Source organism: Leuciscus leuciscus (assembly GCF_965113295.1).
Source record: "Leuciscus leuciscus genome assembly, chromosome: 14".
Lineage (NCBI taxonomy): Eukaryota > Metazoa > Chordata > Actinopteri > Cypriniformes > Leuciscidae > Leuciscus > Leuciscus leuciscus.
The window spans coordinates 6,968,114-7,078,023 of NC_138738.1; the positions used below are offsets into that span (position 1 = coordinate 6,968,114).

General features: G+C 36.9%; 6 protein-coding genes and 3 long non-coding RNA genes across 11 annotated transcripts; 4 read left to right on the forward strand and 5 right to left on the reverse strand.

Moving 5' to 3' along the window:
- Positions 1 to 4,573: 4,573 nt before the first annotated feature.
- On the forward strand, positions 4,574 to 25,543 carry ppm1j (protein phosphatase, Mg2+/Mn2+ dependent, 1J). Its single transcript, XM_082189630.1, has 10 exons — positions 4,574 to 5,109; positions 13,083 to 13,200; positions 18,755 to 19,081; positions 20,114 to 20,226; positions 20,794 to 20,878; positions 21,024 to 21,142; positions 21,282 to 21,345; positions 22,369 to 22,476; positions 22,650 to 22,801; positions 23,779 to 25,543. The coding sequence occupies exons 1-10, from the start codon at positions 4,853 to 4,855 to the stop codon at positions 23,924 to 23,926; spliced, it is 1,491 nt and encodes a 496-aa protein (XP_082045756.1). The 5' UTR covers positions 4,574 to 4,852; the 3' UTR covers positions 23,927 to 25,543.
- LOC309513697 lies at positions 7,595 to 13,072 on the reverse strand. The gene is made up of 2 exons (XR_014211512.1): positions 10,052 to 13,072; positions 7,595 to 9,627 (listed from the first exon to the last, which is right to left on the reverse strand). It is a non-coding gene; the product is annotated as an uncharacterized lncRNA (long non-coding RNA).
- Positions 15,281 to 18,857, reverse strand: LOC309513704. Its single transcript, XR_014211521.1, has 2 exons — positions 18,730 to 18,857; positions 15,281 to 15,841 (listed from the first exon to the last, which is right to left on the reverse strand). It is a non-coding gene; the product is annotated as an uncharacterized lncRNA (long non-coding RNA).
- Positions 25,544 to 26,995: 1,452 nt separating the features above from the next.
- Positions 26,996 to 46,688, forward strand: rhoca (ras homolog family member Ca). Its single transcript, XM_082189655.1, has 5 exons — positions 26,996 to 27,161; positions 36,589 to 36,746; positions 41,491 to 41,611; positions 43,749 to 43,879; positions 44,244 to 46,688. The coding sequence occupies exons 2-5, from the start codon at positions 36,591 to 36,593 to the stop codon at positions 44,415 to 44,417; spliced, it is 582 nt and encodes a 193-aa protein (XP_082045781.1). The 5' UTR covers positions 26,996 to 27,161; positions 36,589 to 36,590; the 3' UTR covers positions 44,418 to 46,688.
- Positions 46,689 to 46,735: 47 nt separating this feature from the next.
- On the reverse strand, positions 46,736 to 58,476 carry mov10a (Mov10 RNA helicase a). Its single transcript, XM_082189599.1, has 22 exons — positions 58,285 to 58,476; positions 57,955 to 58,060; positions 57,599 to 57,771; positions 57,208 to 57,449; positions 56,837 to 57,092; positions 55,235 to 55,375; positions 54,978 to 55,140; positions 54,711 to 54,862; positions 53,756 to 53,926; positions 53,300 to 53,447; positions 53,045 to 53,206; positions 52,248 to 52,351; positions 52,046 to 52,143; positions 51,840 to 51,938; positions 51,643 to 51,754; positions 51,433 to 51,550; positions 49,543 to 49,734; positions 49,321 to 49,383; positions 49,100 to 49,225; positions 48,520 to 48,608; positions 47,589 to 47,701; positions 46,736 to 47,496 (listed from the first exon to the last, which is right to left on the reverse strand). The coding sequence occupies exons 1-22, from the start codon at positions 58,401 to 58,403 to the stop codon at positions 47,438 to 47,440; spliced, it is 3,006 nt and encodes a 1,001-aa protein (XP_082045725.1). The 5' UTR covers positions 58,404 to 58,476; the 3' UTR covers positions 46,736 to 47,437.
- A 978-nt stretch (positions 58,477 to 59,454) lies between these two features.
- On the forward strand, positions 59,455 to 70,593 carry capza1a (capping actin protein of muscle Z-line subunit alpha 1a). Its single transcript, XM_082189651.1, has 9 exons — positions 59,455 to 59,549; positions 62,674 to 62,737; positions 63,356 to 63,407; positions 63,673 to 63,736; positions 65,477 to 65,683; positions 65,789 to 65,868; positions 66,938 to 67,088; positions 69,389 to 69,451; positions 69,583 to 70,593. Exons 1-9 carry the CDS (start codon positions 59,511 to 59,513, stop codon positions 69,721 to 69,723), a joined length of 861 nt encoding a protein of 286 aa, XP_082045777.1. The 5' UTR covers positions 59,455 to 59,510; the 3' UTR covers positions 69,724 to 70,593.
- Positions 70,594 to 70,741: 148 nt separating this feature from the next.
- st7l (suppression of tumorigenicity 7 like) lies at positions 70,742 to 87,280 on the forward strand. The gene is given in 15 exon segments (XM_082189626.1): positions 70,742 to 71,700; positions 75,438 to 75,520; positions 75,618 to 75,777; positions 75,871 to 75,925; positions 76,025 to 76,140; positions 76,242 to 76,320; positions 78,337 to 78,511; positions 78,513 to 78,608; positions 79,715 to 79,829; positions 79,923 to 79,995; positions 80,145 to 80,247; positions 82,500 to 82,650; positions 82,803 to 82,895; positions 83,038 to 83,177; positions 87,082 to 87,280. Coding segments are annotated over 15 exon segments (1,704 nt in total). The 5' UTR covers positions 70,742 to 71,531; the 3' UTR covers positions 87,178 to 87,280.
- An 8,124-nt stretch (positions 87,281 to 95,404) lies between these two features.
- On the reverse strand, positions 95,405 to 105,038 carry wnt2ba (wingless-type MMTV integration site family, member 2Ba). 2 transcript variants are annotated; one of them, XM_082189643.1, is made up of 6 exons: positions 104,206 to 105,038; positions 100,290 to 100,510; positions 98,144 to 98,421; positions 97,759 to 98,023; positions 96,579 to 96,840; positions 95,405 to 96,489 (listed from the first exon to the last, which is right to left on the reverse strand). In XM_082189643.1, the coding sequence occupies exons 1-5, from the start codon at positions 104,358 to 104,360 to the stop codon at positions 96,611 to 96,613; spliced, it is 1,149 nt and encodes a 382-aa protein (XP_082045769.1). In that variant the 5' UTR covers positions 104,361 to 105,038; the 3' UTR covers positions 95,405 to 96,489; positions 96,579 to 96,610. The 2 variants fall into 2 exon arrangements, with proteins under 2 accessions (XP_082045769.1, XP_082045768.1); XM_082189642.1 differs by having other exon boundaries at positions 95,405 to 96,840; positions 104,206 to 105,036.
- Positions 105,039 to 108,189: 3,151 nt separating this feature from the next.
- Positions 108,190 to 109,630, reverse strand: LOC309513592. 2 transcript variants are annotated; one of them, XR_014211488.1, is made up of 4 exons: positions 109,485 to 109,630; positions 109,107 to 109,338; positions 108,791 to 108,902; positions 108,190 to 108,621 (listed from the first exon to the last, which is right to left on the reverse strand). It is a non-coding gene; the product is annotated as an uncharacterized lncRNA (long non-coding RNA). The 2 variants fall into 2 exon arrangements; XR_014211489.1 differs by having other exon boundaries at positions 109,107 to 109,362; positions 109,485 to 109,499.
- Positions 109,631 to 109,910: the final 280 nt, after the last annotated feature.

The following is a 109,910-nucleotide window of genomic DNA, read 5'->3' on the forward strand; positions in this document are numbered from 1 at the left end:
TAAGTTTTGTAATAAAGCAGCTTTGCTTTGTTAGCTCTGTATGATGAACAAACTGAAATTTAAATTATTCAGTGATTATGAATTGGCTTAAAAACTGGGGGTCCAGAACTTATTTTCCATGAACATGGCAGATTTCAAAACCTGTTTTATCATTCATTTTGTATATTTATTAATTCATTAATTCATTTATAAGTTTGTTTGTTTACTTATTTAGATGAAATATTCCTTCGATGTCCACATAATATGATCGTTTTGCATACTGGCCCCAAACTAATGAGATGAATTAACATATTCATATGACAAGTGTATGTGCTCTGACTGTGAAGAGGTGGAAGAGCTGCTCTCCACATTAAGATGTCTGCTAGGCAACTAAATGTTAATTACTCTTATGGGCAATCATTGCAATGATAACACTGCGGATATCACTCAAAGATTATTGTTTTCAAGCACCTGCTTCATTCTGAGTGCTAAGAGAAACTGAGAGAGAACGGATGGAGATAAAGCAACATCCTGAACAATAGCAGGCACACTCTTATGAATATGATTATCTAGATAAAATGAATATTTTAATAATAATAATAAAAAAAGACATAATAGTAACCATAATATTAACAATAGATTTTTTACATTTTCTGAAGAAAATGTGAGTGCTTGCCACCATGATGCTATAGGTGGTTGCCAGGGTGTTGCTATGTAATTATTATTACAACATTTTTTTTTTAGCTGCTTACTATATGAGGTAGTGAAAGTATTTGCTGAGTGCTGGCTGCATGCAGGTTCAAAAAAGAGAACCAGTGTGGCTAAACCCTGACACGCTTTGATGATAGAAGTGTCAGACATGGTATTTAAATGTTTACCAGTGTCATATGAAACAACAGGGCAGGCCGTATCTCTCAGTGATGGCTGCTTCATGGTCTCAGAACATGGAGAAGAGAGAGGATCCTTCAGAAGGTTCTGAGAGAATAGAGAACATCTGAAGGCATCTTTGATTTGTATTTCTCGTCTCTCACTGTGAGTGTTACTGAGAATACAATGTGATGGCGTCTCAGACCGTAGTGCATCATTCCTTCTCAAGGATCTCAAGGGAAACACTGCACCCCCGCAGAGAGCTTCTGTCAGAAACACCTTGGCTTTGATTCAATAAAGATGATTCTAAATCATGTGTTAATATGTCACATTTGATATCCACATCCAAGACGGTGTATATAGTTCGTCTTAAAGGGATTTCAGCATTTCACTAAAATATAAAGTAGCTTTTATACTCACCTTGTAAACAGCATGCTTCCATTGTGAGTCAAGTTATTTTTTTCCTATACACTCTTAAGAAAAATGGTTCTAAACAGTATCAAATTAGGGTTCTTCAGCTTGTAACAATAGCAGAACCCTTTCTGGTGCTATGTAGAACCCTTTTTATAAGGTTCCATAAAGAACCATGCTTTGAAAGTGCTATAGGACCTTAATGGTGTTATAAATAACCTTTTCAACAATATTTATTTTCATTAATATTAGTATCTTCATATTACTATTATTAACATTATTTTTATATATTATGTATTAATATTGTTTTTAAGTCTTACATCTGCCTGGTCTTATGTCTTGTTGCCTCTATTTGGGTTTTTCATTTAAAAAAGAAATCAGCATGTTGTGTCAACTATAGGTATAGGTAAATACTTTAATTTTTTATTGACATGGCAGATTGTAGCAAAAATTACAGTACTCTATAATAACAGTTGTTAGCTGAATACATTAATAGATAACAATTAACATAGATATAGATGACACGATATAGATGTAATCAGTTTCAGTCAAAGTCAAAGTTCCAGTGAAATATCTTCACAATCCTCTGTCTTTACGTCCTTCATGAGTGTATTCTGAGTGGCAGTTTCTCTCTGCAGATGATGAGGTTATGATACGTGACAGCATCTGAAATAAACAATTCAGTTTAGAGTTACATTGTGTCTCTTCCATTTGATTATGCACAATTCTGTTCATGAAGGCCAATATTAGCAAAAATCGACAGTATGAGCCCTTTACCATGTTAAAAGGAAAAAATGTATATAAAGTTATGATAGCTATGCCTAAACATACCCAGTCACAAATAAACATTAAAGTCACAATTTACAAAAAATCTAACAATATGAATCCATATCAATATGGATCCATAAATTCCATATCTCTGTTACTTACTTTGTGGAGAAGAGGAGATGAGTATCCTTAACTGAACAGAGCTGCTCACACTTACATGTTCGTTAAACTAAAATGAGAAAAAGACATGATAGGAAATGACTGTTACAATTTTTACAGTTATAATTTATAGACATTTTAAGAATGAAATAATTTACCTGTTGAGAGTATGTGTCACGGCTCCACCAGATCTACAGACTCCACCCACTCGTTCACTCTCCCCTGATTACCTCGTCACCTGTTCACTATATATATTCACTTGCACCACTCTTCATTGTCTGATCTCGTCTTTCCATGGACACACAGACTCTACCTTGATCCTTACCTGTTCCACTTTCCTGCCATCCTCGTCTTCTGATCCTGTTCCACGAACCTGCTATCATCGTCAGTGACTCTCATCCACGTCTGCCATCAGCCTCGTTCCGTCCTCTACCTGTGAAGGACAATACTGTTATTCATCAGCTAAGTTCCATTCAACTATCTTCATTGTGTTCAACTCACCATTTACATCTGCTGGTTTCCGTGCTTCTGTTCATAATAAACTTCAGTTACTTTATACTCACCTGTCTGCTTCATCACTCTCCGTGACAGTATGTTGACAGTCTGTGTATAGCTGAACAACATCTACAAAGTTACAACGCTCAAAGTGCAAAGCAAAGGAAGATATTTGCTTTTAAAGAAATCGTTTTTCAGGACTACAACAAATGGCTGATATAGGGACTATATTCCTCCTGGGTTAGTGACATCACCAACCCTAAAATTTACATAAACCCCACCCCCAGAACATGATTTATAGATAATCAAGACAGAAAAAGGAGACAAGCTCCGCCCTCTGTGCTGGGAGCAGCAGCTCATTTGCATTTAAAGGGACAGACACAAAACGGTGCATTTTTGCTCGCCCTCAAAAAGTGACAAATTTAACATGCTATAAAAATATCTGTGGGGTATTTTAAGCTAAAACTTCACATACACACTCTGGGGACATCAGAGATTTATTTTACATCTTGTGAAAAGGGCTTCATACCACCCCTTTAAAGAACCATCTTTTATTAGAGTGTAGGTTTTAATCGCTATTTCAAACGGTTCAGCACTAATAGGCTAAATTACAAGTCAAGATGGTGTATTTTCGGCAAACAGACGCTAAGGTAGTAACAGAGAGGTAACGGCAACAGTAGCTTTCCATTGCAATCAGTTTCGTTTGGTATGTGGATAGAAGTATCTAGACCAGGCATTCTCAACCCTGGTCCTGGAGGGCCACTGTCCTGCAGAGTTTAGGTCCAACCTTGATCAAACACACCTGCCTGTAGCTTTCCAGTAATCCTGAAAGGCTTAATTAGCTTAATTAGCTGGCTCAGGTGTGTTTGATCAAGGTTGGACCTAAACTCTGCAGGACAGTGGCCCTCCAGGACCAGGGTTGAGAATGCCTGATCTAGACCTTCAGAGCAGTGCCATGACAGGTATGAAAGTGAGGCTGTTTTCAATAGCATCCGCTGTAAAAGCCGGATTAAGATCCTACATCACTTATAATTTTTAATCACTTATGTTTTCTGGGGGGTTTTATCTACTGAAATTTCTTGGAAAGATTTGCGGTGTTTCATCTGCAGAACAATGTAAAAACACATTAAATAGTAGGCTACTACAACCCACTGAAGAAATGTAGGCCTAAGCTAAGTCACAGCCTCGCTTTCATTGATCATTCCCCTTAAAAGATGGCGCTACTGTGAATAAGGTCTATTTAAAGGGATAGTTCACTCAAAAATGACATTTTTATCATCACTTGCTCTTAAGTTGTTCTAAACCTGTATGAGTTTATTTCTTCTGTTGAACACAAAAAAATAAATTTTGAAGAATGTTGGTAATCAAACAGTTGACGAATGGCATGGCTACCGTTGACTTCTATAGCAGGAAAGAAAGAAAAATAGCCTACTATGGAAGTCAATGGCTACCTACCGCCAACTGTGTGCTTAGTTACCAACATTCTTTAAAATATATATATCTTTGTGTTCAACTGAAGAAAGACACTCAGATTTGGGACAACATGAGGGTGAGTAAATGAAAAGATTTTTGGGTGAACTGTCCCTTTAAGTAGCCTAATGCCATTATCACTTGCATATCATACCATATATATATATAGCCTACTATCTAATAATAATAATAAATTAATTCTAATCATAATAATAAACTGTTTTAGATATTGTATTTATACCGTGCTAATAATGACGATTTTCGTTTCGCCAGATGAACCTCTTGCGCCCTGAAATTACCTTTACATGTTTAATTTTTACTATTAATATTATTATTATAAAAAATAATTAAAAAGGCGAAATTCCTTTATTATAGTTGGCCCCTCGGTAGTCATTGTCTAATTCGGACGGTGTGTAGTGTACATTCACAGGCTGGTCGGCTGAGAGTGCTATAGTATAGGCAGCGCTTACATCTTCCGAGCCATAGGCGGATATAAGCCTCTCTCGGGTGATGATACACACTCTGCAGGGAGAGGGTTTTTTTCGACGAGGAAAAACATTCTCTGTCAAATCGTCACATGGGGTCAATCGCTTCCTGCATCGCGACTGAACTACTTCGTTTTTGCCGCTTGGATCGTATAGTGTTATTATTTCGTTAAGATCACCGTTCCTCGCGCGCCGCCGATGTCACATATTTCATTGCGATGATAAGCAAAGTTAAAAATGCCATGTCCTCGCTGGTGGGCGGAATTATCCCGCACGGCCACCACCATCAGCAGCAACAGCACGGATCCGCGCAGAACGGCGGCACGGACGGGCTCCCGCCGCGCTTCCCCTACAGCCGCCCCGAGTTTCTGGACCTGACCCCGGAGCTGCTGCAGTACTCCACCGAACACGCGTCCAGACCGGTCATCACGCTCAAGAGAGACAGCAGGCTGCAGTGGCGAACGGGATACGCGGAGTGAGTCGTGTTTTTGTATGTCTAAGATGCGCATAGGCTATGAATTGTTGTTTTAAAATGATACGGTTGAAGTGACGTCATTACTGAGGAAGGTTATATGTCACGCCTAACCAAGGGCAATGGCTCATCATCATCATCATCATCATCCTCTAAGCGCTCTAGAGTCAGCTGGAATGTTGGAATGTTTTCACTGAAATGTGTCGTAACTGCTCTGATGATGACGCAGCTTACAGTTCACATGAATTCATCATTGCATTTAAATATGAAAAATGCTGCATATGTCAGGTTATACACGTATAGCTTTACTAATGGATATCCTATAGTAGTCATTGAATGCATCTTTACCACAGGACAGTGAGTACTGGTATACAGTGAGTAGGGAATTCTCGCTACCTGTGCATCTGAGACAAGATGCAGCTTTAAAAACCTGCAGCTACCTAATTTCCAGGCCTAAAAGAGTCATGGAAATGAATAAGAACATAAAGGAATTTCTCTAGTTAATGCTCAGCTTCAGGGCTGCTGTCTTGGGAGACACCTGGGAACATTGTCCTGAGCTCCATTGATGCATTAGGGCATCATATTGGTGCATTCAAGTCATGTCAGAATGATATGGTATATTTAAAGGGATAGTTCACCCAAAAATGATAAGTAGATATTTTGAAGAATGTGGGTAAACAAACAGTTGACAGTTGCCATTGACTTCAATTGTATGGAGGGAAAAAAATACAATGGAAGTCAATGGCTACCATCAACTGTTTGGTTACCCAGATTCTTCAAATATCTTCTGTTTAGCAGAAGAAAGAAATTCATACAGGTTTGGAACAACTTGAGGATGAGTAAATGGTGTGGGTGAGAATTTAAATTTTTGGGTTAACAATCCCTTTAAGTGTTAAGTTTGTTTAAAGTCGTAATTTCCAGGGGGGGATCTTACAGGACTTACGACTTTCACAGTTGGTGGAATTAAAAACATCAATGTAATAATAAGTCATTGTGAATGTTACCTATCCACTCCTTACCTATGTTTGCTGTAAAATAAATGGTAATCTTATGAGATTTTATAGTCTATTTGATAAAAAATTCTTAGATTTATTATACATTTTAGATTTTGTTAATTATTAATTATTAACGCCTTTATAATTATTAATTTTAATTTTGTTAATATTTAATATAAAAATTTTAATAATCATGAAATTAATATAAACAAAACAGAAAAATACTAATAAATTTTTTTTTAAATATAAACAAAAATGTTGCAGTAACATCACACATTGGTACAGGTGAAGGATGTTAGTGATGGGTGATAAAGGACTTTTTTTTATGAAACATTTCTAGTAAAAATACAACTGCATTATCAGTGTATACATTTAAGGAACTGGAGCGTATTTTATTTTGTAAAATTCATCATTTACAAGCAAATAGAAAAGTCATGGAAATGTATTGGTAAAAAGGGATGGGAATCCTGACTTTCATCAGGCGTGATCTGTTGACTGAATATCAAGACCATACTTGCACTAAGTGGCCCAAGATCAAAGCCAGTGAGATGATGCAGTCTTGAGTCATGCCATCAAATTAATGATTATAATGTTAGGTGGTTTTGGAAAAATTTTCATATTTCTGTGACTCAGACCTATAGAGACCCAGTGTGAAGAAGAGTTGGAGAGAAAACAGGCACTGATACTGAAATATGCCCAGTTAGCCTCTGGCTATTTCATCTATTATTAACTACAGTACAAGAGAAGAACTTTGTCTGGGGCTGCGTGATGACAGAATTTGAAACTGAGCATATTCTCTTAAGCGTGGAAACAAAAATCCTTTTTAGCTGTTCGCTTTAGCATTTGCTCACATACACAGGCTAAAAAACAGGTTAAAGTTTTTATAGTTCTTAATTTTCAATAAGTCAACATGAAACAGTCTTCACAATCCATTTTACAGTACTTCTAACATGATGTATTGAGTAAAATGTGCTACTAGTAAAACACAAAAAGAGAAGATTGTATAGTTGCTGTTTTCCATGCAATTACAGGTAATTGAAGACTAAAGCTTTCAAGCTGTGAGGAGGATGCAAAAGCACCATACAAGTATCATGGAGGTGTTCCATATGTCGTGTGTGACATGTTCTGAAGACAGACCAAATACACCAAAAGTGAAGTTAATCTTCATTGATAATCTTTTCCTGCAGTGAGTTGTTAACCATATCATTGAATCATGGAGCCATATCAGTTTGATTCATAAATTAATCATTCAAATAGGTTTTGTAAATTGGAACAACCGATTCTTTAGATTCAAAATAGTCAAAATAAGGTTCCCTCCCAGTAAGGCCTGAGACGACTACAGCACACGAGAATATTTTAGAATACATTTATAGTGCTTTTGAAGTTTTATTGAAATTGCATGGAAAAAGCGGCCAGCGCAATTCTTCCGAATGTTTCCTTTTCTGCTGTGGCTGGTAGCATTAAAAAAAATTTAGTCATCTAATTTTCTTTAGGCTTTAAAGGTGCAATGCGCAACATTTCATGTTAAAAATACCCGTTTTTCTAACCCATACATGCTTAAACAATTGCCTGATGGGCTGAATGAGCCCTTCTCTGATCACTGCGATTGCCTCTATAATCCTGTACAGTAAAATAAATAAGAGGGATTCGGGACGGAATGAGCGTGCACACCTCTGGTTGCAGTTTCGCTTGTCGCCAGAGGGGGCATAGTTCTGCAAAAACTCAGAGACTTGCGCATTGCACCTTTAAGACAGGTCATAACAGGTCAGTTACATTTGAATCCGAAAATATGACTGATTGCAGCTAACTTCTAGTTCAGGGGTGTCAAACTCAGTTCCTGGAGGGCCACAGCCCTGCAGAGTTTAGCTTCAACCCTAATTAAACACACCTGATCAGCTAATCAAGTCCTTCAGGCTTATTTGAAAACTGCAGCTTCCAGTTGCATAAACATAGCCATTATGTTATGACTGTGTCTTAAGAACTAGTATGATCGACTAGAAGTAAGTTAGGGGTAATCAGTCTTACTGTTCGGTGTCAAATTAGACCAATCTACGTTTTTATGTTACTGACTTAAAGTTATTAACAGTCTTAAAGAATAAAATTGGATGACTAACTTGTAAGACTAGTCTTAACAGTTTATGCAACTGGCCACAGGTGTGTGTGTGTGTGTTGAAGCAGGGTTGGAACAAAACTGGGTACTATACGGTTATCCGGACCACACGATGGCCTACCCCTAACCCCGCCCCTAAACCTACCCGTCACTGGGGTTAAGACCAATCATACGATGGCCTACCCCTAACCCCGCCCCTAAACCTACCTGTCACTGGGGTTAAGACCAATCATACGATGGCCTACCCCTAACCCCGCCCCTAAACCTACCCGTCACTGGGGTTAAGACCAATCATACGATGGTCTACCCCTAACCCCGCCCCTAAACCTACCCGTCACTGGGGTTAAGACCAATCAGGGATCACTATACGGACTATACGGGACTAAAAGACACACGTGTGGTCCGGATAACCGTATAGTTCCCAAAACTGTGTAGGGCTGTGGCCCCCCAGGAACTGAGTTTGACACCTGTGTTCTAGTTGGTCAGGGGTGCGTTTCCCAAAAGCATCGTTAGCCAACTATGTTCGCAAGTTCCGTCGTTATCAGCATAGTTCAACGAGTCAGTGTTTCCCGAAACCATCGTTCTAACGAATATTCGCAAACAGCATCGCAAAGTTGTGTAGTTGGAACGAAAGCTCTCGACCTGTGGTTAGAAGCATAGTTTCTAGTTTGCATGACATGTGGACTTAATAAATCCTCTTCTTGAGCAAAATAAGCAAGCTGACATTCAGTACAACCTGTGTCTTTAATTTAGAATACATACAAATGTCATTTACGTCTTTTAGTTTGTCAAGAGATTTAAAGCACCGTTTTTGAAGAGTGCGCATGTGCGAACGTGTAAGAACGAGTCTATGACTGAATCTGGAAATAAAGCAAAATAACTGAGAAAAATTAGAAATAGTCCTCAGATGTCATGTCTGTAATTTATAGCAAAACATCTAGCATTAATCCGATCTCAAACAGATTCATTAAAAGAAGTTATTATTACTCTACCACGTGCGTGACGTCATAAACCAACGTGGTTGAACGACCACTTTGCGACAGTACAGTTTCGGGAAACAGTCGTGACTAGCTAGTTGATTTCTTCAACGATGCATCGTGCTATGGTGGTTAAGCAGCAAGTTATGTCGTTGTTCGGGAAACGCACTCCAGATTAGTTCTTGTAACACAGTCTTAAGGGACAGTTCTTGCAAAAATAAAGATTCTGTCATTAATTACTAATTTATCCATGCACATCATTATCATTATTCATGTGCCCTCATGACCTTTAATCAAAAGAGCTTACCCTCCCATTTGCATCTCTTCTCTTCTCTGATGACGCTTTTATTGGCGTGAGGGCGGGGCAACCTGTCACTCACATAAGACCGACCAATAGCAAACCAAAACCATCCAATTAATTCCTCATGGTCAAATCAGGCTTTATGATTGGTCCTTTCAACAATCCTCCTTTTGAGTGTTTCCGCATCAGTCCCATTGGAGTGGCTACCAGGAAATTTTCAGGCAAAAAACGCTTAATAATCGATCTCTCAGCCCCACACAATTCCCCGTTTCCAAGCATAAACAGCCTTATTTCGCTTGAACAATTTTCTCTTAATTACCACACCATCGACCAAGCTATAACCTTGATTAAAGATGCAGGTTACGGTGCTTGGCTTGCTAAAGTCGACATCACCTCTGCTTTTAAAGTGATGCCCATTCACCCAGATGCATGGCATTTGTTCGACGTACGCTGGCAAGGAAAATTTTACTTTTCCGTCCGTTTAACTTTTGGCTGCAAAAGCGGCCCCAAAATTTTCGACATGCTATCAGAAGCCATTTGTTGGATTCTTTCCAATAACTACTCAATACCCTACATTTGTTCTTGTACAAGACACCGTTTTACTTGGATATACATGACAATAAGAAAGAAAAGATGATCATAACTTCTGTTTCATTTTGACTTTAAAACTCTGACGGCCTCTCAAAGACACATTGTTGGCTGTAGATTAATGGCAGCAATAGACTCTTCAGATTCCCCAACACACACTCATTCTCTATAAGATATTACTGAGTCATCCACTGTGGCTCATGGAGATTGGCTTTCTATGAACATGGTGCTGCCAAGCTGGCAAAGTCAGACAGATCCAGCATTCACCCACGCCACAATAGGTGAATTCCTGTCAATACACGTACGAGTTCAAGTTAACTATAATCATTGGTTCTCTGTAGGGATAGGTCGACACTAGTCATTTTTTTAGTCGTCCGACAACTAGTTCATCTAGATTTTTTCTAGTCATGTTTCAGTTTCGATATCTTGGGTGACTGTAATTAGCATGCTGACACTGCACTTTGCCTAATTTGTACGGTAAAACCTAGTCAATTAAAAAAAAAAGCCCTTTTGCATTAAGAATCTCATTGTCATTTCAGTTTGACCTAAACAGTTTGTGTGGCGCATTTCTGTGTGGATATTGAAGGATGGGTTGGTGCAAACAATATTAATCAGTCAAATAGGATACTCATTTATTTCTTTGCTTTTCATATTTCTTAATCTACTCGACAACTAATACAGGAGTCACAATTCAAGATAAACAGTGCCATAAAAAGTGCCCATTTATTCTCTATTATTAAGCGCAGTGGGTGGAGGTGAAGAATTACTCATCAGGTTTTTCGAGATATACAGTATTGAAACTGCATCTCTCTTCTGAGCTCACAGCAATGCTAAGATACAGCTATACACATTTATAAATGCAAATATTAATAGATTTTTTAAAAAGGTTATTGAAGGTTATTGCTTGAGGAAGGATATTTTATGCCAGTGTATGTTTTAAACTCAGTGTATGTTTTTATCAATCTAGGGCTCAGAACATGATTGTAACATGAAATGGTCATTTGAATGTCTTCACATGAAGACATTATGTTTATATAGTCTGGCCTGAAGCATTGCATTAATAAAACTTCTCCGATTTTCAGATCAATGATGTGATTTTCAATGATCAATGATTTAGAGTTTACTAATATAGTGCATACCATACCAGCATCAGTTTTTTAAATGCCATGTGATTAATCACTCAGTAAAATTATAAAATATTCACTGGCAAAACAGCTTATAAATGAAATATTTTATGTTTCTTGGAACATGTTTTTTTTTTAATACATAGTCAATAAAGAGAAATGATTTTTTTCCTACAGAATGGTGTAGTTCTGGGATTCCACCAGCAGGGGAAAACTGGCTCATGCTAATCAGCCAAACCTTGACCTTTTGATTATAAAATTAAATAAAATGGATAAATAAAATGACAGAGGCTTAGCATGACTCTCCTGCTCAAAAAAGAAAACCATTGTTAACCAATCACCTGAGACAGGAAGTGCTTGTTGCCACTTTAACACTAGTGGTGGTAAGCCTTGCTAATAAAGGGTTGTTTTGTGGCTTTAGCTCATTGCTCTACTCTGCATTTTCCACAGATCATGAAGTTCTGCTTTCTTTTTCTTTTGCACGCACAATGGTTGTGCTTCTCAAAGCACAATTTTCCATTTAATGTGTGTTACTTTCATTTAAAGAAATCACATTATGTTGAAACCTAATGTGGCAGAAGTAAAGAAATTGTAACTTCAGAAGAAGGAACTTGCTTCAATGAGACACTTCCTCTTTTGAGAGTAGCTACAGTGGGGCTTTGTCAGCTGATTCTAAACGAAAACCGCAGCATAAAGAAAGAAAAAAATATACGTGTATAGTATAATGATGTACTATGCTTTTATTATTATGGGTATATTGCTTAAAGGGGTCATGAATTGGCTTTTTTAATATTTTTATATTGTTGTCTGAGGTCAGCTTATGACGTTCGCTTGGTTTTTACATTCAAAAACATCAAAATGAATAAGTAATGGGCTATTTTCTACCCTGGTTTTGAGCCTAGCTCCTGAAACGCTCGGTTTTTATGGGCGTGCCGCATTGAAGACTTGGAAGTAAATGCCCACTGCTATGATTGGATAACAGTTTTGCATATTATAATGAGTTTCTTATAAAGCGTGAATCGGTGGGCGGGGCTAAACAGGCAGTGTTGAAGTAGGCGTTGATCTTCTTCTGCGGAGGCGGTGTTTGATACCCTTTGACGTCATGGATCCCCACTTTGAAAAACCTGTCGTTCGCTTTGCCTGGTGTCAATAAAAGCTTTTATTGGACTAACAAGGACGTTTTTAGTTCTGAAACTTACAGATATTCTTATAGTTTGATGACCTCTTATATGTCAAAAGCTCAAGGAAAATTTGATTTCTCAGTTCATCACCCCTTTAAAACTCTTTTGAAGTAGTATGTCTCCAACATCCCAATTTTAAGTATGCATAAAGTAAGTTGGTTGAAATGCATCTTTGCTACTTATTTCTTATTTTTACATCTTATTTTTTCCCTTAAATGGGCATATAAATATATATAGAGAGAGTATGATTTGACAGACAAATGTACATAATTACAAATAAAAGACTTGCCTGTTTTCTGCAGTTTCTGATGTTAAATCTGGTCTTAAATAATCTTCTTTTTTTTCTTTTTTTTATGCGTAGGGATTTGTAGAAGAAATATTGAATAAGGGTCACAGACTTTTGAAGAGAACCCCCTAACATTTATATAAATATCTCATCAGATCTGCTGGGTCATGACTGTGGCCTCTGAAGCATCTTACTGCTCTCAGCAGATTAGGAAGAGTATGGCTTTTTATAATCCAGATTTGGGAAATAATGGCTTTATGTTTCTCTTCATGTTAGACTGCCTGCCATCATACTAGAAATGATATTTAGCTGTATAATAGGTGTTTTCCTATTTGTACACACACACACACACATATTCTTTTTTTAATTTAGGAAAATAAATAAATGACACCAATGATTTTGTCTCTCTCTCAGGGTGATAAATGCTGGGAAGAGCATGCTGAATGAAGACCAGGCTTCCTGTGAGCTGATGTATGTCAAGAAGATAAGTAGCAAGCATCAGCGCAGCTCCATGTTACTGGAGGACGGTGGGGTAAGTTGGTCTATGACACAACATCCTGAAAACAACAGGATGCAGCCAAACAGTTTTGTGGTTGTGTCACTGTCATCATAAAAAAATTGCGTTTGAATACTGCAAGATACATTTTAATGCCAAACTCAATTCAAATCAAAAGTGAGGTGAGTCTCTAGTGCGCTTCAATTCTTGGTATCAATACTTATGAACATCTATATAAAAAAGATCCCTGATCTACTTTTGCAATGCAGTTGTTGTGGATCAGTTGAACTGGACAAAACTGGTCTCAGGTAAGATTATGAAAGATTTAGCTTGCTGAGGGACGCTCAGCTCGCTGACCCTGGCGATCCCATTGAGCTCTGGCATCTGTTGCGTTCATGTACACGACTACGGTGTTTTGGGGGCCTGAAAACGCAAACTTTTGAAAACAGGATTCAAAGTGCAGGTTTTTGAAAACGATACCATTATTGTCTCTGTGTAAACTACAAAAGCGCGAATTTGTGAAAACGGTGACGTCATGGGCACGTGTTCAGTCTATATGTGTGTAGTGTTTCTTTAATACTGATAATACAGTGTTTTTAGTTGTTTTCATGGATCTGTGTGAACGGGGATCAGTTTGACAACGTTGTCTGTATGTATGTATGCAAACAACGCAAAGAAAAAACTTTTTAGAACATCATTGTCGCGTAAATGTACCCTAAAGCAGCACGGCACAAAGCTGAATGTGCTTGTTTCCTAATGAGGATCCGAAATGGATATTAAGTCTGCTTTCTAAAACAAAGAAAAAAGCTATGGTATGAGAATGCGCAAACAGCGGGAAACTCAGTATATTCGTGCAGTGACATAAACACGCGCATCAATCGGATCTTTTACAAGATGTAATATAAGCATAGACTGGAAAAAAAGATGGACGACGCCCCTTCACTCTCTTCCATTGGTGAAAAGGGAAGCCACCAAAGTCCTAATATGGCGCTGACATCTTGTGCTGATTTGGGACCTGATTCTGCGCTTTAGTGAACGCGGGACTTGAGTCTGCGCAGTAGTGAGCGTGCAGTGAAGCCGATATCAAGGTCCTGCCCTCACTCCCGCAGAAATGGTTAGTACAAAGTTTAGCCTACTGTGTGAAATAAACAGTTATGGACATGTTGAAATTAAAGTTGAAGCTCCAATCTCCTCCTGAAAATCCCCAAAAAAGTCTGTTGGTGCCTCAGTGACTACTTCATTTAGAGGAGCTTGAATATAAGTCTCAGGTGTCCCCAGAATGTGTCTGTGAAGTTTCAGCTCAAAATAACCCACAGATAATTGATTATAGCATGTTGTAATTAGCCATTTTTAGTGGAAGGAGAAACATGCTGTTTTCGTGCATGTATCTTTAAATGCAAATGAGCTGCTGCTGCCGTAATAATGCCGTGTCGTAGTGATGACGCTGAAGCGCGGGATCGTTCACCAGCTGTGAAACGGTACGTAATGCGCAAGTTTACGATCGAATCAGAGAAAAAAATGCACAAGCGTGGTTTCTCGAGAGAGAAATCGCTACTCATAAGCAAACTTAAGACACTGCTGAGACATTACAAGTCACATCGATGTCACGTGTCTTTACGGGATTTTTACGGGTTGTGTGTGAATCTACTCTCTGATTACAGAAAATCACTGGCAGTGTGAATGAACCAAAATCAAACGAACCCGGGTCAAATCCCGGGTCACTTTATCCGTGTATTTTCCGGAATCTCTGTGTGAAAGGAGCATTTAGATGAATGCTGCTGTTAAATGCTCTGGCGAGGAGATAAACATGGCGCACTGTGTACAGATCACTTAGGACGTGTCTATGCTAATATGGCAGAGTCTATAAGCTGTCGTGGGCGGGGCCTGTGCAATGTGACATCATATTGCATAGAAACTGCAAACGGCTTATTCTGAGACATTGCTTATGATTTATGGGGATTAAAAAAAGGACTGGGTGGATCTTTACCATTATAGGGTGGTTGTGTAGACACACTGCCAACACACGTTTATGTTCAAACACCATATAAAAGTGAATTTTGCATAATAAGTCCCCTTTAAATCCACCGATAAACATCAGCTAAATTAATTGAAAAAATGACAGATTATGTGAAACTCAGTTATTGAAAACTAAATCAAAATATAGAACAGCCTCATTGCATGACTGCTTGTCTAGAATGATATATTTATAAAGCTGAAGTTTCCAATACAAGCTCACTTTCAAAAGGCCTTTTTGTCTTTGTGAACATGTTGAAGTGAAACTTCTTTCTTTTTTTCTTTTTTTTCTGTGTGAGAGTTTTGATCATGTGATGTGGTCCAGGCAGTGTTTTCACCTATCCTGGACTTATGACCTTCAAAGTGTGCGTTTGTGTTTGTATGCGGGCATAAGTCTGATCTCTCTGATCCTCATCTGCAGTCGACCCTTATGTCCCCTCCGTCTTACCTCAAAATGACACATAATCCAAAGTGGAAAGCTGTTCAAGTCTGATTGATTAAAACGTCTCCTTAGATAATATTGCATTGACAATAAGAAGGGTTGTGACATCTCTTCAAGGGAGGCTTTGGTTTTGTGCAGACTGACGTATTTCTCTCTTGATCCCTCTGTTACATTCCTCTCTCTTCGCCATTCTCACTTATTTTCAAGTATCTCATGTTTCTCCTAAAATTGCACAGAAGAAATAAAAAATGGAAATAAATGAGACAATAGTTGATCTGTATTGTTGACAGTAAAGCATACAGATTCAGAACTAGATTTACATTTAACATCTGGAGAAAATGTAAAACTTACCACCACAATTCTAGGAATACACTAAATAAATGTGTTTGGTTGCCAGGGCGTTGCTATGCACTTGTTAAAGTATTTTGAGTATTTTTTTTAGCATGTTGCTGTATGTTTGCAAGGGTGTAATGGGTAGATGCAATGGCATTTCTATGCAGTTCAAGTGTTTTTAGCAAGTTGCTATATGCTTTCCAACCCGTACAAAAAAAAGAAGTATATTCAAGTGTGCTATTAGTATGCTTTTTTAAAACTAAAAACAAGAAAGTATACTTTCAGTCTACTTTTTATGTACTTCTCAAAAATATACTGTATATACATCTCAGAAATATACTTAAAATAACACTTGACTTATACTGACAGAAAAGTACTGTATACTGACAGAAAAGTATATTTGGCCTATACTTGTACTTAATCTTTTGATGATATACTCAAAAGTATAATTAAGTATTATCCGCTGGATGAGAATGTTTTTTTTTTTTAAATGATGGCAAGGAAATAGTTAAGGTACAGTTATTTCATACAAAAATGAATAAATAGGAACATAATACTTTTTTTGCACTTTAAGTATGATGTTACTTTCATACTTTCATGAACAAAAAAAATGTGCTACAAGTATTTAAGTATAAACTATCAGTATACCTATAAGTTCATTTGTAGTATAGTTGCAGGACAAATGAAAAATGTAGTTGTAAACTAGTTGTATACACAAAGTTTACTACTCTTAGGCTGCATCCGAAATCGCATACTTCCCTACTATATAGCTGCTGAAAAACAGTATGTTACAAAAGAAGTAACATTGATATTATTAGTATACTTACTACATTAAGTATACGATTTTTTTAATTTTTTATTAAGTATACTTAAGTATAAAAATTTACTTAAGTATACTTGGAAAAAATAAATATAGTTCAAGTTAATTTGATTTGATTTGAGTTGTGGTCGGTGGCAGATAATTACTATATGGTTGCTAGTGTATGATGGGTTTCCAGGGCATTTCTATCCAGTGTTTTTTTTTTTTTATGTTGCTATATGGTTGCTAGGACATTATTTACCTCAATTTGCTCCCTATTTTATCTAATTGATGTTTACGAGACACAATTATTTTCTCTTATTATTTCTTTTGCGTAGGTGGTTTCAAACAATCAGAAATAGACTGGTATTTCCAGCAGTATTTACTCACGTCACGAGAGGTTATTAACCAGGACAGTGACTTCTGTCTCTCTTTCGCCTCTGCTTAAATCACGTGACGTTGCCCTCCCCCACTTAATACCCTTTTTCAACTCCTCTAAATCAATTACATCATCCTATCATCTGCTGTGTTGCCTGTCCGCAAGAGTCAGACAAACAGCCAGATAAAAAGATACCAAGAACACGTATTCACGTGACGTGGACCTCTTGCTCTTTAGAAACAGAGATCTAGCCACAAACATTTGCTGCTGCCAGACACAGGCTTTCCCGGCTGATCTGATGATTGAGCGGTTGTAATCTTGTCAACAGGTAATGACAGGAAATTGAGATAGGACAGTATTTCTAGAAAAGCTGTGGAAAGTGTCGAGATGCCCCCCTGTGGTTTTAATAAGGCTTTGCATGTTATTGTGACGTCTTATGTGACTCTGAAATACTTGATACTGATTGGTCCATTGTGGCATTCTACAGTCAGATGTTTTTGTAGAACCTTTTTTTTTAAATTGTGTAAATGACCTATGTCCCAGAAACCCGATTAATCTGCTAGTATTATTGATTTTAAACCACAACTTTTTTTCACTAGTCAATAACTAAAGGGGAAGCGTATAATATTTATTTATATATATATATATATTATTTTTTTGCAATGTACAGTACAGTCTCTCCTATTCCAGCATGATGTGAAGAGACATTTTTGTATGTCTCAAAAATGAAACAGTTTGGCTATTTGGAAACATTGCCCCAATTGTTTGAACTAAGAGGTCAAGGTTCAGCTAGTTGGCATGATCCAGTTTAAACCTACAGGTAGAAGCTGATACTGCAACATAATGGAGCATATTAAAAAACATTTAAATAAAGAGCATCTTTCTTAACTGACACATTCAAAAGTAGCTGATGAAATAAATAATTGTAACTAATAATTTTTAAATAATTAACTATTTGTATTATATATATATATATATATATATATATATATATATATATATATATAGTTACAGTCATTTGGACACATTGGACAAATAAATTGGATAAACACAGTAAATTAAGTTTTGTTCACTAAAATGTAAAAGTATACATATTTATATAAAATATTTAATGTAAAACATTTAGGTTGCTTTACAAAAAGGTTTCACTTGTTAACATTAGTTATCTGCATTAGTTGACATGAACTAACAGTGAACAATACTGGACAGCATCTTAGTTTATGTTAATCTCAACATTTACTAATACATGTGAGTGTCACTGTGAACTAACATGAACATGAATATTGTTATTAACTAACATTAACAAAGGTTAATAAATCGTATAAGAATATATTGTTCATTGTTAGTTCGTGTTAGTTAATGCATTAACTGATGTTAACAAAAGAAACCTTATTGTAAAGTGGCAGTATTTTAAACAATATTTGTTATAATATGTTAAATATTATCAATTAAAAATCTGTATTTCAACAGGTCAACGTGGCTCGCCCAATTGCATAAGTTTGGGGCGAAGCTACCTAATTATTTGAACAATGACATACAGTGTACAAAATTGTTTTTGCTATTCTATTTCATGCCACTAATGATGCAGAAATCACACACCTTCTCCTCTTCCTCATCCCTTCAGGACACCTCAGGCATTCCCATGCACTATTGGGGAGTGTTTGATGGACACGCTGGCTCTGGTGCTGCTCTCATGGCGTCCAAAGTTCTCCACCGTATCATCCGCGATCGGCTTTGCGATGTCGCCCATCTTCTAGAAAATCAAAACAGCCCTCCGCCTATCTGCCTGGCCAAGAACGGGAGCCCCTTCCAGGCTGAGGCGAAGAAAGGGGCCTGCCTAGATGGAGAGGACCAGGACGGGCCCCCGGATGAGCCGCGGTTCCACATGGAGAAAGACATCAGTGTGGAGAGCCTGGTCATGGGCATCATAGAGACCGCCTTCAAACAGATGGTGAGAACTGGAAAGGATAAGATAGACCTGTGATTTGAGTCTTTTTTTGCCTTTGGAGGACTAGGCGAGCCACTAAAAAAGAAAATAATTATCAATGTATTCAAAAATACCAATGTAAATAAATAAATCACTTTACAAATATTTTAAACAATTTATTTAATGGTGTTTAAATGTTTTTTAGATGTAACAAATGTTACATTTATATATAATTTTAACTGCAAAATTTGCATTTTTATAAAGCATTTGGCAACTATTTTTTATAATAATTTTTAATAATGCTATTGGACAGTTCAAACTTGTGAGCAGCCTTGTGGGAGGCCTTGCTGAGTTGCGTTAGAAGTGTGTTGAAACTTGCGGTTATGGTAAGGGCTGTGACATTTCCGAAAAACACACTCGAAGCAGTTGACCAATCACAATGCACTGGTCACAAATGTTTCCGACCCGTGGTCACGACGCAAAAATACTAATAAAATTATAATTAAAAAAATACTTTATATTAAAAAATAATAGAACTGTTTTTAAAAATAACAGTACGGGTAATGACAACCCTGTGATCTCCCAGTGTTTTACAGTATGCACAGTTTAGCATTATGTGATTAATTTACAAAACGAAATAAAACATAATGCCTTTATGCCTTAAAAATAAAGTGTTGAAAACTTGAAAACCTATTCTAGAAGACCCCCAAACAAAATGTAAGAATAAAATCATAATAGATCCCCTTTAAGACATGCATGGCATGTTTTATGCGGTAAAAATAAAAATAAAAATATATATATTATTTTGTATTGTTTTACTGTGACATTTAATTTTTTATATTTATTATTATTATTTTTTATTTTTATTTTTTTCGGCAAAGGATAGACTTCAGAATTCATGTTGTTAGATCTAACGTCCATGTGTTACTGGCACAAATAACACTGGGCATTATACATAGAATTCAGATTTTCAGAATGTGATTTTGCTGAATGTTGTGCGGATGTATGCACTGAAAACAGAAGAAAACACTGAGTCTGTGTTGTGCCACTCAACAGGACGACCTGATCGAGAAGGAGAAAGAATCTTACAGTATCTCTGGTGGCTGTTGTGCCTTGATCGCAATTCACTTGATGGGGAAACTCTATGTAGCAAACGCAGGAGACAGCAGGTAAGATGCCTTAAATTAAATGTGTGTATTATATTAGCAGGCTAACAGAACATGGTCTTTATCTTTAGATAAAAGAAGGAAATGTACAAGCAAAAAGTTAATTATACAAAATAATTCGGTTTTAAACATCGACCCTAATCTTGAAAAGATGCATTGACTTTAAAGCTGTGAACTTTCATTTTATAAGAGTTTAGCGAGTGTAATGTCATTGTTGTATTTTTTTATTATAGGCCATTGTATTACATTTGCCACAGTAAACTGATTTTTATAATGAAAGTTGGAGGAAATTGTTATTGCTTAAAATGAAAAGATTACATAAATTTGTCTCTAAGGAGAAACGGTCAAATCCATGTTAATTTTTCAAAGATGTTTCCTTGGATATTTCCAAATGACTCAATTACTGTGACAGTTACCCATCATGATCATCTTGGGGATTTTAGCAATAAATGAGAAATATCAAAATAATGCAAATCAAATACTTATATTTCTTGCTATTTACCATCCAGTGTTTCTGTAGGTTGTATAATATATAATACAATCACCTAAAATAATATTATTTCCCCACAGAGCCATAATTGTCCACAACAATGAGGCCATCCCCATGTCCAATGAATTCACACCAGAAAGTGAAAGACAGCGGCTACAGTACCTGGTACAGTACAGTCACCTGTGTTATTGTCCCAATAGAATTCCCATTGTAAATCCTGTTCATTCATTATCATGCGTGACTGCTCTATTACCATTTTAGATCTTCAGTTCTGTAACACTTCCGTCATGTTTGTGTTGCTTTTGTCTAGGGCTTCCTCAAACCGGAGCTGCTTGGGAACGAGTTTACACATATTGAATTCCCCAGACGCATCCAACACAAGGAACTCGGCAAGAAGATGCTCTACAGAGACCACACAATGACTGGCTGGTAATTAAGATTCACACATATGAGGATGAGGATGAATTATAGCAGCAGCTATTATACCAAACTATATTTTGATATATTCTGTATATATTCAAGTCTTTTACTTTATTGCATTCATAACCATTACCTGTTATTATTTCAGGGCATATAAGACAATTATAGAAGATGATCTAAAGTTCCCGTTGATTTATGGGGAGGGGAAAAAGGTAAGTGAATAATTCTATTTGACTTTTATTTAACTTGAAAAGGTTCTGTAAATGGATTTTATTTTAAGCTGCGTAACAGTAACATCTGTTACAGACCTAACATATAATCTAATGAAAGTGTCTGAAGCTTTTTCCACACAGTTTTCACAGCTATTTATTACAAAGCAGGAGTAGTGAGGTGTTGCAAATGGGAATCGCCATAATGTTCTGCCAGATGTAAGGCAGAGTAATGTCTTGTTTGATAAAGTTTGTATGTATATAAAATAACCCTTTTGCTGTAATGCCACATAAACTTCCAACTGTGTGTGTGGTTCAGGTATATCCTACGTTATGGGGACAAAATGTACCCACAAGGAAGGCAATACCAGACATTTTCTGAGGAAAACAGCTTATAAATCATACAGAATGTTTGTTTTTGAAAATCTAAAAATGCAGAAAGTTTTCTGTGATGGGTAGACTTAAGGGGGTCGCACACCGGACGCGCAGCTCGGCGGCGCGCCGCGCAGCGCCACGTCTTTTAAATTCGAACACACTATTCTCTATGAGAGTACACAAACCGGCGGCGCCTTTCGGCGTCTGTCCGCGGCGGCTCAGGAACGTGTTCAAAATCCTGCCGCGCCACAGAGCGCCATTTAAATAGTTTTATATTAAATTTACATGTGTGTGTCTCAAATCGTAGTTAATGTATATACGGACTTCACCCTGTGCTGCAATATACATTTAGTTTTATATTTATTTACAGAAATTACAGTGTGCGGCCGCCTTTAGGGTTAGGGGATTAAATATACAGTTTGTACAGTATAAAAATCATTATGTCTATGAAATGCCCCCATACAACATGAAAACCCAACTCTGTGTGTGTGTGTGTGTGTGTGTGTGTGTGTGTGTGTGTGTGTGTGTGTGTGTGTGTGTGTGTGTGTGTGTGTGTGTGTGTGTGTGTGTGTGTGTGTGTGTGTGTGTGTGTGTGTGTGTGTGTGTGTGTGTGTGTGTGTGTGTGTGTGTGTGTGTGTGTGTGCTCCGTAGGCTCGAGTCATGGCTACTATTGGAGTAACGCGTGGTTTAGGGGATCACGACTTGAAAGTGTACAACTCCAACATTCATATCAAACCCTTCCTATCCTGTTGCCCAGAAGTGAGTATATAAATGGGTATTTATGTGAAAATATTTGCAAAGTCATTTATTCTTCTTGATTTAAGTGGACAGTACACCCTCCACGAAATGTTTTTTTTTTTGTCTACATTTAAAAAATACGGCATATGAAGCATAACTGCATGAAAATAGTATAATATCATGCTCTTATCTAGGTCAAGGTGTACAACATCTCTGAGCACAAACATGGGGCTAATGATGTCCTGGTCATGGGTAGTGATGGACTGTGGGACGTTACAACTGATAGAGATGTTGCAGACGCAGTATCAACTTTCCTGTCTGGCCGTGAACCCAATGATCCCATGAGGTGAGCGTTTGATCTTTACATCATAACTAATCTGATTACAGGAAGAGCTCCTGGAGATCACTTCATTTCGCCATAATGAAGAACACACATTTTTGCCACACATTCACAAAATTTTATAATAATAAAATGCAACTAACACCACTGTTCAAAAGGTTTGAGGTTAGTAAGATTTTAATGCTTTTGAAAGAAGTCTCTTATGCTCACCGAGGCTGCATTTATTTGATCAAAAATATGGTAAAAACCGTAATATTGTGAAATATTATTACAATTTAAAATAGCTGTTTTCTATTTTAATATAACTTCAAATGTAATTTATTCCGGTGATGTAAAGCTGAATTTTCAGCATCATTACTCCAGTCTTCAGTGTCACATGATCCTTCAGAAATCATTCTGATATGAGACCCAGTCACATGTCGCACGGGTATATAGCCAACAATACATAGTATGGGTCAAAATGATCGATTTTTCAAAAATCATTAGGATATTAAGTAAAGATCATGTTCCATGAAGATATTTAGTAAATTTCCTACTGTAAATAAATAAAAAAAATATTTTTGTGAGTGAATGAAGCATAATTGCGAACATAAATGGACAACTTTAAAGGCCATTTTCTCAAAAAAAATGTTGCACCCTCAGATTCCAGATATTCAAATAGTTGTATCTCGGCCAAATATTGTCCTATGCTAACAAACCATACATCAATTGAAAGCTTATTTCGTAAGCTTTAATGTGCTATATGAATCTAAATTTCATAAAATTGTTCCATGTGACTGGTTTTATGGTCCAGGGTCAAATATATGCTGATTTGCTGCTCATGAAATGGTAGTGTGTATCAGGTGTGAATCAGGTGTGTTGTAGTACTTACACCAGCAGATGTCAGTATACAGTTTGTCATGACTAAGGCCCTCTATGGTCATTTTTAATTTACTTTAATGTTCAAATGATGATGTCATGTTTGTCATTTTATGCTTTTAAAGGTACACTCTAGCAGCACAAGACCTCCTGATGCGGTCACGTGGAGTCCTGAAGGAGCGAGGTTGGCGGCTGCCCAATGAAAGACTTGGCTCGGGTGATGACATCACCTCGTTTGTCATTCCATTGGCCGGGGCAGAGTTAGAAACATGACCAGGTTGGTCCGCCTTCACTGGACAAGCACAGCAGGACACGTCCTTGGCTCCATCCCAGAGAAAGGGCTAGGAAAACCAAGAAATCCATTTTCAATCTGTCAGATGGCTTGGATGCGAGAGACGTTAAATGCAACTTTCCCTTGTCCTCCTTCTCCTCCTCCGAGTCGTACCATGAATATCGTCAAGTCCATGTCAGGTGTGAGGTGACGTCATCAAGTGCCATTCCTCTCGCTCTCCATCTCCTTTCTGATTTGTCGAACGTTGCTCCGCAAGTCAGTACGGGACTGGAGGGCTCATAATGTTTGGGTATTCTTTAACACCAGTGGGTCATTTGAATCTGAATCTCAGCGTGGCAAAGGAATAAGCCAATACTGCTTAAACATCAACGCCCTGATGGCAAGGGAAATAAAAACGAAGCACTTTATATGTAGCAGAATCCATTTGAGCTGTAATTTAAACTGCTGATTATATTTCCTAACTGTTCTGTCTCCAAAGAATGTTTTTGTTGACTGAATTTAAAGGGATAGTTCACCCAAAAAAGAAAATTCTGTCATTAATTACTCACCCTCATGTTGGTCCAAACCCATAAGACTTTAGTTCATCTTCTGAACACAAATGAAGATCTTTTTGATGAAATCTGAAAGCTTTCTGTCCCTCCATTGACAGCTACGCAACTACCACTGTGACGCTTCAAAAAGTTCATTAAGAGATCGTAAAACTAATCCATATGAATTGAGCGGTTTAGTCCAGAATTTTCTGAAGAGACTTGATCGCTTTTTATGATGAACAGATTTAATTCAGGCATTTATTCACATATAAACATTCTTCAGAAAAGCATCAAAAGTGGTAGTTGCGTAACTGTCAATGGAGGGACAGAAAGCTCTCAGATTTCATTCAAAAAGATCTTCATTTGTTTTCCGAAGACGAAAGAAACTCGTACGGCTTTGGAACGACATGTGGGTGAGAAATTAATAACAGAATTTTCATTTTTGGGTGAACTATTGCTTTAAGGTTTTCTATAGCAAGATGCAATCAAACAACAAAAAACTGGGCATTTCCTGTGAATGCATTGTTTTTTTGTTCATCTCAGCTGTTTCGGGTTCAGTCAGGCATAGTTTTAAATGGACCCAATGCAGATGTCTATATTCTGGAACAAGTATTAATCACACTTCTGTAAAACTAGTTGAACCAAGCTCATTTTACCTACATCGGTACAAATATGTACATGTACAAATAATATGTACAAATAACCTAAAACATCATTGACATGCACCAGGCTTTCTATACCCAAATGAACTGATTGCTTGAACTGCTGAATGACCTGTTTATTTTGCTGTAGATAAAACCTAGTTTGGTCTGAAACTGTCAGTAAAGAATCGCAAATCAAACAACCATGTAGATCCAAACCTGACACTGAGAAACCTGAACTTAGTCATTGGTCTTTTTGTACACCTTGAATGTACTTTATTTCCTTTACTTGACGTCAGTGTTGTGTCTGTGTAGTATAGTACATATATAAATTGATTTCTGCCTTTCAAATGATGATTCATTGTCTAGGAGCTATCTTTGCAAATTATGTGACTAATTCTAAATAAATCTATCCTTTTTATAATGACCCTGTTGTTATGTTTTTTTGTGCTACATAAATTTGCTCTATTGTGCATGAGAAATGAGTGTTACTGGTGTTAATGGTTTATGATGTGCTTGTTATTTGTGCTACCACTGCACCCTGCTGTGGCGGGACAATTGCAGCTATTTACAGATACTTATTAAGACTATAATAAGGATTATAAAACATGCTGTTCCAGATAGTGACCACGGGTGAACATGATTTCACCAAGTACAACATGTTCCTGGGTCAAAATCTTTGTTGATCCTGGAACAACATTCCAATCAACCAATCAGATTTGGGACAAGTTTACAGTTTATGGCAAGTTTAGGTTTATATACAACCACGGTTAGGTGCTTCTACATCAGTGTTATTCATCCATCAGTACCCTCTGATTTTAGGGATAATTTATGGGTAGGGTTAGGTTTATGGGCAGAGTTAGGATTACATTTTCGGATAGGAATGTTGTTCCAAGGTCAACAAAATATGTGGATCCAGGAACATGTCTTAATTGGCAAATTCACTGTGACCTAGTGACCACTGTCATCTAATTCAGACGTATAAAAACAATGTTTTTGAAAGTCTCTTATTCTCAACAAGGCTGCATTTATTTGGTCAAAAGTACAGTAAAAACAATAATATTTTGAAATATTATTACAGGTGAAAATAACTGTTTTCTATTTTAATATAGCTGTCTTAAAATACATTTATTCCTGTGAGGCAAAGCTGAATTTTCAGCATCATTCTTCAGTGTCACATGATCCTTCAGAAATCATTCTTATGCTAATTTGCTTCTCAAGATTTCTTATAATTATCAAAGCTGAAAAAAGTTGTGCTGCTTAATATTTTTTGCAGAAACCTTGATGAAGGAAACCTATTGATGAATCCAAAGTTGAAAAGAACAGCATTTATTTGAAATATAAATATTTTGTACCATTATTGAGGTATGTTTATGGATATACTTTCGATATAAATATTATTTTATAATATATGTCACAATAGAATAATTATGTCACAATGGAACAGTCTATTATAGACTTTTCAGCACAATTTAAACAGTGAAACCAATTATGACACAGCAATTTGGTCATGAAATATTGATCACATCTAAAACTCATGTGACAACTTCCCTTTGCTTTCATGAAAAGTATTTTTTTTGTTCTGGAAAAGAACAACACAGTTCCACATTTCGATTACATCCCTAATTATACGGTTCTTGTCCCAGTGCATGTCAGTGAGGTTTTATTGTGCTCACTTGAAAAATATGCTGATCATAGCATAGGAACCAGGCAACACAGACAGCTTGATTTAGCGGTCTGTGTGGTGAACGACACCGGGCAGCTTCTCTCCAGTCCACAGCTTCAGAAGAATGATGTCATTATTCTCGGTGTCGGAGGGAGGGACCGCAGTGATCCTCCTCAGTCCTCAGAGCCGAACCGCCTCCTTCACCAGAGTCAACATCCAGCAGCGCAGCGGACAGTCGACACTGATTCACATTATTGCGGGCGGGTCTTCAGCGAGTCGAGCTTCGTCTCTCAGCAATAACAACGTGAAATTTCTCCACATTGCGCCTAAAACTCGGACACGCTATCGACAGGGAATATAACCCCCGCGAGGATATAAGGTATTTATGTTTTCATTTTGTGTGCATGACATCTTGTTACTTGACATGTCGGACTTTAGGAATTTTGGTAGAAAACAAGTTTGCTGAGGCGGTGTGGGAAAAGTAGGTGGTGGCTCGTGAACTGCGAGCTGCGATAGTTCTCATACAAGCTCGTTTATGTTTTTTAATCGCTCACGGTTACGTGGGAATTATGTCAAATTTATAGTTTAAAGATAAAATAGTGTGACTGACCCATACTAAACAGTGAGAATCCACATTTTAGAGTTCTATAGAGTGTATTAAAAATTACACATTTGCGAATCATAAAGCTCCGCGTGAGTTTTGGATATATTCTTGCGAACTAATTAATTGCTCGCGTTTCGAGTCGTGCGGAAATCAGTTTCCTTCAGTCATACAAGGGCGTTGCAGTCGACAGCGCTTCAGTTGAGTTCAAAACTTTTCCCCTAAACCCAGCCGAGCGACTAACTAACCTGTTGTTCCACCGAAGAGAGTCTGTCAAGATGCCATGTTTGCTTATCTATACTAGCACTGCCGTCTTCAAATGTGCCTTAGGCCAAAGGCTGTGTTCTGTGGCAACCAAATGCTTGGATAAGATTTAAGACAGGCCTGATCTTTAATCCTTGAGGTGTTGTAGGCCATTTTACACTCCTAGCCTTGAGTTCAGATAGCCTTTGAGATATATTTCATAGTTCATACCCATATTTCAGTATTTTGTATGATATGAGGGAGAACTGTTGTTTGTGTCAGCATAGACAGCGTTCCCATGGTTCTGGAAAGTGGAATTCCTAGAAATGTCAGGGAATGTCAAAAGTGTGTGTTTTTTTTTCCTTCCGGGCCTGGGAAATTTCTCATGGAAATTAGTGAAGTTGTAAAAGGATTTGGAAATTTGTATAGTCTGTGCTCAGTTTAGTTTTTTTCCGACTAGAAATGACCTTTTAATAATCATCTAGTCATCAACTGGATATTCTTTGATCGGAAAGAGTGTTGTAATCTCACTTTATCAGTAATATGATATTGGTAACACTTTACAATAAGGACTCATTTATTAACATTAGTTAAAGTAGGCTATTAACTAACATGAAATAACAACGAGCAATACATTTTGTATACAGCTGTTCATTGATAGTTCATTTTAGCTCACAGTGCATTAACTAATGTTAACAAATACATTTGATTTTAATAATGTATTAGTAAATGTTGAAATTAACATTAAGATTAATAAATGCTGTAGAAGTATTGTTCATTCTTAGATCATGAAAAGTATTTAACTAATGAAACCTTATTGTAAAGTGTTACCATGATATTTAACGGTAAACAAAATAGCATGGGCATGAACTAATGTTTCAAAATTTGGTTCAAAGTTGATTCTAAAACATAAGATTTTTTTTAATTTTTTTTACGTAAGTTGCTAATAGGTTGCTAATATACAATGGTTGTCCTTGTCAAGCATGTAAACCCACATCCTTGTTAGTTGTAGTCCTTATTTAACTTGTTAAAAAATAAAAATGTAATGGTTTTGACTTTGTGTATTTAAGGTTGTAGGACCAAAAACATCAAAGTCCTCAACGTCTAATAATGTCAACGCCAGACCTTAATTTAGAACTAAATTGAAAAATGCCATTCTAACAACCTAAACAAATTCAACCGAACCCAGATTACAAATTGAACTGAACAGGTTCTTTAGAAAAATGCTTTTCAAAATACTTTTAGACATGTGGAGGCCAATTGACGCATATGTAAGATAATGTCTGCCACAAGTGGAATTAAAAGGCTATTAACCAGGCCTCTCGGGAAATGACAAGAACTGAGCGCCGCCTAAATCCAAAGCTTATTAACTGTTTCCACCTTCTGTCTGTTTATTGCTTTTCTGATTATTAAATGCATTTTGCATTTGAAGAGAGAGGAAGAAGTTATATCATGCTGTGCTGAACTATTGAAGACTGAATGATTTAAGACTTATAATGCATCAAATATATGCAATATATTGTTACCATCACAGGTTTGATGGTAAAACTTGTTGCTGTTTTCTGCAAAAATCAATCCAAATCTTGAACAACTCTTCTCATGTAATAGTTTGGTGCATTAACGTCACTTGGAGTCTGACCCCAGACTAAGATAAATGAGCTAATATGGATTAGGTTTGCTGAAAATGAAAATTGACTGGTTTCAGACCAGCTCAGCATTATAAACTGCTCCCAGTGTGCTTCCTGTTGCATTAAGCCCCTGGCTGCCTTTGTCAACCTGCCATCTGGTGAACTTTGCCTCACTTTTCAAATATTTTCCTCCAGCAGAAATGCATTTAAGGTCTACAACATCTAAGGCTCATACACCATTTAGTTTTTTTGAGTTTTTTGAGTTTTTTTTGAGTGACCATGTGGCGTCTTTGAGTCACATGACAGGACACATTGTCAAAACTTTTAAAGATAAGACAGACACTAGTTAGACCAAATTGCAGAGTAGTTTTCTGAGACTGAAGCAGTCCCAAAATGAATCAAAATATAGAAGCTTTACATTTGAAAACTTGGACTGTGAATACAGAGAGAGGTTCTTCTACACACTCTGATGGACAAGAGGAAGTCAAACCAGGACAAAGATGTTATGACTGTTGACTTAAACCAGATCTCTTCAGTTTATTATCTTCTGCATTGATGAGGTGTTTATGAGGTCATTGTATCACTTGCAGTGTCATATGAAATTAGTCAGTTTCTGTCCCTGGTCACAAACAAAGGTGATTACATTTTCTTCAGGTGGCTTCATTCTCAAAAAAGGATTTATATATTTGAATTGCATATAACATTTTCTATCCAATTGGATTACAGTTTAACATAAACTAATAAACTTAATGTGATGCGTATTTTTGAGTTTGAGATTTTTTTTACTTGGTATGCATGTAAAGATTGATAATACGTTTTGAAGTTAAAGTTGGCTTGAAACGGAAGTTGCAATAGTCTTTTCTTCCATATTGTGATGTATATCTGAGTCAAACAGCTTCTCGATAAAAAAAAAAAAAAAAAAATGTAGGACGGCACTTGATTTTGACAGGAATGGGAATTGATTGGATGGTTGTGGTTTTCCATTGGTTGATCTCATGTGAGTGACAGGTTGTCCCGCCCTCACGCCAGTAAACATCATCAGAGAAGAGAAGTCGCTGCAAGAGGGAGGGGAGGGGAAGTTACTTTGATGAAAGATTATGAGGGCACATGAATAAAAAAAAAGTAATGACATGCATGGATAAATCATTTATATAAATACTGCAAAATTCCATAAAAAACACAAGAGTTGTCAGTTTTGATTTCATGGTGATTTTAAGTGTGAGTTATGGCAAAAATATTTTTTAGGAGATTATTTAGTTGATTTCTCTTTTGTTACGTTACACCAGCAAGAGTCAAATTGTCATTCTTACTGTCCTATTAAATGTTCCTAATAAAAGTATTGGCCAACTGTCAAGTACTTCAGTTTTATTCATTCCATTCACACATTAGTTTTGGACTTTGAACGGTAAACTCCTACAAACACTTTGTTTGGAGACCTTTCAAGTGTTGGCATTTGTATTTGAGAACTTTGCTCTGGTTGTGTAACCTTATAACCTTATTTAAGGCTAGGGTTCCTCAAATCCATCCCTGGAGGGCCACTGTCCTGCAGAGTTTAGCTCAAACCACCATCAAACTTACTCCTACAATTCTAGTAACTCTGAAGACCTTGACTGAAGACCTTGTTCAGGTGTGTTTGATTAGGGTTGGAACTTAACTCATGAGGGCAGTGGCCCTCCAGGACCGTATACAAAGGATAGATTTGTAAACTGTCTATTAAAGGAAAGGGTTAGTTCACCCAAAAATGAGAAGAAGAACCAATGAGGTTCATGCTTGTGTGTTATGCAGCACGATTGAGCTTCCGTTCTTATCAATATTCCCCTCTTATTAATTCCAGTAAGGTAAAAAACATTTAGTCAAACATTAATTATTCTGTCTTTTGGCAAAACTTTTTGTTTTGTGATTTCCATGAACGGCCTAAAAGCAGCCTAAACAACACTATCATTTTCCTATGGTTTTAACAAAAATAACACAGCAAAAACAACTGGACTAATTAATTTAAATTTCAAACATTATTAAAGACACATAAACAGTAATAAAATCAAAACAAATTAGCAATAGCACAAATAAATACAACTGAACAAAGTTCAGGTACATAAATTGTAATCAAATGTAAAATAACACTGCATAGTTTACTTTGTATAGGCTAAATAAAATATAGATTAATCCTTATTAAAGCTACAAAAGTTATTCAGTCAAGATAAGTGCGTGATTTGTATCTTTTTCTTTTCTTCTTTAATTAACATTAATGACACAGACAGCAGCAGGTTTATTAGACTGCTGTCACTTTAAGGTTTCACGCTTGATCCCATATACTGTTACACATGCGTTTTCTTTCTCAACTGTTTACTTTCACTTAAGACAAAATCGACTGTTTACACAAAGATATTTTGGCATCATTGTATATGCGTTTGTGCGTTCAAGCACAAGAAGATGCGTATGAGAACTTAATTCAGTATTGCGCACTATATGAGAGACGGGTCTATGTGAACACTTTGGATGTGTGCGCAAAGAAAACAGCTCAGTGCCAAATTGAGTTTTCTTTTGTGTCTTATTGTGCTTGAATATTAAAATGTGCACACTGACCTAAGTATCTGATTCCAGCATTGAAATCCATTTTTGATTAGTGACACAAATTTCCTTAAAAATATCTTCGTTTGTGCTTCAAAGACAAGATGAACAACACGAGGGAGAGTAATCGATGACAACTTTTTGGGTGAACTAACCCTTTAGCTGCAATATATCGTACTGCAACTTATTGCAAGTTACTATGTAGTTTGAACCTCAAAATAGATGTGTTTGGGATTAGTTGGACAGTTCCCCCATCCTTAACTAGAAACTACTAGTTGCGTTATAAAAACAGTGTTTGTTTTGAAAAACTTTGGGATGTGTCCTGTCCAGATATGTGACTATTTTAAGCCGGTGCTGTTCACATGGATTTGAGTTTCTCTCTTTTACTGCGCGCACAACTTAGTCTGTTTGCGTCTGTAACCTGAATTACCTGCTTTCCTTTATTTGTGTACTTCTCTTTTGTCAATAATTGTGCAGGCATTTTTCGGATGACTCATTTGAGGGTTTAACATGTTTTTGAACACATGAATCATGACTTCAGTTAAAGGCCTATTTACAGGGAAATGGAAAACAGCAGGGAATTCCATGCATATCAGACTCTGCTACACAAAAGATACAATGCCGATCAGTTGTTTTCTTTCAAAGAAAAGTGTCCCTGAGCATCAACAAATTTCCTCTGAGCTTTTGTTTCTCTTTTGATATCTCGGATAGATTTCTCCGATCAACCAGGATTTCTTTTAGACGGTGTTGCGTAACATTTAAAATAACGAAACTTTTACTGTCAAATAGAGAAAGTGGTAAAAAATAAATAAAAAATATATGATTATTAGTGGTGTTTGGCTATCACAATAATGAAGAATTAACAATTTACCATGCATTGATTTTTTTTATTATTACCAATTCATGCTGTGAAAATATATGTAAGTGTAAGAAATATCTCTCCTTCCTTGCAACATTTATACCATGATATACATTATTAATTATTTAAATAAAATGTATCCCTTAAAGGGGGTTAGTTCACATAAAAATGAAAATTCTGTAATTAATTACTCACCCTCATGTCATTCCAAACCCGTAAGACTTTCGTTCATCTTCTGAACACAAATGAAGATCTTTTTGATGAAATCTGAGAGCTTTCTGTCTCTCCATTGCGCAACTGACACTTTTACGCTTCAAAAAGTTCATAAAGAGATCGTAAAACTAATCCATATGAATTGAGCGGTTTAGTCCACATTTTCTGAAGAGACTTGATCGCTTTATATGATGAACAGATTGAATTTAAGCTTTTATTCACATATAAACATTCATCAATTCACACATCAGTTGTGGTAAACGGAAGCTCAAGCATGTTCGCTTGACGTGCGAGAACCAATGAGGTTCATTCTCGTGTTACGCAGCACGTTTGAGCTTCAGCAAGAACCAATGAGGTTCATTCTCGTGTTACGCAGCACGTTTGAGCTTCAGCAAGAACCAATGAGGTTCATTCTCGTGTTACGCAGCACGTTTGAGCTTCAGCAAGAACCAATGAGGTTTGTTCTCGCGCATCAATCACGTTCGGTTAAGCTTCTGTTTATGTTCACTGATCACTGACTAAACCGCTCAAGTCATATGGATTAGTTTTACGATCTCTTAATGAACTTTTTGAAGCGTCACAGTGGTAGTTGCGTAACTGTCAATGGAGGGGACAGAAAGCTCTCAGATTTCATCAAAAAGATCTTCATTTTTGTCCTGAAGATGAACTAAAGTCTTGCGTGTTTGGAACGACATGAGGGTGAGTAAGAATTTTCATTTTTATGTGAACTATCCCTTTAAGTTGCATCTTGTATTTATTTTCCGAGGCGTCCCTCCACAAAAATTGAGACTGAACTTTTGCTTTTTTCCTCAATTAAATTCTCCTAAAATGTTTTGTATAGCGTCACATAAGAGCAACAAAACTTGTCTAATTTATTCTGTCACAGAAACGGCACCTTCTTTTCTCCATTAGTTTTCTCTTCTCCCTCTCTGTTTAAGCCCCTGCTTATGTGGGTGGATGGAGCTTGATGCGAGAGAGAAAGAAACCCAGGCCGTACTAAAAATAAAGTTCTTTCTGCTCAGAGGAAGCACAATCTGATGGAGGCCGGCTGATAAGTAGTCGTGTTAAAACAAGCCCAGACAGTGTTGAAGAGTGTGTGTTTAATCTGTGTTTGTAATCTTTGAATACTAAGGAAGAATAGATGAGTATTGGGAGGCTTGGAACGACGATATGCACAGCTGTGCTTCCCTACTGGCACACATTCATCATGGATGCGGGACAAATCTCCCTTATCGCCCACACAAAGACCCAAGCGCAACCTCGCTCACAACGCCTTCCTCAGAATTGTCACACTATCACTAGCTCCAATAAGCAAGCGAGTTAGTTTAGAAATTAATGTTGGTGATCAAAAGTGTGACAGATCAATGCGATAATACATTCTCCTCAGAGATCTCGCTAAGATGATTGAGTAAATGCTTTCCTCTTTCGCCCCAACTGACATCTTGCAGTTTATAATGCAAATTGATTTGAATTGTGTAGTCCAGAATTAACACTCGCCAAGAGGCAGATGTGAATAAATATTGGGTTTGCTGAGTAAATAAAATGCAACCTCATTATACAAGGTTTAAAGGGATAGTTCACTTTGAAATGAATTTTTGGTATGTTTTAGCTTACCTCAAGGGCATCCAAGATGTAGGTGTCTTTTTTTCCGCAGTAGTTTCAATTTTGATATTTTTAGGTCAAACCGTTCTTGTCTGTTAGTCATATAATGCAGGTCTGTGGTCACTGTCTCAAAGAGCATGCACAGAGTCCAAATTAAAACAATTCCCCATCGTCCAAATTAAACAATTCCCCATCGTAAGTACACATTGATGGCCTAAGACACGAAACGAGCGGTTTGTGTGAGAAAACGAACAGTATTTATATCGTTTTTACCTCTTATACGCAGCCATGTCGAAGTGATCTGATCTGACGTGTACGCAGACTGGTGCATAGATATATACACTAGATGTCGCCTTAAAGACATTCGTTCCAATGAACTGCCGTAGACAAGGCGACATCTAGTGTGTATATATCTATGCACCAGTCTGCGTACACGTCAGATCAGATCACTTTGACATGGCTGTGTATAAGAGGTAAAAACGATATAAATACTGTTCGTTTTCTCACACAAACCGCTCGTTTCGTGTCTTAGGCCATCAATGTGTACTTACGATGGGGAATTGTTTAATTTGGACGACGGGGAATTGTTTTAATTTGGACTCTGTGCATGCTCTTTGAGACAGTGACCATCGACCTGCATTATATGACTGACAGACAAGAACGGTTTGACCTAAAAATATCAAAATTGAAACTACTGCGGAAAAAAAGACACCTACATCTTGGATGCCCTTGAGGTAAGCTAAAACATACCAAAAATGTATTTCAAAGTGAACTATCCCTTTAAATCAAACTGTTAGAACTATGTCTGTGGTTAAAATAAAAGATGTAGAATTTGATTGTTTAAATGAATTGACAATTTCCATAGCCGTCACTATGAAATGATCTTGACGTCTTATTTGTGTTCAGAAGCCTTGCGTGCGTTGTGATGTGTGTTTTGTAGCCCATGAGGATTGTGTCCTCTGAGTTTTGCATCAGGTTCACATTAAGCAGATGTTCATATCATGTTTGCGTACACGTTTTCCGCTTCTGGTCTTGATTCAACGGCTTGCATTTGCCTTCGGGTCTGTTGTTTTGTCATGGTGGACAACATATGGCTGAGTGATAAAGATAACACTGGGATAGGCTATACTTTAAAAAAGAGCAAAACAAGTTGGCTAGTTGTGTGTCACGCTGGAGGACCAAGCATGGAAATAATTGAAGAGCTGTTTAGTGTTGAATTTTAAAGAATTTCCTGGCCACTGTAATAAATAATAAAAGTGAATGATAGCAGGTCTATCACGCTTCAAAACGACAAAAACATTACAAAAGTGTCCTAAAAGTGGTCCATTTGACTTTATAGAACAATTTGCACTCAAAGACAGACTTTTTGGACTGGAGCTAGAGCTGTACGATTAATAGTTAAAATATTGCGATTTTTAATTCAAACACCTACACGATCTCACTATTTGCCTGTTAGGGTTAGGCTTAGGGTTAGGGTTCATCAACTTATGAACCTTTGACAAAATCACACCGGAACATTCAAATATGTGTTTGCGTTGCCGCCGAGCTAGAGAGCGCAGTTGTCATATGAAACGACTTCACACACCGTTTTTTCAACCACACAGTAGGCCTATCATTATTTCTGTGTTACAAATATTCATTTTAAAAGAGTTCAGATAAACACTGATGTCTACAGAAGCAATCACAAAAAATGTATCGATTGAATCATTCATTCAAGAGATTCGTTCAAAAACACTGATTCATACAGTACTAATGAAACAAGTGAAGTCTTTTTGAGTGAGTCAGTGAATCGTTCATTCAAAACGTTTTTTTTGTTTTAAAGGATTCATTCAGATTAATTAAACATTTTAAACCTAAACCTCTAGTAAATTTAATTACATGTTATTTTGTTTAGTTGTCTGATCAGATTCGCGATCTCTGTTTGAGATCGTGATTCTCAATTTATCCAGAATCGTGCAGCTCTAACTGGAGCCAAACTTACAGTACGTTTCCATAGTGCATTCAGCTCTTATTTCAAAAGATCAAAATGAAAGAGTATTTTCATGACATGGAGCCGATTGTGGTTGAAGAAAATCTCGTATTTCCTCTCCAGGTATGGCTGCTATCAGGAAAAAGCTGGTGATCGTGGGAGATGGAGCATGTGGGAAGACCTGTCTACTCATAGTGTTCAGCAAAGATCAGTTTCCAGAAGTCTACGTGCCCACTGTGTTCGAGAACTACATTGCAGATATCGAAGTTGACAGCAAACAGGTTGGTATTGATTCTTGGCCGCCTCCAAACCCCCCAAAGCCTGTTTTTATACAACACATACTGTACCTTGAGGTTTGGGTTAGTTTTGGAAATTGCTAATTGTGAAACCCAAGCTGAGATCTATAAGTAACCCAGAACGTGTCATTAGTTTTGTTTTCATTAGTCAGTTTTGCCGTCATATTCATCCTGAAACCAGCTTAGAATCTGTGAACACTTGTTATTTTAGTCTAATATATCAGTATATCCTCTATAGACTATTTATCCAAACAATTGCACCAGTAAGTGTAAAATAATAGGCAATTTTTGGAACAGTGTTGTTATAGTGAGAACTAAAACTATTAAAAATAATTTTCGGTAATTAAAATAAAGCTGAAATAAAACAATATATAAATATTAGATGAAAAACTTTTTCAAAAATTGAAATTGAAAATTATGGTTAACTAAAATTAAATAGGTTTAAGTAATAAAATGACCAAAACTGAAATAAAAAAAACAGACAAAATAGAAACTTGCATGACAAAATTACTAATTGAATTGCCATTGTTTTGGAACAGTTGTTATTGTGGACTAAAACTATACCGAAAAATCCTTTTCAGTAATTTAATTTAAGCTGAAATAAAATAATATATAAATATTAGATACAAAATTTAGGCTAAATGAAAATTAGTAATGTTGCTTAAATTAGCAATAAATAAAAATAATAAAAATAAATTAAGGCTATATAGAAAGAAAAAAGGACTAAAACTTAAACTAAAATTTTAACAAAAAATATAAAAGTAAAGAATATAAAAATAAGCCAATTCAAAATATGAATAAACAGTATAATAGTATAGAAATAACAGTGCATTGGAATGGGTGACGTGAAGGGGTCTGATAGATCTGATGTTTTGCAGCCCTGACCACTACGAAATCTAAAGGGGACTTGGCAAAACAGGAAATGGCTGTTCTCTCTGGTTTCCTGACTGGACTCAAGATATCCCCGCCCCTGTTGCTGTGACTCGCCAACCCTATATAGCATGATTAAACCGACCACTTCATTTCCTGTGATGGAAGAGGGGTTTTTTTAGTGGAAGGTGGGCTCATTCTGTGTCTCCAGCACAGGAAATGTTGAAGTCAAGGAGCAGAATGGCATCTCTTTTCAAACCCCTCGCTCTCACAGCAGTGTTACGCTGCTAGGTTTCTCAAAATATAGAAGCTTCCCAGTGGCGAATGAGAATAAATCTTTCCGGCCTTTGGGAACATTCTCTACTTTAAACATATATTTTAAAGTCAACATAAAAATTGCCTCCATTTACTTTCTTAATACACGCTCCTGATTCGGCAGTGCATGTTTCTCCGAAGAGGAAAAATAAATTTATCTTCATAATCTTTCTCTGAGACTCGCTCTGCAACCGATATGGCATTAATTTTTGGCTGATGTCACCAATGCATGTTCTTTGAAAAACGATGAGCCATTCAAAGCATTATGGGCTTCTTTACTCTGCGCTGAACAGATTATTTTGATGTAGAGCTTCAGATCAGTGCACAACGGAGGGACAAATAGTCTCCTCTCTCAGTGAATTGAGGAAAGGTTGTGTAATGATGTGGCATCAGGCTCGGTGTATGACTCAGCGGCGGTATGAAACTAAGCTTCAGTCCTACAGCAGAGCAGAAGGGATGTAGTTTGATTCCCTCTAATCTCCCGTTTAACTAGGCTTGTGATTGGATAAGCCAAGGCTTGTTGTTGCCCTGTACAGATTATGTGAGGGAAGAGTGACATATGTGAAGGACTGATACCTTAAAGTTCATTTGTTTTTGCAGTTGGGATCTTCAATATATCTGACAGCATATCAGTGTTGGCTGAATCTGAGAATAGTTTTGCAAAATAATCAGCATTGCTCTGACATTGAAAGTAGAAAGTCAAAATTATTTTTCACAGTTGTAAATAAAATGAAGATAATTGGAGTATGTTTTACAAGAAAATATATTTTTTTTTTGGGGGATTTTTTTAGTGTTGTACAATCATTGTAATTGCTGTGTTATATTTATTAGCAATTTCTGAATGAAAATTGTTTCTACGTCAATTTGTTTTTCAGTGTAGAAAGGCGGTTTTAACCCACTTAGACCACCCAGACATTCATTTTTTTCACTATTAATTTATTCATAAAACATCAAATGCATTTTATACATACAATGACTTGAAAATGACCGTTGTTGACCATGTTTTGGTTGTTTTTTTTTGTTTTTTTTTTTGTTGTTGTTATGGTGTCTTAATAAATAAAAATATTTGAAATTTAAATATTTAAAATAAATATTTTTTAGATATTTAAATGATGTTTTATTAACAAAGTTCGGGAGGAGCAGGTTCAGATAATTAACCAAATTATGCACAGCTGGAGATTAATCAGTAATCAACTCAATGACAGAGTATAAATTCACAGCAGACCTATCTCTGTTCATTGAAAGTTTGTCAGCATCCCTCCTCCACCCCATCTCCTCACTTCCAGTTCCATCTACATTTACCAACTGGGGGGAGTACTCTGGGTTCGGGCCTAACTCCGAGCTCGGAGCCCTCCCCCCGGACAGCACGCCAAATACGCATAAACTTATTGTACTAATTATATGTAGATGTGAACTCGTGAAATGTAGTTTGCTTAAAGGGATAGTTCACCCAATAATTATCCCATGATTTACTCACCCTCAAGCCATCCTTGGTGTCTATGAATATCTTCTTTCAGACGAACACAATCGGAGATATATTTCAAATGTCCTAACTCTTCTAAGCCTTTATAATGGGAGGCCTTTATTAACCCCCTGGAGCCGTATGGATTCTTTTTTTTTTATGATGGATAGATGCATTTTTTTGGGCTTCAAACAACCCCCCCATTCACTACCATTATAAAGGCTTGGAAGAGCTTAAACTTATCAACTTAAACTTATCAAACAATTTAATCTTTTTATAACATGGTTTTCAAATCATCTAAAAAGGTGCAAATTAATTAATTAATTATAAGCCCAAAAAATTCTGCTTTAGTGTAGAGAGACAAAAATACATTTGTCATTGCATTATAATAACCTGAATATATCTGGTCTGTATATGTCTAAATAGAAAGGGCTTGTGTGAAGGAGGGAGCTACACACGTAAGCTGTCTTAAGCCTGAACTGTTACTTTTAGGAATGTGTAATGCTCTTTTTTTCTTTCTTTTTTTTTTTTTTGCCTCACTTATAGAGCATCACAGTCCCGCCCACAGCCGGTGCCGGAAGTAAAAATTCAATACAATTTCTCCATTGACAGTTGGGGTATAAGCCATAAAAACGTAACCATACATGGTAGACTTAAAACCAGCTACGGCTGTACTAAGCGATTGTATATGCTCATATAACCGCCAAAAGTTCATGGGGCACTAACCTTGTTTTGAGATAAATGCCTTTTATTCGCGATGTCTTGGAGAAGTACTTCATTACCCACAATCCTAAACAATCCCACAATCCCACAGTGATGCATCTGATTGGTGGAGCTCGTGTAAACCCCGCGAAAGTTCGTGAAGACTCAAGATAAATAGAAAAAGAAAAAAAAACTGTTGCGTTTTTTTGCACTGTATCACTGATGTGACATTTGAACCGAGGAGTCTTCATATATGGTATGAGTCATATCAAGCATTTTATGATGCCACTGTCAAAACAATATTTAGCTTAGGCATACCCAGAGCCATAGAGAGCTCTTCATGCATTTACTGAACATTTGTGTAATAATTTATGGCAAGTTAATAAACTGAATATGATGCACTTTCTGGTTTGCTGACCTTCACTTTTTAATTTTCACTTGTTGTTATTAAGAAAATACATTAAATGTTATTAAAATTAAGGATGAACTATAACTTCATGAATAAAATGAGCATGGATCACAAGTGGGAAATTGTTGAGGCATTTGTCAGCAACCTGCCCGTGGGCCGCTGAAACTGATGAGCAGAACGCCGCGCGGACTGCCAGATCTGCACCCGTGAGCCGCGGACCACCAGCCATGCTTTCCAGTCTATTTACACAATTACTACTGAAAGAACTGCTATAAACGGCACAAGAAAAAGTTCGCGTGGCTGTCGTCAGATTTTAAAGTCGCTCTGTCTAAAGGCTCTTTCGCGGTTGTGGCTTCAGTCGACTTCAGTGAGGCGCGGTGGTTTATGGGATGAGTAGTTCCTTCGCTCGGAAATGAAAATATGTACACAGTCTTGTACCTTTGACTTTTTTTGGATTTTCTCGCCGTTTTTTCACTCGAAATGATATGTTGTATGCCTATGAGTTCAGCCGTAGCTGGTTATCCTCAGACATGCTCTAAAACTCTTTAGATACGGATTTTCGAAAACGTCAATGGGAGAAATGAATGGGAAATTTACTTCCGGCACCGAAGCGCTCTCGGGCTGTGGGCGGGACTGTGATGCTCTATTGTATAGTGGGTTGTACACTTCTAAGAGAGACTAGGGTTGCATAAAGCTCGGAAGTGCCTGGGTGTTTATTAATATAACTCCGATTGTATTCGTCTGAAAGAAGAAAGTCATATACACCTAGGATGGCTTGAGGGTGAGTAAATTATGGGGTAATTTTAATTTTAAAGTGAAGTACACCTTTAAGTGCCCTTCTGCTTTTGTCCAACTTATTTGGTTGTAAATAACCCACGATGCGAAGTCCAGTGTGCTGTAGAGATCATTAAAGCCTTTGTCTAGCTGTTTCAACTGAGGTCTGACTCATCCTGTCCAATTCTGATCCACAGGTGGAGCTGGCTTTGTGGGACACAGCAGGACAGGAAGACTATGATCGCCTGAGACCTCTGTCTTACCCAGACACGGATGTCATCCTCATGTGTTTCTCCATAGACAGTCCCGACAGTTTAGGTAAACATATAATTTTTTAAAGAGTCCAAAATCTGCTTCATATTTTAATTTTGAGTCATCCTTGTTTGTGTCAAGGCCGTTCTTACTGGAAATACAATTCACTAAGTCATCAACTTATGCAGGAAGTTCCTGTGTTTTGTCTAAGAGTCGAGGCGCATCATGATAACACTTGTGTCCATGACATCACTGTCCTTTATCTACACCAGCTTCCCGTAGTAACATCCCCGTTTTTTTCCTTGTTATAGTAAATGTCGGGAAGCTTGAACAAATTATATAAGTTTGTGTTTAAAAGTTATCGCAGACAGTTCTGAGATTATTCAGAATTCAGCAGAGTTCAAAAGATCAATATTTATCTATATCTATATATATATCTATATTAGGGCTGTCAAAAGATTAATCGCGATTAATCGCATCCAAAATAAAAGTTTGTCTTTAAATAATATATGTGTGTGTACTGTGTATAATTATTTTGTATATATAAATACACACACATGCATGTATATATTTAAGAAATATTTGCATACATATACTGTATATATTTATAGATCATTTATATTATATATAAATATATTTTTTTATATATAAATAACACATTTTTCTTAAATATATACATGCATGTGTGTGTATTTCTAGATACAAATTTAATTATACACAGTACACACACATATATTATTTAAACAAACTTTTATTTTGGATGCGATTAATCACGATTAATCATTTGACAGCCCTAATATCTATCTATCTATCTATCTATCTATCTATCTATCTCTCTATCTCTCTCTCTCTCTCTCTCTCTCTCTCTCTCTCTCTCTCTCTCTCTCTCTCTCTCTCTCTCTCTCTCTCTCTCTCTCTCTCTCTCTCTCTCTCTCTCTCTCTATATATATATATATATCTCGCATAATTCCCCTGCAGTGAAGTGGAATGGAACCACCAAACATGAATTACTTAATATCAATAATAGGATTGGATTTGTTTGGGCAAATCCCTTATTTCACTCACACTTTCTTTGGGTCACATTAACATCATATAACAAAGTTTTATGACACTATATGTAAGTATTATTTAACCTTTTTGTCACCATATTTTTCCTTCAAATTACAGTACCTTCAAAGACTTTCTCATTATATATTATATTATATTAAATGACATGAATATGATAGTGGGCAACTGAATATAGCGCAGCATAGATTGAAAATCGATATACAAAGATTTGTTTAAATGATACAAATGCGTATTTGCTGAATGCTTGACGGTAAATGAGAAAGTATTGTTGTGTTTGCCCTTCACCGTGTGCTCAGGCAGCGCCATCAAAATAAAAGTCCCGCTTCAACAGGTCGGCCAGACAGAAAAACTCATGTGCCGATGATGATATTTAAAAAAAATATTGACCACTAATTATATTATATTATATTATATTTATTATATTATTATATTTATTATATTATGTATTACTTTGTTTAATAAATATAGTATTTCCAGACTTATTCAAACTATGGATACTGTAATTTGTACAGTATAATAAAAAAAATCAAATATACATGAAAAAAAAAATTCCGTATACATGCATGTGTGTATTTTATATATTTATATATTATTTTATTCATGTATATTTGATAGTTTAGGGGGGAAAATACACATACACATACATATACGTGTGTGTGTGTGTGTATATATATATATATATATATATATATAATTTCTTTAAATTTTTTTTTAAAGTTTGTAAACTTTTTTTATATTTTATAATTGCATTTTTTTATTTTTTTTATTAAAGCTGCAGTCCAAGAAAACGTTTGGCGCTCTAGTGGTTAATAAACAGAACTGCATGTGTTGTGCGGAAGAACATTGTAGCCGGAGCTACAGGTATGGGCTACTCGACAGCGGTACGACCCGTACCAGTCTAAAATAGTCCCAATATAAACACTTATTATAGGTGTACCGTAGCGATTCAGGATAAGACAAAAACACGGTTAGGAAAATGGATTCATGATGTACTTGCTTATTATATACATTTTGTAAATGTTTAAAACAAAAAAGTTACGGACTGCAGCTTTAATTATTTATGTGCATGATTATACTATAAAATTCAAATTTGTGTTAAAATGTATATCAATCTTGAATGTGTGTGAACTCATAGAGAATATCCCAGAAAAGTGGACGCCAGAGGTGAAGCACTTCTGCCCCAACGTTCCCATAATCCTCGTGGGCAATAAGAAGGATCTGCGGAACGATGAGCACACACGGAGAGAGCTGACTAAGATGAAGCAGGTGTGTTCCCGGGGCCTGCCGCATCACCACGATGGGGAGTCCCATTAAAAAGCTCTTAGAAGCCAGCATTACTGTCACTCCAGAAGGCTGATCATTATCATTTGTCAAACCTCTCGTACTCGAGCGATCAGTCCAACCTCTAATAACCAATGACTGATGCGATCATGCCTCGCCCCTTAAATGATGTGTCAGCAATAGTGTTCGGTTATCTGGGCAGATGGCCTCCGTTAAATCTATTCATTTAGCGAGCAGAATTGACATTGCATGTCATAAGTCAGGCTTTAGCTGCGCACAGTTCACACAGTATTTTGGTTCTAAATCTTATTGAATGTGATTATTCAGTCCCAACTCATCTGTTTCGCAGGAGCCGGTTAAACCTGAGGAGGGCAGAGACATGGCCAACCGTATTAGCGCCTTTGGATACCTGGAATGCTCAGCCAAGACTAAGGAGGGCGTGAGGGAAGTATTCGAAATGGCCACCAGGGCGGCGCTGCAAGTCCGCAAGAGGAAGAAGAGGAGCGGGTGCTTGCTCTTGTAAGAGAACTTTCCGGTCTTTTTCCAGAAGGATCTCCCCGCGCTGACCAGGAAATGCCAAACTCCACAAAACATTTTTTTTGACCAAACAAACATAAATACACTGGACTGTATGTCACATTTCATGCAAACCAACAGGTGGGAAATGGAGGAAAGTCAAAAAAAATATGCATTAAATGGACAGAGGCTGGGCAGAAAGGCAGGTTAGATCAAAATATATCTATGTCACTATATATCTTGATTTAGGTTTCCTCTATGGCACAATTTTTTTTTTTCCTCCAGTTTGTACTGTACGGATGGCGTCAGTCACAACGTTATTGTATTTTTGCATATTTATCAGTTGACCATTATAATCTGGTGAGAACATCTTCATATTATTGTAATCGAAATTAATTTAACCACGTAGAAATCTCTTAATAGCACAGAATTTGGTAATAAAAACCAGTGCCTTCATGATCGTTCCCTCCACAATTTGAATGTAAAGTGTGTGTTTTGAGCTTCTCTTGTGTCTTCTACACAATTTTATAGTAGTGAATAACTCCAATGAGCCAATTAAATGTATTTAAAAATGCTAAATCTTCAGTAATGTTGAGTATATAGCTTTCATTCCCCCAAATAAATATCAATTACATGTAAATTGGAGGCTAAGTCGGGTCAAAAACCAACCGGGAGCATGACAGTTGTCGTTTTTGTCCTCCACACAGGCATAAACACACACATGTGCACATGGACTGAACTCTATAGATACTAAACTGGTTGAACCTGCCTCAAATATCCAGGCGTCACATAATCTGACTGTATTGTCCTCACGTTAGCCGGCACACATGCTTGAGTATTGTTACTGCAATTACTTTTAATGTGCGATCACTTTTGAAGGTTTCTAGCATTGCGAAACATCAAATAAATTCACAAACTGATGATTGTTAACAAATGTATATTAGTTAGAAAAGGCCTCGAGTGCCTTTCCAGTTCCCACAGAATTGTGTGCCTTTAGTTATCAGTCTGTAATGCGCTCGGGTCGGTGGAGATGAGATGAACGGTTATGTCCATGCATGCGTTTGGTCACGATCAGTGTTGTAATGTTGCATGCCAGTAATCATGAGGTGTTCGGATCATCGTGTTTCTGACAATAACCTTCGCTAATCACGCAGAGTTGTGCTTCTAGAAGAGCTGTAGCTTTTATTAGCTGGTGTAGAATCCATATTCTGATGTCACTTCCACTACTGTGCTGCTGGTGCCATGAGATGTCTGACATATGAGGTAAATTATCAATGCTACATAAATCCAGCCCCATGTTTCCTGTCCGTGTTGACTTTGAACGAGTGTTTAATTCATTAGCATGGTGGAGCTCTGTTTCAATCTGGTCTGATGTTGTAAAATAAGAAAATCACAAAAGCAATTAAGAATGTGTTCTGGGTCATATATCAGCTAAAAATGAAATAAAAAAAATATAGTTTTCATTAAGAAAATTAAAAGATTTGGGTGGAAAATTTGCTTTAATTTTACATGTATCATTAAAAAATTTAAGAGAATTTATGATTCTTTTTTTTTTTAATGCTATATACATACACATAAATATATTCATACAAATTACATATAGATATGTATTAAAATTAGTTAGAATCATAATATATATTTATTATATACATTTTTATATATATATATATATATATATATATATATATAAAATATGGTTTATTTTAAGGTGAAATATGACCCAGCCATTTCTTTGTGAGGTTCATCCAAAAAGAGTGAGGAAATTTGATATCTTCCTTGGGGTATTTTATGTTTAGGTCCATCAGAAGCACACAGATCGTTAAAATAATAACCATCTGTATAATTCTTGAAGGCATGGAACACTATGCCATGGATTTTAATTTATTAAACAGGGCATTATTGAAATACTGACTGCAATGCACTGAATGCACAAGGAACATCCCATTAGACTACGTACAAACTACACACTACTCACAAATAAAGGAGGATCTTGTTCTTTATCTTTTTTTTTTTATGTACTAATTTGTGGAGTCCTTGATGAAATCCTCGATGCAGGAGTGATAATAGACAGCATGAGGAAAAGTCTTAGCACACTGGCCTCTGAGATCAACCAGCTGTGTTCATATGGTCTCCTTTTTTCTGGAAGTATTCAATTTGATTTATTAATCCAGATTTTTATGAGCGCTCATAGTAACAATGCTTTGTAAACGGGACTAGTAGTAATTGTTTGAATGAAGTGAAACCGACTTATGTTAATAAACTATTTTTTCGAAACAAATTAATGTTGCACTCTTTTTCTTCTTTTGTGTGAAATGACAGGCAATGAAAAGTAATCCAACATACAAATGTTGGATAATTTACTGTTGAAAAAGAATTTGGCAAGTATTTTCTGCCTTTTTTTCTTTTCTTTTTTTTTTTCAAGTACAATCATAAGACATATAAAACAATACCACAACAAAATAGCAGCAATAAAGTCATGCATTCCAGAAAATCTTCTTAATGCCATAATATAAAACCCATTTCTTTAAACAAAAAGTTTCTCTAAAAATAAAAAAGTTCAAGATATATATTGCCATAATTTGCAATTATATATTGACATAAATGTCAGAACTGGGTTTATATCGTTTTTAATAGCCATTTTAAAAATGTACTTGCTGGAAAACACTGTTTCAATTAATTTGAAATGAATAAATGTGCATTGTTGGAAAAAAATAATAAAGCTGTTTGAATGAAAGAAATTAAGTATTAATAAACTGTTGATTAATAAAAGTGATATTGCGACTGATCTTTGATCTACATCAGTTTGCATAATTTCTAGAATCTCCAGTATTAACTCAGTAGTATATAAATTGACTGTTTTGCTGAATTATGAAATGAATCGGTCATATGCATTGTTTTACTGGCTGCAATCAACATTAGAGTGAGTTTATGTGACATATCAATACTGCTTTACTGATTAAAAAAGTCATTTCACATTTTCTGGAGATGTAAACTGATGGTCTCATTTGATTGTAGTGAATCTGGTCCTCATTGTTCAGCTCTCCACTCCGGGTGCACATGCTGCTGTAGTGGGCTCTCGTCCGTATCTAGACATGAACACGCGATGAGTCATACGAGCACATGACACACTCACACTTCAGGTCTGGATGTGTTACGTAAGGCTGTGTAGTGTGTGTACCTTCAGAGCTGATTTTTAAAGATGCCAGACGGCTGACCACATCCTCCTCTCCTTCAGCATCTTTGTAGTCGAAGCCAGTGTTGCCCTGCTCAAGCTCACAGTATCGGATAAACCTACACAAATAAATGCACACTAATAAACTAATGCATACACTGTGGAACAGATTATCAGTCAAAGGGTTAGTTCACCCCCAAAATGAAAAATATGTCAGTGATTACTCACTCTCATGTTGTTCCAAACCCGTAAGACTTTCGTTCATCTTCTGAACACAAATGAAGATCTTTCACAACTACCACTTTGACGCTTTAGAAAGTTCATAAAGAGATCATAAAACGAATCCTTATGAATTGAGAACGGTTTAGTCCAAATCTTCTAAAGAGACACAATCGCTTTATATGATGGAACAGATTGAATTTAAGCTTTTTTTCACTTATAAACATTCATCAACTCACACATCAGTTGTGGTAAATCAATTTTTATATGCGAATAAAAGTAAATTCATTCTGTTCATCATATAAAGCGATCAAGCCTCTTCAGAAAATTTGGACCAAACCGCTCAATTCATATGGATTAGTTTTACGATCTCTTTATGAACTTTTTAAAGCGTCAAAGTGGTAGTTGCGTAGCTGTCAATGGAGGGACAGAAAGCTCTCAGATTTCATCAAAAAGATCTTCATTTGTGTTCCGAAGATGAACGAAAGTCTTACGTGTTTGGAACGACATGAGGGTGAGTGATTAATGACATGATGTTTCGATATGGTATGTTATAAACGATGCTGGCAGCCAATCAGATTGAAGCTTGCTGTTTGCTTATTTTGCATTTTGCTCATTTTGAGTGCAACATGTTTCAAAATTGTCTGCAAGTTGTCTAAGGGCATGCCATTAAAGATTGGGACTAGTTGCCATCGGGTTACCATAACTAGGGTCTTACCTCTGCCAAGTAGGATCCTTGCTTAGGATAACTGGGTTTCCCACCACAATGAGCAGGGCTTTGGCTCTCGTCATGGCCACATTAAACCTCTGTGGGCAACAGAAAGGGTTTACTACAGGATGGCATCATTTCTCTAAACTAAGTCCAAACAGAAGGTCAGAAACATGCATTAGGCCTCTTTTCCTAATTTTTCTATGATTACGAGCTTCTGTGACTTTTTAACTTTTACTCTTGCAGCTAAAACAACCGGTTTTAGATTCCACAAATGCCAACCAGTAGCTCTTGTAAGAATGATTTCTGAAGGATCATGTGACACTGAAGACTGGAAAATTCAGCTTTGTCGTCACAGGAATAAATTACATTTTAAATATGTTAAGAATAAAAAACTGTCATTTTAAATTGTAATAATATTTCACAATATTACTCTTTTATTGTATTTTTGATCAATTAATTGTAGCCCTAGTGAGCGTATAAGAGACTCTTTCAAACCCAAACTTTTGTATGGTTGTGTATATGTATATATAATTGATTTAGTGCAGTAAAAATGGCTTCTTATCCAATAGAGATTAAGTATATACACCTTCTCATTTGAGAGGAAGCCAATGTTGAAGTCTTGGTCCATCCTGACATAGTTGACGCTGCTACGGACAGTAGAAACTATGATGACTTTTCTCTCTTGACCCTGAAACTCTTCCACTGACCCCACCTGCAAAAGTCAAATAATCAAGCAGCAGAAATCACTTATTCTGCGTTCAGAAAGGCAATTTGAGAGGAAAAGAAAAAAGAAATTCACATGCCAACCTTGATTTCTTTCCACTTGTGTAACTCCGTCACAGTGTTCAGAGCTTTCCGCATTTTTTCCACCTTAAATTAATGAAAAACCTTTTGTTAAAATGTTTGCCATTTTTCATTAGTAATATAATACATTTTCAAAAAAAAAAAAAAAAGTTTATCCAATAGGATTTAAAATCCTACATTTTATTGTAAGCTGATTTTTACAACACAGTACTTTCTCAGTCTTGCCTGTTTCCTGTAAGGAGCGATAATGCCAATGTCATTGGCGCTGAGTTTTGGCAGGCCCTTCTTGCCCTGCGTTTCCATGAGCTTGTTGAGGTAGCTGACGATGACCTCGATCTCTGTCACGTTGAAGAATGAAGGACTGTTGGCCTCTCTTTCATCTTTCCCCATCACTCCATGAAACACAACGGGAAATCCCTGTTTGTCACAGAAACAAGAAAAGTGCTTTATTCATTTATTGGACAATATTGAAGCTTCCTATTTTCACCTTTTTAAAAAGAAAATCGTATCTGCATCTCCCAAAAGAGTCCGCAAGTTCTGTCGTTACCAACCATAGTTCCAACAAACATACGCAAACAGCATCACAAACGGCTCTTGGGCACAATAAGCAAGCTTTTATCCCATTTAAATATACTTATCTATATATTTTAGCATGTCAATAATCAGCGCTGTTTTTGAGGAGGGCACATGTGCATAAATGCATAAGGGAACCTTGAGTATGATGAGGGAACCTGCGATGAATCAAACTTCAAATAAAACTAAATAACGGGGAAAAAGCAGCATGTCAGAAAAATGACATTACGTGGAGATTGAACATGTACAGGAGTAAAGTGTAAGCCAAATACATGCAAATACTGCATGTTAATGTGATAAAAAAAATATTGGCTTTCTGTTGTGTATGTAAATGAACTATAATAATATTAAATACATTACTTGCTAAGCAAAAACGAAAAAATAATATAGTTTGAAGAATGGTGGTGCTTCCATATTATTATTTTTTCTTACTATAAAAGTCAATGGCTACCGTCAACTCTTTGATTACCAACATTCTTCAAAATATCTTCTTTTGAGTTCAGGTTTAGCACAACATAAGGGTGAGTAAATGATGACAGAATGTTCATTTTTGGGCGAACTATCCCTTTATTGACTGTCCTATATTGTTGAACTAAAGTGGTTCAGACAACAGAGGTGTGACCGGTTTCTATAAACACTCGTGACTGGCTAATTAGTTTAAACAACAATGCATCATACTATGGTGGTTAAGCAGTGAGTTACGTCATTGTACGGGACACGCACCCCTGAATAGTGACACATACTCTAACACATAGATAACTCGACAACTCTCTAAAAAATAAAGGTTGTTTGTTGCCATTTATGGTTCCATGAAGAACCTTTAACATCCATGGAACCTTCCCATTGCACTTAAGGTTTTTTATAGTGGAAAAGGGTTCTTTAGATTATTAAAGTGTTCTACACCAGGGGTATTCAATTAAAGTTCCAAGAGGTCCGGTCTCTATATTCCCTTCCCAGCAGAGGTTTAGACAATACTTTTTTGGAACAGTTATATTATTAGTATCTATTTTGCTTCTTCCCGTGTTTCTGCTACTGTTGTTATTAAAATAACCGCGTCATCTGCAGCTCTTAATGTGACGCTTGAATGAAGCACTTTGGGCTCTAGATAAAAATATTATAGATACAGCTCCGAAAGATCATTACCATAAACGAGCGCTTGCGGTGTATCCGCTTCGTTGTTTTGACGTGCTGCTCACTTTAATCTGTAGAAACGGTAAAATGGCGCAATTATGTCCCGCGGTCGGGATGGAACCAAGATCCGGACCAGGGTCAGCCAATTGAATAACACTGTTCTACACACTAAGAAACTTCTCTGGCATCACTGCAAAATCCCCTTTAGAAACCTTTATTTTTAAGAGTGTAAAAACACCAGATTACACCTGATTTAGCCACTTTACAATGTGTTTAGTATATTTCGGCAAGACTGATTCTGTTTGAACATCTAATTATCTATAAAAAATATTTTAAAAACCCATTTCTTCGCTTCTTGCATCTTCGACACAAAAAAAACCCCAAATGAGCTTTTGTGGAGCGGTCTGGTACCTCTTTAGGGAGATGCTCCCAGCGACAGAAGGCCTCACGCTCCATCTGGTTTGCAAACACCTGCAGCTCATTCTCATAGAAGAGCTCATTGGGGATCTTGAGGATGGCGGGATGAGACCTGGGATGGGGTGAGAAGAACTCAACTATAAGTCATCCGTCAACACTTATGACATCAAAAATTGATGGGAGAAACAAATACGCCATCGGTACCTGTAGTTGCGGAGAAGTTTGGTGACGAAGCGGGTGTCATATCCAGAATGACCATCCTGGCTCTTCTGATAGAGAGTGTTCTGTTTCATTAGCCTCTCCAGGAGGGACTGACCTGTTTAATATCAAACGATATCTGTTAGGACTGAAATCTAACTGAGTTAAAGAAGAAACAACCAATGTAAAAATATTTTGAGTACTCAGTCCGTGTAGTTGTGCCAGTGGAGATCTCAAAACAGGACCCAACTGCTGCGGGTCTCCGGCCAAAACCAGCTGGCCCTCCCTAGGGTGGAGCAAACCTTGGGCACAGAGAGCGAGCGCAATGTAGAAATAAACAATATGTTTTTCTGTTTGTGTTCTAATTCATGTTCTCATTCTCCTCTCCCAACCCTTCCTCCTCCTTTACCCGCAATTCCGATGATACACTCAGGCTCCACGGCTTGTCCAGCCTCATCTATGAAAATGTGTGTGAAGTGACCTATAGCAAAACCTCCTGACACGAGCCTGAAGAGCACACAAATGAATATTCATTTTTTAGCCATCACAGCAGAACATCCTAGCTAGCACAAGGTAACGTGACAGAGGATATGACTGGACTGTGACAGTACCTTCCAGCGGTGACCAGTGTAACCACAATGACGGTGTAGTTCATCAAAGCCTTTTGAGATGGGAGCAGGAAGCTGTCCTGTTCTTTATTCCAGTTACTGTGTTTCTGTAGGAATGGATATTTAGGAATACATCTTCTGTTTTATTAATATAGTTAAATATTATAGGTTAGTATGATAAATATAACATACATTTATTAATAAATATTTATGAATATAAATATTTCACACATTTTATTTATATTAAATATTTAAATAATATTGATATATTTATTAAATATAATATATATATATATATATTAAATGTGTGTATATATATATATATATATATATATATATATATTAAAACATATCAATATTATTTAAATAATATATAGTTAAATATTATAGGTTAGAGTATTATATATATATATATATATATATATAACATATTTATAAACATTTTATCTAAATTAAATATTTAATAATTTTTGTAATTCTAATATATAAATAAAATATTAAAATAAATATTTCCTTAACTATATATAGGAAACTATACATAGTTAAGAATGATAAAAACACACACATATATATATATATATATATGTAATTTTTTTAAATAATAATAATATTATTAATATTGACATTTGTCAATCCTGAAACAAACTGCATTGCATTGTATTCTGCACAGTGTACTTTAGATCCCATCTGCATATTCCATGTATACAGAACATTTGTGCACATGATGCATACATCCTTCAAAAAGTACGAGAAGAATAGTAGTATGCCATTCCGGACATTATCCCATGCATATGTCTTACCAGCAGTTTCTGCGGTACAGTGCGCGGGTCTCTACTGGGGGCATACAGTCGGTAGAGGCGATGGCCGTCCACATATCCTAATAGCCTCTCACACAGGAGGTCACAGGCACTGTTTGAGGGAGCACAGGCCAGGATATGGGTCGTGGCTTCTGACTTATTCACCTGATGCAACAAACAAACACACATGAGACATGAGTCACATAGATGTTTAATACTGCAATAAACACATGAAGTAGTCCAAATGAATGCCTTTACCTGCTTTATGGCTTCCACTACTGTGACAGTTTTGCCTGTACCCGGGGGTCCAAAGATCAAGTAAGGTGCTGGTTTGGATGAGCCTGACAGGATGTGTTGGACTGCCGCCTTCTGTTCAGGGTTGTTCTCTAAATCTTTGTTGAACATCCTGGAGGATGAACACAATTAGATTTTATGAAAAAAAAAACGGAAAAAAAACCCACACACACGCACACACACACACACACACACACACACACACACACACACACACACACACACACATACACATCCAGTGGGGGGCAAAAGTCTGAGACCACTATTTTTTATATTTTACACAGATATATATATATGGCTCAGTTACATTTTGTTTGTGTTTCTATCTTATTGACATCATCAAGGAGGAAATTCCTAACACATGTGCGGATGTGCTGTAGCTGTAAACAGACGTGTGTGAGTGTGCATATATGTGCAAACCTGAGATTTGGTAATGCAGTGTGTCCAATGCCCTTATCAGAGGGGAACAACACATCGTCCAGTTTGTGCTTGGCAGCGAGCTCCACCGCCCTGTGCTGAAGATTCAAGGGGAATCGATTGATGTTGAACTCCACATCAAACTTCATGTTGTTGACAAACTTCTGGAGAAGCCTACAAACACAAAACCAAAAAGGAATAACTTTTTACAGCTCGGATAAGATGCGTCCAAAACCAGGGTTTTATCTATTAAAAAATGTGTAACATTCTGGCTAAGGATTTGTTAACTATTTTGTAGTTTAGAAAAGTAAGTTCATGGTTTAAATGAAGGCTATTATTATTTAAGACTTAATGAAGGCTATTAGTGTCTGTCAAGTTTGAAAAACTGTTGAAAGAAATATTATATTTAATAATATAATATTATTATATTTCCTTTTATTTTTATGCAATTTATTCCTGTGATGACAAAGCTGAATTTTCAGCATCATTACTCCAGTCTTCAGTGTCACACGATCCTTCAGAAATCATTCTAATATGCTGTTTTGCTACTCAAGAAACATTTCTCATTAATATCAATATTGAAAACTGTTGTGCTGCTTAATATTTTTGTCGGAACCATTATACACTTTTTTTCAGGATTCTTTGATGAACAGAAAGTTCAAAAGAACAGCATTGAATTTGGTTTTTGTATTATAGCAATGTAAAAATCTTTACTGTGACCTCATAAATTTATTGCATTCTTGTTAAAAAGTACTAATTTCTTTTTTTGAAATAAACTTATTGATCTGAGATTTATTTAGTAATTTAGTCAAACTATTTAGTAATTCAATATTTTATTAAATATATAATTAATTAAAATATTCATAATACCAGTGCATTAAAAAATATTTCACAATGTACTTACTATCAGTGGATGCTATGTATGTGAACAGTGTTTCTAATAGTACATATTTCTTACTTTTTTGAGAAGCCGAGTTTAACTCTCTCAAGTTCTACACGATGGACATAGCCTTCATAGACTGTGATGGGCTGGTTCTTGTCCTTTGACACACACGCGTTCAGTTTATCTCCTCGCAGTACGGACGGTCTGTTCTCTGCCACCCCTGGTACCTGAGTTAAAGAGATAAAGTAATCATTAAAAAGATTGTGATTGACATCATGATATCTGTAGTAACATCTGACATAAACAAGAACACATTTGGTGATCATTTTGCTTCTCACTCACTTTGAGAATGAGCAACCTTTTGTTTTCTTTGTCGAGGGTCATGGTCTTGCCAGAGAGATCATACTTCCTGATGTCCACCTCCATCTGAATCTCTTCCAGGTATAGAAGGAGGTGAAAGCGCTCAGTGTAGTTCTTCATGCAAAGCGCAGTGTCCAGCACTCGCCTGAGAACATACAGATAAGACCAATGCACACTCAGAAAGAGAGAGAGCTGTGTTTTCAACACAATTTCTTTGTTCTAAAAGAGTCCATGCTTGCCTCACTCTGGGAAGTTGCTGTCTTACTGAGGGTGATAGGCGCTCGGAGTCCTCCAGCTTGTGTTTGGCCAACTCCTTCAAGTAGGATGGGTACTTATATGTTTTCAACTTCACCATAATCTCCAGACTATGTTTGATGAAACTATAAAAATAGAATGGGAAGAAGAGTGATTCAACAACACAGAATCTGCTATCCATTCTAGGAAGTGAGCTGCTAGTATGCTAAAAGGTAGATAAAAAAGATAAACGACAGACAGACACATATATAGACAGATACGTAGAACACAGACATACTACAAACAGACAGACAGACAGATGTTGGATGGATGGATGGATGGATGGATGGATGGATGGATGGATGGATGGATGGATGGATGGATGGATGGATGGATGGATGGATGGACAGACACATATATAGACGGATAGATAGATAGATAGATAGATAGATAGATAGATAGATAGATAGATAGATAGATAGATAGATAGATAGATAGATAGATAGATAGATGGATGGACAGACACATAGATAGATAGATAGATAGATAGATAGATAGATAGATAGATAGATAGATAGATAGATAGATAGATAGATAGATAGACACATATATAGATGGATAGATAGATAGATAGATAGATAGATAGATAGATAGATAGATAGATAGATAGATAGATAGATAGATAGATAGATAGATAGATGGATGGACAGACACATAGATAGATAGATAGATAGATAGATAGATAGATAGATAGATAGATAGATAGATAGATAGATAGATAGATAGATAGATAGATAGATAGATAGACACATATATAGATGGATAGATAGATAGATAGATAGATAGATAGATAGATAGATAGATAGATAGATAGATAGATAGATAGATAGATAGATAGATAGATAGATAGATGGATGGACAGACACATAGATAGATAGATAGATAGATAGATAGATAGATAGATAGATAGATAGATAGATAGATAGATAGATAGATAGATAGATAGATGGACAGACACATATATAGACGGATAGATAGATAGATAGATGGATGGACAGACACATATATAGACGGATAGATAGATAGATAGACAGACACATATATAGACGGATAGATAGATAGATAGATGGATGGACAGACACATATATAGACGGATAGATAGACAGACAGACAGACAGACAGACAGACAGACAGATAGATAGATAGATAGATAGATAGATAGATAGATAGATAGATAGATAGATAGATAGATAGATAGATAGATAGATAGATAGACAGACACATATATAGACGGATAGACAGACAGATAGATAGATAGATAGATAGACAGATAAATAGATGATGGATGGACAGACACATATATAAATGGATACATAGAAGACAGATGATGGCTGGATGGATGATGGATGGACAGACACATTATATATAGATACATAGAAGGATACATAGAGGACGGACAGACAGACAGACAGACAGACAGACAGACAGACAGACAGACAGATAGACAGACAGACAGACAGACAGACAGACAGACAGACAGATAGATAGATAGATAGATAGATAGATAGATAGATAGATAGATAGATAGATAGATAGATAGATCTAACCTCTCAGGTGGGACCCCTTCTTCCACAACTCTGTTCTCTGAGCGGAGTCGTCTGTTCTGTTTGGGGTTATATGGGCTCTCTGGGCCCAATGTTTCAGCTAGTCCAGTCTGAACCACTGCCTCCAGTTCCCGGACAATGCAGAAGGGCTTAGCAGGACCTGGAGGATCCGCCTCTGGGCAGAACTCAAAGTACATGGTGGCTGGAAAGTGTCCGTGATGGTGGACTTTGTAATGCACTTCAACAACATAACTCTCACCTAGCAGGAAGATATTAATGTGACATTCTTGTGAGCATCTGACAACCTCTATACATTTTCATTTGCTTATCTATAGTATCTATCTATTAGATTATGGTCTCAAAGTTTTTCTCACCTGGACAGAGGAGAAGAGGAGAAACACGGTTCACTCTCCTCTTATCCACGAGAGTAAAGCAGCGCATCTTGTGCAAGGCTGTGTAGTACGTGAAGTAGACGCAGCCCTCGCCCCGGTTTACGATGTGAAACTTCACCACGGACAGCTTCCCTAGCTCCTTGGTGATGAACATAACCTTCCCTTTGGTGGCATTGGGGTCAGAGGTTATTTCAACACCTCCTTTGTCTTTGGTGAGCTCAGCTCTAAAACAAAGACAGACACATCTAACAATGAGTTTCAAAAGGAAAATGTGCCTTTGAGATGGGAAGCCTGTGATTACCTTCACACTATTAATAATATAAAGTTGATTTTATTTTTCCTAGACAGCCAGAATTATATCTCTGATGATCACCGTTTCACTCTGAGTTTGTTGAGGATTTCTGAAGCGAGCTTCTTCTTAGGGGTCAGGACAGGCAAAGTGGTCCGAGGAGATGAGGAAGAGGATGCTGGGACAGAATCTGTGGCTGACATGTTGGTGTTCTGCTGTGTGAAGGACTTCCACTGATCGCAGTAGTACACGCGCACCTGTCAGGAGGAGAAGAGAAGAGAGATGAAAACGCAATGATTTATCTTCTTTGCTTTAAAACCGAATTGAAATGGCGTGATGCTGAAGTTAAGTAGTTTGTCACATTAATGAGTACACTAGAAGATCTCAAAGCTTACAGAAATGGACCCAAAGACACAAAATATGATAATTTAAGTTCTCACCTTTGGTTTTCCGTGAAATATAACTTTCCCACGCCCTGTAGTAGCTTTGTTGCAAACTTTTAAGGCGTTGATCACATTGGAAAATGAGGGTTCTTTTCTTCCATCCCTGAAAAACAAACAATCACATGCAACTGAGTTCAGCCTGGAAAAACAAGGCTATTGCTTTAATGTAAAAAAAGGACAGTAATCATACACAAACGAAACGATTATATACAAAACACACTTATTATAAAATATAAAATAAAGCAAAGCTTGACATGAATTAATAGCATCAAATAGATGAGTCAGACTCAGACATTGAACTGTTGACTCTGAGTCACTGTTGCAAACCTTTTAAACTCAAAGTTGTAAATATCCCGAAGTTCGTTTATGTCAGTTTTCGAGATCCTCTGCCCCAGAAACTCGAGAAAATCAAGCCCTACTTCGTATGATGTTCTGAGCCAAGGCATTGTGCTGTTGTTTATGTCAGTAGTGTATGTTTAGGATGTTGTCTGGTCTAGAGCTAGGCGATTCCGGAATCGAAACTGACTGAATGCGGTGTAACAGTGACCAAGCAAGGGTACATCCACAAATTACCGCACTAAGGAGGATTGACATTTACTTTACTATTTCAATAATGCACTTAACTGCTCAAAAAAAGGAACCACTCAATAAATATCAAAGAGAAACAATTTTTCTAGCTTATATTTCGCATTTACTGCTCAATATAACGTTAGGTGTAATAAAATTCCATAATGAGAAACACTCTTTTGCGACACTCCCTAAAACAGTGGCGTTACATAATAACATTCATAATGGAGCTACCCTTTTCATGGATAGTTAATCACCTGGATGGGGCTATTTAATTCAAAACTCAATCAAAATTGGTAGATCTTGATTTTAGAAACTAGGCGTCTTCATTTCCGTCAAATCAGGGAAACTTATATATTCCAGTATTAGTGTATGCATAACCAAATATGGCTTGATACAATTTGTATTGAGCAGAGCAATATATAATGGAAATTTAGACATTATTATAACGTATTAATCCCATAATACCATTATATTAATACCAGCACCTCAGTACAAATTTAATTAATTAATTAATTCATACATGAATTAAACAGTTGGTATGTCATAATTATAGAAACAAGACGTGTTTATTTATTTTAAACTTGTATTTTAAGCTTTTTTTATATTTGGTACTGAGAACAACAAACATACTTAAAGGAAATTTAAGAGCACAAACAGTAAAACAGGCTACAAAAAAAATTAACAAAAGTAATCTTCTAATAACGTTACAGGTTATATGTTTGGATAATACTGTAAATGGCTATTTCGCTTAAAACATGAATGACAACTTTTTTTAGTCTTTACTGAATCAAAACATAAAAAATAAAATAAAATAAGACATTTCTGCTAATATATTTTTCATTAAAACTTACGTGACAGACGTCGCAGTAACAAACAAACTTTTATACGTTGAGTAGGTAAATATGCATTTTTTAACTCTTTTGTCATGTTTACGATTGTTTTCCCGTGGTGCACTTTGACAGGGCAGGTCCAATTGAGCCAAGATGGCGGACTTTGAGGAACAGCTTTCCGACGAGGAGAAGGTATATGGTTATCTATTCAGGCTCCCTGATTTATCTTCCCTTGTCTGTTATTGGTATATGTACACCTTTTATACTCTCATGAACATGTCATATATGTTATTATGCGTAATGGATGTTTTAAAGTCTATAAAATCGCGATGAAGAGTGTGCTAAGGAAGCTAGCAGGCTAACTGAAACTCGATCTAATCGAAGATCGCACTCTCAGAGACGCTAGACTGTGTTAGAAGGTGACTGAGATTTGCGATTAATATGATTTTTTACTTGTAGAAAATGTATTCTATTAGATAATAGTAGCGGTTCCGCATCAACATTGGAAGTATTATTGTTGAGTTTACGGACTATTCGTAGAGGCTGATTGCTGAGGTATCTAAATAAGGGGGGAAATAACGTTAACTTAATCAGTATTAACAATGTGTTGTATATAACATCATGTATATTTACAGTATTGCACTTTTTATTCTCTGTCATATAACTTAACATGTTATGACAGTCGAGTGTCGTATAACAAACTTATTTTAGATCACTGTTGCTATATATGTGTATTTGTTTCTAATCATATCGCATATATAAATGTCTTGATTTCATTTTCCGTTTTGGATTTATGTGCTGACTGAGGCTAAGGGGAAGTTCTTTCCTTGCACTGAAACGGGCGCAACCTCAGCTCTGGTCTTGTTTGTATTCTCAGCTGAGTGGCGGTGACCCAGCCCTCTTTCTGCATGCTCTTACATGCGCGCGGCTCTTCCGGTCTCACGCGCTCTCCCTCTGCCACGAGCCGACGCGAGTTACGGGCTGTTCCTGTGTGCGAACTCGCCCCTCCACCTCTGCAAATGATAAGCAGTCGTGTTGAGGCCAGTTGAAGGAGGAAAGAAGCATTTCAGAAATGCTTAGATGTGGAAAGCTTGTTGCAGCTGTAAACTGCTGAAGATTGAGGAGCGTAGAAATTTAGATACCCCTGATATGTTGTCTAACATCCGTGAGAGCTAAAGATTGCCTAACTTATCCTGTACTTGAGGGCACAGTTTTTTTATGTAAAAAAAAAAAAAGATGAAAATAATGATTTTTTTATTAAATTTTTTGATATTATTAGTCATACGTATAGGATAATAATATTGAACACACTATTTTAGTATGCTTTGAAATCTTAAAGGGATAGTTCACCCCAAAATGAAAATTCTGTCATTAATTACTCACCCTCATGTTGTTCCGAACACTTTCGTTCATCTTTGAAACACAAATGAAGGTCTTTTTGATGAAATCTGAGAGCTTTCTCGCCCTCGATTGACCGCTACGCAACTACCACTTTGACGCTTCAACGGGTTCATAAAGAGATCGTAAAACGCAGTTTAGTCCAAATTTTCTGAAGAGACTCGATCGCATTATATGATGAACAGATTGAATTTAGGCTTTTATTCACATATGAACTTTCATCAACTCACACATCAGTTGTGGTTAACAGAAGCTCAAGCATGTTCGCTTCACGTGCGAGAACCAATGAGGTTCATTCCTGTGCATCAAGCAGGTTCGGTTGAGCTTCTGTTTATGTTTGCTGATCAATGGTTATATGTGAATATTTAATAGCCTAAAATAAATCTGTTTATTATAGAAAGCGATCAAGTCTTTTCAGATAATTGACTAAACTGCTTAATATGGATTAGTTTTACGATCTCTTTATGAACTTTTTGAAATGTCAAAGTGGTAGTTGTGTAGCCGTCTATGAAGGGTCAGAAAGCTCTCAGATTTCATTAAAAAGATCTTCATTTGTGTTCAGAAAATGAACGAAAGTCTTACGGGTTTGGAATGACATGAAGGCGAGTAATTAATAACAGAATCAAAAAAATTTGGGTGAATTAGCCCTTTAAAATGTTTGTTATATTAAAGCAGTTGTACGGGAATTGAGCAGATTGCTTCTCCCAACTAAAAGTGTGAGCAAGATGGAGAATTCAACCACAAAAAAACAAACTTTATTGTAGTATTCCAGTGGAAAACAGGCTGTTTTTCAATATGTTATGAGTAATTAGTAGATTTTCATTAATGACAGGAACTCAAATTCTGCAGAAATCTGAGGCTGATATGATTGTAAAGCACTTTGGGTGTACAAAAGTACATAATAAAGTGCTATATAAATACTTAATTAATTAATTCATTCTGTATATTGTGTGGGTCAGTTATTAACTCATCCACAATAATGCATTAATTTACCTCAGCACCTATCAGTAATAAAGGTTAACTTTTTGTGAGCATGTGATTGGACAAGGAAACCAAAAACACCAAATTCTTTTTTGTCAGAAAATGTGCATGTGTGCTTTATTTCTACATACAGATCAAATTTAGGTTTTAGAAATGCTGTTATGCAAGAGAACAACCCAGGGTCCAATCAGCACAACCATCAGAAAAAAGTCAAGATCAGGCATGATTTTGTTGCACATATTTTAGCTTCGATGCAAGGAATGTTTTGGAGAAACAAAACTTTTTTTTTTTAGGCATCCTAGATAACTTCACTTTCAATAGAATTGTAAGTTGACATATTGTCTTCATTAGATGGTTTGATCATTCTTACAATCTGGATTTGAACCATTGCATATCCAAATAACGTAACCAAATGTATTATTTCTCAGTTAATTGTGAACAAAATATACTCAACAGGTGTTTGTTTTTTACTGTATTTGTTTGTTAGTCCTGTTATGTTTGTCAGTGAAGACAGACCCTGTAGTGGTTTCCACTGGAATGAGTCCAGAATGGGAGTCAGAGCAGGACTCGGTGTCACTGCCTGGCCCATAATGCTTACATGTGCACTGCTAAGAAAAGCCTCAACCCTGCCGCCTTCTAAGGAGTGACCCGATGTGGGCACAGTGTGTTGCTAAGGCACCATTTGACCTGTTTTCAAAGGAAGTGCATAGATACCAGTTTCATTTAGCTGATAAGTGTTTGTGGCTCTTAGAGTCTATGGAAATGTTTGTATATGCATAACACCCCAACGATTCTCAAAAGTGACGTTTTTCTTGGGGTCATTTTAAGGTTTTAGACGTTTTCTGGAAGCTTAGGGTTTTGAATAAACACTTGACATGAATTTTGCATGTGTAGCGCTCGCACTTTCTTCATAAGTTTTACTTTTCTTTTTCCACAGGTCCGCATTGCTGCAAATTTTGTCATCCATGCTCCCCCTGGAGAGTTCAACGAAGTCTTCAATGGTAAAACGTTCATGAAAAATGAATACAGATATCATAAAGACAGAATAGCACACTTGGCATATTGTGTACTTCCTTCATTTTAAGATCTAAAGATTTTTGAATGTTTTTTGGGGGAAAAAAGTCTCTTTTGCTCAGCAAGGTTATTATAACAATTTAAAATAATAGTTTTCTATTGTAGTATATTTTCAAATGGATTTTATTCCTGTGATGCAAAACTGAAAGTGTCACATGATCCTTCAGAAATCATTCTAATATGCAGATTTTCTGCTCAAGAATTTATTTATTTTTGATCATTATCGATGTCGAAAAAATTTTGTGTGTCGAATCTGTGATGCATTTATCGCAGGATTCTTTGATGAATAGAAAGTTCAAAAGGGCAATGTATTCAAAATATTTTTTGTTATATTATAAATGTACATTATACTGTTACTTTGAACAATTCAATGCATCCTTGCTGAATAAATAGTATTCATTTCTTTCCAAAAAATTTTTGTTTTTGAATAGTAGTACATGTTAGGAGGAATCACATTATAATGACTATATATTTAAGTCGCAACGTGACTTGCTGACATCATAATGTTCACATGATATCACATGATGCCTTTTCTTTGGTTTCAGATGTGCGGCTACTGCTCAATAATGACAATCTGCTCAGGGAAGGGGCGGCTCAGTGAGTAGCCTGTCTTTATTGTACTATTATTGTACTATAAAATGGAGTCTAGACTCTGTCCAACAGAGGCCATTTGTGCACAACCAGTTTTCAGTGTCTCTTTCAGTTCAGAATCCCCTTCACACTATGAATAGATCTATGGAGAAGTGATATATTTAGCTCAGTGGCTTTATTAAAAGTGCTTGATAACATGTTGTGAATCATTAATCAGAGATTATCTGTTAATGTTGCAAATTTTAAATATGATGTTTTCTGTTTGTGACAGTGCCTTTGCCCAGTACAACATGGATCAGTTTACACCTGCTAAACTTGATGGAAGTGAAGAACAGGTGATTAATGTTCACTTAACGTTCACCAGGAAGTGAAATGGACCCTATTTGCTTTCTTTAAGGGATGGTTCAACCAAAAATGAAAATTCTCTCATCATTTACTCATCCTCATGCCATCCCCAAAGTATAGGATTTTTTGTTGTTGAAATAATCCATCTTTGTGAGTCTATGTAATGCCATTGAAAGGCTGCCGCTTGTTTGACGCTTGGAAAACCACACACAGCGATCGTGACGATAATCCATACGACCCCCGTGGATGAATCAAATGTCTTCTGATGTGAAACAATAGGTGTTTAAGAAAAATACTAATATTTTTTACTTTTTTACCTATAAATCATTGCCTCTGGTCTTCTGTCATATGAGCGTTAACAAAAGGGATGTGTGTTATAAAGCCTGTGTGAGAAGTGTTGCCATCACAAACTCTGTGTGATTTTTCAAGCGACACCCATTTAATGGCTTATTTTACTATGGCTTATTTTCCTAAAAATATTTGTTTGTGTTTATCTGAAGAAATAAAGTCATATACATCAGGGATGTGGGCATTAGGGTGAGTAAATGATGAGAGAATTTACATTTTTGTGTGAACTATCCCTTTAACACAGGTCAAATCCTGGTCATTTTGTGCACGATTCACCAATGCCCATTATTCCAAAGAAAATTATGTTTATCTTTGGAAACTGCTTGTCAAAAATGTGCATGAAATTACTTCATCTAGACGGTCACCTTAATTTGAACCCATAGCCAAATATTTTTTAGCCATTGTTTTAGCAAACTCATATTTAAGACTAATAAAATATGGATTGTAACTAACTATCCAGTATATCAATTAATAAAACCAGGTCCTGCCATACGTTTTGTTAATTTTTCTCAGAGAATATTCTGTTTCACTAAAATACATCACATTACTGGAATAAAATGGGTTGTGAATGCCATTTTCTGTTAATAAAGAAAACAACTAATAGTATTTGAATTTTAATAAAAAAATTAAACTGTGATTCGCACTCAAAATTCAGCAGTTTTTTTATTTTTATTTTTATTTTTATTTTACACAAGCGGTAAAGTACGCAAACTTTTTGGCTCTCAGGCCGCCTTCAGTGTGTTCAGTTTGATTGGTAATTGTAATCTGCTGCTAGTCAAAACCCTTAAAGGGATAGTTCACCCAAAAAGGAAAATTCTGTCATTAATTCCTCGACTTCATGTAATTCTAAACCCGTAAGCCTTTCGTTCATCTTCAGAACACAAATGAAGATCTTTTTAATAAAATCTGAACTCTCCGACATGCGTTCACGCTACAACATCTGCTCTTGCGTCGAAAGACAACACGCATGCGTCGTGGTTCTCTCGTGAACACGCGTTGGATATTAATATTTTGTAGATAAAGTGGTAAAAAAAAAATTGCACTTGCGTTGCTTCATAAAATTGAGGTTAAATTACTGGAGTCACATGGATTACTTTTATAATGTCCTTACTACTACTTTTCTGGGGCTTGAAAGTGGTAGTTGCATAGGCTGTCAATGGAGGGACAGAAAGCTCTCAGATTTCATTAAAAAGATCTTCATTTGTGTTCCGAAGATGAACGAAAGTCTTACGGGTTTGGAACGACATTTAATTAATGTAGTAATTAATGACAGAATTTTCATTTTAGGGTGAACTATCCCTTTAAATCTACAGCAGGAAAAAAGTGTGTATTTTAAAAGGAATACTGTATTAAATTGTACTTAAACTGCTTCCAAACTGCAGGTTTTGATCACAGAGCATGGAGACCTTGGCCACGGCCGATTCTTTGACCCTCGTAAGAAACAGTCGTTCAAGTTTGACCAACTGAGGAAAGAGGCGAGTGACCTACAGTCTTATGAGGGTGAGGCAGCCCTCAGGCCGTGGAGAGATGCTTGTGACGAAGCTCTGAGGGCGTATGTCAAAGACCATTACCCCACTGGAGTCTGCACTGTGAGTTCACTAGATCTCATTTGGGTTTATGTTAAAGGAAAAGCTTGTTTAACGAAGCAGTTTGTAAGACACGTTTGCTGACTGTTCTTGTATTGTTGTCTTTAGGTTTATGCGAAAACCATTGATGGACAGCAAACCATCATTGCCTGTATCGAGGGTCATCAGTTTCAGCCCAAAAATTTCTGGTAATTTCTTTATCGTTTATCCTGTTTTTAATACACAAAAAGCACACATGTAGTGAGAAATCAAGATTAATAAAAGTGCGACAAAATACAATCCATGTACTTTCTTCTCTGAGGCGAATATATCTGTTGTGCTTGTCGCAGCATCAACAAGTTATCGCATTCACATCTGTCAAATGTTTATTAATCGACATCCTCGATTTGGACGGCAATAAAATCACAGACTAACCCCAGTTAATGTTGAAAATACCTTGCATTCCCTTTAAAACAATTACAGTTTGAATAGGGCTTATGTGTGAATTTCCCAGGATGCACCTGGTCAAGTTGGTTGAGAGAGCCCATTGTATTAAACTGTGCTTGTTACTCTTAAGGGCCGGTTCGAACAAAACAAATTTTTCTATTCCACTGTGCTATATTTGCATTGCTTTTCTATGTATACAAGCTAGACGGACGTGTTTGACTGTTGCACTCGCATCTCTTGTCTTTTGCAGCGTCTCGCGCACGACACGGCTTTCTAAAAACACAGTGCTCAAGTTAAAAGAAGTTCAAGAACCCACGTCTCTGCGTTTTAAAGTAAAAACACATTCTGTGTGAATGGCCCATAACGAGGCTCAATGCCTGATGCAGATACCGGCTTTGTTCCAATTATGATATATGATCTTTAGGTGTGTGGAATGAGCTCTGCCCCACCCAGATCATGACTTTACTGTTTCTAGATACAATTACAGTATGTGTCTTTTGAATTGAGAACAGATGCACTAGACGGCAAAGGTCACCTACACACTATACTGACAAACTAGCTTTGCTCTTTCACACGTACAGACAGCACAACACGTGGCTTAACGGCACAAAAGAACATCTTTCTTTTGAGATGTCATATCCATAACAGATTTCTAGGAACTAAATAGTGAATGGTCTTTAGGATAGTAATAATCCTCTGTGAACAATTATACAGGAATGCATGCAACTCTGCTTTCTTTCCACAATCAAACTACTAGAAATACAGTCAGTCTTGTTCTTCTTGTCTGTGTGACTAATTACCATTAAACTTCCTCCATTTCTCTGCACACAGGAACGGGCGCTGCCGATCGGAATGGAAGTTCTCCATTTCTCAGCCCACTGCTCAGGTGGTGGGAGTGCTGAAGATCCAGGTTCATTATTATGAGGATGGCAACGTGCAGCTGGTCAGCCACAAGGATGTGCAAGAGTCTCTGGTCATCAACGTAAGTTATTTGAACCGGAGTTATTGAACTCAAGACTTCCTGTTAATGAGTCAGTACAACACAAACAACCTGCCTGATAAAGGATCAGCCGGCTGCCCTAAGCGTGACATTTCTAATGACAGTAGGTGTGGTGCTGGATGGATAGATGAAGTCTTTTTAGTACATCTGATAATACTGTTTGTTTTCTGAGCTTTGTTGAGTTCTTGGATTTGATAGTTAGCTCTGTTGCTGCCTGACAGTTAGACATTTATAATGTTAATTATAAATTAATTTGGCATTAATATGGCAAATATTCTCTCTCCTCTCTCTCTCTCTCTCTCTCTCTCTCTCTCTCTCCTCTCTCCTCTCTCCTCTCCCCCTCTCTCTCTCTCTCTCTCTCTCTCTCTCTCTCTCTCTCTCTCTCTCCTCTCTCCTCTCTCCTCTCTCCTCTCCCCTCTCTCTCTCCTCTCCCCTCTCTCTCTCTCTCTCTCTCTCTCTCTCTCTCTCTTCTCTCATCTCTCTCTCTCTCTCTCTCTCCTCTCTCTCTCTCTCTCTCTCTAATATGGCATTTTCAAAATATATTAAAATAGAAAAGCCATTTTAAACTAATATTATGTTGCAATAATACCGTTTTTACTGTATTTTTGATTAAATAAATGTGTCCTTGTTTAGCAGAAAAGACTTCTTCCAAAACCTTTAAAAAAAATCTTATCAGCTCTGATCTTTTGAACAATAGTATATAGGGGTGTGACGAGATCTCGAGCGTCGAGGTGACAGTCTGTCTCACGATGTCAGCATTGAGTTTGTGGCAAAACTTGTTTGTTCGGGTTTCCAATAATGTGCATTTGTAAACGCATAAAAAGTCTGACACGCTTTGTTTCATTGCGAATTGTTCCACTGTTATCGTTTGCATGCGTGGAGCGCATCTCAGGAGCTCATTTAACAAACTCCATCTCTGCATATTCCGTGAGTTTAGGTTGCCTTTAACGTTTATCTGGGAACGCAGCATGCGTCATTTCACCAAATTTGTAACGTAAATCAAGTATAAACCTATGCAAACACAGGAGAATGCATCAATATGTTTCTAAATATGCAAAACTGTTCATTGCAATTTATAAATAAGTTTAAACCCTCGCTCTGAGTTTGTCCACATATTCTTATTTAAGAGATTACAGTGGCTGTAGCATTTCTATCGTAAAGAATTGTCCAAATATGAAAGATTATGTGGACATTTAAATGAAAAGTTGTTTGGCCAATATTAAACAAGGGTTTGATCATGCTGTCGTGTAACAACAACATTCACCAGGCTGTTGGCGCCTGCAGGAATTTGTTATAATACATAGTTCATAAGTTGATTGTTTATATTATGTATATAACATTATGTATTTTAACAGTGTTCAATATAAACATATGATTACTTGATTTTGGATCAATTATTATTGCCTCATTGTTATTATGTATGTATTATATAAGTCATTTTAAAGGCTATTGTTCACAAAAATGATCAGATTAATCGTCTAAATAATCAACCGATTACTCGTTTGACAACATAATCATTAGTGACAGCACTGAATTAGTTAAAACATTTCAAAGTGCACCTGCATTGTTTTGCATTTTGTGACTTTCAGTCATAAATTTTGTCTTTGAAGGTTTCCTAAAAATAGTTTCGATCAGGTGATGCCAAGTGCATCATTTCCCTTAAAAATTGTGTGGACATATCGTCTCGTTCTCGTGAATCCAATATTGTGTGTCGTCTCGTTTCGTGAGCCAAGTGTATCGTCACACTCAAAGTAGAATATATTTAACATCACCTCAATTGGGATTTTGTTTAAGCCTGTACAATTAGAATAAGCATATGTAAAATAATCTTTGCTTAAGCTAATTGCTATTAATTATAATAACCTTTAATTGTCAATGTTGGATGTACAGTTTTCCAGAATATAATATTCCTTTAGACAGCTTGCTGCCTCAAACTTTCACAGCAAATCTCAATTTCCGAATGCTCGCAATAGCAAGACGAGAATGATAAATTAGAAAATTCCTTTTTTTTTATTCCTTTTGCATTTCATTTAGTTGTACTAGTGCCACATGCTTCCTTACTTTGTTGAAAAGATAATAAGAGAGGAAAGAAATATGATATTGCCTTGGAAATCCGTTTAATTCTGAACAAAATCACCAAAATTAAATAAAACCATAATTAAAAATTGAATACCTTTAAAAAAAATAAAAAAAAAACTTCCCATTAGGAATTATGAGTGAGATAATTTGGTGCTTTTGTTTTTGTGGTTTAGTGATCTTTTTTTCTTCTTATATCTCAACAGAATGAGGTACAGACTGCCAAGGAATTTGTCAAAATCATTGAAAATGCTGAGAATGAATATCAGGTTAGTTTTCCAGTTGATTTTGATTGGTTAGTCATTGAATGTTACTCTTGATAGAGAACGAAATGAATTCTCACATAGCACCTGATCAAATAACGTGTGAAGCTTGATTTTCCCTGCCGTTTCCTTTCCAGACGGCCATCAGTGAGAACTACCAGACCATGTCTGACACCACCTTCAAGGCCTTACGTCGGCAGCTTCCCGTCACCCGTACCAAGATCGACTGGAACAAGATCCTCAGCTACAAGATCGGCAAAGAGATGCAAAACGCTTAGACACACGGCATGCCTCCGCTCCTGCTCGCGTTACAAGCCAAGAGACAAGCTACGAGGGGCCCATATCTAAACTTGAACCTATACCTGAATCAAGGGCAGGGCCAAGGCGAGAAGGTCCTTCGAGAAGTGTGCTAAACATGTGTCTGTCTTTTTTTTTTTTCATTTGTTTTCCAGAAGCCACGGTTTGACCTCAGCTGAAGAGACTGCCTCCTTTTCTGTATTGTAGGAGGGGCTGCAAGCTTGTTTTAATGGGTTTAGCAAAAGTTTTTGCTGTTGAACAAATACCTCCCATGACACCAGTGTACAGCGTCACAAATACTCCCCCCACCAATATCACTTACTAATCGCCGCCCCCCTAGATCAGCGCTCCCAATGCTTGACACACACTGAACGTTTTGCACTTAGCCCATATGATCAATTGAGTCCATTATGTTTCCTTTTTTAAGAAAGTCGACACTCCAAAGTTTTGCTTCATGTTTAGCCATTAGAAATCATGTAACCATACGTAGCCCTGGCTGGTTGTGAACAATATCTTTACACCAGTTACGCATCACATAATAATTGGTCCTTTTTTTTAAAGCATTGTTGTAAGGTGCCATCGTTTGAATGTGCTGTCAATTGATCACAGAGAGGGTTGTGCCAAAGTGAGCATTGTATTTGTACAGTAAGTCGTTTCAGGTTACTGTTCTGTGTGGAAATGGTCCCATCATAGTACTCTGGTGTCTAAGAATGGTATATATACTGTATGCAGTTACGCGAAATATTTGTTACCCCTCACTTCACCCTCCTACCCTAGCTTTTATTGCTAACTATTTTTTACAAAATGTAAGAACAAATATGATCCCAGAGGAATAAATGATTTGCACCAAACTGACTTCATTATTTTGTGTTATAATATAAGGTAACACAATTTTAATGCCATATATATACAATATTAATATTTATTTTACTTCAAATGGGGTATCAATTTGTTCTGATTGTTTGTATTGTTTAGTAATGCATCATGAATTCTGAAATTTGGCCCTGAATCGGTTCTGTTTGAGTTGTTTTGGTATTCGTAATTGTTTTTAAAAATCAAATACTAGGTTTTATTTTCTATATTGTTAACACATTATATATAAAACTATAAAATATTATATCAGATTATAATAACTTCTGTAATTGATGCATATTTTCACTGGTTCTTTTCTACACACCTGCTTAAAATGCTAAAATGTTTGTTTGATTCTTTCTATAAAAAGGAATTTAAATATCAAGTGAAAGACTATGCATTATTATGCAAGTGTTTTTATACTACATGTTTCGGCAAATGTAGTACATCTGGGTGTGTTCATACACATAACTTGTAAACGGTTCCCAATATACATTAGCCTCAGAAATTAAGTTTTGAATGGTGATGTTTTCCCTCAGAATTGAGCATTTATTCAACCTTTATGTTTTTTCCCCCCGTAACATATAACACCGTGTCATTCAAGTATGTCAAACACAGAATTTGAATCTTAATAATGCTTACAAATGTATAAAATGTGGGCATTGTTTTGAAGTACTGTGCATAGTATTCATACATGCATAAAATAGTATGTTAACATGCTCTTCTTAACACATCCCATGTCACTATTCACTTAAAAAGTGATAAAAACAGTATACTCTGCGCGTTAAGCTAGCATCCATTATGTACTTATATTAAGTTTGACAACAGTAGGTATAAAACAATCAACAGGAGCTGCGCCATCTGGTGGAGAGCATCGCCACAGCGCTCTCTCCTCCAGTATCCCACAATTCTAATGTTTACGGCTCGTCGGTGAAAGATGGCGGACAGCAGTGGCAGTAATCCTCAATCACCCGGTTTCACGGAGAAATTAAAATCGTGGCTCTGCTGGTCGTGGACGTACATATGTGCGCTTTGGTTCGCCATGGTCTTGACGATGGTTTACGTGCTGAGGAGCCCTCTGAAGCTGCAGGAGACCGTCAACGCAGGTGTGTGTGTTTATGATCAGCTGTGTGCATGTTTACAGCTCCACACAGGGTACATTTCTGTTCATTGAAGGAGAAGTTCACACAAATATGAACATTCAGCCGTTATTTCTCTCATCCCCACGCAAACCCATACGGCTTTCTATTTCTGTGCAATATAAAAGCAGGAATTTTGAAGTCAGTGCTGGTCGGTGTTGTTATCCATGCAATGTCAATGAATGGTGACTGAAGATGTCAAGCGTCCAAAGGGACTAAAAATGACCGTTAAGTATTATAACCAATATGATTCGTGCATAATTATAATTTATTTAAAGTCATTCTGTAGCATTGTGAGAGAAACAGACCTGGATTTAAGTCAGTGTTGTGTAAAGAACTTTAGTTAAAAGCAGCTGTCAAATGCAAGTCTAGAAGATGTTTTGTACGATAATGTCAGTCTGACACAAAGTATATGCCATCATCTCAGTTTCAAATGGTATTAGCTAAAGACTTAAATAAAATGCCATTATAATTTTCACATTTTGTTATTAATATAAATTTTTGCACAGTACAGTGTGCATGTGATGTTTGACTAATAGCAATATTCAGAGGAGGAATTTGTCAACACTAACATGACATAATAAACAGAATGTAAATATTTTTATGCAAGATATGGGTTAGGTATAATCTTTTTATTATTATTATTATTTTACTAAAGCCGTTCTTAAAAAGTTGTACGCAAATAATCAAGTAATTTGTGGCCATGTATTATGAGTTGTGTTCATAGATTTATTATATATTTATAATCAACTAAACAAAAATATTTCTGTTTACTGTGACTTTAAGTGTTTCATTTAAGATCATAGAATTTATATAAACAGAGGTTGACTTCATGTAAGTCTAGAAAATGATGTATGTTTTATACATTGATGTCAGTCTGACACAAATGAAACGACTCCAGCATCTCAGTTTCAAATGACATCAGCGAAGGCTTTAAATAAAGTCCGCGCATAATTCTTTATTTAGAAATGTTGCTATTGGTATGAATATCTACATATACTAGTGCTGTCAAATCGATTAATCACGATTAATCGCATCTTTAACTTAAAAGTTACACTTTTTAATGGCACATTTTGTATATTTAGTACAAAAATACAAAATGTGACATTAAAAAGTGTATAAATCACAATTTTTTATACAGGTAAAGTTACAGCGGGACGACCAAATTTATTTGCCTCCCCTGAGGCCATTGACTTAAAACAGACCCTCTAAAGCGTGCGGTGGGTTTGGTGGGGGGTAATTGAGAATGAATGGGGGAGAGTCACGTGAGAGGAGGCAATGCCTCCATCATGCTATGATTGGCTATGATTGGCTATGATTGATACAGCTTTCCTGTAGCTCAAACAGTAAAGTGTTGGCGCTTGCAACACCAAGGTCATGGGTTCGATTCCCAGGGAAAGCAAGAACTGTAAAGAATGTAAATGTGTACTTTGAAATGCAGTGTAAGTCGCTTTGGATAAAAGCATCTACCGAATGCGTAAATGTAAATGATTGGTTCACATGATAAATCCCGCCTCTTGCTTTCGTGCACGTTCCGCATCTGCGGATATATATATATATATATATATATATATATATATATATATATATATTAGTGCTGGGCAAAGATTAATCGCGATTAATCGCATCCAAAATAAAAGTTTGTGTTTGCATAATATATGTGTGTGTACTGTGTATAATTATTTTGTATATATAAATACACACATATGCATGTATATATTTAAGGTTTTTAATTTTTTTATATATAAATTATTTATATTTATATATAATATAAATTATGCAGTATATACATGCAAATAGTTCTTAAATAAATACATGCATATGTGTGTATTTATATATACAAAATAATTATACACAGTACACACACATATATTATGCAAACACAAACTTTTATTTTGGATGCGATTAATCTTTGCCCAGCACTAATATATATATATATATGTATATATATATATATTAGTGCTGCCAACATTAATGTGTTAACACATGCGATAAAATGTTTTCAGTTTAAAAATAAACATTTAAAAATATTTAATGCAATTAACGCAGCATCCGTTTTTCCTGTTATCCTTTTGCTAGTTACATTATATGATTACGCTCTTCTTCATGCCAATGCTTTTAAACCATTCATGCTCGATAAGACAAAAGAGAACGTGCTTTCTGTGAATGTCTATGACACACCGAAAGATTTCTCGAAAACGCCACGCTGATATTGATTCTCGTTTTATTCCTTCTTTTGTCCCAAAGTCTGCTTGCCATGATCCATAAAGTTTGAACGAAACAACAACACCGTGAGCCGTGAGCGTGCCGCTAAACATTACGTAGTTGTCCACGTATGTCGCCATGGTTACTATGGCAGTACTAGCGGAAACCAGGGATAACACTGATATTACGTCATTGACAGGCGACAAATGAACGGGGACGGGCACTATTTAAAATTGTGAATTTCTCTGAATTTACAAATTCTTGGAAACATTTAGGAAAATGTAAGTACATAATTGAAAGAATTATATAACACTGTGTAAGTGGTTTATGGATATTTTGATACAAAATTCTTACATATTGTACCTTTAATGAGTTAAATAAAGTCTTAAATTAACATAAAGAGTTGTGAGAGAATGAGACACGTGTGAGATCCGCATTATCGTCAGCAGCGGCTGGTCTTAAAGTGACAGCAGCCACTAATGCATTCATGACATTAATGTTAATCAAAGAACAAAGGTAACTGAGAAAATGACTCACTGCTCTTGACTAAAGAACTTTTGAAGCTTTAATTAATCTATATTTAATTTATAATTGATGCAGTGCAGACTTTGATAACTTTATTCAGTTTCTGTATATTTCACAGGGCACAGGTAAATATGACATGTATTATGGGTTTATGTGAGGATTGTTTTAAGTTGTTAAATTTTTTGAAGCCTAATAAATAAAATAAAAAATGATAGCTTTTAAGTACACTGTAATTTTGAATGGCTATAATTAATGAATTATAATTTGAATAAATTAATTAATTTTCATGGAGACATCAGTAGCTGTATTAGTATCAGTGATACTCGCCTTCATTCATAAAAAAAAGATGCCATTAAACAAGTATTTAAAATATACTGTCTTTGTTGTTTCTACGTTAATTTGGAAATTAACTGTGAAATTATTACATTACAAAATATAAAAAATGTATAATGAAAACGTGTGCGATTAATCGTGATTAATCACAGAAAAAAGTGTGATTAATTAGTAATTTTTTTAATCGATTGACATATATATATATATATATATATATATATATATATACACATACATTATTTTAATGTGTGTATATATATATATATATATACATTATTTTAATGTGTATATATATATATATATATATATATATATATATATATATATATATATACATTATTTTAATGTATATATGTTCATATATTTCAATAGTGCAATGTGAATGTGATGTTTAAGTAGAAGCATTATTTAGCGGTTTATTTTTATATTAATTTAACATTTAATCATTTTATAACCATCATTTTATGCAAGTTTAAAAAAAAATTCTGTTTAAAAAAAAAAGTTGTAAGCAAATAAGTCATTTGTGGCCATGTTTTATAAGTTGTGTTGGTACATGTACTGTATAACCAAAAAAAAAATTTAATTTGTTATTTAAAACAATCATAATTTCTGTTTCATTATCTTGTGTAATTCATCCACAGCCTCTGTGTTTTTAAACACTCTTACGCCTAAATTCTACGTTGCGCTCACGGGAACCTCCTCGCTCATCTCGGGCCTTATATTGGTGAGTCTTTTACCTATTGGTTGTAAACTAATTATGCTAGATAACAGACTTCAGTTTCAAAGCTTTGTGAACACACACTCGCTCGTTTGTCCTACAGATATTCGAGTGGTGGTACTTCAGAAAGTACGGCACTTCGTTCATCGAGCAGGTTTCTGTCAGCCACTTGCGCCCTCTACTGGGAGGAGTGGAGAACAGCAGCTCCGCGGGACTCTTCTCTTCAGTCAACGGCGATACAGAGCAGAGAAGCAACGTTGCAGGTTTTATTTTAAGTTATTAGCTACTGGTTATCTTTCCAAACATTTCAAAGGAAATGTAGTAATGTTTGACCTATTGTGTTATGTTTCTTTCAGAATGTAAAGTGTGGAGGAACCCACTGAACTTATTCAGAGGTGCAGAGTACAGCAGGTATATTTCTTAAATGCTGTCAGTTAATTGCCTTAATTTATGAGCTTTTAAATAAATGACTGAATTCCAAACATTATATTCATGATCCTTCCATTCCAGGTACACTTGGGTGACGGGTAAAGAGCCCCTGACATATTACGACATGAATTTATCAGCACAAGATCATCAGACCTTCTTCTTGGGAGACACTCAGCAGCTTAGACCAGAAGACTCTGGTTAGTCTCACGCTCTTCTACTAAAAAAAAAAAAGAAAAGTGCCTAGATTTAATCAGAACTGCTGTTTAATCATGGCTGTTATCTGTTGTTTGTTGTGCAGTAATGCAGAAGGCCTGGAGGGAGAGGAACCCGCAGGCACGTATTCGAGCAGCTTACCAGGCAATTGAAATGAACCGCGAGTGAGTTGAATTCAATTTAACATCTTCGGACGTGACTCATCCAGTCAGATTTTAGAGCTGGAATGGGATATATTATAAAGAGCAATTAAAACACATGAACTAGGGATGCACAATATGTTGGTACCATTTTTGATTTTATCGTATTGGTCAGTATTGGATATTTAATGCTAATTTTCTCTGTCACTTAAAGCAAATCTTTAATAATAATTTAATAACACTGTTAAAAGTGATCTTTAGCAAATATCTAAATGAATAAAATTTTTTCATAATGTGCATTATAAAGTGTCCTAAATTCACTTGTATTTTATTATAAATTTAATTAAAAAAAAATATAAACATTATACATAAAAATTATACATTTATTCAGCATATGTATATATAAATTATATGGAATTTTAATGTAAGCCATGTACACTGGTGGTCAAACGTTTGGAATAATTAAGGTTAATGTTTTTAAAAGCAATTTTAATGTTTTTGAAATTTAAATTCATTTATTTGATAAAAAAAACAAAAAAAAAAACAGTAGTATTGTGAAATATTATTAACTGGTAGAAGTTCCCCTATGCACCTGACGTAAGTTAAACCAGGGGTTCATTCTTCATACCTCGCTTAATACATCCGAGTTGATTTGACAGATGCCAGATCTTCTAATCGGGATAACTGATATTTGGCTAATTTGGTTCTTCAAACGAATTTGCGGATTTGATCAAAATATCCGGATTAAGTTGTCTGAGATTTCTGCGCATTCTTGTGTTCATTGGGAAGGACAGATATATCAACACTCGAAACCATGATCAGCAATGCAGCGATTGGCTGGCGGCAAGACAGCAACGTAATGACATCATATAAAAATTTCTGGACCTTTATAAGGAAACTAGTTTGCTGCATGATTCCCCATTATTTCCATTTTATTTCAGTGTTGTAATTAGCAATTCATTTAATTTTACTAATTAATCAGATTTGTTAAGTAACATAATTTATTAAAGTTTCTTTTGGTCAAAAACTAAATTCTAATGGCACAGCAGAAGTTATCTGCAACTCCTGCGCTAACATCAAACCACTGACATAATGGCTGCAAATTAATGCATGGCTTATGTGTGTAAGACTCCAATAAAATTCTTATCTAATTATTCCCTCACGAATAAATCTCGCAGTGAGTAAAACTGTCTGTGTATATTATGACAGACTACACCACATTATAATATTATTTTCAAATTAAATTTTATTATTATTATTATTATAAGAGCCTCACTGAGTCAGACGACTTCTCGCCCCCTATGAACACTATCACTTTGGAATAAAGTGATATTTTAAGAATTTCCACTAACCAGTAACCAGACAGACTCCAGACAAAGCCTCAAAGACAAATGAATATGCTTTAATCACGGAGGATCTCTGACTAATTTCACAGAGAATCCCCCTGACAAAAAGAGTACAACAGTTTATATAGAAAAAGTGCCTAACAAAGGTGACATGATCCATTGCATAATTATTCTCTAATATGATTGGTTCTTGATATGTGTAATTCTTTGTTACTAGGTAAAAGCAAATCTGAATTTCCTTTACTTCAGCTTGTTGCTAGGGTCATGAGGTTAAATGTATATATTTAGTCTAGTTTTGTTTCCTCTTTTGTTGTATTCAGACACATATTCAGTGTTGGGAATATTTCGTTTTTTTAAAAGCATATAAATGTTAATCCTGCAAGAAAAATAAATGTTATGATTTCATATACATTTTAAAATAACTGAATTCTATGTGAATGTGTTTTAAAATGTAATTCATTCCTGTGGTGGTAGTGATGAATTTTCAGCATCATTACATCATTACAGTCTTCAGTGTCACATGATCCTTCTAATATGGTATAAAAAAAAAATCTGACACTGAAAAGCCAGTAATTACATTCATGTTACAGTTCATACACAGGCAGTCAAAATGTGTCTTTTTATTTTGCATCTCTAATGTGAACATGAAGTTTCCTTTTTCTAACTCTCCAGCGTATGATTCTGTTCATTGCAGATGTGCTGCAGCATATGTGCTCCTTGCCGAGGAGGAAGCCACAACCATCACAGAAGCTGAACGGCTATTCAAACAAGCCCTTAAAAGTGGTATGAGACTTTCACACTGTCACACATATGCACTCAGCATACAGTTAACTCACGCTGTTGTTTTCTACCGTTGCGTTCACAGCCGGTAAAGACACCAATCTTGTGGTTTACATCAAGCGCAGACTGGCCATGTGTGCTAGAAAACTGGGTCGCATCAAAGAAGCTGTAAAGATGATGAGAGATGTGAGTGAAGCAATATAACACAAATAATGTTCAGGTCTGTAGATTTTAATGATTATTCTAGTGCAAAGTCTTGCCCTATAGATTATCATAGTAAGTGCTTTACTGTAAATTTGATTCTGTTTGTTTGTTTGTTTACCCTGAGGGATGAGTCAAAAAAAAACAATCTGTGGTTATCAGCAACACATAAATTCACATTTAGTGCAGGATGTTGTAACATCTTCAGGGCTAATTCACATTTCTAAAACTTTTTTGAACATAACATTTCCTTTCCAATTCTGCTCTATTAAGACATTTTAACTGTGAAAGAGGAACTTTAATTTACAACAAAGTATTTTAAAATGTAAAATTATTGTGTAATTATTTTTTATTCATTTCATTCTTTATGTCTAATGCGTGCTACAGACTCTGTGATTTCGGCAATCCTATAAGATCATTACAAATCACACCGTACGACGTGGATCTAATAAACTTTGGTACGACAAATATGTAGACTGTACAATGATGACACCTTACGACGCCTACGGTCTAGAAATGAGCAATTGGGTTTTTTTATGTGCGCTGAAAAAAAGAGGAGGAAGCGAAAGAGAAGAATATGGCAAGGGTAAAGATTGCAATTTGGCATGCCAATCTTACAAATTGAGCTTTAGGTAAGTAGTTTTAGTTTTAGCGCCATGTCATGTTAATCAATACTCTATTTCATGTTGCTTTTTAATTGGCTAGTCAGTAGACATAGGTAGCAGCAAACACACTATGAGATGATCATGCTAAATTTCTGACACTGTCAGAAAATTATCGCAGGCTATCTTTGGTCTCAAGACCGTGACAAAGATCGTCTTTGAACCTCTCTTACTGTACGACGCAGGACCACCGTTTAGGAGCCATGATCACAGAAATCTCACAGAAGAGAAACCACAGAAAAAGTCTTGGACAGCCCCAAATCTTACAATGTGTACCGGGCATAAAATATTGATGTTATAATTATAAGTCATCAATGTAAGATGTCATCCATGTAACTCTAGAATATATTCTGTTATCATCAGAGAGTAATTTATGCTTAAATACCTCTCATACTTCAATTATACTCTGTTTCCTGTTTCCTTGGACAGTTAATGAAAGAATTTCCTTTACTGGGAATGTTAAACATTCACGAGAACCTTCTAGAAGCGTTATTAGAGCTGCAGGCCTACGCAGATGTACAAGCAGTCCTCGCAAAATATGATGGTGAGCTCATTCATCTGTCATATTACTGTACTCTTCAAACTGGACCAGAAAGTGATCGATGTTTCACTGACTATCTGATGTTTCCTCCTTCAGATATCAGCTTGCCAAAATCAGCTACTATATGCTACACATCTGCCTTACTGAAAGCCAGAGCGGTGTCAGATAAGTAAGTCTTCAGCATGCTGGAGAGTATGAAATGATGCAAACAATTGTCTGTTATGTCTAATAATGAACAGCATATAACCATGTCATAGCATGGGTAATGTTTATGGATGATAGTTTGCTGAATGAATCTGAATGCGTGTCGTATGGCAGGTTTTCACCTGAGGCAGCGTCTAGACGAGGTCTCAGCACAGCAGAGATGAACGCAGTGGAGGCCATACACAGAGCTGTGGAGTTCAACCCACATGTACCAAAGGTTCGAAATATATATATTTAGATTTGCTTACCTCCAATTAAAAACAAAAAAAGGACCTTATTATAGTTTATATTGCAAATATTGAAGTTACTGGGCCACACGTCGGCTTTATCTCACTGATATTCATGAGTGCAGGCATATTGTCATGACCAGAAGGTGATGCTGTTGTAGTATTTATGTAGTATTCACTAAACTGAAACTTTTCTAACACGCATTGTTCACAGTTTTAACATTCAGCATAATTTCAGATGAGGTTGTTGAGCCAAGGCTGCCAAACATAGATTTCCGTAAACTGTGCTTAGGGTGAAAGTTATATCACCTTTGATTTTTCTTTTTGCCCTTTAAAGATGTTTTGACCCCCATCATCTGTTTCTTTCTTTGTACCTGGCTTCAACTTGCCGCTTTCCAAAACACTAGATCCGACTTCAAAGTACACAACCTCTTCACACCCAAACACACAGTCTTAGACGAAAGGGTATTGTGCACCACAGACATGCTGTATCAGACTACAAAGAGCACCTGTTTGAGATGTGCAGCAAATATAAACACACACACACACACACACATACACCTGGTATTTCAAATGCCAAATCTGGCCCTAAGGCAAAAAAGAGCTAGAATTTGGGCAATGCAGTAATATTTTACACTGTTACACAAGCAATAAGGTACAAGAGACCGTGACTGTATTTGCAATAAATTAATGAAAAATGGTCCTTCATATCTTTATTATGTAGGAACGGCTTCATAAAAGCAAAAAGGCACTTAATGACATGCTGAATGTCATGATCTTTTTGTACTTTATTGCTTACATTTTGATGGTGATGTAAAACATATAAAAAATATAAAAACAGCCATATAGGAAACTTATTATTGTGTGAGAAACTTATTAAGTATTATATTATAAAGATATAGTTGTTTCCTAAATTCATTGTCATTGTACTGAAGCCAAAGAAAATATTTTCTGGGAAAATATTTACTTTTTATAAAGTTGACAACATGCACTATCATTGAAAATGTTGGGGTAGGTAAGATTTTTTTAAGTTTTTGAAATAAGTCTCTTATGCTCACTAAGGCTGCATTTATTTGATAAAAAGAGTAATATTATTACAACTTTAAAAATAGCTTTTCTATTTTAATAAATTCCTGTGATGCAAAGCTGAATTTTCAGCATAATTACTTCAGTGTCACATGATCCTTCAGAAATCATTCTAATATGCTAATTGTGCTACGTAATGTTTTGTCAAAATTCTGATTTTTGTTAGGATTCTTTGATGAATAGAAAGTGTTATATGTCACTGTTGAACTTTTGAACAGTAGTGTATGTTTCTGACTATTACAGTGGGCAAAAGTGGTACTATTAGTATAATTTATAAAAAATTAGGCAGTGTAATTTGTTAAATGCATTCAGTTATTGTTAAAAACATTTAATTTAATTTTATATCTAACACATTAACCGACATCCCAGAAATGTGCAAAATATAATGCATGATGTCATCCATCACTGGACACCCGCACCTCCCCTTTGCATGGCATCTCCAAGACCACTGTAGTGTGATGTCATCGCTCAGGGTCCGTACGGTCAAGTGAAAAAAGATACGAGACAGAGGCTTATGGGAGTTCAGCAGGGGCTTAAGAGGAACATCCACATGAAAGAGACCCATCACTGACACTTGATCCGCCATAAAAGACCGTGTTTGTGTGCGGGCATGTTGCGTAGGACAGCTGCCTGTCAAATGTCAGCATGATCATAAAGCTAAATTACCCATGTCTACGAAGCACATGTTTGTGTACATTCTGACACATCCACTGTGGTGATTTTACAGAAAGATATGTAGGGATATTTGTTTAAAATGCAGAAGGTGCGCTTGACACATTGTAGAGAATCAGCCGAATCGAGTTGTAATGTACAATAATCACAGCCAGGGGCATTTGGGAAGGTTATCCTCCGGATAATACCATTTAATCCTACTGTTTTGCCCTCTACAACACTCACCCTGGGGCCCGGAGCCGGGGACTGACTGCTCTCTCACACACATACACGCCACCAACATGTTATTTCTGTCAAAACTCTTTATCATTGAAGCTTGTTTTATTAGATTGAGCTGGTCTCGCCATGAAAATAGCTATACAATAAATAATACCTTTTTTGTTGTTGTTGATGTTCATTTCACTAATGAGAGTGGCTTTTTGCTTTATGGTAATCAGAATTGGGGTAAATGTGTTTATTGTCCTTTCCTTGTGTGTCGTTGCAGTATTTATTAGAGATGAAGAGTCTGATTTTGCCACCCGAGCATATTTTGAAGAGGGGAGACAGTGAGGCGGTGGCGTACGCTTTCTTTCACCTGCAGCACTGGAAGCGGGCAGAGGGGGCGCTCAACCTGCTACACTGTACCTGGGAAGGCAGTGCGTACAGTGCACATCTTTGCTTTTTTACACACCGTCACATTCTTGTATGATAGATGATTACCATTCTCATTTACCATGAAGCTGTTTACTGTAAAACAAAATGTAAACGATCTCACCTGATGTCGGTCAACATCTTTTGGCTCTTGTAGCTTTCCGGATTATTCCGTACCCTCTGGAGAAGGGTCATCTCTTCTATCCTTACCCAGGATGCACAGAGACCGCAGACAGAGAGCTTCTGCCTTGTAAGTCTACACTCTGTTTATACCTGTATTTATATACAAATAGTAACTGTTAGCACAAGCATAGAGTGTGGAAATTATTAACAATAATGGGAAAATCGAGTGTTTGTAGACATGTTTTAAGGATATGCAATGTTTCTTCCAGCATTTCACGAGGTCTCAGTGTACCCAAAGAAGGAGCTTCCTTTCTTCATCCTCTTCACAGCGGGCCTTTGCTCCTTCTGTGCCATGTTGGCCATGCTCACACACCAGTTTCCAGAGCTCATGGGGGTCTTCGTCAAAGCTGTGAGTATCTGCACGCCTCAACAAACCCCAAAGTGTTTTTTTTTTTTGTGCCTTTACTCTCGTCCCTCTTTGCCCTTTAATATTTATTTATTTATTTTTTTGTTTATAAGAGAAAGACACAATCACTGAACTTCCAAGATAAACATTTCATTGTGTTGCAATATAAGAATGAAGTCTCTGTCAATGGCACTCTAGACGGTATAAACCACGGCTCCTTATGAGACCAACAACTGTCTGTGATGTTCTATTAGTGGCAAAAATGTCGCCACCGCGTTTGGACGGTGTTTCGGGTTGAGCACACGAGACCCCATTTCGCGTGGCGGTGTGCACAGCGTTTTTGTAACTTTGCGCGTGGCTCCACTTTCGAAGATGCACGACTTCGAGGCGACTGTGTCCGAGCAGGTGCATCTGTATATACGTATATAAATACATATATTTGTTGGACAATGATACTGAAACACCAGGTTTTAGATCACAATCATTTATTAGTATGGAGTAAGGCCTCCTTTTATGTTCAATGCAACATCAATTCATCTTGGCACTGGCACGAGTGACCAAAGTTTTGGATATACCAGCCATGAACATTGACTCTGGATCTCCTGATGAAGAGTTTTGGTGGGAACAGGAGAGTCGAGGTGCACATTTAATTCTGCAGTGAGTTGGACAGCTGTGGTTTTATGCTTTTTAGATACAATCCAGGTTAGTACCTGGATATTACTTTCAGACAGCTTCCTCTTGCATTGACAGTTACTCCTGTTGGATGTGGGTCGTCCTACGTGGTGGTATGCCGACATTATTCTGGAGACCATAGCTCTCGATACACCACAAAGACTTACTGTCTTGGTAACAGATGAGCCAGTGAGACGTGCACCAACAATTTGTCCTCTTTTGAGCTCTGATATGTCTCCCATTATGCCGTGTGGTTTGCAATATTTTATGCACAGCTGTGCTCTTGCTCTGCTAATTCAACCTTCACACTCACACTTACTGATGGAATGTAAAATCAGTGAAGATCGGCCACCAGGCCGCACATATATAGGCGTGAAACCTCCAACACTATATTGGCCAGTGTTTCATTTTCATTATCCAACCCCTGTATATCCACAATACTTCAATCAATAGCTTATGTACGGTCCTCAGCTTCAAGCAAGTCAATGAAATAGGGTGGAAAATGGATAAGATAAATTAAGGAGCAGAAGTGAAGACGAGCATGCGTTTAAATTGTTTGTACGCCATCCCTTAAGTCCTTCCAATGGCCAGGATGCGCATTTCGTGGCGGTGCATTCTTCTCTTATCATTGTTTACATTCATCTGTGGGAATTAATAGCGAGTGATTGATTTCAGAACACACTTGAGTTGTTGCGCTAGGCCTCACCTCCGAGATGCATTCAGATTCGCTCTAGTTTCCGTTATACTCCCTTATTTGCCCGCGCGCACACATGCATGCTTTGTTCCCCGTCCACTCCAAACATCTTGTTCTCCTCGGGGAACATTACCCTAATTTTTAATTGCAATAAATTCCTGAATGTGCCGACATGCAGCCTCAATGGCCTTTCTCTTTTTATCAACCTCGTTTGTCATCTTACAACACATATTTACGTTAGCACTATCTATTTCCTGGATCTGCGTTAAAATGGATGATACCCCTCCAGCTTCCACTCGGCCCAGTTTTCCTCCCTATTCGACGCGCGGCCCCAGGCTTCCTTTCCCATATTCCGTCATAAACATCTGTTCATCCGTGAAATGTATCGCTTCATAAACACATTAGGGGCTTGTTTATGGTGGATAGAACTGTGGAGGTTTCAGTGTTTTTCAAAGGAAAAACTTTACAGTCTTAAAGTTGGTTGCCATCCAGAGATTTTCTTCTTTTTTTTCTCCTCTTGTTTGTGTCTGTCTGGACCTCCATGTAGTATCCCAGAGGGATAAACTCCATCATACTTACATCTAGCACTTCAGGCACTTTAAAGGCAACTTTCTGACAGCTTGTGGCTCAGACATTCAGATAGTCCATGAATGAGGCCGACAACACAAGAAACGCACTACTACTTTTTTTAGTTTCAGGTTGTACAGGTGTTTCTCATGGACCTCTTGTCTCATGTCAACATCATTTCACATCGGCCATGATCATGTGTTTATTCTGTTATTAAAGGTAGGGTAGGTAATCCTGTTCAGAAACACTTTTTTTTATACTGGGTGAAATGGTCCTTCCATCCTGATAGTAGTCAATACATTATGTGTTTAGAAAAAGGAATGAAAAAAATCAGACCTCTGTAGCAGCTGCAGGACAGTAAAAACTCTGACCAATCACTGCCATTCGGTGCGAATGTAAAGAACCAATCAGATGCCTTCATGTCTCGTGCCTGCCCCGAGCCCCACTGCGCGCGCTGCCCTGCATGCACTCATCACATGTCACCGTTCCCGGAAATATTCAGCTCAAAGCACCTGCATATGCAGTCAGCGAAGGCAAACAAGGCAAAAACTATTTCCTCGGACCCTGCCCGCACTCTTGAACGACCTCCTCTGCTTCGCCCTCAACCCCGGACCTGTCCTCGAACCGACGATGCGGTACTTGTCTCCGGACTCGGAGTGTACGTTAGTCTTCATTAGAGTCAACAATGTTTTCATCATGGAAACTCTTACATGCAAAACACCGTATATGTTATGAATCTTACACGAAATTCATCTTCATCACAGTGTAACTGATGGTAATGGAAAAACGTGTATCAATGCAACCTGTTTTTAGTTTTGCCTTATAAATATAGCTCGTTACCGAATGAAACTTTACCATTATCGATATGCTAGCTTGATAGTGAGTACTAAAATAAATCTTATTTGTTTATATTCATAGTGATAAAGTTAGGTATTTTATTACATGTGATTCTGACATGATGTCACTGTATGTACTGCGCTCCTTCCTCTCCACTCGTCTCAGGTAATAAATGCGTCTTGTTCCAGCCTGAGCGTTTGGCGTCTCGCGTTCATGTGTTTTGGGGGCGTGGCTTTGGAAGGAGCTCAGAAGGGAGGGGGTGGAGTGAATGGAAATAATGAGCTGTGTTTATTGCAGATTAAAAGGTCTACAGTCACTCGATTTTTATATTTTCTTTTTCAGAGTACTTACATTTTAATTATGTATTGGTATATAAAGACAGTTTAAACAAATTTGGAATGTTTTTTTTTTAGAAAAATGATTACCTACCCTACCTTTAAGAGGAAAGCATGCAGCACATTTACATATTAAAAAAGTCGCTCTCAGCAGCATGGACGGCATCAGTATGTTCATTAATAGTATATCGCTGCAAAGGTATTTCCAACTTCTTTTTACTTCTAAGCAAAGAATGAAAAAAAAAAAACGTGACTTTATCTCGGGCCTTGAATCATGTTCAGTCTCCTGTGCGTTACGTGTACACGAGCACGAGCAATATGTTGCTGGCTGCAGATCACTTAATGGCCACCAGTGTCGCTAATAACAAATAAAAGTAAATCTGAACATATACAGTTATACTATAAGTCTGAATATATAAATGTAAATCTGTATATATACAGACAGATATAGGTCTGAATATATATATATATATATAAATGTAAATATGAATATAGTCATAGGTCTGAAAAGATAGATATAAATCTAAATATATACATTTAAATAAGGAATATGTAAATGTAGAGAAAGAATACAAATAATGAATGTATATGAATGCATTTACACTTTCCACCCAAATATTTGGCACTTTATTGGCATTCATTACATCCATTTGCTTTAGAAATGTAAAAAAAAAAAACTTAAATATCTTGCATGAAATCTTTAAGATGTGTGTGGTTATTAGTAAGTTCTTTGTAAATGCCACGTCACACGTCTTGACTGTTTTCTCTCTCTCTCTCTCTCTCTCTCTCTCTCTCTCTGCAGTTCTTCAGCACCCTCTTTGCACCACTGGGCTTTTTTGCAGACAAGATGGAGAGTTTTATGCCCTCCTGCCTGTGGCATCAACTTGCAAATGTCTGACGTACACCAATTCATACATACTTGCACTCAGAAACACTACTGTACATGTAATATGTGTAAGGTCCCCAACTGTACTGACAATAAAAATGTTTTGGCTCTTTGACACACTTCTCTTTTGCAACAGTATTTGTTGTCATCTGACATTATTGTGTACATGTTGACTAAACGCCCGTCTCTCAACCTCTATGCCGTGACTGCCTCTAATCCCGCATAAATATGTCTGCTATGGCCATGGGGCAGGTCGCCACAGTTATATAGTGCTGATGCAATCACTGAGGAAAGAGACCGGCCTTGAATAGATCTTATTCACAGCAGCGCCATCTTTGATTTTTAACTGGAATGAAAGCGAGGCTGTAAGGGATAGACATGCATCTCTTCAGTGGGTTGTACTATTATTTAACATGCTTTTGTAAGGTTCTGCTGACGAAACACTGCAAACATTTCTATAAAAATATAAATGTCAGTGGACAAAAAACTCCAGACTACACGAGTTGTGTAAAAATATAAGTGATCTAGGAGCATTTTACAGCGAATGCCGTTGAAAACATGTCAAGTCTATCCCTCACAGCCTCGCTTTCATACCTGTCATGACGCTGCTCTGAATACTGAAGATTTGGCAGTAAATCATGTGTCTGTTTTTAGAAGATCTCGCAACACAAAGTTCACATCCACAGCAGGAGGGTGAGTTGGTTACACATTTGAAACGGTATGTTCACACAAAACACTATGATAGTCTTTCTTATAGAATGAAGGCTTGAGATTGTAATTAAGACATTAGAAAAAACTGTCATAAATGTCACTCAGTTTGTGATGATGTGCTGTTCTACAAATGAGGCAGATCTGGGTAATGGTTGATAATGTCTGACAAAATATGGTTACATCTTTACATAAATGTCAGGCAGAAAATACTTATTAAGATGTACCAACAAAATATTAAATGTTTTATAAACATGGGTGGCAGATTTCAAAAGACAAGTATAACATTAGCATTGTACAAAAAGAAATTCTGTTGGAAAAAATTATAATATTTGCATTCCAAAATACTGTTTTTACTAACGTTTTCTTTCTGTTGTTGTGGTTCAACCAAAAATTATTTTTAAATAATTTTATAAAAATTATTATATGGCTACCATATTCTTCAAAATATCTTCTTTTGTGTTCAGCAGAAGAACGGAATTCATACAGGTTTGGAAGAGTTTGAGGGTGGGTAAATGATGACGGAATTTTCATTTTTGGGTGAACTATCCCTTTAATAAGGTAGATTTATTGGCGGGCTTTTAGAAATTACGTTCCTAGCAGAGCCAGAGGCTAATGAATGGCGCACGCGGGAGGCAGGGCAGTAAAACATCCCCGTGAAATAAATACCCTTATCTAATTTGTAAGCAAGGTGCTAAATTTGTATCATATTCACCTTATTTTTAACGTAAGAGCAGGCGCGGGCGTTTTTAACTTGAACAAACTTGAATGTGTTCACAAACTTCCGGTTTGAGCCGAGTCCGGTTATTTTACCTGTACAAAAACAGTTCGTTGTGCTGCTGATGTTGCAAACTGGTACTTGTTATAATATTATTTTAATTATCTTAATCATAAAGACACTGGTTTGTAGAGAAGATAGTTGAATGTTTTTATTGCACCTTTAAATTCTTCTGTTATTCTAGTTATTAATTTAATAATGAATTAATTTAATTTAATTCATCTCTAATGAATAGCAAGGTCTCTCGCACATTTACAGGAAATAGTTTACTTGCGCATTAAAGAATTAGGTGAACATAAATTGTCATGGTATTTCTGTAAGTTATATAGGATAGTTGTAGGCGATAAAAGATTGAATAATTTTAAATATGCAAAATTTACAAAAACAAGAAGAGAAATAGAATAGGTGGCTTAAATGGCAGCAAATAGGGTTGTACAGGTTGGTCTGGATTTGGTCAGGTGCAAATGGTGAACTCTTTTCTGTTTGACTGTTACAGTTTCTCAGTGTCATTATTCAGGTGTAAATTATTATCCAGACCACTGCTGAAGTAGCAGCTAACCGTTTTGTCACGTTAAATTTGAGCCTTAATCTCCATAGATTGAAGGGCAAGAAGTTCCTCTGATGTGCGAGGATTATTTATGGGTGCTTGGCTAACTGTTATTTCCATGTTTCCATATGCCACTTTGAGTTTTGTAAATAGTGTCTTTTCAGATTGTTTTTTCCCTTCTGTATATGTAGCTACTGTAAATAGTCAACATCACTAAGTGGGGTTTATCAACCTGTAAATAAACATGCTTCTCTGTCGGTTCCTGTCCCGCTCTGAGCGCTTCCACCTCGTCTGATGTGGGGACGAAGTCTTCTAAACCGGGATTCATAGTTTGTGTAATTAATATTTTCTCAATTTGGAATGGAATACTAGCATAATGCTTGTACAGTATACACTTAATATGACATGGACATATGAAAAAATAATTATAATGCAGTTATACATAATTTTTTTGTCATTTACAACGTTTCTTAAAGTCATATGTATAGTATTATACCTATGATGGCTGCTAAAGTTACAAAGCATTGTTCAAAATTCTTTCCCAGGTTTCGCTCCAGTGTCTTTAAAGCACAGCTATGATCTCAACATATTTGGCATGGACATGGATGTTCACAGCTACATATGAGACGAAAGCATGGTGTCTGATCATCAAACGTCCCGCCACCACCTGTTTTCTTTGGCAGTCGGCCATACAACGGTCAGACGGGGTTGTGCAGGGTCAAGAATAAAGCTTCATAAGGTACTGAATGTAGAATAGAAAAGAGCCACAAAGACTGGCAGTGTGACGCACGGCCACTGTAGATCTCATCCCACACAGGAGAATGCTTATTCAGTCATATATTTGGAAACAAATGCTGCTTAAAGAAGGTAACGTCTCATGAAAACATCCTGGCGAATGCCTGTGACGGATGAGAATATGTTTCGCTTGATACCATCACAGGCACGTTTATTGTGTGCTGACAGAGCTGGTGCCCTAAGGCTGGATTAAGTACATTTGGCGCTCTCCAGGGGTCTGGAATTGTTCAGGTTGGCAGTTTACTGCAGGCTTAAGCCACAGAGTGTAACAAAACCTAGTGACAACCAAGCAAATAATATTTACAGCAAATACTGTCCCATGAGATCCTATACAAATGTTTGCATTGTTAATTTAAAGCTGTGTGTATTACAACGTATCATGCCACTATTAGAAATGGATCTTGCCTTAGGATTAAGGGTTTGGTTAATGCCGCATAAAGCACTAAGTAGTAAACTAAACCATGTAACTCGTCCCACACTATTTGGGTGATGGACTTGACTGATACCTCAAATTATGTGGTGTGTTGAATTGATGGCAAATCCGTATGAATTTGTATGATCTCATTCGTACATTTTTATATGATCTGCTCACGCCCCACTGGTGGTAAGGTTTAGGGGTGGGGTTAGTGCCGGTCTCGAGTCCCATGGAGGAGCTCCGGGAGGATGAAAGGAGTGAAGACAGTGAAAGATGAGAGCGGAAACGCTTATGTTGTGTTTTATTATGTTTATATGCAGCAGTCCGTGAGGGGCTGCCACTTTACTGTAGTTTTGTTTGTTTACTTTTGGATTCAAATTTATGTTTAATGTTTGGCGGTTCCTGCCTCTTCCTTCCCTGAACACAAACCTTGCTACAGGTTTTTTTTTTTTTTTTTTTTTTGATTCAAACTGTACAAATTCGCTACAATTTCACCAAAGTGTACAATAATAACATTTTCTCATGAGATCAGGTTAGCCTTATCAATGGACTAGAGTATTATACATATGGGTGGGCCAGTAAGCAATCACCTAGCAACTGCATGGCAACTTCATAGCAACACCCTGACATCCACCCACAGCAACCTAGTATATGCACAAGGTGTTCTTGTTGCTATGTGGGCGTAGGTGTGGTCAGGATGGGTGACAGACCGTTGTAATATGGTTGCTAAGGTGTTTTGGGTAGTTGCTAGACCGTTGCTATCTCGTTGTTAAAGTGTTCTAGGTGGTTGCTAGAATACTGCTATTTGGTTCCTGCAATTGCATAGCGTATCAACCTATATACACTCACCTAAAGGATTATTAGGAACACCTGTTCAATTTCTCATTAATGCAATTATCTAATCAACCAATCACATGGCAGTTGCTTCAATGCATTTAGGGGTGTGGTCCTGGTCAAGACAATCTCCTGAACTCCAAACTGAATGTCAGAATGGGAAAGAAAGGTGATTTAAGCAATTTTGAGCGTGGCATGGTTGTTGGTGCCAGACGGGCCGGTCTGAGTATTTCACAATCTGCTCAGTTACTGGGATGTTCACACACAACCATTTCTAGGGTTTACAAAGAATGGTGTGAAAAGGGAAAAACATCCAGTATGTGGCAGTCCTGTGGGCGAAAATGCCTTGTTGATGCTAGAGGTCAGAGGAGAATGGGCCGACTGATTCAAGCTGATAGAAGAGCAACTTTGACTGAAATAACCACTCGTTAAAACCGAGGTATGCAGCAAAGCATTTGTGAAGCCACAACACGCACAACCTTGAGGCGGATGGGCTACAACAGCAGAAGACCCCACCGGGTACCACTCATCTCCACTACAAATAGGAAAAAGAGGCTACAATTTGTGCGAGCTCACCAAAATTGGACAGTTGAAGACTGGAAAAATGTTGCCTGGTCTGATGAGTCTCGATTTCTGTTGGGACATTCAGATGGTAGAGTCAGAATTTGGCGTAAACAGAATGAGAACATGGATCCATTATGCCTTGTTACCACTGTGCAGGCTGGTGGTGGTGGTGTAATGGTGTGTGGGGGATGTTTTCTTGGCACACTTTAGGCCCCTTAGTGCCAATTGGGCATCTTTTAAATGCCACGGCTTACCTGAGCATTGTTTCTGACCATGTCCATCCCTTTATGACCACCATGTACCCATCCTCGGATGGCTACTTCCAGCAGGATAATGCACCATGTCACAAAGCTCGAATCATTTCAAATTGGTTTCTTGAACATGACAATGAGTTCACTGTACTAAAATAGCCCCCACAGTCACCAGATCTCAACCCAATAGAGCATCTTTGGGATGTGGTGGAACGGGAGCTTCGTGCCCTAGATGTGCATCCCACAAATCTCCATCAACTGCAAGATGCTATCCTATCAATATGGGCCAACATTTCTAAAGAATGCTTTCAGCACATTGTTGAATCAATGCCACGTAGAATTAAGGCAGTTCTGAAGGCGAAAGGGGGTCAAACACAGTATTAGTATGGTGTTCCTAATAATCCTTTAGGTGAGTGTATATACACACAGAGATTCTGATAGGGTGTTCTGGGTGGATGCTAGAACATTACTATGATGTTCTGGGTGGTTGTCAGAGCATTACTATGTGGTTGCATTGTTAGACTGTTGCTAAGGTGTTCTGGGTGGTTGCTAGTATTGCTATTTGGTTGCTAGGATTTTCTGGGTTGTTGCTAAGGTGTTGCTCCCACATCTCTTCATGGATCTCACCATAGATAAGTATACGTAGATGCCACATACGCGCCAGCCAACTTGGAACTGTCAGCGTGTTATGTATTAACTCAATATTACAGCGTTTTAAACTATGGTAGTCTCGCATAGCCAGACCTTCAGACTGACAGCAGAAGGTCTGGACTCTATTGCAGCTTTTCTTGGCCAAGGTCCGAGTTTGACTGACATGTGACGCAACCAATCACAGTTTGTTATATTCCACCTCATGTTTTGGGGCGTGCCAATATAATGTCGATGTCCCTACAATAACAGATGCCTTCGTCATGTTGTTATGTGTTAGTTAAGCAAAATCATTTGCTGAAGTCTATTGCAGATATAGATATTCATACATGCGCCTTACTATGGTTGCAGACGCACAGTCAATTTGCTCTCGAATTTTCACAGACCGGGTTTGACCGTTTCAATATGGCGGACGACTAACGCATAGCGGCCCATAAAAACAGCCGCTAAGAGGAATCTATACATCTATGGATCTCACTCCTCCTCCTGCTGTGCCTCTTTTTTGCATTGAAAGTTTTAGAAGAGCTACATTCTTGCCAGCTGACTCACAAGATAAGAGTTTTTATGTGTTAATCCCACGCCGGCGGCCTGGTAAGCTCCATCTGACAGCAAGCGTGCTAACGCTCACACCCACTCGCTTCTGGGAGCCAAGCCACACTCGTCCCTAAAGGTCACGTATATATAACGCTTATCTCCCCTATAAATCTGCCCTCAAGACCAAACACTTGCTCTGGATCTGTGGACTAAAGCCTACAGTGGGAAGTTCACAATTCCCAATGCAGCATTCCTGTATGAGCAAGGGTATTTGTAGGGATGCGTTTAAGTCCTACAATTTCAGTATCTTATATAAATATTAGAAAATATTTCAAATATACATATTTATATTTTGCTTGTGATAAACCCATCACTTTTGTGCTAAGAGCTTGTGGATGGTAGCCAGGGCGTTGCTATATATTTGCTAAGGTGTTCGGAGTGTGTTGCTAGGTTACAGTATACAGTTTCTAGGGTGTTTTGGGTGGTTGCCAGGGCATTTCTATGGAGTTCCCATGGTGTTCCCAAGGTTTTCACTGTGTGTTGCTATGTGGTTGCGGTCACCTAAAGAATCCACTTAATGTCACATTCAGTATTGTTTGCCATGTGATGTGAACATTTTAATAAAAAATAGTTTACGGAAGTAATAGCACACCTCTCCTCAACACATTTTCATGATTTAAGGCAACATTCAGGTCCGTAGCACAAAAGGTTATGCGCTGAAGTGTAACATTTAGGGTCATGGAGTTTGAAAAACTCATTCTTAATAATTGCATGCCTTTGCCTATATCACTTCATAGAATTTTTAAACGTCATTTGAACCTTACCCTGTACCCTAATATTAAAGTTTTAAAGGATATAATTGTTCAAGTTTTTTCAACTTTGAAACAGCTGGTTTGTTTTCAGCATAACAAGATCGTTATCTTGGACAATTGACTGAAAGTGAATGCAGTTGTAAGGACCACACACATATTGGGCTCTGAGGACATGGTCATGTGACTCGATGAATATACACAAAGTCCTCTCCAAAGAACAAAAAGTTGTGAATGCTATTTTAGCTTTCAGCGCCTTGACTCTATCAATATGTCCTTGTACGGATTAGTGCGCTAATTAAAATGTTAGCCGATTCTGTTTAGGAACATGCATAAATTTCAACACTAACCACATAGTGGTTACACACTGCCAAGGGGGTAATTTTACAATGTTCAAAAGTAAACATACTCTGACATGTTTTCCACAAGTCTTTCTCAACACAGAAGTTTTTCTGGCAAAGACAAGGTGTGAGGTGGAACTGTTGAACAACGGAAAACATAATCAGACTAGCTGTGGGAAATTTCTGACATTCCACAATTGGAAAAATGTATCTTTGGATGCAATGCTGAAAATGAAGTAACAATAGAGAGCTATTGGCTCACTTTGAGACTTCAGTCTTGATATAAGAATTACAGAGCCAAAAACAAATCTGAGCCGCTCTGGCTTACAACATGACACCAATTAGAATGGCTTGAGATCAGAATCACTTCTGTGCAGGATCCAAAATTAACACTCGCTGAGTGCCAAAAATCAGTAAACAATGGGTTTGGCCAGTTAATAAAGATAAAAAAAATTAGTTTTTTTAGGAACTGCAACATTTATACATGGTTTAATTCAAGCAGTGAGAATGATCATCTGAATTTTTATGATATAAGTGACGTTTGGAATTCTAATCAATGACATATCAATCTGTCTATTAATGTTGGAAAGTTAAAATAATTGTATTGTGAAGGTAAAGTTAATTTAATTATTTAAGTTAATTAAATATTTGTTAAAAAATATATGCATAATTTTTTTTTCTTCATTTTTTAAAAGAATTTTTTGTGGCAATTTTATATATAATGGCCACAACAACAAAAAAAGAACACTTTGTATAGCAACGGCTTTCCATTTTGGTCTCTTTCGCCAATGACATTTTGTACAATGACAAAATAAGCTTGCATGGCCTTTACCTGACAAAGTTTCAGGTTGCTTTAGATTAATGGGGCCATCATTTTGGACACGCATTACCGACCAGCGTGACAACCCGAGCGCTTCATTCACTCATCCATCTTAACAGCAAATTTAGAAACAACTGTGTTGTCAAACCAAGGTGCTTCGTCCAGACCAACAAAATAAATGGCGAAGAATGCGAGTCATGCTAACCTAACTATTTTTACTGCTCAATCTCAGTCTTATTTTAGCAATGATTTGGCATTTAGTGTGGGTTTTACATGAGGACATAAGTATGAAGCAAGCAGTAATACATTCAGAGTGGCCATTTGGCTTCAGTCATTTTTCAAAGTAGCTATTATTTCATGCACATAATATCTTTATGTGAAGGTATCTTGTTTAGTTGCTACTGACTGCCTCAACCTAAACTAAAAGTATTTTAAAAGACTTAATGCTTGAAGCATTGCAAACTCTGGTTAATCCAGCAACCTGAAGTGCCCATTGTGTGCACTTTTATTCTCAGGTACTAATCTAGCCATCAGATTTGAGTGTACAATTTCATATGTTGTGTGCATCATGAACCGTTTATAGTCTGATGGTTTGGACTTTTTATTTCAATAAACATCACATTTCAATGAGAAATCCATCAGGGAAAATATTGACTTGATCGTAGATAAGTTCATCGGAACCAAACCAAACAAAAATGCTCATATTTGAAGGGATGTTTAAGTGCTTAGGTATTAAAAAAGATAACTAGAGATGAAATATATTTCTCTGATATACAATAACAATGGTATATGTGTCATGATGATACATTGATCATTGATCTTATTCTTTCGTGCACAAGTTGAGTATTAAAATCATGGTCCATGAAGTAAATGAAGGGTTACTCGGTTATCACTGTTTAACAATATTTTTTACAGCGCCCTTCAAAGTATCATTTTGGACAATTAAATGGAATTATTCTTGGCGTGAAATGCGATTTATTGCTATGTTCTTTAGGAAGCTTGATGCTGTGTGCATTGTTCTTTCCCTAAAACTGCATTATTGCATTTATCACAGCTGTCCAAAAACATAATTCGATGTATATAGGCACACATATGATCAGTTAAAGGTGTTTTACAGTTTGAAAATAGTGAAAGAATTGTGTCCTGATCACAGTTCGTTCAATAAAACACCAGACAATGCCCATTGTATAATTTCCCATGACACCCACCGTCTACCAGTGCCCCAGACTGGCCTGTGATCACTGCGCTTGCATCATTGAAGGCGAATAAAGTTCAGGGTTCTGCAAGTGGAGATCAGAGCGTTATAGTCATAAACTACACATCCTGCAATGCATTGGCCCACTTTAAAAACCTGAGAACAGAAAAGCACCAGTAGCTGCTGATTGGTTACGATCACGGCAGTCAAGTCAAATCGAGCCAGTCGGGTTTCTTATGTGGTTTACAGGTGTGGACGTCCACAGTTTCCTCACAGTCCCTGCACTCGACAGCGCAGCACCATTTGAACTTGCACTCGCATTTGGTCACACGTTTTACACGGGTGGTGTCGTACCCGCGGCCGCAGCACATGACCTCGCAGCCGTCCATGCCTCTGGAAGACTTGTTGCACACCCGTCCTGCTGTGCCCAGAGAACCTGAAATATAAAAATGCAAGGGTTTTCAGTTACAGTAGTACAATTATTCCATTGTTTGAGTCAATAGGCCAAACGTCTTTTCTGAGATCAGGAGCTTTACAGAAATGTACCATGTCTTAGTTTTTTTTGCCATGTGCTATTTTCAAGTCTAGGTCACATTCCGCCCCAAAACCAAAAAAAGAAACAAATTATAATAAAATAAAAAATCTAAACGTTATTTATATTTAATAAAAGCATGCAAAATCAAGCATATTTTAGGACCTATTTTAAGACTTATTTTGCATTATGACTTTACGTTTATTGGAACTGAATAATAAAAATGTGCTTAATCGTCATTAAAATATTGGACATTTTGGATTTTTATAATTGTCTTTATTCTGGTAGTTCTCGTTAGATTGTCATTACTATAATACTTTTTAATACATGTAATAAATTTAAATGATTACTGTATTACAGAAAAAAATACTTAAATGCAATAATTTGTATGTAAATGAGTGTAACAATTAGAATTCAATGTATTTTTTTTCCTTTGCAGTATTACAAATTGGAGAAATGTGCTTAATATTGGTACAATGCAAAATCTAAATAGTCCTTAAATTGAAATATGACTCTTTTTTGTAAGTTTTGCCCAGTTAAGGTCCTTACACACTGAGTCCGAAAGCGTTTTTTTGTATTCGTCATTCAGTGGCTCTGAATTGTCAAAACACCTCTCAAAATGCTTGCTACCGATGCGAAAAATGCAGAAAATGACTTTTTTAGGACGGACGAAAGTTTCTGAGACATGTGTAAACGTGATTGACACAACGTGAAGTAATATTTATTTTTTTATGTGTGAAAATTTCGGACGAGAATTTTGGACTCGGTGTGCAAGGACCTTTATGAACAAAAACACTCAACACTCAGCTCTTTGGTGCTTACCCGCCGATCGGTCCATTAGGCAATAGTCTGGAGAGTTCTCAACGTACACCAGATCGTTTTTGGTTGTTCTCTTGTATTCCCGGTCTGCAACCATGAAGCCTGTACCATCCTGGTTCATCATGACCTCCACAGCAGTATTGTACTTCTTTCTCAAGTAGTCCCCTGTTCGCCGGAAATCAGTCATAGCCAACCAGCATGTCCTGAGAGCACATGACCCACTGACTCCATGACACTTGCATTCAGTCTTCATAAAACGCTTGACTGCCTAGAGAAAACAAAACTCAGCCCATGACCTATGAACCACTCCATAACCCAGATTAAACCGTTAAAAGTTTTTATAATTAGCTTGCTGATTCCCCCCCCATTTGAGAATCTTGACACTTACCATTCTCCCACAGCGGTTGTTGTGCAGATTCATCAGTGCTCTGGCATCTTTGACCATCCTCTCTCTGGCATCCACAAAAGCTTTGGCAAACTTGATACCGTAGTTAATGTTGTCGCTACAGCCGCCCCAGTCGAAGTCCCCTTCTTCATCGCTGGCTCGGCCTCTCCTGTGTGTGTCGCAGCCGCAGATCTTCAGCTCTCCTTGACTGCATGCCCTGGTGATGGCATAAACTACGCCCGCAGAGGAAATTGCATAAACGAATGCTGTTTCACGGCTACCTGATGGAGGAGAAACATTTTCATATTAGCATGTTAAAAATGTGGTACAGTTCTGTGCTTCACAGAACTTTCCTGTAGCTCAGTGGTAAGAGCATTGCGTTAACAATGCAAGGTTGTGGGTTCGATCCCAGGGGATTGCACATACCTATGTATAAATGTATAGGATAATGCAATGTAAGTCGCTTTGGATAAAAGCGTCTGCCAAATGCATAAATGTAAATGTAAATGTGCTTCAAAATGAATTTCATGTTTAGTGTATAATTTCAGTTTAGTGCATGAAAAATTGTTAATGTGAAAGCTGTCATGTGGACACATGAGCGCACCGGGTAATGGATGTAAGAGGTGAATCGGAGTTAGTTTGCACTGGAACTGTGGCGTGATTTGCATGAATGTGAAAGCAACTCGCACTTGGGTGCACACTTGTTCAGGAAGTAAAGCAACCTGTGCATGTGTTTTAGTCGAGAATGATATCATTAATTGGTGATGATTTACCTTGGAGACGCGTGAGAGTGAGCATGTGTAACCAGTCCTACTCCACCTGCTCCAAGCAGGACTCGAACCAGCGTCTCTGGCATGGGAGACGGGAGCGCTAACGCTAAAGACGCTAAAGACCGCAGCCGCTAGCGCGCCTCTTGAGATCAGGGGAGTGAGGTTTACATGCACAGCTCTTAGTGGCCTACGTCCGTTACACATGCAGTGTCATTATGTAGAGCGAGTGCAATCAGATCAAATGAATGGCTTGCTTTCTCCTCAAAAAGTCAGTTTGCAAGCAGCAGAAAGCCACCTTCATGTGATGCACACCCAAGCGTCATTCACTCTGCTGCGCATATTAGCACCAAACTAATACAAAAACACAATAAACTGACCCGCGTTCTACTTTCTGTCACGCGCTGTGCATGTTTTTGATGATGAAAGATGAATGCAAATGCATCAGGGTTCAATAGAATCAAGTGAGTGTGAAACCAGACAATCGCACTCAGACCGCAGCAAACGTGCCCAATGTGAAAGACCCCTTTATGCCAACCTACGAATGGCTTACTTACAATTACAGTTGTCAGAAAGTGTTTTAACATTAAAAAAGTAACTTTTCAGTAGTTTTAAAAGAGACAAGCAAGCTGATGAGGTGTAATACTCTTAATATGATGTTTAAATCCACTGTGCTTTTGTTATATCAACTCTCTAACATCATCTTTAGATTTAAGATCCTTGGCTGAACTAAGTGCGGGAGGCCACCCTACAGCTTTCTAACATTCGACTGATTCAAGCTGACACTCCTTCACCTTTAGTTTCTTTGGTCGATTGCACTCATAGCCTTGAGGTGTGTTTTTTTTTGCCAAAGTAGCGCAAAATGACCCCTATTTTGCTCATTTTCCTCCTCCAGCTCACGCACTGAGCCAGAACAGAGGGTGATATGTCAAAAAGAGCAGCTTTGTCTGTCTGCCAGAGTCATCTGCACAAATATTTACATCTCCTATTACTGTTTATACATCAGCCTGTAGAGAACCCCCTCCGACTAGCCACTTGTATTTGGAGAACATCCACTCTCTCTCAGACTTTCGCCTATTCTTGCGGAGACCTTTTTGTCCCTACCAGCATGTAAAGCTGTAATGCATTTACTGTACCAAGTAGTGCTAGGCGGTATACCAGCTAGCTCTTTATGCAAAATATGCTTTCTTATATCTTTCTTTTGATTTTGGTGTGGCTCTGACATGTTCATGACAGGTTGGGTGAGATTCACCTCTGCACACAGCTTTATTTGAACTAACAGTTTGATACTTTATGAAATATGGGGTTTTTAAATATGATACAGAGATGCATAGTTCATGTCTTATGATATGATGATGATGAAGTGTAGCATAAATACTGACTGCGCAACATGACACGGCCAAACACAGTGCGGTCTCGCTCCAGCGTGCTGCAGTTCCAGCGATGGTGTCGGAACTGGTGCTGGCATTCTCGGATCCACTCTTTGGCTCCCTCTCCGATGGATTGCATGAGGTCTGGGTGTCTTTGGCAGAGTTGCCTCTGTTTGTTCACCAGCCCTGGAATGTTGTCGCATATGACCCGTGCACCTAATGCCCCAATGTACCTGCAGAAACAAACAAATACATTGTTGACTAAGCATCTGACAAATGAATAATTGTAGTTTGCCATTGCAGTATCTGGCAGTCTTGTGATAAGAAATAATCTTGTAATGCATAATTTAATCCATCCCACTTGAACATCAGAAAATGACTTAGTCTTCTCTTCTGGGTCATCTTTATTTGAGACCAAACCTTCAAAGTTCATGTTAGCCACTAGCTTGGCACACTTTTTTTTATTTGTTTTTATGTTAGCCACACTTTAATACACGGTTCTTTGGAATGCTTAATTCTCACTTGTCAATCATTCAGCGGTCAAATATTTTTGCGTAAAGACCACTAAATTGAATAACTGTCTGTTTTCCCAGGCAACAATTTCCTGTTGTACTAGTTTCTTCTCACATCATTTCAACTTAAATCAATATTTCATGCCCATTTCTTTGTGATAATGATACCCCTATGATATTTTACTGTCAGCAAAAATGTTTTCCTCAAGGAGTCTGAAAGAGATAGTTCACCTAAAATAAACTTTCAGGCCAATCTCATGATAAAACGTAACTATTACAAGGTTTTTACGAAGTAATTAGTACGAGTGTAAGATTTTATTTTTTAAGCGTATGAATGGTCTACCTCTAATCTAAACCGTCAGTGAGGCGACATGAGGACGACATGAGATTGTATGAATTCATATGAATTAGCTATCAATTCACCAAAATGTAAAATAGTTACGAATTGCCATGCTAAAATTCTATCATCACATACTCAACCCTCATGTCGTTCCAAACCTGTATGACTTTCTTTCTGCTGTGAAAGATGAAAAACAAAGTTTTGGTCCATAAAAAAAAAAATTCAGGCAAAGAAAGTCAATGGGGTCCAATGTTTTTGTTCCATAGAAGAAAGAAGTCATACAGGTTTGGAACAACATGAAGGTGAGTAAATATTTTTTGGATAAACTATCCCTTAAAGGACTATTTCTTACTCCATAATTTAGGACATTCCAGCATGTCCTATTTCTTATTGTTCTGTGTTGAAAAAATGCAAAACATTTGCCATTCTGGTATTGATATTTGTGTTGCAGGTGTAGTATTCTCCTATCCTACACTTTCTGTTGAAGCGCAGCACACAGACACCTTCAGCGAAGTTTACGCTGTGCTCACGCGCCCTTGTCTCCTTCCCGGATCTCGTTCTCCAGTCAGTCGTGTCTGGGTTTGTGTGACAGCGCTCCGTACAAACCTACTGAACAATTTCCACTCCTCTTATGGCTGTCCCTGTCCCTATCGCTCTCCCCCCCTCTCTCTCTCTCTCTCTCTCATACTGACATATAGTGCAAACATAAGACCTAATGAAAGACTTATTCCTCTCGCTATAGCATCCATGGGAGGGCCTGGTATTGCCGGCTTTGCACGGTTGCCCTGTTGATCCTTGACACACAGAAACACAATCTCGCTCTGCCTCTCTGTTCCAGAACACTTATCAGCTGCATGCGGCCGGGATTGGGAAAGGCTGCTGCACGTGAGCCAGAAAACCGCTACGCGTGAATTGATTGCAACGATGACAACAATCCCCATAACTGTATAAATTACCATAGGAACTGAGAGATATTTATCACCACTGACTCACATGGATTTGGGCATGCCGCCATGGCTGTCTTGCGGACTCATGCCGTCGAATCCCCGCTGCCTTATTGAGGGCAAAAGGGGCCATACGTATAGTTATTTCAACAGAGATTATACAAATGATAACCCTCCTTTTCCCATTCATGAAATACTGTATTATTGTCTTATCGTGTGCGTTTGAGAGAAACCGAGCATTCATTTTTAATTGAAAGTATCAAAAAATAGCGTGGACTGAGATTATGTTGTTTACTCAGCTGTGGGGCACTAGGCAGTGTGCTGACTATGTTGATACTGCTACCTCTGAGACGTGATGGGGAACTTTTGAATGCTGCAATTAGACGTTTTTAAAGGCGAAGTCTGCCATTGTGTCATCATGTCTGCTGTTATACAACGAAGAAATGGAGATGAAAAGCAATAACTTCTGAACCAAGTCACTTCAGATCTATATCACCCCTAGCAAGTGTGTTTATATGGTGTGTTAGCAGCACACAAGTAGGTCTGCTGATCCAGCCAAGACCTGTTATAGAACAGTCTGTAATGTGTTGATCAATGTCAGGTTAAGGCATCAGACTCCTCTGTCTTTACTAACAATTGCTCTGAAAAATGATTAAACACAGGACTGTGTGCATTTCTGCCAGGCATCGAGAGCTAATTTTCTCTCTTCTTTCTTGGTCTCATTTTATCTGACTTTTTCACTAATATTATTATTATTATTATTTTTTAGAACTTTTCATTTGTCATTAAATATACCTAACTATAACTGTACATCACTCTTCCTTCAATGTTAAGCTCTGGACTATGAATGGAATTGGTCTAGACTGAAGAAGAAGAAGAAAAACAACACACACACACACACACGTATGTTTGGTTAACTATCTTTGTGGGGACTCTCAATAGACGTAATGGTTTTATACTGTACAAACTGTATATTCTATCCCCTTACACTAAACCTACCCATCACAGAAAACTTTCTGCACTTATACATTTTCAAAAAAACTAATTCTGTATAATATTATAAGCTTGTTTCCTCATGAGCATCTCAATTTAGGTCCCCACGGTGACAAGTCCCCATGAGTCTGTGTCCCCACCGGGATAGAAAAATATGTACACACACACGCGCACACACACATATATATGAATGCTTTAATGCTTATATATGCTTTTTACATTATTTTTAAGTCAATTTAGACTGTAATTCAATTAATTTAGACTGAATATAAATGTATATTTATGTTTCCTGAAAAACTGGTTTTATTAGTAAAAAAATATATTTTTTATTATTATCATTATTTTGACATGGTTTACATTTTTGGAACTATAAATTACTTTTAATGTCAAAATCCTAAAGAAATGCTACTGTATTTCTTGTACTTTTCTAGATGATGAAAGTTGTGACTTTCTGCTGGGTGGATCATAAAACTGAGAAATAACAAGATCACGTTGAGTCAAACAAAAGGACGTGAGTCATATCTAGAGATGGAAAGAACTTGAGTTGGAATATTAATTAGAATGGCAGGAAGAGGAATTTACTGAACTGCAATGCAAAGAAATGTAACTCAGTTAATGCATTCTGGGAAATGACGTGTTCTTCCACCCTGATATACAAAGGTGAATGTATTAGGCTACATATGATGATAAGCTAAATACAAATTTAAATACAAGTTTTTTTTTAAATGCTTTTATCTCGATAAACTTTGCTTTTCTAGTTAAAAATTTGTCATATGCATTTCTTTGAATTTCTCTTAATTTAAATTTTACTTTTACTTATTCATCTATTAATTTCCATCATAATTTGGAGACATTCCTGATGTGATCAATCGAGATCCTCCCGGATAAACTGAAATTCCTATTTTTAGTGTTTTAATGAACGATTCTTGTTTTGATTGTTCCCAAATTGTAATACAAATTCAGTGAGTGTACTTTTAGGATTAGGTAAATTACGGTGAACAACCTAATACTAGCTAATTAACTGACAGCAACAGTTCTATTAGTTTTATTTTAGGTCTTTAAAATTTTAGATTTCGAAAAGAAAATGAACCAGTGCCAGGCTCTTGTGCCACTTTAAATAAACAATTAGAAACACCTACCACCAAGACGAGTCCACACTGGGAGTAAACATGAGCAGCATTAGGATAAAGAGCCGGTAAATCCGGTGAGCGCTGCCGCTCGGTTCACGGCGTGACAGAAATCCGTTACGCGCGCGCGGTCTCTCCCTGCATCCAAGTCCATCAAACTCTCGCATGTTGTAGGCCTACACGGGCAGTTTGTAAGGGAAACAAATTATCCAAAAAAAGTAAACGAAATGTCACAGGTTCATTACGGCTCTTGAGATACTGTATTCCTCATAATTCAAAATAATGTGGTTAATATCGATAAGGGTGCTGTGAATAAAAAAGAAATATCCGACCATATAAAATATTCATTAGTATCCAAGTGAGTTCCTTTCACTCGAGCAGCAGGAGGAATCTGAAAATGTCTATGTTAAAATAGTTATCACGGTTCCTAATTGCGTCCGGACCGGTCCATTGGTTGAGGTACAGTAGGCTATCTGTCCCGCAGAATCAGATTCAGAGGAATATCTCTGGTTGGTGGGGGTGTCATTGGCTGGCGCTCATTGGCTGGAATCAGCACGAGGAGACGAGATGAATGAGCGCGCGTCAACACACATTTCCTGATGCTGTCACAGATAACAGCCGCGCTTTTCAACACACTGTCAGACGCCGAGGCGTTACTCTTACAACTTACAAAGAAGTAAACTATCGGTTTTGGACTCTGCAATGATGGTAAAACCATGACATTTTTGTAGTACCTTGGATTAATATAATAATATTAGTGTATGTCTGATTATAAATGCAATATTGCTGTACATTGCCGTGACTCACTTGTTCGAAAGTGTTTGGAAACTTAGGCTACACTTAAAAATGAACGAATGGCTTCGCAATTATAACAAATAAACCAAGTTCCTCCTATTTTAAAGGCAGATAGCACAAGATCAATATTTCAAGCAAAAAAATAAAATAAAAATATCTATCTATCTATCTATCTATCTATCTATCTATCTATCTATCTATCTATCTATCTATCTATCTATCTATCTGCCTTAAACATGCTTCAGTATATAATGTAATATCAGGCCAGACATCCAGTGTTTGTTTTGGTATCAACATGCCAAACTGGCCTGTGCAAGTCTATATATAACACAATGAATATCTTCTCAGCAAAGATAGTAGCCAGTGCTCATATGGGACGTGACATTGTAAATGTATATAATAACCCCACCTTGCTCATAAAATACACCACTGGTATTAAATGGAGGGGGAACTGTTTCACACACAGTAATGCACAGTAAACAACAAAGAGCTCCAGAAAGAATGCACTATCCTTTAGCTTCCTACCAAGATCATTAATGGATGAAATATGCACATTAGGGGATACAACATTAGTTTTCATAGTATCTATTTTGTTTGAATGCCACTTATTTACTTATATTAAAAGAATATAAATATCTTGTATTAGAAGTTTGGGAATTTTTTGAAAATACTTGGAAACAGACATTCATATATATATATATATATATATATATATATATATATATATATATATATATATATATATATATATATATGTAGCCTAGTATATACTAGATTACAGTATAAGTCCTGTGCAAATTAATTAAAAATAGGTTAAGTGTGCTAAGATTACTAACATTAAGTGTTAGCTAGTGACACTTGCCTGCAGAACCACCACTAAATACTGATTAAATACCAAATCTAGTTCCAAAGGTAGCTACTATTGGAGCTCATACAGTGCTGAGCATCACTTGTATCATTTTGTTGTCTCTAAACAGAGTATGACCAGAATACTTAACCCTTTGGGACCCAGGATGTGCACCAATAATTAGTGACATGTCCTTTCTGTACTGAGAGGTCAGTGCCCTCCCCTCCCCTGATCTAGAGGAGCTGGTGATTATAGCAGTGTGTGGGAGACAGATTTCACCAGGCCAGGCATGCGTCCCTGTCGGCCTCGCAACCTCGACCTACTGTCCCAAACAGGAATGTTAATTAGCAGCATCCACCAGAGGGGGTGACCATCCCCTGACACAGAGGACGTCTACAGATAAACCAGTGTAGTCAGCAGAAATAGCAGCACTGATATTTTAAGGGACATTAAAGGAATAGTCAAAATTGAAAATTGAAATACTTCATTATTTATGAAGTACATAATGTAAAGAATGACAAATACAGATTTTTATAGTAGCCTAGATTTCATTTATATTATATTAGATTGAATTTTTAAAATAGATTAAATGATATTTTCAAGTTGTTGAGCCCAGTTCTAAACTGAATAAGCAGTGAATTTGCGCTTGACTGGAACCTGGTAAGACCATTGTGACCAGGGGGGCAGAGTGGCACATACTTCATGCGTGTTTGCTTCGCTGTTTCCCGGGCCACACACACTCGCACACATATACACACACATAAAGAGGGGATTTAGGATTTAGGGAGAGGCTCCTGGCTGGTTAAACTGTGATCCCTGCTCCTGTTAGTCTCACATGGATGCTTGTGATGCATACACATTTTTCACACGCTTTGTCCCGAGTTTAAGACAGCAGATGCTGGAAGATCTAAGGGTCAGTTGTGCTTTCATTATAACGTCAAAATGAGAATCATACATTGACATTGACTCATTTCTGAGTGAGTAAGTGTTTAAAGTCACCAATAAAAGCAAAATTGTTAACACTTATTTTTATGGAATATTTACTATAAATGATTAGTCTGTGCATATCATTATTTGTTTAAATTAATGTGCCCTTGTAATATTTAATCGAAATAACTCTCTTACAGTGTCATCTCTTCTCTTCTCTGATGACGTTTACTGGCGCGAGGGCGGGACCACCTGTCACTCACATGAGATCGACCAATAGTAAACCACAACCATCCAATCAATTCCTCATGGACAAAATCAAGTCCCGCCCTACATTTTCTGTGTTTGAGATGCAGTTTCACTTGGATATACTTCAAAATATAGGGAAGAAAAGACTATGGCAACTTCTGTTTCATGCTGACTTATATATGATCAGCTCATTAAGAGGTAACACTTTATAATAATAACATTCATTATTAGATAACTCTCTGGAAGACTTGATTCTGATTGGTAAAAATCAGACCAAAAAAACGTGTCTTTCTACATTTCGTACATAACTGTGCTTCACGTTTTTAATAGTACTTTGTGCTATTTCTTCCCAGATCATAAATCAATTTATACTTAATATTCAATTTCAATCAAATAATTTGGTAAATAGAATTTATTTTATTGCTGACAGTCACAGTAACTTCATATGGGGAGCAATTTAAGGTCTACTAGCTCTAAGAAACTTATAAGAGATCCATGTTAATGAGCTCTCATAAAAAATTACAACTCATTGACAGGTTGTATTTAGATGGAACGGTTCTGTCTTTAACTTACACCTCTTACTTCTTTTATTAGAATTTTTTTGACTAAAATACTTCAGGTGCGCAAAATGAGCAATGCATTTATTTTGCAATCCTAAATACTGGAACTCCAGTCCAAAGCTTTTCTCCTGGTTCAATTTAAACTGCAGTATTTTTTAATACTTTAGTCACACTTACTGTCTCTGCTGTCTGTGATGTGTGGTGTTGTGTCTGCTTTACTGAATACTGTCCTCTTTACACTAAAGGATCTTGTTGAATTAATTGTTCTTGAGTGCAAAACAAACATTTAATATATAAGGGCCTGGTTTATATAGGCTTAGATTAAGCCAGGAATAGGCTTTAGTTCAATTAGGAGGTTCAAGTAACTTTACAAACGTGCCTTAGAAAAAAACATTACTTGAGACAAAACAATGGCACATATTTTAAGATATGTCAGTGCAAGTTGCTTTCAGTTAAAACTGCTTAAACATGCATTTTAGTCTGGGACTAGCTTAAACCTCGTCTGTGAAACCGGGCAAAGTTTTTTATTTTTATTTTTTATGAACACAGAAAAGAGATCAATAATTACTGACACAATGTACAACTGGGGAAATCATTCAAAGATTCATCACAAGGGGATTTGTCTTCTGTTTTACTTTATTAGAATTAAGAGCATCATATAAGACAGCTTAATTGTTAATGCAAATTTCTTAAAAATTAAACATGTTAAATTTTTTTAACAATCATGAATCATATTTTTTTAACAATCATGAATCATGTTGTCTTTTTACATGTATTGCTTTCCAGTAAAAGTAACATTACAGTAGCAAGGTAGAATTTTTTTTTTTCATGATGCCACATGATAATAATGAAAAAAATGACAGATCATAGAAAGAAGGTTACTGAGTTAATTCTTGGGTTAAGAATCAAGTTAAATCACTCCTTTGAGTATGCAGATCATTGCCACAACTGCATCACTATAAGTCACGATCATCGATCATTTTAAGGGCACTCTTCACCCAGCTCAGCGCAGGGTTCACACAGATACGAAGACCCTTCTGTGTGACAAAACTGTTAAAAAGAAAATATCACAGTTTACAAACATACACAAAACAATTCATTTCAATTCCGCAAGATTTATGATGACAAATTACACATTATGAAAGTTTAATACAGTGATTTGCCTCTATTGTTTACAGAAAGAGGAATTTAAATTAAAACAGGCAACGGCAAAACTCACATGATTCCAGGCTTACTGCAATCCACGTTCGTCTCCACGTAGGAAGTAACTTTAGTGATGCTGAGTTTTCTTTGATAATACTTAAAACAGCATCCGTCTGGCATATTGGCATCTGTGTTGAAAAAAGTTATTTACTTATGTAAGAAATTGACTTCTCATAAACATTAATCGTCTAAGTTAATATAAACATTGAAAAAAAAAATCATTGTATCACTAATTCACTCTTAGAAATGAGTTTCACGCTGACAAATAAATGTTTGTTGATACATGTTAATTCACATCATTGAACAGATAATGAAGGATTTGTTTGACTTACTGTTGGCCAGTACACCAGACTGGAGGAATGCAACCGCCAGAAGTCCAACAAAAAGGCAAAGACAATAATGACGCATGGCTGCAGATTTTGCTTCTTGAGATAACACTGATAACAACAGGAGAATGGCCAACAAACTTCACCATGGACTTTAAAGGTAGAAGGGGAGGGGGCGAGTGTGGTTTTGGTAAGGGGGCAGGTTATAGGTGAGAAAATGTTCCACTGCGAATCATAACTGAAAAAAAGAGTGCTCACAGGTCTTACAGGAAACAGTAATGTGGTTATTTCATGTAGCAAAACTGCAGCTCACATATGACTCACCATTTTAATCTTAAAGGGATAGTTCACTTTGAAATACATTTTTGGTATGTTTTAGCTTACCTCAAGTGCATCCAAGATGTAGGTGTCTTTTTTTCCGCAGTAGTTTCAATTTTGATATTTTTAGGTCAAACCGTTCTTGTCTGTCAGTCATATAATGTAGGGATGGCTGACGCGAAACAGTCGTTCCGAAGCTTTGCGAGATCCCGAAGCGCAGATGTTTCGAAACATTGATCCGAAGCGTGATTCAAAACACCCATGTCACGTGACTATGGCCAAACGAAGCCTCGAAGTGTTTCATCAGGTGTGGTCCGCCGAATCAGCGTTTGATTGACACGGTCGGGAACAGACCACACAATCGCACATCTGTATAAAAGTGAAATCAACGCATATTGATCTCGTGGGTTTTTGTGAGAGGAGTTTGATTTTGAGATAGCGGATTTTTGGTGATATAGTGACATAGTGTGATTTGATTAGTTATAGGCTATT

Excerpts from the sequence above, each read along its gene's own strand:
- wnt2ba (XM_082189643.1), bottom strand. The coding sequence starts at position 104,360 with ATGCGAGAGTTTGATGGACTTGGATGCAGGGAGAGACCGCGCGCGCGT. Across the intron at positions 100,511-104,205 it reads AGTGTGGACTCGTCTTGGTG|GTACATTGGGGCATTAGGTG; the intron begins GTAGGTGTTTCT and ends TTGTTTCTGCAG. Across the intron at positions 96,841-97,758 it reads CCTAATGGACCGATCGGCGG|GTTCTCTGGGCACAGCAGGA; the intron begins GTAAGCACCAAA and ends TTTATATTTCAG.
- capza1a (XM_082189651.1), top strand. The coding sequence starts at position 59,511 with ATGGCGGACTTTGAGGAACAGCTTTCCGACGAGGAGAAG. Across the intron at positions 63,408-63,672 it reads CTCAGGGAAGGGGCGGCTCA|TGCCTTTGCCCAGTACAACA; the intron begins GTGAGTAGCCTG and ends TGTTTGTGACAG. Across the intron at positions 63,737-65,476 it reads TTGATGGAAGTGAAGAACAG|GTTTTGATCACAGAGCATGG; the intron begins GTGATTAATGTT and ends TCCAAACTGCAG.
- mov10a (XM_082189599.1), bottom strand. The coding sequence starts at position 58,403 with ATGCCTTGGCTCAGAACATCATACGAAGTAGGGCTTGATTTTCTCGAG. Across the intron at positions 55,376-56,836 it reads GAAGGGGTCCCACCTGAGAG|TTTCATCAAACATAGTCTGG; the intron begins GTTAGATCTATC and ends CTATTTTTATAG. Across the intron at positions 49,384-49,542 it reads TCGCTCCTTACAGGAAACAG|GTGGAAAAAATGCGGAAAGC; the intron begins GCAAGACTGAGA and ends CATTAATTTAAG.
- ppm1j (XM_082189630.1), top strand. The coding sequence starts at position 4,853 with ATGATAAGCAAAGTTAAAAATGCCATGTCCTCGCTGGTGGGCGGAATT. Across the intron at positions 19,082-20,113 it reads AGACCGCCTTCAAACAGATG|GACGACCTGATCGAGAAGGA; the intron begins GTGAGAACTGGA and ends GCCACTCAACAG. Across the intron at positions 22,802-23,778 it reads GAACCCAATGATCCCATGAG|GTACACTCTAGCAGCACAAG; the intron begins GTGAGCGTTTGA and ends ATGCTTTTAAAG.
- rhoca (XM_082189655.1), top strand. The coding sequence starts at position 36,591 with ATGGCTGCTATCAGGAAAAAGCTGGTGATCGTGGGAGATGGAGCATGT. Across the intron at positions 36,747-41,490 it reads TCGAAGTTGACAGCAAACAG|GTGGAGCTGGCTTTGTGGGA; the intron begins GTTGGTATTGAT and ends TCTGATCCACAG. Across the intron at positions 43,880-44,243 it reads AGCTGACTAAGATGAAGCAG|GAGCCGGTTAAACCTGAGGA; the intron begins GTGTGTTCCCGG and ends TCTGTTTCGCAG.